The 144179-nt window shown below is 43.7% G+C and overlaps 4 protein-coding genes across 5 annotated transcripts; 2 read left to right on the top strand and 2 right to left on the bottom strand.

Annotated features, from left to right (window-relative positions):
• The first annotated feature begins 20189 nt into the window (after window positions 1-20189).
• Window positions 20190-43754, top strand: POLG (DNA polymerase gamma, catalytic subunit). The gene is made up of 23 exons (XM_081337315.1): window positions 20190-20362; window positions 21955-22604; window positions 24315-24498; window positions 25390-25557; window positions 26317-26463; window positions 26649-26728; window positions 28046-28228; window positions 28534-28685; window positions 29893-30016; window positions 31002-31226; window positions 32604-32721; window positions 33334-33399; window positions 33995-34093; window positions 34828-34988; window positions 35975-36028; window positions 37236-37353; window positions 38459-38594; window positions 39048-39294; window positions 40176-40298; window positions 41264-41432; window positions 41759-41967; window positions 42557-42717; window positions 43524-43754. The coding sequence occupies exons 2-23, from the start codon at window positions 22012-22014 to the stop codon at window positions 43586-43588; spliced, it is 3582 nt and encodes a 1193-aa protein (XP_081193441.1). The 5' UTR covers window positions 20190-20362; window positions 21955-22011; the 3' UTR covers window positions 43589-43754.
• A 359-nt stretch (window positions 43755-44113) lies between these two features.
• On the bottom strand, window positions 44114-75850 carry FANCI (FA complementation group I; the record flags this gene model as incomplete). The annotated part of the gene is made up of 37 exons (XM_081337314.1): window positions 75751-75850; window positions 74903-74975; window positions 74408-74538; window positions 73582-73738; window positions 73447-73504; window positions 72495-72536; window positions 71472-71595; window positions 71245-71330; window positions 70993-71125; window positions 70783-70875; window positions 70478-70614; window positions 69992-70172; window positions 69254-69341; window positions 67275-67405; window positions 66832-66902; window positions 66336-66450; window positions 64956-65078; window positions 64090-64158; window positions 63056-63157; window positions 62645-62830; window positions 62304-62425; window positions 61160-61324; window positions 54574-54753; window positions 53477-53643; window positions 53266-53345; window positions 52893-53009; window positions 51782-51833; window positions 51167-51294; window positions 50196-50264; window positions 49977-50067; window positions 48908-49092; window positions 48142-48198; window positions 47945-48004; window positions 47349-47426; window positions 46556-46651; window positions 45976-46092; window positions 44114-44179 (listed from the first exon to the last, which is right to left on the bottom strand). The coding sequence occupies exons 1-37, from the start codon at window positions 75832-75834 to the stop codon at window positions 44114-44116; spliced, it is 4014 nt and encodes a 1337-aa protein (XP_081193440.1). The 5' UTR covers window positions 75835-75850.
• Window positions 75851-84299: 8449 nt separating this feature from the next.
• On the top strand, window positions 84300-91356 carry RLBP1 (retinaldehyde binding protein 1; the record flags this gene model as incomplete). Its single annotated transcript, XM_081337020.1, has 7 exons — window positions 84300-84311; window positions 85848-85976; window positions 87071-87275; window positions 88364-88542; window positions 88669-88827; window positions 90073-90183; window positions 91198-91356. 7 exons carry the CDS (start codon window positions 84300-84302, stop codon window positions 91354-91356), a joined length of 954 nt encoding a protein of 317 aa, XP_081193146.1.
• A 4762-nt stretch (window positions 91357-96118) lies between these two features.
• ABHD2 (abhydrolase domain containing 2, acylglycerol lipase) lies at window positions 96119-131784 on the bottom strand. 2 transcript variants are annotated; one of them, XM_081337323.1, is made up of 11 exons: window positions 131679-131784; window positions 126231-126310; window positions 123847-124048; window positions 113937-114112; window positions 111463-111630; window positions 109210-109393; window positions 107778-107870; window positions 105804-105914; window positions 104535-104604; window positions 103257-103341; window positions 96119-101912 (listed from the first exon to the last, which is right to left on the bottom strand). In XM_081337323.1, the coding sequence occupies exons 3-11, from the start codon at window positions 124038-124040 to the stop codon at window positions 101719-101721; spliced, it is 1275 nt and encodes a 424-aa protein (XP_081193449.1). In that variant the 5' UTR covers window positions 124041-124048; window positions 126231-126310; window positions 131679-131784; the 3' UTR covers window positions 96119-101718. The 2 variants fall into 2 exon arrangements, with proteins under 2 accessions (XP_081193449.1, XP_081193450.1); XM_081337324.1 differs by lacking the exon at window positions 131679-131784 and adding an exon at window positions 131310-131396.
• Between the last annotated feature and the right edge of the window lie 12395 nt (window positions 131785-144179).

The following is a 144179-nucleotide window of genomic DNA, read 5'->3' as shown; positions in this document are numbered from 1 at the left end:
AGCCTACTAATAGCTCCCAAACCTCTGTGTGGGCATTTGGCCCAGATCAAAGGCCAGGACGTTCTCTGAGCGCGAGGCATTACCCAGTGGATAACTAAACCATGGTTCGATCCTTTTTAATCTTCTAGGCTTCCAGGACCCCAGAACAAACCACAACCGGCTACTCTGCTCTGCTGCTCAGCATGTTGTGGGGACCAAGCCAAGGTGTGGGGAAGGGCATCTCTCTCACCCCTCCAGCAGCTGTGAAATGGTTTTTTTTTGGGGGGGGGAAATGGAGAATGGTTCTCTCTGTGCCCAGGGCTGCCGTTTAGCTTTTGTTCTCAAGGCCAAGGAGAGCTTCAGCGGCGAGTGTGCCCCATTGAAGGTTGCCCAGCACACTGGGGTAGAAAGGCAAGTTACATTCACACATGCTGGAAGCCCCAGCTCCCTTACAGAAGCTCACTAGGCCACAACAGCGAGGTGAAGGTGGCAACAGCTGTGGGATTTCACCCTGCAAAGCTGACCAGCCCTTTCTCCTTCCCTTGTTCAGTCTGTTTACACGAGCCAGGACTTGTGTACAGGTGTGCACCTCAACAGACACATCCACCCATTGTCCTTCCTGGCACGGAGGGTTCCCCCCACCCACCCACCCACCCACCTCATCTTCCCTTCAATCATATCAACTCTCTCATTGAGAACCAGGCCTCCCATTTGCAAATGCTTGCTTTTTTGCACCATCACCCACTTTTCCAGCCCACATTCTCCCTGTTCCCACATCTGATGCCAGGGAGCCTTTAATTAGGAAGAGGTGGCATTTAGCTAACCTTGAATACCACCACCGTCATCCCCACCCACTCTGGAAGACTCAAGTTTTACATTATTTAAAGCAGAAGTTATATGGGGGGGGAGAGGAAGACAGAATGATGTGAAGAATAGGTTGGGGGTGGGCGCAATGAACTAAGTAGTCTGTGTAAAATGAAGCCTCCGGAATATCGCAGCCATGCAAAGAGCAGAGAAGGGATCCAGTGCCTCTTTCCTTCTTTCAATTGCCATCTCTGGCTGGGGCTGGGCGGGGTGTGTGTGTTGGTGATGGGGCTGACACTATTCCAATTATGCTTTCAGACCAAGAATCAAAATACTATCTCCATGCACACAATCAAGGCCGAGGCCTATCCGACTCAAAAAGGAATATTAATACTACTGCTAATAATAAGACAAAGGAGGTGGATATATCCAAAGATAAAAAGGTGAAGGAGAAAAGGCAAAATAAAAATAAAAATAAATCCTACCAGGTAAAAGCCAACCAAAATTAAATCAAGGTATTAAAAGAAGGGGCCTCTGTCCACTATTCTTCCTTGCTTTCTTAAATCCATGCAGTGGCTATAACTAAGGTAACATGGAAGTGAAATAACTATATAATATGTAAAAACATTTGGGGGGCGGCACTGAAAGTTGGCAGGTGGCTACCTAGAAGAGGGCGTTTCATTATCATAGGATCTTGTGAATAATTATATAAATTATTATGTATTATAATCCACTTTTTACAGAATGGATATTTTGAAAGGTTTAGTTTGCAGAGGCAGAATCTGAGAGTACAGTTCAACTTATATACCCTCGGCACAGGAAGGACAATTATATAATAAATATAATTAGATGCACTCTCTCAGTTGGAAATTAAAGGAATCGGCCTTGACGTATTCTTGGAGTCTGTCTCTGCAAACCAAACCTTTCAAAATATTCCTTCCGTAAAACGTGGATCATAATACATAATAATTTATATAATTATTCACAAGGAAGGAGCCATTGAGATCCTATGATAACGGGACCCCCTCTTATATGTAGCCAGCTGCCAGCTTTCGGTGCCCCCCCCAAATTATTATATTTATAGAAGGAGGAATAGTAATAGTAATAATAGGAATAGGAACCTATACATACAAATTACACACGTCAATCAAACCTAACACTCGCAAGAGGCTTAGGAAACCAGGGTTGTAAAATAACCTTGGTGCTCCTCCTTTGAAAAGAAGTTGTAAGTATGTGAAGTAGGGTGGGCTGCTGCCTTGCCTCCAACAACTTCTTGTGGACACACAACACTCCAGAGGAAGGAAGGAGCAAGAATCCAAACTGAAAAGAACAACACTGCCCTGTTGGACCAACTATGCAACTTGGAATCAAAGCTATAGTAATGAAACCTAATTCTGAATAACGCTCACCCTGGCCGGTGGACAGCCGGGGAGCAGCAAAGAGAGAACTATTGAGTTAAATCCAGATTTGGATTCTGATTCCCTTTGCTGAGGAAGCTTAGTAATTGCTTTGAGGTTGAGCCTCTGGGTGCTGATTTTTTTATTTTTTATTTTAATCTCAACAAACTCCAGCCTCTCTTGAATATTTGGAGATATATATATATACTCTGTGTGTGTGTGTGTGTAAATTACTAACAAAGAATTAAAGGAGAACTGAGATGCATTTCTGACTCTTTAGTCTTCATCAGTCAGTCATACCCTTCTGAGATTTATATATATAAATTCAAATTGCCAACTAGAATAAAATAGGCTGTTCCCAAGTTCGCCTCCCCCCTCTTCCCGTTATCTATCTCCTCTTCTCCCCCTTGGTTTGCCCCTCCAAATAAAATGCCCCGGGAGGCATACTTCCTGACACAAGCCCTTGTGATGGAAGCCAGTCTGGAAGTGTGCCTTGGGGCCCAATTCTGAATCTACTGGATCCTCTTGAAGAAATGTGTGGGGTATTTGCTCTTTCTGCTTTTTCAAAACTGCCTGCGTTTGTGCACCGACAAGAAACCCCACCCCCGCCAGAGCAGTATCCATCCGATGGAGACCTTCTCTCAAACATGCTTAATGTGGCTATTGAAATAACCCCCATCCACATCCACGTCTTTAAAATAAATTACAACGATAGCCTAACCAGTTGGACTGGATTTGCACACTGCTACACTAAAATACACACAGACACAGACACAGACACACACAGAGAGAAGCACGCCCCAAACCTGAGTAAGGTTAGCGCTAGCCAGCCTTGAGAATGCAGCTGCTAGCTCTTAGTTTTAACTGCCCTGCGAAAGGGCCTGCGTGAATGCGCCTTGGTTTTCTTCAGGAAGATGGACCAACTGGAGACAAAGTCACAGCTCTGTCAGGACCCAACATCTCAAGCAAGGGAGAAGAAGACCTCTCTTGAGCCTTTCCCTTGCCAGCAGCTTCTCTTTCACACACTCGTTTAACGGAGCGCGCGCGCACACACACACACACCCACACACACCCGCTTCTGCCTCCTCTGTTTGGCGGGAGGGAGCAGGGAGAAATGTGTCACCTGGCCAGTTCTGCACCTAGGGATACCCGGAACCGTCTCTTTCCTCCCCATGCATTCAAGCATCCAAAATCTTTGTCTCCCCCCCCCCCGTCCCCCATTACTCCCTGTACCCAAGACCGCCTAGAGACAACCCAAAACGATTGTCCTCCTTTCTCTGGGGCTGAGCTCACCCCACGCCACAAATCCTGAACCCCGTTATAAAAGGAAACCACCACCACCAACAACAAAATCGCCGTTGACTCAAGAGGAGATGCCCTACTCAGCATGAGTTGGCCTAGTTCGGACAAGAGGCTGAGACAATGGCTGCGTTCCCACAACACGCTAGACTGCGCCGTCAACGACCCAACCCCTTTTCCACCTAGGCTAGCGTGTTCGGGGGAACCTCGCCTGATGGAGCCGTTTCCTTCCTTCCTTCCTTCCTTCCTTCCTTCCTTCCTTCCTTCCTTCCTTCCTTCCTTCCTTCCTTCCCCAAGACTCTCTCTCTCCCTCTCTCTCTCTCCCCTCCCCCCCCCGGGTGGCAGGTCCCAGGAACTGGCGCGCTGCCTCCCTCTCCGCCTCGGAAGGAGAGAAAAGGCGGCGGCGGCCAAGAGCGAGCAAGATGGGCACTTACGCGCGGCAGCCCGGGCGACGGAGAGCGAGGCATCCTTCTCCAACCAAACGCACCGCCCGAAGCCAACGAGAAGGCGCAGCAGGGGAAACGCCGGAGGAGCGGAGCGACTGAGGAGTCCTTTTCGGCTGACGGCCAGGCCGGTCCCGGCTGCGAGGTTGACCTTCCACCCGGCCCCCTTCAGCCTCGGCCCGCTTCCCTCTCCGCCGCCTTCCAACCCCGCCGCTGCTCTCCGCTTCTCTGGGTTGGTTTCCAAGAAGCCTGGCAGGCTGCTGGCAGGCGGAGTGACGTCGGAGCAGCCGCGTCTTACTCCAGCCAATCGGAGGGGGTGGAAGAGGAGGAGGAGGTGCGGAGGGTGAGGGAGGGGGCGAGGGGGGGAAGATGCAGGCGGTGCGCTTGCGCATCCTCCCCCCCCCCCCCGCCGTAATTAAGACTCTGATGGGGCTCCGATTAAAACAAACACATGTACAGATGCACGATGGCGCATTTGGGTGGGGAAGAGCCACTGGCGACCAGGGCCGAGCGGGTGGGGAGGGGGCGGTAGCCGTGGAGATCTTCCTCGCTTTGCCCCAGCCAGATCCCAGCCACCCTCCGGGGCTAAAGGGGAGTGGGTTTAATCCCGGGGTGGGGTGGGCTTTGAAATGGGTGATGGGGTGGAATAAGGAGGCCATGAGGTGCTCAACAGCGCCGACCTCCCGCCCAGTTTTTCGACAGGCTGGGAAGAGAAAGGGAGTGGAAAGAGAGAAGGAGGGATGGTGGGGGAAGAGGTATGGGCGGACTGAAAGACTTTCTCCATTGCAGCTTTTGGAATTAGTGTTGGGTGCCCACGAAATTCTCTCTCTCTCTCTCTCTCTCTCTCTCTCTCTCTCTCTCTTTTTTTTCCTTCCTTCCTTCCTTCCTTCCTTCCTTCCCCATTGACGTTGCCACAGGCACTGTCCAGAGGCTGAAAGGTCGGACAGTCTGGATCCCCGGCCAAGGAGAACCGTGAGAAGGGCTGCGGAGAAGGGGTTTTTCACGCCCTCTCCATTCGCCCACCTGCCCAAGGTCCAAGCCGCCGGCTTTTCATTGCCCCGACTGAATCAGAAACTCTAGGGGTGACTCGGAGGGTCTCTCCCTTCTGAAGAGGAGGTTTAAAACAGAGGGGGAGCGAGAGACGTGGCGAGGGGGGGCGCCCCCTTCTCCCCCTGCCCTCCTCTCCCTGCTGTCGCTCTCTCCTCGGGTGTTTCCCAGGCCCATCAAAGGCGGAGGGGGAGGTTCTGCCGTCTGAATTTGCCAGCGGAGTCTATCCATCCATCAAAATCCAGACAGAGCGCCCAAGTTCACGAACAATCAGTTTAACCCCTTGCAGAGCCGGTCAGTGCTCCGGCTCTCCCAGGCCATCCCCTACCCGTGAGAGTAACGCGGGGGCGGAAGGAAGTGTGTCTAAAGCGAAGCAGTTGCGGGCAAAGTTAATTCTCCGAGCCTTTAAAAACGCTTCTTCCGATCCGAGGCTTTTTTTTGGGGGGGGGGGCTTTGCCTGTGGCCTCCTGCAACCCTTCCAGACCCTTTGGGGGGGGGTAAGGAAAAAAAAAGAACAATTCAAAGGATTCTGTTGGCGAGCTATATGCATTTCGTAACCGATTTGTTCCTTCAACTTCCCTGTCGTTATTTTCCAGGTGCGCAAAATTTTTGAAAAAATAAAGAATAAAATCATTTCCTCTTATGGCTTTTTTTTGGGGGGGTGGTTTGCAATCTACTTTGATTCAAATCCTTTCCTCAGCAGTTCTCTCTCTCTCTCTCTCTCTCTCCCTCCCTCTCTCTCTCTCTCTGCTCCATCCCATCTGCATAAGAGAGACGGCTGAAATATTATTTTATACAATTAAAAATAAGAAAATAAGAAAATCGCTCCGGTATTATAAACCCTGAGGTCCTACCCTTGTTTTAATCGCAGTTTAAACTCGCCGCTAGGAATGTGTTTCGAAGCTTAAAAGTGCCGAAACACCACACAGAGTCATTAAAGCATTCGGGATGGACAAGGTGTATTAAGATTAGGTGGCAATGACTCCACGCGAAATAGCAAAGAAGAAAGAACAAAATTGCTTTTTTAAAAAAGATTTAAATGATTGCAATTGTAAGCGAAACCTTCCCAATATCTCTGGAGGCGACTAGAGACGTTTTACCTCACTGTCTCGGGTTTATTGGGCGACAACCGACGGAATGAGCTTAAATTGAAAAACCGAGCAGAAAACACGAGTTCTGCTAACTAAGTTTCAAAATGCCCCCAGAAAGGGGCAAGGGTTTTTTGCTTCGGAAAAACAAAGTGTCCTCAACTGTGGAAAAACCTAATCGATAAATCTTCAGCGTCCTTCTCTACGTCTGGACTCCGCTGATTTGCCGGACAATGACTTGGCCAACAATTTCCGCGCCTGGAAAAAAAAAAATCTTCAGCACCTCCGTTTCTCCAGCTTTGTCCCACGGAGGCTGCAATAAAGAGGCCAAACGAACTTCTTCCTTTTTTTTAACCAGATCTTTTCTCTATGTTTCGTTTTCCTTTCTCTTTACCTTCCCCGCCGGCCTGCCTCCCACTAGTGAAAGTGTCCCGAGTGGGTTGTTTTTTTTACTGCTTCCAACTTCTTTTATTCCTCTACTAGACCGAGGCTCCAGCGTGCGAACTTAGGGATAACTTGGGAATGGTGACGATTGTGGGTACTGGGAAGTGTTTCGGAGAGCGTTCTGGAAACTGGGGGGGGGGGAGGGTAAAAGGGACCCTTGTCAGACCTTCACGCGTTGCTGATAAGGAAGCAGTTCGCTTTATAACACCCCCCAGGAAAGGGGATTCTCTAGGCTGGCCTTTATGGCGAACGGAGAGGGTTGCTCGATTCGCGCGAAAGAGTCTTGATTCGCAAGACCCGGCGAACTCCAAGAGGAATGAAGCGGCGCTGGGTAAAGCCATACAATCCTGGAAGGGCTTGTCAAGTCGATTGACGATTCCCCCATCCCCACCACCACAACGCCCCATCCCCGGCCAAGCCACGGTTTACTGGGGAAGTAATCGGCTTCTTCTTCTTCTTCCCCCTCGACACACACACACACACGTACACGCGCGCGCACACACACACTTCAGTGCTTTGACCCTGCACTGCACAACTGAAGGGGCGTCGTTTCGCCCCCTCCTTCCCCTGGGCGGGGGGGGGGGAGCGGGCCTCAACCCGCGTGTTCAAACTGCAGATAGGAAAACACGGGAGGAGGGCACGCCGCCGCTTCCAAACCGGGTTTTTAGCCTAACCGGTCCCCCCCCCTTTGACCCTTTCCAAAGCTGGAAAGATGTGTGGGGGCTAGGGGGGGTGGAGACGCGCGACTAAAGTTTTAGGTGAGTTTTAGAGGGAGCCGTGCAAAATCTCGCTCTTTTCTGGCTTACTTGCGTCCCCAGCGGGGGAGGGGGAGCGAGGGTAGTAACGCGAGGTTGGTTGCCCGGAGTAGCAAAACCTTAGTAAGGTCCCTTTGATCCAGAGAGCTGGAGAAAGTGCGGAAGAAAGGAGAAGGGATCTGATTTTCTTTGCTTTGCTTTTTTTTCTTTGCTTTTCTTTTGTTTTCGATCAAAGCTTAAATTGACCCCCCCCCCCTTTCTCTCCTCCCTCACCCCCCTCCCCCCGTAACTGGAGAGAACCAACAGCCGGAATCGCGTCGTCCGGCTCTCTTGCCTTGGTGGCAATCAAGCAGTCAATCAACACCCTTCAAGTGGCTTGTTTGAGAGAGATGTGCGCGGGGGGGAGGGGGGGAAAACACGCACGCACGCACGCACAAAGACACACAAACACACCCGAGACGCCTTTGTACGCCTCGCGGCCAACACCTCCCGCCCCGAAGCCCAGGCTGCGTTCGCGCAAGATGCTTAAACCAGCTTCAGTTAAAAGGTGGCCAGCCTCGTTCGAGGAAATTTAGCCCCGGTTCAACCTTTCTCCTCCGGCTTCCTTCTCCTCCTTCCCCCTTTTCCGGAGGCTTAGCTTGTGGGGGGGGGGGGGGGAGGGCGCGGATCCCACCGGCCTCTTTCCGCGATGAATTGACGGGTGCCCGGGAAATACTCGAATTAAAGCGGCCAGGCGTGTTGTTGCGAAGGCGGCTCAAGTTTTTCCCAGGCGCGGCGCGACCTTTGTGTGTGTGTGTGTGGAGGGGGGGGGGTCCCCGGCGGTCAAGGGAAGCGGTTGGTAAAGTCACGCCTGATCTCTGGGATGGGCGCCCACCTTCCCCCCCCCGCCTCCCCCCAAAGCCCCTCGTAAGACCTCGCCACCGCCACGCTATGCCAAGCGCCCCTTTCTGCGTCCAGGCTCCTTCGAAATTCGGAAGCGACTCTCTCGGGGTGGGGGAAAAAAGAAGGCGAGGTGGGAAAAAACACTGGATCTTTCTTACCTTCCACGGATGCGGTGACTGTTCCGGCGGGGGGGGCGCGTTTTTTTCCTTCCTTCCTCCTCCTCCTCCTTCGCCTCTTTTCAGCTTCTCTCTGGAGCGGCCGCTGAACAGTTCCCACGGAGGGAGGGACCCTCTTCCCCCCCACCACTACCTTCCAGGCTCTCTCTTCCCCCCCCCCTTCTCTCCCTCCCTCTCTCTCTCTCTCCTCTCCCCCCCCCCCTTTCCCTCTTTCTCTCTCTCTCTCTTTAGGACTCAGTCTGGCAGCAGAAAAACGAAAGCTCTTTCTCTCCCCCCCCTCCCCCCCAAAAAAAGAAGGGGGCTGCAGGGAACTGTCATGTTTTTTTTGGGGGGGAAGAAAAACTCTGCGAGATGAAGCTCGGCGGGCGCCGAAGCGCCCCTCGTCGCTTCCCAAAGGGCCCCGCGTAGCCTCGTACGTCACTTATAAACCCTTGCGCGGCTCCGTTTCTGGGGGAAGGGGGGGGTAGGAGAGAAATATTCCTAGGGCAGCTCTCTTTGCCCGATACCCATAAGAAGAGGGAGACTATTGGGGCGGTGGGGGGGGGTGCTTGGTTTCTTGGGGGGGGGGTGGAGTCGAGGGCAATAATTTGCCGGCTTTGTGGAGAACCAAGGCGAGGGGGAAAGAGGGGAAGCCGGGCGGAGAGACCTTGTAGAAAGGATGGGCTAGTGGGGGTGGGAGGGGTGGGATAAAGCTGGCAGCCAGGACTGGGAGCAACTGGCAGCGGGGGATGGAAGTTTGCGCTTGGAGAGAGAGTAGTAGGTAGGGAAGGCCGCAAGCTCAGCCTCCGGGGCGGAGGAAGAGCAGCCTGGGCCTTGGAAAGGCAAGGCGGAGAGATTTCCTGCCCTTCTCTTACTCCAATCAAACCTAGCAAAGGCTTTGGGGGAGCTGGCTGAGATACCAGCCAGAAGGTCTGGCTTTCCAGCCCATCCCCGCAGCAGCTAGTTCACTGTTCCCCATCCTTGCCAGGCTTAACTGGGGCTCAGCCAGGGAGACGTTGCCCCTGATTCACAGGCTAAAAGCACAAGTAGATGCCCTTCTCTGCGGAGCATGATAGAAAAAATAGGAGGAGAAACTGCTGGGGCCTTCAATCAGCACAGCACTGGGTAGCATCTCCCAATCTAGTTCCGCCTTCCTATTTCTTCCCTACCAGGCATCTCTTGATGGGGACAGAGGAAAGAAGAGAGAAGAGCTGGGTAGATAGAAGAAGAACGCTGTTAATAAATCTAGGTGTATTATGTGTTCCGGGGGTTTGTGTAAAGACAGATGCATAAATGTATAGTCTGCACCTTGAGTCCCCTCTCAATTTTGGGAAGATCACGCCAAGTGATATGCATGCTATGCCTGCGATACACAGATACACCCATCTTCACACACGAGTTTCCATGTGTAAAATACCTAGGTAGTAGGTATGGAAAGGAATAGGGTGGGAAGTGAGTTGAAATGAGTTTTACTCCCCATTTTCACATAAACTCGGAGTGGAGGGAATAAAATAAAAACTGCAGGGATGAATCAAACCAGAAAGTGTGAAGAATGTCATTTTGGTTTTCTAAAAGAGACTTGAAAAATTCTCTTCTCCTTGCTTGGCTTTGCCATGTGCTGTTTTTTTTAAATAATAATAATAATAATAATAATAATAATAATAATAATTATTATTATTATTATTATTATTATTATTATTATTATTATTATTATTATTATTATTATTATTATTATTATTACTTTTCAATGAAAAACATGCATTGGAGGGGGAAAAATTCACCCTGCATCTTGATATAAGTGGCAGGACTGCCAGGCCTAAGCAGGATACAGTATAAGATGGAGACCCTGGCCAAAGCTGAAATCAAAACACAGGGTCTGGTTCAATAACTCAATGGGAGAGATGGATAATGGGCATTTCCACTGCCTCCACGCTGAGGAAGAGACCCAGGATTTAAGCCAGAAAAAGCAGGCCTTGGCAATGCAAGAGGGAGGTCCAGGCAGATGCTCGGACAGATGTTTGCAGGGGGGGGCTCCTCTAGGAGCATCTTTGGTCTAGTTCCTGCATTTCGTTAAACACACCTTTAGCTGAAAAAGCAGTTCAGGTCCTTAGTTGACCTTGTATGAATTTCCTCCCCCCCCCCAAAGATAAGCAATGTAGGGAATAGTTTTGAACTTGGATAGGACACCACCAGAAAAGAAGGAAGAAAGAGGAATGAGGAGGAGGAGGAGATGGTGGTGATGGAGGAGGAAATGATGATGTTGGAGGAGAAAAATATGGCACAATCTGGACCAAAGTGCTGCCAAGAAAGCTGGTTGTATTATGTCCTCAAGAGTTGTCTTCTCCTGGAAGCGCCTTGCTCATCTTCCTAACAGACAAGTTGACCAGCATCTCTTCTTGATCTGACTGAGGAAGGAATCTGCTTCCTTTGGTGCATCTCTAGCTGGACAGAAGATTCCCAAGCTCTTCTCATTGAGCCCTGCCATCCTCTCTCCTCCCCCTCCCCTCCTTTTGGAATACCCCCCCCTTTCTGAAAAAGGACAGGGAAACAATAGCCCTTAGATTGAGGGGAGCTCTTGATGCCCCCCTACCCTGCTTGCCAACCACCTTGAGGTTTTCTTCTTCTCCTGCTGAAGCCTCGGCTGGGAAGGGTGGTCAAGGTTAAGCAAACTCTCTTTCCTCCTCATTGTCCAGCCTGCTTAGGGGTAATTACTTCAAGGTAGCCGGTTTGTTTTAGGCTTTCCAATCCCCCCACCCATCCAAGGCCTACCAAGATTTGGTCCCTGGGTTTCCCGGTTTCCACCCGCCCCATCCCCTAAGCGAAATTTGCTTCCACGGGCACTGAACTTGTCTTGGTAACCATCCCAGGATGAGACCTTGACCTTTCTTTCCTTTTTTATTTTTCTTTTCCTGTCCTAAGGCTAAGAATGGCACAAACATAAAAGAAGCAGTTCATTTGGAAGCAGTTGCTTGGATATGGAGGCCTCCGCTTGAAAAGAGAGCCTTCATTTGTTCGGTTGCCATAATTCAGTGGCCAGGTCTAAGGAGTTATTCCAGGTTATTTGTGAGGTTCAAAATGGGGTGGGGGGGGAGAGAACAGCAGGGGAGAGAATATGCTTCCTTGCAAAATATAGTAGGTGGCTTAACAAGTCCACACACACACACACACACCCTGCCTGTCCCCCCCCCCCCCAGTATTGGATTTCTTCGCTTTCTCTAGGCATTGTTTGCTTTGCTGGACATTTTACAAACACGGAGGTCACCTCCTGTTCCCCCAGAAGAAATACAAATCACTCAACACCTTGCCTCGGCTTGAGCTTGAGCGCTTGAAAATAGCTGGAAATTTGTTCTCAGACTGTGTAAAAAGTTGGTCCTTCATCCAAATGGGCCAAGATATTGTGTGTCTGTCTGCCTGTGTGTGTGTGTGTGTGTGTGTGTGTGTTGTTGTTGTTTGCTGTCTGCTCTTTGTCTCAAGGGACTCACCTTTGCTTTTCAAGAAAGTGGTGGATAATATTAGACGCAGCAAAGCTGGGCATCCGCTCTTCCTAAAAATGTTTCTGCAATTGTGTCCTCCCCCACCCCCCCAAAAAAAAACCTAATTATGCCGTCCCCAAATCCCCCTAGAGGAAAATGTTCACAGGCGAGAAAACACCATCCCCGCCCTATGTTTTAATAATGCAGCCGGGTTTTCTGCCTAATTAAAACGTGTTGTTTAAATAATAATAATTTTTAAAAGTCCCGAGGAAATCGGGCAGAACCAGTTAAAATATTCCATAGGCCGCTCCGTTTATTTTGTTTCAGGGCCTGTTGTTGTCAAGGCCGGCTTTAAAAGGCCGACGACTGAAGGGGAGATCTGAGTTTTCGGAGTGAAATCCCAGGAATTTGGGGGGGGGGGAACAAAACAAAAAAAAACCAAAAAAACACAATTTTCTTTGATAGCAGCGCCGTAGGGCGAACTGTGTGAACAAGGGCGGCATCTAGCGGCCTCCTTGGGAATTGCACCATCGTTATTCCAAAATTTTATTTTATGGCATTTTATTTCCCTCCCCCCCCCCCTTTCTTAATCTCGTTTGACCTTCCGCGACCCACTTTCTCTTCCCAGACGCCGTGAAATTTGTTGCGCTTTTCAAAATACAATCCTAAAGCTGTTATAATACGTGGGGAATCACTTCCTTCTCCCCGCCCTCCGTGTCTTCCCCTGGCGGGCGAACTATGGTGGATCAATTCGGCAGACTTTTCTGATGAAAATGCAACCGTTTTGTGCTGTTTTGGGATTAGTACCGATGCCTTTCCCGGTGGATTGTCCTCCCTTTTTCTTTCTTTTGTTGAGTTTTTGCAAGAATTGGCCGTTGCGAAATGTTTATATGCCCCCCCCCTGCAATTTAAGCACAAATGCATACACACACACACCCCTCCCCCGAATCGCACCGCAGAAATATTTATTTAGCTGTTGCGGTTTGATTCCTTTTTCATTCTTCCACGTTAAGTACAGTAGGGAAAAAAATGGAGAATGCTTGCAAAAAGTATGGGAACCAGGAAAAAAAAATGAGAAAAATAAATTTACAGACCCGTTTTCAGAGAGGGGAATATTATATATTATTCTCCGCTGGTGCCTGCTATAATCGTTTTCAGCTCGTCTGATATTGGTTTGGATTCTTCACGTTTTTAGAACGAGATGTTTTTTTTAAAAAAAATGAGTTGGTATAATTTCCTCCCCGCTGCCTTGAGAAAACTGAATGATAATGTATGTACTGTGAAATCAAACAGTGTTTTTTAACCCGGAATTTCTTTCTTTCTTTCTTTCTTTCTTTCTTTCTTTCTTTCTTTCTTTCTTTCTTTCTTTCTTTCTTTCTTTCTTTCTTTCTTTTCTTTTCTTTTCTTTTCTTTTCTTTTCTTTTCTTTCTATATATATAAAATCTTGTCGCTTATGCCCCAAAGTTGCATTTTCAGCGTTATGCAGCACTCCAAATAATTATAAATAAGCAACTCTCGTCCCCCTGTCTTAAATTTATATGCCAGTATTCAAAGACTACTTTTATAGCTCTGGATTTTTCTTTCATACTTAGGAATTCTCAGACTGATAAGTGAAATTTCATTAAATATCACAATCCCGCCTCCATCAAAGTCCTTTTTTTTTGCCAGCCTGGTATTTGGGTCGGTTTGGAAAAATTAAAAATCAGCAAATCGGTGTTTCCTTCACAGGTTTGCAAAGCTGGACATTTATTCCCTGCTACTTCTCTGTGTGGAACTGGGAAAGCCGTGTGGAAGTTCAGGCAATACTCTGAAGATGGGTTTCAGAGTTGATATAATACGGTGCCTAAAATTATAAGAACTAGCTTCTGTTATCTAAATTCACCATCAGGGTACTCTGCCTTTAAAAATTAAAAAAAAGAGAGAGAGAGAACACCTTCAATATATAACTTGTTTTTGTTCACAAAAATGTGAGGTGTACTAACATCCTATAGTAATTACGATGAAGCATCTAACGAGCTGAATCTCCTAATGAACATCGGAGAAGGAAAAAAACACAACTCATCAATCTGGACGTGCTAAGTGGACCGAATCTTGCTTGATCCAGATCTATCTTCACAAAATGGCCTGTATGAGAATCAGTGATTTGGACCCTGTAATCCCAGATCCTTTGGGGAGACTCTGAATCTTATACTCACACATCCAGCGTAAATCCTTCCAGCCCTTTATGCCAGGCTGTCTCCCTTTTATTCTGCCCAGCTTTGAGGATTGATTCACTCGGGCAAACCAGAAAGTCAGGCCAGCTCTTTTGGCAGAAGTATTAAAAATTTTGTGTGCTTCTGTCTCACGAACAATTTTGTGAGAGCCGCAACTAAATTCACCATGTGTACATTATGCTGCCAATATTAAGAAAATGTAATTAAGTTTGTCTGTAAGGAATATGAGTGCAGTTCAGAAAATTACCTGGCTCACAATTCTTAGGGAGGGAGGGAGGGAGGGAGGGAGGGAGGGAAGGAAGGAAGGAAGGAAGGAAGGAAGGAAGGAAGGAAGGAAGGAAGGAGAGAAGATTCTATGTTTAAAGAACTTTGCTGTTTTAGTCCAGGATTTGATGGTTTATCAAATTGGAGTAAGCATCTCTATTTCTAGAGGGTTTGTAAATTCTAGGATCTTACCAAGCATAAGCATCCAGCATTCACCACCAATATGGCAATTTTCTTTAAAGTCTCTTTAACTTAAACATACAATACTAGGGCTATAAAAAAAAATCTGGCTGATGGGATGGTAGCTAATATTCCTTTGCTGACCTCTAGTGGTCATTTGGCTTTTTGCATCACTTGTAAAGTCTCCTTACCCCATCCCATCTTATGAATATTTAATCTTTTTTGTTGTTGTTGTTAAATGGGAACTTGGCTTGATGCAAAGCAACATGCTAGGTTCCAGCATTCATACTTGAACTCACACTCTAAATAATTCTTAGTCAGTCTGAATAATGCCTAGGTATGATATACAATACAGAAAAGTCAGTGCCTTCCTAACCATACCCAAGCACTCCGAGTTTGTTGGCGATGTCCATTTTGCTCTATGAGTTCATGGTGACCTAACCCTAACTCTACAGTAAGTGGAATCTTCCTCCAATGGGATTTTCCCATGTATTTTACTAGGAAACATTCTAGCCTGCCCTATCTATGTTTCCTGGTAAAATACATGGGAAAATCCCATTGGAGGAAGATTCCACTTAGAGTTAGGGTTAGATCACCATGAACTCATAGAGCAAAATGGACATCACCATGTTTTTTTAAAATTTTTTTGCACACAGCGGCTGAGGCCTAAAGCGAAAAGTTTTTATAAAACCAAGCTGAAGGCGTAGGACTGGGGCGACGGTGCGCGTGCCAACAGAGAGGGCTCTGCTTGCCACCTGTGGCATGTGTGCCATAGGTTCGCCACCACGGGTATAAGGTCTCCCACTTGAGCAGGGGGCTGGACTAGAAGACCTCCAAGATCCCTTTCAGCTCTGTTCTGTTCTATTATCTAGTCCCAACGTATTTCTCCTCAATAATCCTTCTTCAGAAAAGAACCTTAAATTAATGCACAGCAAAAAAAAATAATCTTAAGAGTTTTGTGGGTTTTTGCATATAAAACAATGGCAAGATAACAGCAATAAAGAATAAAAACCTGTGAGCAGCTGTGCAGAATTGTCTCCCTTCCTCTCTCTCTCTCTTCCTCCCTTCCCTCCCTCTCTCTTCCTCCCTCTCTCCCTCCCTCTCTCTTTCTTTCCCTCTCTCTCTCCCTCCTTCCTTTTCTCTCTCTCCCCCTCCCCCTCCTCTAACAAATGCCGTTCCTTTCCCAGAACATTTTAGAATTCTAGGTTTAGGTTGTTATGAGAAAAGGCCCAGATGGTTGCTTAGATGCCAAATTTGTGGCAGGGAAGAACAAAACGGCTGTTGATGCATAGACCCAAAGATTTAAGCATTTGCTCCATGGAGTGTATTAAGCAGATATTTAGTCATCTATAGGTAGGTTGGACATTTTAACTCAAGTTTGGCCTATTAAATAAATCCAATGTTGAGAGGTTGATTCAGCCCACTGAACTAACCTCAGGGGTGAGTTTGCACCCATTCTGGATTTGGAATAAAAAAAAGTGGGCTGCAAAATATTGGATGTTCATTAAGTGTTGGCTCCTTCCTTCCTCCCTCCCTCCCTTCTTTGTTTTAGTGTGTGTGTGTCTGTGTGTGTGTGCGTGCGTGTGTGTGTGTTATAATCTAAGTTGGGGCTGCCCAGAGTTTGTTTTAAGATGGGTGGCCATATAAACGTTCTAATCTAAATAAACACATGCAATTGTTGTTGTTAGCTGCGAAGTCGTGTCCGACTCATCGCGACCCTATGGACAACATTCCTCCAGGCCTTCCTGTCTTCTACCATCTTCTGGAGTCCATTTAAGCTCACGCCTACTGCTTCAGTGACTCCATCCACCCACCTCATTCTCTGTCGTCCCCTTCTTCTATTGCCCTCGATCTTTCCCAGCATTAGGCTCTTCTCCAGTGAGTCCTTCCTTCTCATTAGGTGGCCAAAGTATTTGAGTTTTAGCTTCAGGATCTGGCCTTCTAAAGAGCAGTCAGGATTGATCTCCTCTAGGACTGACCGGTTTGATCGCCTTGCAGTCCAAGGGACTCGCAGGAGTCTTCTCCAGCACCATAGTTCAAAGGACTCAATTCTTTGGCGCTCAGCCTTTCTTATGGTCCAACTTTCACTGCAATAGACAGCAGTTTATATTTCTGTACTGCCCCCTGCTGGCGTTTGGGCTTTAGCTGCCCAGATCTGGAAGCCTTGTTCTAGGTGAGGATTGCTTAGCTGGCTACCTAGAAGATGGTTCACTAATGGAGGTGACCCTTGTCCTGAAACCAAGGGGCTTCCCAGGTGCCCTGTTGATAATGTTGGATGGGGAACCATCCCCCCTTCCCAAAAGAGCAGGTCCTTGAATTGAGATCTCTTTAGGTAAAGGTAAAGGTTCCCCCGCACATGTGTGCTAGTCGTTTCCGACTCTAGGGGCCGGTGCTCATCACCGTTTCAAAGCCGAAGAGCCAGCGCTTGTCCGAGGACGTCTCCGTGGTCATGTGGCTGGCATGACTAGATGCCAAAGGCGCACGGAACGCTGTTACCTTCCGACCGTGGTGGTCCCTATTTTTCTACTTGCATTTTTACGTGCTTTCGAACTGCTAGGTTGGCAGAAGCTGGGACGAGTAACAGGCGCTCACTCTGTTACGCGGCACTCGGGATTCGACCCGCCAAACTGCTGACCTTCTGATCGACAAGCTCAGCGTCCTAACCCACTGAGCCACCGCGTCCTAAAGAGACAGGTGGGGGCCACATCCAGGGATATCATTTGGTGAAAATAGGAAGTCCTGTTGGATATGCTCGCTGCCTTGAGTTATTTGTAAAAAATAATAAAACTGGGATATTAAACAACTAAACAAACAAATCAACTACTGTGTAGGCACATCATTCTTTCTCTCGGCTCTTCCTTGTAAGCAAATCCACATTTAGAAGCGGTCTCCGTATCCTAGTATGAAGAAAAGGCTGAATTAAAGGACACATGGTCACTGTACTCAAGACCCTCTCAGGAGTCTGCAAAATTAAAATTATTTGCTGGAAAAATAATACAATATTAAAATCCCATCAGACAACTGTAAGAATCTGTAGTGGCAGCAAAGGCATCAATGTTAATTTTTAATATGGTAGGTTTTTGTAAATATAATCCATACAAACAAAACTTCTATTGCGGTCCTGGATAATTTTTAAAGGGGGAAAGAGATCCTGGGAGAAAAAAAATAAGAAACAGTCCTCTGAAGGATGATATACATGGATTCCTAGGGAAAACTCAAGCAGACTATCTATCTATCTATCTATCTATCATCTATCTATCTATCTATCTATCTATCTATCTATCTATCTATCTATCTATCTATCTATCTATCTATCTATCTATCTCTTGTTCTATGTTCAGTTTTCAAAATGTGATTTGAAATCCATTAGTATAGTATTGTAGGAAAAAGCTGCTCTATCTATCTATCTATCTATCTATCTATCTATCTATCTATCTATCTATCTATCTATCTATCTATCTATCTATCTATCTATCTATCTATCTATCTATCTATCTATCTATCATCTTGTTCTATGTTCAGTTTCCAAAATGTAATTTGAAATCCGTTAGTATAGCATTGTAGGAAAAAGCTGCTTAATACATTTAATTTCGCAGTCAATGCTGCCACCTAGTGGGCGTATTAAGATCCCCGCCTCATTCATTTCAAGAGGTTTTTTTTTTAATCTATCTATCTAAACAACATTTTAAAAATTAGTTTGACAAGAGCCGAGTTGTTTAATTGATCGCTTTAAGGACCCAGTCTGCTCCTCTACTAGTAGCAAATTGAGCCTGGGGATATTTACTAATTCAGGCTGAAAGTATGAATCATTCATTCATTCATTCATTCATTTAAAAAGTGTATCCCTTTGCAAACATTCCTGGAAAAAAGAAACCTAGTGTTAAAAAAAAACCAAACACCTGCCTGGATACCTTTCTCCCTGCTTTCCTTTTCATTGGGGTTCACACATTGCACGACTAAGTCAAAAGCCATGGAATAATTGGGGTCAGGCAACCTGCTAACATGACATTAAACAAATGATCTGATTTAGTGACAGCACATCCTGTGCATGGATTGATCCAGAAGATTTGGAACAGGCCGCTCGGGGGTTTTGCCCTGTAGAATTTCTACGAAACCAGCTCTCCTTTATTCCTCGGAGGGTAACGATTCACACAATATGCCCCCTGTGAAATTGAGGGCTCCCTGCTCATTACTTTAACATGTATTGTGAACCATGATTAAACCACGATACAATTTGTAGAAAGCATTTGCGGCCTGGGGTATGGCAGACTGTAGGAACCCAATCTGCAAATTTCTGCCTTTGAAATGCTTTGGATTGTGTGCCCAAAGGAATCACCTTTCTACTAGTAACACTCTGGAGAACTTTTGTGTGTGAGTAAAGGCTCCTGGGCTCCAAGATCACCGCAGACGGGGACTGCAGCCAAGAAATTAAAAGACGCTTTCTCCTGGGGTGGAAAGCCATGGCAAATCTGGACAGCACACTAAAAAGCAGAGACATCACCCTGCCAACAAAAGTGCGTATAGTCAAGGCTATGGTCTTCCCAGTTGCAATGTATGGCAGTGAAAGTTGGACCATAAGAAAGGCTGAGCGCCAAAAAATTGAGGCCTTTGAACTATGGCGCTGGAGAAGACTCCTGCGAGTCCCTTGGACTGCAAGGCGATCAAACCGGTCAGTCCTAGAGGAGATCAATACTGACTGCTCTTTAGAAGGCCAGATCCTGAAGCTAAAACTCAAATACTTTGGCCACCTAATGAGAAGGAAGGACTCACTGGAGAAGAGCCTCATGCTGGGAAAGGTTGAGGGCAAGAGAAGAAGGGGACGACAGAGAATGAGGTGGCTGGATGGAGTCACTGAAGCAGGAGGCGTGAGCTTAAATGGACTCCAGAAGATGGTAGAGGACGGGAAGGCCTGGAGGAACGTCGTCCATGGGGTCACGATGGGTCGGGCATGACTTCGCAGCTAACAAAAGGCTGAAAAAAAGTATCAATAAAAGGGAATATTTGCAGCTCAGGGTTGACATAAGTGGTCCTTGGTGTTGAGCTTGGTTGTTTTCTTGCAGGCGCACCGTCACCCAAACTAACATCATCAGTGCTGTAGCCCTGATGATGTTACCTAGCTTGGTTAATGAGACGTCTGCCAAGCTCAGAGAGCACCAAGGACCACCCCCCCACTGAAGTGCAGTTTAGAGATGGAATGGAAGAAGGCAAAAGCACTCCTCGAGATTGAAGTCAACATGTTTCACCACTAAAATCAGGAAAGCATTACAAAAATTATTTCTCATTTGGGTTATTAAAAAAAAAATATAGGAGCTGCCTTGACTCCTCTCCCTTGCGACCGCGGCAGGACTCGAACCTGCAATCTTCTGATCCGAAGTCAGACGCCTTATCCATTAGGCCACGCGGCCCTTCCGAGAGCGACGGTTGCGCCATCCCTATAGAAGTTGCAGCAAGGGCTCAGTTGCGGGCGGGGCTCCGGGAGATTTAGGAAGGTACCATTTTTTTTCCTCCTCAGATGCGGGGGAGGCCTCCAAAGGAAGAGAAACAAAACGAGCTTCTCGACAGCGATGTACTTTTTCTGAGCCTCGTTTATGCGTTTGACACGACCCAGTTAGAGGCTTTCTCGCTTTCCGGGGAGCTTTCGGCACGTAAAAAAGGAGCGTTTGTTTTCCCATTTCATCTCTCAGTTTCCCCCCCCCCTTCTTGAGTTGGAAGAGACCGCCATGAGTCGAAGCGGAAGAGCTGCAGATTTGAGTTGAGGTTGGTTTTTTTTTTGCAAAAGGAGGAAAGAAACGGGGGGGAGGGGCGGCCTTGCAAGGTTTTTGGGGGGGCTATTTTTGCACCTTCAAAGGGTGCAAGGCCACGAGGGAGGGGGAGGCATCTTCTTCTCTTCCTGCATCTTCTTTTTTTCGGAAGAAAGCAGACTTCCTTCGGATTAGGTGGTGAGCAGGCATCAGTTTCTATTGGGGGGGGGCAAGGAATAGCCAAATTTTGGGGAGAGACGGGCTTAAATAACCCCCCCCCTTTTTTTAAGGGGGAGGGCGATGAAAGAAGGTGGTGTGTGAGCGAGAGAGGGTGCATTCGCACGACGAGCTTAACCCGCGTCTTGCATTAACCCAGCGCTTAACCCAGGGGTCTTCAAACTTGGCCCTTTTATGACTCGTGGACTTCAACTCCCAGAATTCCTCAGCTAGGCACGCTGGCTGAGGCATTCTGGAAGTTGAAGTCCACAAGTCATAAAAGGGCCAAGTTTGAAGAGCCTTGGCTTAACCCTTGGTCTGCACGATTGGCTCAATCCTAAACTAATCCAACACTGGCTGGGTTTTGCGCAGCATGCTAGCTAGGCTTACAGAACCGTGGTTAGCATTAAGCAAACAGGAAGCATAGAGGCGTTTGTTTGGTTCTTTTTCAAAAAAATGTGGCTGAATTGAAAACATTTTAGAAAACCAGGCCAGAAGGCAAAAAACACTCAAGAAATCATTTTCAGAGGACGGGAGGGAATATCCTTTGGGAATGTGTGGATAAAACCGATTTTGCTGGGGGGAGGGAATCGTTTGTAATTTAGGAAGAAACAACTTTTCTTTTTTTCAAGGGTAAGAGAAAGGAACATGGGTTTGATTTAATAGATCGGTGTCGCCGGTAGAATATTTATAGCTCAGGGTTGAAATGAGGGGTTCTTGATGTACTCGGAGCCGGATTGTTTCCATGCAGACATTTCAGGACCCAACTAAGTAACATCATCAGTGCGGTGTGTTGAATAAGCTCAGCTATTACAGCCATAGCACTTAAGACTTATATAGTGCTTCACAGTGCTTGACAGCCCTCTCTAAGCAGTTTACGGGGTCAGCATCTTGCCCCCCCCAACAATCTGGGTCCTCATTTTACCCACCTCGGAAGGAGGGAAGGCTGAGTCAACCTTGAGGTGGTCAGAATCGAACTGCTGGCAGTTGGCAGAGTTATGGAAGGAAGGAAGGACAATAGCAATAGCACTTAGACTTATATACTGCTTTGCAGTGCTTTACAGCCCTCTCTAAGGGGTTTACGGGGTCACCATCTTGCCCCCAACAATCTGGGTCCTCATTTTACCCACCTCGGAAGGAGGGAAGGCTGAGTCAACCTTGAGGTGGTCAGAATTGAACTGCTGGCAGTTGGCAGAGTTATGGAAAGATGGAAGGAAGGAAGGACAATAGCAATAGCAGACTTATATACTGCTTCGCAGTGCTTTACAGCCCTCTCTAAGAGGTTTACGGGGTCACCATCTTGCCCCCAACAACCTGGGTCCTCATTTTACCCACCTCGGAAGGAGGAAAGGCTGAGTCAAGCTTAAGCGGTTCAGGATCGAACTCCTGACAGTCAGCAGTGAGTTAGCCTGCAGTACTGCGTTCTCACCACTGTGCCCACCGGTACAGCTTGTTCAGCAAGCCATGATAAGAAATCATGGTTGATTGCCTCCTAGTAAGGCAGGGTTAATAAGAATCTGGAATGGGAAATATTCACGTGAGCCTTCATTCTGGGGCGTGCTGTTTCCCGACAGATCTGAGCTGGCCAGGAAATCGCCTGTGTTTTCCCTACCGCTCGCTCGTGGGTGAAGATGAAGCGCCTGTCATGGAGGACGTCGTTGGCAGGTCCGTCCTTGTGCAGAACCCGGGCGTGCTCCTCCCGTTCCTCTGCGGGTCTCCTGTTTCAGGAGAAGGTGGCTCCAGATACGGTTCCTCCCCCCAAAGAAGAACAACGCATGAATCCTCTCGGCATCCAGATGCTCTCCAAGGGCCTTCATGAACAGATCTTCCGGGGCGCTCAAGTCCATCATTCGCAGGAAGACATCCAGAAGAGCATAGAACACTTGCAGAGGCATGATCTGTGGGGCAAAGAGACGACCACCATTCCTGATGTGGAGTTGCAGCTTCCCCGCATGTACGGAGCTAACATCGATGAACATTTCCGCCTCTTGGCTCAGAAGCAAAGCCTCCCCTATCTGGAAGCTGCCAAGGAGCTTTTTGAGCATGAGATCCCACCGAGGCCCACGGAGTGGGCTTGGGAAGTAGGGTGGACCCGGTACGGTCCCGAGGGGGAGAGGAAAAAGGTGGATTTCCCCGATGAACGAGCTTTGGTCTTTGATGTGGAGGTGTGCATAGAAGAAGGACATTGTCCCACCCTTGCAGTGGCTTTGTCATGCAATGCTTGGTAAGAAGCAGCAGAGCATTCTGGGATTAGTGTCAAATCCTTGGCTGCAAGTAGCCCTCGACTTAACAACCGTTCATTGAGTGAACGTTCAAAGTTACAACGGTACTGGAAAAAAGTGATTTATGAGCATTGCAGCTTCCCCACGGTCACGAGATCAAAATTCGGACACGGTTGCAGTGTCTCAGGGTCGTGACCTCATGATCGTGGGGATGCTGCAATGCTCATAAATGAACAACTGTGGCAAGGAAGGTTGTAAAACAGGGCAAAATTCACCTAACAATTGTCTCACTTAGCAACATTAAATCTTGGGCTTAATTGTGGTGGTAAGTCAGGATCTTAACCTGTATTAAGATTCTCTTCTACTTCTTATGAAATCTGTATTGCGTCAGCTATCCTGGCTGTCTTTGCTAAGCAGAGACTCTACCAATTCAACTTTTTCCCACTAGTTGGGTGATCAAGTTTTACTTACTGAATTTTTCCCTTCCACTCCAGCTTTTAAAAGCATCTGGGGGAAAAAAAGGATTATAAGATTACAAGCTTTGAGAAAAGAAAAAGAACCACATCTTTTAGTCCCTAGCTTCCCCCCCCCCCACAGCCCCAATCGTATTTTTGAATTCTGTTGTTTCTTTGCTTTGACTCTGCTCTGAGAATCTTTTCGATACGAAAGTTTATTGGATAAACTTTTGCTAGACTTGCACCAACATAATTTATGCACCAACTTTGGCAGGTTCCAGAGTTCAATTGTATACTTGATTTGGCCAAGTGTGATTAGATACACAAAGAATTTGTCTTTGGTGCTGAAGCTCTCGGTGTATATGCAAACCAACAGAATAATGATAATTATCATCATCATAATATCAATAAGAAGAGGGAGTAAGAAAGATAATAAGAATAGATTGGAATGGAATGGAATGGAATGGAATGGAATGGAATGGAATAGAATAGAATAGAATAGAATAGAATAGAATAGAATAGAATAGAATAGAATAGAATAGAATAGAATAGAATAGAATAGGACCTTGGACGTCATCTAGTCCAGCCCGCTGCTCAAGCAGGAGAACCTGTACCATCTCAGACAGGTGATTGTCCAGTCTGTTTAAAAATCTCCAGTGACGGAGCGCCCACAATTTCTGGAGGCAAAGCTGTTCCACTGGTTAATTGTCCTCACTGTCAGGAATTTTCTCCTTAATTCCAGGTTGCTTCTCTCTTTGATCAGCTTCCAACCATTGTTTCTCATCCTTCCCTCTGGTGCTCTGGTGAACAACCTGGCCCCTTCTGCCTTGTGGCAGCCCCTCAGACACTGGAATACTGCTATCATGTCTCCCCTATTTCTCCTTTTCTTTAGACTAGCCAAACCCAAGTCCGGCAGCCGTTCTTTGTATGTTTTAGCCTCCAGGCCTTTGATCATCTTAGTTGCTCTTCTCTGAATTTTTCCAGACTCTCAACATCTTTTTTGTGATACGGTGACCAAAATTGGCTGCAGTATTCCAGGTGTGGTCTCAGTAGGGCTTTATGAAGCGATACTAGTACTTCACATGATACTATGCCTCTGTTTACTACAACCATACTATTGAGAAAATACACACAGCCGTTAAGACAGCACTGTGACAATTAGGTGTTCAGCAGAGTGACACGCAGAGTTTGGCTTTGCAGAGTTGCTAAGCCAGAATGAAAAAAAGACTGTCAAAATGGATCTGCTCTGCTTCACAGGTACTCGTGGTGCAGCCAGCGTTTGCTGGAACAACGCTATAGCTGGTCTAACCAGCTGGGGCTGTCCGATCTCATCCCCCTGGAAAGCAGCAGCCTCAAAAAGCAGCCCGGGCAGGAGAGGCTGGTGATTGGCCACAACGTCTCCTTTGACCGGGCTCACATTAAGGAACAATACCTGATCCAGGTAAGACATCCATCTCCGTCTCTTCAACTTGTTTTCTTCCCCTCTGCCCGGTTATCACGGAATTGAAGGAGAAACGTTTTGTGGCCAGGGGTGACTTGGCTGATCTTGAACAATTAAAATTTGGGGTTTTTTTTCCAGATCTGCTGGCTTACTGTACTTAAATGGAAGACCACCAGGAGACTCTGGGGCTGTACAGGTAGCCCTCGACTTAACGATCAAATTTCTGTTTGCTAAGCAAGACAGCTAAATTGAGTTTTGCCCCATTTTGCTATCTGTCTTGCCACGGTGGTTAAGTGAGCATTTGTTAAGTGGATCATGCAGTTGTGAAGCAAATGTTTAGTGGGTCGATGGTGTACATTTCTTTGAATCTGGTTGTTGCAGCATATTACTATATTTGTATTGGAAGCACCTACGAGCATCAAGGAACCACAGCATACAATGCCATTTGCTGAGTGACATATGAACTGGCCGCATCGTATGTCTGAGAATAGAATAGAATAGAATAGAATAGAATAGAATAGAATAGAATAGAATAGAATAGAATAGAATAGAATAGAATAGAATAGAATTCAGAATGCAATGGAATGGAATAGAATAGAATTCAGAATAGAGTATAGAATAGAATAGAATAGAATAGAATAGAATAGAATAGAATAGAATAGAATAGAATAGAATAGAATAGAATAGAATAGAATAGAACAGAATAGAATAGAATAGAATAGAATAGAATAGAATAGAATAGACAGAGTTGGAAGGGACCTTGGAGGTCTTCTAGTCCAACCCCCTGCTCAGGCAGGAAATCCTATACCCTTTCAGACTGATGTTCCAGTCTACGCTGGTTTGTAAGGCAATGTCAAATGCTCCCTTTGACTGTTCCAACCGCTCTTTTAGGGATCCCAAATGCGGTTCTTGGACACGATGAGCATGCACATGGCTATCTCTGGACTGACTGGTTTCCAGCGCAGCCTTTGGAAGGCAGCCAAGCAGGGCAAGGGGAGAGGACTGCAACAGGTCCAGCAACACATCAAGAAAACACGCAGGAAAGGCAGTGGACCCACGGTGAGTGGATGCAGCCGTGATCAGGATGCTTTGGCACAGCAGCTTGACTCTCGACTCTTGACATGAGGTATTTGGTGTGCTCTCGATGCAACTGGCCCAGTGCAAGGGACATAACTCTGAAAAGAGTGGACCTCCTCAAAGGACACCCTGAAGGTGTCCACAACTTAACAACCGCAATGAAGCCCAGAATTTCTATCATATATCATGACGGACATATAGTAAGTTGTAGCACCCATATGACCAACCTGTCTCCTTACCTCCTCTTTTAAAAGATCAGAAAGTAGTTCAGAATCAGAATAGAACTGGAAGGGACCTTGGAGGTCTTCTAGTCCAGCCCCTGCTCAAGCAGGAGATCTTGCCACAAGACTTTTCCCGCTATTTTATTTCTGCAAGATTTATTGTAAATGGGAGAGTGGCATTCACAAATAGGACTTCCCCTCTGTTGAAGCACAGATGTTCTCTTGTTTTCTTCCATCCTTGTTCTACTACATATATATGGATTAAGCTAGAGAGGATGGACATCTAATGAAAAGATGGGCATCTAACTGAGATTGCAAAGGAGACAAACTGGTTATTTAATTCTGAGAGTTAAAGCTGTGGGGGAGAAACGGGCCGTAATGATCGGAATGGACCAGTTGTGTCTTCATTATTTATTACATTAAAATGCTGTCCGGCTTCTAACCAGTCTGGTTTCTTTCCACATGGTTTTCACTCTATAGATGAGTTTCTTATTTTTCTTTTGCTGGCCTTCTGTTGTAGGTTGGCTCCTGGAACTGGGTGAACATCAGCAGTATCAACAACCTGGCAGATGTGCATGCCCTCTATGTTGGAGGGCAGCCGTTGCAGAAAGAAGCCCGGGAACTCTTCGTCAAGGGCAGCATGGATGATATCAGGAATAACTTCCAGGTAGGAAAAAAAATCTCTTCTCGCTTTCTGAGAACAGAGTCTTAGCTAGTAGGAGCCAAGTATCTGCATGAACTGAAGAGTGCACCCCATCAGTAACCAGGAGGCAATATTAGAGTAGATTAGCAAATGGCTTGGGGTTTACCTTTTAATAACTGTCCTTTCCTGATGTTTCTCTTTGTCCGAAGGAGCTGATGAATTACTGTGCCCTGGATGTTCAGGCTACTTATGAAATATTCTACGAGCAGCTTCCCCTTTTCTTGCAAAGGTGAATTGTTCACTGGGTGAAAGATGTGTTGAGGACGAGATTCTAGTGTTCTGGGTTAGCTACCAATCTCAGGTTGACTTTGCATAGTTGTTTAAGACCTTGTAAAAAAATGTAGGAGCATGGAGTGAGCACAAATTAGTTCATGGGGTCCCTGAGCTTGGTTGTTTTCTTGCAGACATTTCACTACCCAATTAAGTCTGACCCCTGGTTTGTGGACCCGCAGCGGTGTGCAGCATGCCAGCAATGGGCTGCACAAACAAGCAAAGCTCCATCCTTGGGATGCAGGCAGTATTCAACACACACACACACACGGTCTACAGAAAAACTTTCTCCATGGTAGAGGTCCCTGGTGCCCAAAAGGTTGGGGACCTCTGAACTAGGTAACATATTCAGTGCTAGAAGGGAGTGGGGTAGAAGGAGGGTAACCCACCCACTAGCACGGAAGACATTACCTAGTTGGTAAATTAGATGTTGCCAAACTCAGAGAGCACCAAGGACTGCACAGTTCAACCTGAATTACAGATACTCTCTTTTATTGGTATACTTTAGTTTCTCATCTGATTGAGAAAGATATTGGTAAATTTATTTGGTCCTCTAGGGTGGTAAAAATGCTGCTGCAAAACCATCCATGATGCCAGGCAGCATAAGTGAGAGGAGAAAAAAAATATTTGTTACAAGATTCTTTATGGACAGTGGTGGTGATGGGGGGCATCTAAGGAATGATTGGTTGTAGATGCTCATAACTGCTATTAGAAATATAATCTTTGTCTGTTGCTGAAATAATAATCCTTAATCTTAAATAAAGTACTTGATTATTCCCCAAAGGAATGAATAGCAACTGTGTTTTTTTTACATGGGGAAAAGATATTGGGTGCCCTCAGTATGTGGTTTAACCAGCCTTTGAAGCTACTTCAAAGCTACTTTGAAGTATAGGTTCTCCTGCTTGAGCAGGGGGCTGGACTAGAAGACCTCCAAGGTCCCTTCCAGATTTCTATTCTATTCTATTCTATTCTATTCTATTCTATTCTATTCTATTCTATTCTATTCTATTCTATTCTATTCTACTCTACTCTACTCTACTCTACTCTACTCTACTCTACTCTACTCTACTCTACTCTATTCCATTCCATTCCATTCCATTCCATTCCAGAGGACCGTTCTGGATTTTGTCCATTGATTTTGACAGACGGTTAAAAAATCTCCTTCCTTGTAAGGTTATCAGATACTTTCTATATATAGGCTACATTGCCCATCACCTGCCAGATTTGGATTTGACATTTTGGGGGTTAGCTGTTCCTTTCTCTTATTCCCCATTAGGTGTCCACATCCTGTGACTTTTGCAGGTATGCTAGAAATGGGAGTTTCTTACTTACCTGTTAATCAGAACTGGGTGAAGTACCTGGATGAAGCTCAGGTCACTTACGAGGAGCTGCAAAAAGAGATGAAGAAGTCTTTGATGAACCTGGCAGACAATGCTTGTCAGCTGCTTCATGAGGAGAGGTACTCGTCGATCATGGCCTAGTAGAGTTAGTAGGCTTTAAACCAGAACTATACTGTTAAGTAAAATGATGGGTCTTGCAGTCCAGATCTCAGTCAAGCAGTAGTAGGGTGATAACGAGAGAAGAAGAAGCAGAGAGGAAGAAATGGACTCTACAGCTATAGAATCAACCTTATCTTCCGGTTTGGCTGTAGCCTGCAGAATCTCAAATGGTCAAGGGGTGCCTTTGGGAGGGAAAAGCTGTTTTGGCTGGGAAGTGGCTGTTTGAACGACCCCTCCTTGAGGTTGGCCTGTTGTATCCCAATAGGTACAAAGATGACCCCTGGTTGTGGGATCTGAAATGGGACCTCCAAAAATTTAAGCAAAAGAAAACGAAACCAACCAGGAAGAAAAAGGAAGAGGTGAATGAAGAGCCAGCTAAAGTAGTGGGAAAAGCATCTCCGCTGGAATGGCAGGAAGGTAGATGACCATTTGTTGATCAGATTAAGAGAGGATTTCCTTACAATTGTATAACTGTGTGTTTGATGTCTCTTCACGCCCAGTTTGAGGTTGTAGGCCTTGCAGTCCGGAGTTATCTTTCTGTCATCTTTAGGTTCCTGTACACTGCACTCACTGGCTGGGATCACACATGGCGTTAAGCTGAAATTGTGTGTTTCTTTTGCTTTGGCATACTCCCACTACTGTAGCCCAACCATTGTGGTTGGCACACCACAGCTAAGGCTTAATGCAATGCACCGCCCATTAGTGGTAGGGTGATTCTGGGGAAGAGGGTTTAACAAACCGTGGTTTAGCATAATGTGTGAACCAGTTTCACCTTAACCATATTGTAATTCTCCTTGAACGTTGGGGGAGTCTTTGAAGTTTGCTTTCTGAATGAAAGCTACAAAGAATACATATGCCTACTCATACGTTCATTTAGTATAAGCAGAAGAAGTCACAGTTAGCAAAAGAAAGCAAAAGGGAGGAAATAAGAGAATAAACCAAGGGACATGGTGGCTCAGTGGGTTAGGACGCTGAGCTTGATCAGATGGTCGGCAGTTTGGCGGGTCAAATCCCGAGTGCCGCATAACAGAGTGAGCGCCTGTTACTCGTCCCAGCTTCTGCCAACCTAGCAGTTCGAAAGCACGTAAAAAATGCAAGTAGAAAAATAGGGACCACTACGGTGGGAAGGTAACAGCGTTCCGTGCACCTTTGGCGTCTAGTCATGCCGGCCACATGACCATGGAGACGTCCTCGGACAAACGCTGGCTCTTCGGCTTTGAAACGGAGATGAGCACCGGCCCCTAGAGTCGGAAACGACTAGCACGCATGTGCGGGGGAACCTTTACCTTTTTTAAGAGAATAAAAGTCTAGCTAAACCTAGAGTATACCAACAGGATTAACTGTCCTTTCCTATCTTTGATTCTTTGATTTTGCTTGTATCCATTCGTATGTTGCATTCTGTAAAATTCTCACCTCCTTCTTGGGAATCTCACCGGCTCCATCCAGCCTCAACTTCCTTGGCCATCTCCTCCCTTTCAACTCATTTGCTACTACGTTGGGCTATAACTTTGCAAGACGTGGAGCTATTGGGGCTCCTTGAGGTACAGTTAAGGTACAGTTAAGATGGCTTGCCTGCTGCTTGTATTTTTATTTTGTATGTTGTGTTGTTACGTTGTGAAAATAGATCCTGGTCCTCTGACAGAGGAAGGGGAGCAAAGCCAAAATGCCAGCCAACAGGTTCTTCAGAGTCTAAAGGAGACAGTGGTTTTGCAGCCAAAGAGAATTCAGCATCTCCCTGGCCATCCAGAGTAAGTTCCTAAAGAAATGTTTCATGTAGATAAACAAGGAGTTCTCTTGAAACGGTTTTTCAACATCTGGTTCTTTCCAGCTGGGATGGATTTCTGCTCCTCTAATGCCCAACCAGCACAGCTGGGTCTTTCTTTGCCTCATGGGAATGGTATACATTTGTACTTTGGAAAGACAGATACTGAGAAGAGAGGACTGTCTACGGAGATGCTCAGTCATCCAGGTCATAGTTATCCCAAAGATGCTTTTTCACGAGGCAACTGGACTTTCTTGTTTTTCTTTGAAGACCTTTCGCTTCTCACCCAAGAAGCTTCTTCAGCTCTGACTGAATGGAAGGGGAATGGAAGGATTTATACTCCTTGCAGACAGCTGGTTATTTGCATTCTTTTAGCGAGTCGTTAAAGCTACCTGGAGCTTATCTGTGTCTCCAGGGTCACTTGAGTAGTGCAAATGGGTGTGGAGCCTTCTTGGAACTGTTGAAAGGACTGTGTTGTACACTGGAGATAGATGATGTCGTATCCCTCCTCCTCTGTTGAGAGAGGGCTGTTCAGTTTTGACATAAATGGCCTCTTTGACCACTCTTTCAAACCAGCGGTCCTCTGTCCAAAAGGTGGACTTTGCTGCCTTCGAAAGAGCAGCCTTTGTCTTTTAAATGCAGATGGACTGCTGACTCTTGTCCTGATGGGTTTGTGAAAAAGCATCTTTGAGAGAAGAGAAGACTCATTGGAAAAGACCCCGATGTTGGGAAAGATGGAAGACAAGAGGATGAGATGGTTAGATAGCGTCACTGATGCAATGAACATGAATTTGGGCAAACTCTGGGAGACAGTGGAGGATAGGAGGGCCTGGTCTGCTGTGGTCCATGGGGTCGTGAAGAACAACAAAACCAATAGCCCACAAAAGAAACATGGGCAAACAGCTTTGTAAGCAGTCTTCATCATCCAGCTGTTGGTTGAGGGTCAAAATTGTTTGCTTCTTCCTGGGTAGGTGGTACCGCAACCTGTGTCCACGGATCAGTGATCCTAGTTGGGCCCCTGGACCCAGCCTTATCAGCCTTCAAATGAGAGTGACTCCAAAGCTCATGAGGCTCACCTGGGATGGCTTTCCATTGCACTACTCTGAGAAACATGGCTGGGGCTACCTGGTGCCAGGAAGGAAGGACAACCTGTTAGAGGATGATCCAGACGCTGCATCGGCCACCTGCCCTTTCAGGTAAGGAAGGATTTCTGGGGGAAGTGAAATCCACAGTGCTAAATCCCCCCCACACACACACACACCCCTTTTGCATGTTGTGTAATGGATACATAAGTGTGTACATCTCACGCAAAGAGCTTCATTACGGTCTTCAGTTGGAGAACAGCAGAACATCAACCGCAATATTTGGGAAATGTAGCAGAGCATGAAACTCAGCAAGTGCCACTGCAGGCATGGGATCTCCAATACCAACTTTCTAGATAAGATGATTATACAGTAATAGGGTAAGGCTCTGGCACAGCAAAGAGTAGAAACGGAGCAGAGAACAAAGCTTATTTCATCAGCTTGCAGGCCCAGCCTCTGCTATTTTTTTAACCAAAGTTGTTAAAATCAAGTTCCCAGATGCAGTAAAAAAACAAACAAACATGCCATTGCTCAGATTTTCAGTGATAACCCAGAAGAAGATATGTTTTCCCCTCTGGCTGTTTCTTAGGGAATTAATTAATCTTGACTTGAAGCAACTTAACCTTCGGCTCCAGAATGAATTATCTTCAGATAACATTGATTAGGATTGGAAAAGCTGTCCAGATGCAATAAGAGGCACCTAATTATGTCTTGTTTTTCTGCAAACATTGCAGGGACATGTGAAATCAACTGATTTCATCTTAAATCCTGTAGATCAGCCTTTTTTTGAACTTGGCAATTTAAAAAGGCGTGGGTTTCCACTCCCAAAATTCTGGGAGCTTGCTCGGAGTTCAAGTCCACATATCTTAAAATGGCCACTTCAAAAGACACTGACTAGGTCAGGGGTAGGCAACCTCGGCTCTTTTATGACTCGTGGACTTCAACTCCCAGAATTCCTGAGTCAGCTGACTCAGGAATTCTGGGAGTTGAAGTCCACGAGTCATAAAAGAGCCGAGGTTGCCTACCCCTGGACTAGGTCATCTAAGTGATTGCTGTTATATTAGTGATGTAACAGATACTGCCTACAATATAGCCAAATTCTTCTCAGCAGTATGTCAACATTTTGTAAAATGTTCACAAAACTTGTGAATTGGACTACATGTCACTTCAGTGTCGTTACAATATTAGGCCAGTACTTTCTTTGCCTTTTATTTGTCTGGCTTAATGTTGCTGGATTTTGACACTGATAAAAACATCATTCATTCTAAGTTTCAAGAGCTGTAAAGACAAGAACATGTTTTTGTGAGCTTTATATCAGGTACCCAGGAACTTTACATACATAAAAGAAAACCCCACGATTAGGTCTAAAGTATCTATTCCCCCTAAAGACAATTCAATAATGAGAAGCAAGAAAAAGGCTCATTTTACTAGGCAAGGGATGATTATAATTCTGCTGCAGTTCGAGCTATGAAAACTCTTTATTTCTGATAGGGTAATAGAACATCTGTATCGGGAATATTGCAAGGAGAAAGGCAAGGAGCAACCGGTTTCACTTGGCAGCTACCTGGAGGAAGAGTTCTTAACGGAAAACGGTGATTTTTGGGAAAAGGTACTTGTTTTTCTCTCCAAGATGAGATCTACAGTTTTGTGACAGAGTATGCACTTTATTGTACTGTGTCAGATATTGGGTGGAGGAATTCTTACTGGATTGTTGATAAATATATTGCGAACTTAGTGTCCTTTAAAAGGCTTTGCCGTGGTTGCAAGCAAAATGGCTAATTGTGTCATCTCCCGGCATGCAGAAAAGTTTTATTCTGTCGTCTCCTTATAAGGAACAGTCGTCCAGAACACACGTGGATGATCTCCTGTCCTCTCCTTATCCAGGGAGGTTCCAGGAAACCAGCCTACTCACCTTGTACTTTGCAACAATTGTTGGTTTTGTTTTTGCAGAACCATCTGCAGTTTGCATTACCTCCCCCAGAAATTCTTGATTCTCAGATTAAAAAATGACCATGTCGTGATTATTTTTAAAAACCTGCATGTCAGATAGGTTAAAACATTGGTTGCTTGTTTATATGCAGAGGGAGTGTTTTTTCCCCACATTTTATCGATAATCCTTTGGGTCAAATGCAAACTTGGAAGATAAGCGATACTGTGAATAGATACAGAACAACTTTCACACGTTAAAGAGTCTCTCTCTCTCTCTCTTTTTTCATGTCAGTTTGAGTTGCTTGGCCATGTGGAGGTAGATATGGATGTGGATCCTATCACCAGAGAACTGAGGCAGGTAATGGCCTATCTAAAGAAATAAAATAATCATAATTTAATCTGGTATCAGGCATGCTTGAAGGTGTTCTTTTGTTCATACATACATATGTACATATCTGTTGTCGTTTTAACCATTTAGTTGTTTCCGACTCTTGGCAACTTTACAGGCAAGTGCCTCCATCCAACCCTGTCAAGTACAGCTTTTTCCAATTGTTGGATGTTCCTCTTTGTACCAATTTTGATGTTCTTTGCTTGCCCCTTCTTGTTCCACTAACCATTCCTGGCATCATTGCCTTGTCCAATGAATTGGCACATATGACATGGCCAAAGTAAGTCAGACGTATTCTTATGAGTTTAGCTTCTTAGTGATGAGCCTGGTTTTATACAATTTGTTAGTCACTCTATCTGTCCATGGTAAATGCTATAATTTATGCCCACACCAGTGTTCAAAGGCATCAATTCTTCTTTGATCAGCCATTTGTAGTGTCCAACATACATACATACATACATACATACATACATACATACATACAGTACATACATACATACATACATACATACATACGAATGAATGACTCTCAACTGCTTAATCCTGCATTGACTCTTCTGTACAGGAGGAGTTGGTGAAGAGTTCACCTGAATATCACCATGGCAACGGACCTTACAATGATGTCAATATTGCAGGATGCTGGTTTTTTAAGCTGCCTCACAAAGTAAGGGTGGACTTCATGCTGTCTGTGTTTGTATATCTGTGTCAGGGAATGCAGTGACAGCTCGCATCTATTGGCATTGTGAACGTGTTGTCATTTTGACATCCCTGTAGTTAGTTGCAGTCTCCACTGCACCCCACCTCCTTTTCACTTTTGTGCACGCTAGTAGTTTTTTATTTATTTATTTAGATAATTCTTGTAGCCCTGTTGAGTTGGCAAGAGGGAGAAGATAGCTGTGGCACTCTTGACTTACCCAACCAGCATCTGTATCACCGATGAGTTTTGGCCAGAAAAATTCTTCTTACTAAGGCATCTCAGCCATTAAGTATCTTTTCTCCTGTTTGGAAGAACAAAGAAAGGGAATGTGGAGAAGAGGCAGCAGAGTTTAAATTTGTTTTGCTTGCTGTTGTGAAGATCGCTGTGAAGATTTGCTTATTCTCAGTTATGGCCAGTGCAGCTGAGGAATGTTAATTCATGAGAAAAATATTCTGTCCATTTAGAAAAACCTAAGAATAATTTTCAGGGATAAAATGGGTCCTGTAGCCCAGTCACGATCCAGTCTCACATAATCTCTAATAGTCCCAGCTGAAACGGGGATCTGAAGTGAGAAAAAGGTTCTCTCTACGTTTGCATGGAAGAAGGAATTTCTTTAAAAATAACCAAGGAAGAAGCATTGCATTTTGCCTGCAGAAATCTGCTTTGAGTTAAAATAAACTTTCTTCGCCGGCTCTTCAAAGGATGGCAATGCCAGCAATGTTGGGAGCCCATTTGCCAAGGATTTCTTACCCAAGATGGAAGATGGCACTCTTAAAGCTGGAATAGGAGCAGCAGATGGGACCCATGCTTTGGAAATCAACAAGAAAATCTCCTTCTGGAGAAACGCTCATAAACGGATCAGGTGAGCAGACGGATGCATATTCGGTTGTGGGTTGGTCTCGCTGCCAACTAACCATAGTGTAATTGCTTGCTCTTCCTTATTCTCCTTTCTCCCCTTCTCTGCTTTCCTTCTGCACAGCAAAACTTTGAACTCTGTTCTGTATGTAGAATGTCCTTCTTCTATCATAAACCTGTCCAGGTTGCACGGGCCATGGCATGCCAGCAACTGGTCTGCACAAACAAGCAAAGCCCCATCCGTGGGATGCAGGCAGTACACAAAACCACCCACTCTCTGGTCCGTGGAAAAAACTTTCTCCACGGAACTGGTTCCTGGTGCCCAAAAGGTTGGGGACCTCTGGCATAAACCAGTTCCAGCTCCAACACCCAAGAGATGTTGAATATGAAGACAAGAACTAAGTTGGGGCAGTTGGAATGAGTTCCCAGTACATGTTGTCCTCAACTTAACAACATTTAGTTTAGTGATCTTTCAAAGTTACAACAGCACTGGGGGGAAAAAGAGAGAGAGAGACCGTTTTTCACACTGACAGCCATTGCGGCATCTCCATGATCACGTGATCAACATTCAGAGGCAACTGGGTCATATTTACGACGGTTGCAACATCCTAGGATCATGAGATCCCCTTTTTGCGACCTTCTAGCAAGCAAAATCAATGGGGAAGCCCGATTCACTTAACCGCCGTGTTACTAACTTCACAATGCTGTGATTTACTTAACAACCATGGCAAAAAAAAGGTCGTAAAATGGGGGCAGAATTCACCTAACAAAAGGTCTCTGCTTAGCAACAAAAATTTGGGGCTCAGGTGTGACCGTAAGTCAAGGACTACCTGGTATCTGATGAACGATGGACTTTGTGGGTGAATGCGGATAGCCCCGTAGATGAGTTCAGATAGAATATTCAGTGTCAGCTTTATCAGGTAGACGAGACTGGAAAGGTGGCAGGAAAAGCTTATTCTGACTTTATCGTAAAACTTTTTTTTCTCCTTGCAGTTCACAGATAGTGGTTTGGTTGAAGAAAGGGGAACTGCCAAGATCCATGACTAGGTATGTATAGAGAAATGCAGTCAAGACCAACATTGCAATCTCTCTTTTTATTTCATCCAAAATTAGCAACCTCAGCAAATCCATATAAAGGTCTGCATTCAAGTAATGATCATTCTGGGCCTCAGTTAGTTTTATTGTCACTATTAATCTCTTCTCTCTGGAAAGAGGGTGCAGAAAGCAATCCTGGCAGAGCAGCTGACAGGATTAGCCTTTTTAGTGGATTTAATGTGGCATCTTCTCTAAGGGAAAGATCCATGGTTCCGGAGCTCCCTTTGTGCTTTTCACATGGATAGTCTTGGGATTCTCATCTGGGACTCAGAATCCAGCTAGAGTTCACTTTCCTTAAAACAGAACTTTTCCATGCTGTGGGGCAAGAAAAATATTACAAGAATAGCAGTCTTAATGCACACACTCTTAACAAATGAAGATGACATTGTCTCCTTTCTCTGGTTTGTATTTAGTAGGGCTGTGCTGTGTTTTAATGTCAGTTTCTAAATGGAGCAAATCTGCCACAGCTTGCAATTATGGATATAGTTACAGAGAGAACTTATCTAGTACGGGGGTCCCCAACCCCCGGTCTGTGGATCGGTATCGGGGCGTGGCATGTCAGCAACCGGTCCACACAAACAAGCAAAGCCCCATCCGTGGGATGCAGGCAGCACACAAAACCACACGCTCTCCAGTCCACGGAAAAACCTTTCTCCACAGAACCAGTCCCTGGTGCCCCAAAGGTTGGGGAACCTCTGAGCTAGTGGCCAAAATGGCAGTGTGCCACTCCGTCAGCATTACAGTCACTATACGCAGTGGAGGAAAGATGGCTTGTCAGCTTAGCAGCTCACCCAGTTAGCAAACGCTCAGATTTTCCGATGAACAGTAATGAATAGTAAAATGTACACTGCGTTCAATGCATACTGAAAATGGGGAACAGGGTAGGTTACAACTATGGGCTTTTGGGTGTATAGATAAGGGCACAAGGGAATTTTTAAAGCTGTAGGAGCGGCAATCGCTTGGGCAAGGGTCATTTGCGTACCTGTGGATCAGCAGTAGGAGGAACCAGTTGACAGGATCTCTCCATCTTACTGAGTTGTGATTGCAGATCAGCTTTAAACTGCTTTGGGAGCCTAAACAGCAGCGTGGAATGTGCAGAGTCCCTGATGGTGATCTTCTTGGTTTTGAAGTGGATTCTCACTGTGATCTTTTTTTCTAGGCACCCAGACTACGATGACGAGAATGCTTATGGAGCCATTCTGCCACAAGTAGTGACTGCCGGAACAGTCACTCGGCGAGCTGTGGAGCCCACGTGGCTGACCGCCAGCAATGCCAGGGTAAAATGGTCTTTTCAGAGGCTCTGTATTCAAAATTCTGCACCACCCTTTTGGCTGTTCCCACAGGGGAGCGGAAGACGAGATAGCACGGAAAGAGGAAATGGCAGGCCCGTTTCCATAACGCTAAGATATTTGAGACCCTTCCAGACTTGCAACAGAAACCTATTTGTGTTGCTTTAAACACGGGATAATTTCTTTCCTCAAGTCCTAAAGTTTGGGTTCAACACTGATAGTTCTGGCTGCTGTGCCCTCCTATACGGTAGGGCTAGAAATATGGAAGAGCAGAATAAATTGTGTGGGGGTTTTTTTCTGCCATACCCAGTGCAAAACACAAACCATCTATGCACACGTAGAACCAATGAAACAGTACAGGTAGTCCTCAACTTACAATCACAACTGAGCTTAAAATTTTTGTTGAGACATTTGTTAAGTGAGTTTTGCCTCATTTTACAACTGTTCTTGCCACCGTTGTTAACTGAATCACGGCAGTTAGTAACCAGGCTGCTCAGTGAATCTGGCTTCCCCATGGACTTTGCTTGTCAGGAGGTCGCAAAAGGGGATCACATGACACCCACCCACCCCCAGGACACGGCAACCGTCATAAATATGAGTCAGTTATCAAGCATCTGAATGTAAATCACGTGACCCTGGGGATGCTGTTAACGGTCGTGTGAAAAATAAAACAGTACAGGTAGTCCTCGACTTGCGATCGCAATTGAGCCCAACATTTTCGTTGTTAAGTGAGACATTTGTTGAGTGAGTTTGGCCTCGTTTTATGACTTTTCTTGTCATAAATACGAGTCAGTTGCCCAGCATCTGAATTTTGATCATGTGACCCATGGGGGATGCTGCGAAGGTCATAAGTATGCAAAGCGGTCGTAAGTCACTTTTTCCAGTGGTGTTGTAAACTTTGAACGGTGTGACTAAACGAACTGTTGTAAGCCGAGAACCACCTGTTTAAGAGCTGGATGATTGTCCCTTCTGAAGAATGAGTCTTTCGGCCGAGCAAAATGAAGGAGGAGAGAAGGGCACTTCCTTTTAATCCAAGCCCACGCATCGACCGCGGAACCTCGGGAACCAAAATTATTTCTTCCATTTCTTACAGACCGACCGGGTGGGCAGCGAGCTAAAAGCCATCGTCCAGACTCCTCCTGGTTACCATCTGGTTGGAGCTGATGTTGATTCTCAAGAGCTTTGGATAGCAGCTGTCTTGGGAGAATCCCATTTCGCTGGCATGCATGGCGAGTATCGGCACATTGAGAAGTTTTCTCCTGGGTAGTCCAAATATTGCGTCTGTAAACATAAACATTCTCTGCGTTCTCTCTGTTAGCAGCTCTTTTCTCTTTCAAAGAGGAAAAAGCGAGTCCAGTTGCCTCCTGAAAAAGCATCTTTCGGATAAGTAACTTAAGTGACATTTCTGATTAGCTTAGAATGAAAAGGGGAGAATGCAGAACAGACTATTTGGCATCAGGCTAACATCTAGCACCTCAGCTGACAAATGTTTCCAGGCAAGTATTGCAGCCCTAAACACTGGAGACATGCTTATTTTTCTGTGCAAAATCTGCTTCTTGGCTTCATTTTGCATCCCTGTCAACAGTTCCCCTCCGGATCCACTCTGTTCTTGGTTCTTGTCTTATCAAAGCCACCTTGAGACGATCTTTTACTTCCTGACCCTCTTTTCCGCCCCTTTGAAGGTTGCACCGCTTTTGGCTGGATGACACTTCAGGGGAAGAAAAGCAACGGCACGGATCTGCACAGCAAGACGGCCTCCACTGTGGGGATTAGCCGAGACCACGCCAAGGTGTTCAACTACGGACGTATCTATGGGGCAGGACAGGCGTTTACTGAGCGTCTCCTCATGCAGTTCAACCACCGCCTGACAGAACAGGAAGCCAGTGAGAAGGCCCGGCAAATGTACGCCACCACGAAAGGAATCCGACGGTGAGGTTGCCTTGGGCAAAGGAGGAATCCTCATTTTGTTGAACGATTAGATGATTGATTTGATTTACACGCTGTTCCAATCCATGCAACACTGAGTGGCTTAGAAAATTTAGTCACAAAATAGTATCCAAAAGAGAATCCAAAGAAAATCCACCAGCATTTAAATCTTACCACAAAGAATCTACCAACCATTGCAACCCAGGGCCTAAGTTCAGAGGCAGGTCGGAAGAGCTTATTTGAACAGGTCCAAGAAGGAGCATGGTGGCTTGGGTGGTTAGGACACTGGGTTGGAGGTTAGCAAACCCATGTTCAAGACCCGAATGGTGCCAGCGGGTGGGGTAAGCTCTCATCCTTCACTCCAGCTCCTGCCAAGGACATGAAAGGAGCCCCCAACTGGGTGTTCTCTAGGCAACAGTGATGTCACCAACTAATCCTTTTGCCAAGGTAACGATTTAGAAGCTAACCAGCTTGTATAATGTGAGATGAATGATGCAGTGTTAGGAATGACTCAGCAGGAGTCTGTATCCCTTTAAGAGCTTGAGTATAAAAGGGAAGGCCTTGCTGGAGTCTTTCTCTCTCGTCTGTTTCCTGCTGTAATTGCTGTGTGTTGGAGTTTGCTGTATCACCGATTTCTAGTGCATAATTGTACACAGTGCGTGATAAAGCACCATTTAATACAGACCACTGTTTACTGTATTTATTCCTGGCTTACCTCGGCGCAATAAGATTGTGCATGCTCTGACACCTTTCAACCCCAGAAGCACCTCGTTGCTTCTGACACAAGTGCAATGCAACAGATCCATGATGGGGCCTCTAAATCTCGGCAGCTTTTAGATGGCCTTTCCCACCCTTGGATTTCCTTCTTTCTTCATTTCTTATAGCTGCCACCTGTCTGAGGAAGGGGAATGGCTGGTGGATCAATTGGGCCTCACAGTAGAAAGAGCAGAAGATGGTTCCATATCTTTGCAAGACGTGTGGCGGTTACAAAGAGAAGCAAAGAAACGGTAAAGAGACAAAAAGGAGCCAAGCTTTACTGTAGTTTTTTCCTTCAAAATCATTAGACTTCTGCAAAACACTAGTTTGCTTGGCACTAAAATGAAGTCATGTTCTATGTCAGAATCAGCTAAACTCCATCCTGCAAACTTCTGTTAGGAATTGCATGCTTTGCTAAATTCTTCGGCAAATTCTTTGCATGTTGCCCCTCCAAATGTCTGGTAATTTCAATCAGATAAGTCTTGTGACTTCTAAAATTCCCCAAACTTCAGTGACACATTCTTAAGTTTGCCTTTTCAGCCATAAGGTCCAGAATATATATATATATATATATATCCTTGCTCTCTCTCTCTCTCCCTCTCTCTCTCTCTCTCTCTATATATATATATATATATATATATCTATATCTATATCTATCTATATCTATATCTATATCTATATCTATATATATATATATATATATATATATATATATATATATATATATATATATATATATATATATATATATATATACATATATATATCCTTGCTAGGCCCCAAACATGGAGCAAATCTTTATTTCCTGTTTTCAGCCTATCTTGAAGGCCATCGAACAGGCTGTAGTCACACTGGACAGTTCATATATTTGTGTAAATTACTAACAAAGAATTTAAAGGGAAACTGAGATGCATTTCTAACTCTTTAGTCTTCATCAGTCAGCTATACCCTTCTGAGATTCGAACCTGGGCTGATTGCATACTAGGCAGTGTTATATATATTCGTTATTGTCATTTTAAATGGAAGCTGAAACGCTACAAAGCTGAAATCTAAATCTTGTATGATTGCAATATTAGTCTGTTATTCTTTGCTCTGTGCGTGTCTCCTGCTGCACTGCAAGTCTTTCTTCTTGCAGTTCAGTGACTGCAACCCAAAATTGCAGGGTCTGGTTTTCTTTTGATCTCCGAGTTCAGCAGCGATGTGCTTTGTATTCCAGATCTCGTAGGAAGAAGTGGGACATAGTATGCCAGCGAGTGTGGGCCAGTGGCACAGAATCTGAAATGTTCAACAAACTGGAAAGCATTGCCATGTCGGAAACACCTAGCACCCCAGTGCTGGGCTGTCGAATTTCTAGAGCATTGGAGCCAGCAGCTGTTGAAGGCGAGGTGAGAGAGATCCTTCTGTTCTAATTAAGTTGATTTTTTTAATCCTTATTTGAGTAGTAAAAATAGCGACTGAGCTGCAACTGGAGATGTTGCCCTAACCGTCTTTGTCCCTTAGCTTGATTTAGACTTGTCTGCAATTGCACGTAGGCATCAATCATCAAAGCTGCAAAGGGGTGGATGGGTAAGAGTAGGTTGCAGATGGTTGTAGACGGGCTGATGCGCAGACCTCCCAAATCTCAACTACGCAGCTATTAAATAACAAGCTGATTTCCTGATTGAAGAAGGGTTACGGTATCTGTTCATATTTTTTTTCTTTTCCTTTCTAGTTTGTGACCAGCAGAATAAATTGGGCGGTTCAGAGTTCAGCAGTGGATTATCTGCATCTGATGCTTGTATCTATGAAATGGCTCTTTGAGATATTTGACATTGATGGACGTTTTTGCATCAGCATCCACGATGAAGTGCGCTATTTGGTCAAGAGCGAGGACCGCTATCGGGCCGCGCTTGCCCTGCAGATCACAAACCTCCTTACACGGTAAATTTCGGTCCTATCCTTTGGCAAGCTCATACTGTATTTGAGATTTTCCCTCAATCTAGTATTTGAGGTGTTCCCATAATCTAGTGCCCTCTAGATATTTGGGTTACAAGCCCAGATGTCTTATGCTAGGTAGGAATTTTGGAAATATCAAGCTTACTGTGACATATTAGTGTTTAGAATTTTAATAATCTAATCCCAGTTCTCTGAAAGATTGTTGGGAGTCTAATGAGAATCCATTATTCTCAAATCTTGGGAAAAACACTGTTGGACAATAAAACATTTTAACTGAAAGAATGCAGAGCTCATTTTAAAGAAATTAGTTTCCCTTCCTGAAATTTTTACCAATTACATATTTGTGGAATAATAGTAGGATGGCTCAAGATTGCATCATTGTATTTGCAAATCCCAGAAAATCTCTGTCATTTTGAGAACTGGGATGGAGATTTTTATCTGTTCTTGTTTGAGATACGTACGTGTGATTACAAATTAGGGAAAGAGCTTCAAGGGCTGAGTTTTGGACATATCCAAAGGAAGAAGGAATATTCTTCTAAATATTCTTCTCTAAATCCAGCATTCGCTTTTTTAGGTGTATGTTTGCCTATAAACTCGGTCTGCAGGATCTGCCTCAGTCAGTGGCCTTTTTCAGCGCTGTAGATATTGATCATTGCTTAAGGAAAGAGGTGACAATGGATTGTGTCACCCCATCCAACCCAGGAGGACTGGAACAAAGGTACAACATCCCCCAAGGTGTGTATCAGATTGTTACTGCTTTTCAAAATCACACTTGGCAAGAATTCTATCTTCCAGTTGCTGGATAATCCTATATAATGAGAGATTGTAAGCCTTTCTCAGTCTGGAAATCAGCTTTGTGCAAGGCTTCCCTCATCCTCAGGACCAGTTTGGCTCTTAGACTTTGCCCAGGAGTATCCTTAAGGACAAACCCAAAGTGCACGCATGAATTCTCATGTTTCCTGCAACAGGGAAAGAAAGTATTAACTGAGAAGAGTATCTTCCCTTACATTCTCTGACTTAATAGGGAATCTTTGTGCATGGCTATGTAGAAGTGAGAGACATTGAAATTCAATGAGCCTGAATACCTGGGTAACGGGATATAAACATTTTATTCCCCCCCCCCCCAATGATACTTACTTTTTAAGAAGTAAAGCAAGTTAATCTGCATTTTTAAAAGTATATAGTTAACAATTTCTGTACCAAATGTGACAGCTTAAGAAACCAACGCAACATTATCCATTTTATTAAATTGTTAGAGAAATGCTTTGCCAAAGTAAAGTAAGAAAATTCAAACCAGCTCTGGCTTATTATCTAAATATATTCATAGTTTCTGGCCAAACTAAAAAGAGTTGGAAGAATAGGTTTTAATTTGCATGTTCCTTCCCCTCCCTGCCTTATATAAATCCCTGCTTGGAACAAGACGTATTTAGGAGCACAAAAACCAGCTCGTGAATCTTTATAAGTTAAGTTTTAACTTTTGAGCGTTTTTAATATGCAAAGAAATGATTACTTTTTTTTGAAACTTGTTAAATTTCTTACAGGAGAAGCTCTGGATATATACAAACTTATTAAAATAACAAAAGGTTCCTTGGAAAAAGGAAAATGAAGTTTTGAGTTTAGACGTTGGCTGGACACGCTTCGTCCCAGCGGGATCCTCCAGGAGGAGGATCAAGGTCAAGGACACCTGCTCTTTTTTCTCACCCCAAGTCAAAAGGAGGAGAAGAGGCATCGCCGGGGATTGTGGCTCCCAAGGCCAACGTGGAGGATTAGGGACCAAAAGGAAAAGTGGAAAATTTAATGTACCTTATTGGGATAGACAAGGGGTAGGCAACCTTGGCACTTTTATGACTCGTGGACTTCAACTCCCAGAATTCCTGAGCCAGCCATGCTGGCTCAGGAATTCTGGGAGTTGAAGTCCACGAGTCATAAAAGAGCCAAGGTTGCCTACCCCTGGGATAGACCATGGATAGGTCATCAGCAGGTTACCGATACTGCAAGCATTCAAGGTTCCATGTGCAGAGGATATGGTGAAGAAACCCTTTTCTAATGTGCTGTAGATTGAAGAAGATGGTCTCCTGGTGGATGTTGAAAAGGTGCAAAAGCAGCCATGGGAGAAGAAACGGTGATGCTCTCATTTTTTTCGTCTCTTCTTCTTCTTGGGTTCTCTGCTGGTGTTGGACTGTGCAGATGCAACGCTCTGGAAGAAATAAAAACAGGGCACACCAGGAAACCCATAACTGGCCAGTGAACGACTGAAATAGTGCAAGCTACATAATCTGCTAGTTAACCAAACTAGTCACTTCTGTTGTAAGAGATCTCCCAAATATTTCGGAGAGGTTTTTTTTGGCCTTTGTTAAGATATGTTTCGAGGAAAGAAACAGAAGAGAACTATGCTAAGGATGGAGATCCCACTACGAAACGTTTCGGGATTCTGTTTTATTTTTTGAAATTAAAAGGGCTCCTGGAAGCAGAAAATGTCTAGTATTTATTCCGGCTCCCAAACTGTAGCACTGTGGAATTGACCCTTCACTTTGGAATAGGACTAGGACTGTTGCCATATTGCCATGTTCCATTAATGGCTAACAGAACACTTCAATTTATTTTTACAAAACCACAGGAGTAACCTTAGCTTTATAGGTAAAGGTAAAGGTTCCCCCGCACATGCGTGCTAGTCGTTTCCGACTCTAGGGGCCGGTGCTCATCTCCGTTTCAAAGCCGAAGAGCCAGCGCTTGTCCGAGGACGTCTCCGTGGTCATGTGGCCGGCATGACTAGACGCCAAAGGCGCACGGAACGCTGTTACCTTCCCACCGTAGTGGTCCCTATTTTTCTACTTGCATTTTGACGTGCTTTCGAACTGCTAGGTTGGCAGAAGCTGGGACGAGTAACAGGCGCTCACTCTGTTACGCGGCACTCGGGATTCGACCCGCCAAACTGCCGACCTTCCGATCGACAAGCTCAGCGTCCTAACCCACTGAGCCACCGCGTCCCTTAACCTTAGCTTTATATACTCTGATTAATAGAACAAGGGACCCTGGATGACTATGATTCTTTAATTTAAGCAGTAGATTCAAACGAGCCTTTGGTCTAAGTGTGCTCCATTGATGGTGGCAAGCCCAAGATCCAGTCTTGGAAAACGTTACGCCTAAGTATACAAAGGTGTTAATTAATTGCCATCTGTGTCTCTCATGATGTTTTCCAAACACCATGATTTTTGATTTAGATTTACACACTATAATTACTTAAACCGATGTTAGCACGCATGGGATGGATACTCATGCAAACTTCACAAGGAGAATTTAGAGAGAGAGAGATTGCTGCTATCACCAAAAGGAGGAGCTTTTTGTGTCTTCCTTCAGACTATAAAGAAAACCTCTTGGAAACAAGGGGCACATCTGGAAATTTGGGATCTTAGTGGGAGGACATTCACAAAGTGGTTTCCAAAACGGGCAGCTGCAGAACATTTGTGGAGCTTAAAGGCCTTGTTGCAAATGGGCAGGAGCTCTACCTCACTCCCTTTTCAATGTACAGGTAGGTCCTCGACTTAAAACAGTTCATTTAGTAACTGTTTGAAGTTACAGTGGCACTGAAGAAAAATGATGTATGGCCATTTTTTTTACACTTAGGACTGTTGCAGCCTCCCCAGGGGACCCAAATTTTGATGCTCGGCAACTGGCTCATATTGACGACGGTCGCAGAGTCCCAGGGTCATGTGATCCCTTTGGCGACCTTCTGACAAGCAGTCAATGGGGAAGCCAGATTCACTTAACGGCCGTGTCACTAACTTAACAAATGTGGCAAGAAAGGTCGTAAAATGGGGCAAAATTCACTTAACCACTGTGTTTCTTAGGAACAGAAATTTTCAGCTTTGTGAATTGTGGTCATAAAGCAAGAACTACCTTTGTATCATGAAAGGAACCTCTTAAAAGGTGTGTAATCATCAAGGGAGGGGTCTTGGGAGGCACATGGGGAGGTCACTTTTCCTGCAAACTGACCTCATTGTGGTCTGGCTCCTCCTCAGCATCCTGTTCCTGTAGGACATTTTCTACAGTAGATACGTTGATTCGGAAATCCCGGGAGGCACTTAGTTTCATGTATTGCATTAAGTTGACCTGTAACACCCGGAGGTCAATCAGTTATTTTGCAAAATGTTTATACCACCCATTCAAAGGATTGAAAAGAAATATCAAATTTTCACTTGGGTTATATGAGATGTGGTTACTGTAAGTGTATAGATCAACCAAAAATTTAACTGAACATTTGCATCTGAATAGAAAGACACGGTTTGAATTGGGTTTATGAGACAAATAAGTCCATATTTCATCAGAGGGCAATTATAATGGCCCTTCTCGATCACTCTGAATTCTAACATATCGGATGCTGTTTTGATGTGGGAAGTCAAGAAGTGAAATTGCTTATGCAAATGAAAAATAATTAATATTTTGAACTTGAAGGCAGGGCTAATGAATCGTAAAGTGCATGAGCATCAGATGCAGTATAAAAGATACACTACGTTATATCACAATGGCCAGTATTTTATTAAAAGGAATAACTATTTTTAGAATTAAATCTTACCTTTGCCTTTTTAGAGAGATGGATCAGAAAATTCTCATACTGTTCTATGGCGAAAACCAAGTTTGGAATTGGTTTAGTCTCCCGCAACACTTTAGCCTATGAATTCCAAGAAAATCAGCATAGCAATAGAAGATAACACATTATTACTGTTTAGGATTTTCTTTCTATAACTACCCATCTCATAAGAAGTATCACCAGACAGCATCCAACAAAGAATTTTCATGGGCCAGAAGTTAGCAAAAGTAGAAAAGAACTGCCACATTTTGAGATCAAGATAGAGCAGATGTTATTTTCTCCAGTAAAGAGCTAAGCAAGTGTTTTAGTTACAAAGGAATTTTTAAAGCAACAAAGTAGAATACTGTTGGCTACATTAGTTTCACATTTATGTAAGCAAAAAACATGGAAGAATTTAAATATTTTAAAATACACTATTGACATCACTCAACTGAATCAAATCTTCACAGACATTTGATGTAACTAGAATCTCTCTGCTGACAGAAGCAAAATGATAGTCTTCTGTCCAAGCATCAACCATGTTAAGTCCACCCCCTTTTCTCTTAACATTTATTGTGTATTGACACATCAATCGTTTCTGATTGTCTGATTATCTCATTTTCCTAGAAGTTGCTGCAGTTCCTAGAATGCAAAAATAAAATGTCTGGGAACTACTGTAGAACAACGGTTTAAAAACCCACTCTTAAGATTTAGATGTAAGAAAATATTGAAGATCCAACTTTTTAGCTCCGCCTGGCTTCACGGAACTACATAAATGTGAAAAACTAACTACGCTTACCATCACGGCGGATTCCTCTCCCTTTTTGTCTTTTTTCTTTTTTTCGGCTGCAGAGGTCAGGGTTTCATGTTGGATGTTCTGAAGACAACAAAAAATTATATCAGGAAGACATATCTTCAATGGGTCTGGTGGGAACAGAGCAACTGGGTACATGAGTCTAGAGGCTTCACTTGGTTATTTGCTGGCAACAGTCCATTGCTGTTTTCCTAACTCTTGAGGACTACAAGCTCACACTGTTGTTCCAGTGACTTTTGTCCCAGGGTTAGAGAAATTCTGGGTCCTCATTCTTAGCATCCTCAAATTCAAGACCTTTCCGCCTGCTACATTCATATAGTTCCATGGCTGCATAGAAGACGGTGGAATTCTGTCTGCCAGGAGCATCTAATAGAACTTTGATCCTCAGATTTTGATATTAGAGCATCCACAGACGTTATTTGGATTGCCACCGGCTTCCCATCCCTACCAGGTGAGGCTCAAGCTCAAATGCAGTTTGATTCAACGAAGTTGCTTCATCTTACACTCTTAGCACTTCTCTTTCTAAGTTAATAGCAGCTTCCTCTGGGACTAGAAATAAGAAATGGAGCACTTTGTCTCACCTGTACGTATGTGATGAAGGCGTAGCACTGCGGAGTCATGTGAGAACCAGACAGCCTAACCTATAGAAATAAAGGGGTGATAAGTTACCCTCAAGAGTTTCCTTCTATGATCTCCACAGAATCCCCATTCTTACCTGGCCCAATATTTATAACGTCCCTAACAATGATAGGCATTGTGCACAATGAGCTATACTCACCAGTTTCTCAAATCGTCCCGGAATCCCTCCGGCTGTGTTTCGACACACTTGGAGATACTAGAAGAGTAAAGCAAGAGGAGGTGTCTGAGTGATAGGACTGCCTTACTCTCCGTGAAAGAATATATATAAATTACGCCTTGAGAAGGCAGCAGTGGGACATTAAAGGAGGAGAAAAGATTACTCAGAAAGAGGAGAACATGAGAAAGAAGAATAACATTGCCTTTATTTTGCTTGATATAAGACGGGATAGAGAGAAATTCTTTCAAGATTGGTATCAACACTTTGAGGTAAGCAAGGCCAAGAAATAGCACAGGAGGAGATTAAGAGTATTTTTTTACTGTTGCAGATGGAGTAGATAGATTTAGATTTAGATTTTATTAGATTTATATACCGCCCTTTCCCAAAGGACTCAGGGCGGTTTGCAGGGCATTTTAAAATAATAAATAAACTAACAGAATCTTGCCCCTTTCCCCAGGTAAAGAACATTGTTTCACATTATCCAACTCAAATCAGGATCTCTTTATATATATATTATTCCTGGGCCTTATAGCAGGCAACTCCATGCTTCTAGGGTCTGTATAACCAAACATTTGGCAGTCACCACTTAAGATTCAGGCCCTTTTTAGGAATAGTCCTATGGACACTTTCTGCATAAACCAGCTCTTTTCTGCTTTTCAGCCTAGCAGCTGTCTACATTTTAACTCCCTTTGAACGATGGACTTAAGGGAAATTTGCCTTTACCCCTCCAAGCCTTCCAAGCACTCACATATTTTACAAGAGTTGTGAGAATGGCATACATCTTGCTGAGACTCCTAAGCAACGTGTCCACACAGCTTCCTGTGGGTAGGGCCGTTTGGACCAGCTCGTGGTAGGCCGTCAGCAAAGTCCCAAGCTGTAGAATGACAGCTTTCTCTAGAGGTTGAGTCTGGTTTACTGCTTGAGAGGCATTTTCTAGTTTAAAAAAAAAAGTTATGTTCAGTCACAAAAGACAAGGTCTGAATCCTCTAGGACTGTCTGCTTTGGATGGGTCTTTTTTTCTCTCCGAGTTGTGGTTCAAGTGGACTTCTAGCACATGGTAGAAGAGAGCCTGTGATTCTTGTTTCCTTGCCCCTGAATCCCTCAATTTTTCCATTCTTAGAGCTACTTATAGTTTCATCATCAAAACTGGATATGATGGTTAGTTTCCTGCTGCTGTTTTGAGCGAATACAGGGAAAGTGTTACGTAAGCTTTAAAATAAGACTTCATTAGATCCAAAATGTGGCCGCCATTATGTTTATTGGATCAAGCCAGTCAGAAAACATTGATCTTCAACTGCAATTTTCTTAAGGCAAAAAAAGACAAGAGAATAAAATAGGCTGCAGTAAAACTGATTGAAGTTATGCAGAATGTTAAAAAAAACAACCAGATAAGATCTGATTTGCACATCTGGAGGTTCCCTCTCACCTCGTGAAGATTAAACGGGCACCGTTTTGTGGTCAGCCATATTTCTACTCCCTTAACACATCTCTTTTATTCCTGATTACTACCTAAAGGTGAGAAACCTTTTCCTTATGGCCCATTTTTTTCTCTTTATAGCCAAAATGTATAGCTGGGATCTCTTCTGATAAAGAGGATCTTTAATATATCCGATCATGTCTACTTGTTTGATCTGACAAAAGTGGGGGCCCATAGTTTGCAAATGCCAAGACAAAGTTCTAATTATATTAATATGAAAGCTCTTGATGTAGATTTCTTTAATGATCGTAGTTGGGCTTTCCCCAGAGGCAGTCATTTTTGACATAAAACAGGCAATTTATCCAAGCATTTCACAAAAGAGGTCCTTCATAAATATTACCTGCTGCCTCAGATCCCAAATAGTTTTTCATCCTGTTGATCAGCCAATCTACCTCTTCAAGGATCTTGTCTGCTTGACTCAAAACCATCAACTTAAAAAAAGAGGACAGAGGTTGAGACAACTTACGCCACATAAGTAACAAGCCAAGTGCTGTTCTAAAGTAGCAATTTTCATGTTTCGGTAATTGCATTCTTTAAGTTGGATCCCAATATAACTTACACAAGCTGTAGGAGCTGCAGTCTTTGAATTCACAATGGCAAAGTGACACCGATGGTCCATCTCAACATCCTGGGAATATTAACAGAAACAGAGATTGTCTTTGTTACAACCCTATAAGAGCTAGGATAAGAGTAACTGGTCAAGGTTTCTTTCTGAATTTTGTGAGTAATCAAGAATTTGAATTCCATCTCCCTTGGTCCAAGCAGAACTCTTTAATCTACCCCATACTGGTAAGATTGCCACTTCAAGAATCCCATTAAAGGAAAAGGGATACAGGTTAAGTAAACCAATTAGGTTCACAAGACATTGTTTTAATCACGGCTTGTTGATGTAGTAAAACCATGACAACTGGCACAATATGTTGAGCTACAAGCTAGGTTCATACTTCATATTTCATTTTAAATATTTTATTGGTTTTTAACTATAACAATCTCCAGTGCCTGGTGTACAGTGTGTTGTCTTGGTTTATATTTTAACAACAAAAAAGACAATAATAACTAACAATCAATAATGATTAAGTTTGATAATTCCACAATTAGTATATTAATTAATGATATATTTCTTTGATCTTCCCTTCTCCCATTTGTATTCTCCTACTTTAACCTTAAACAAAATATAATTCTTAATATTTTCAATATATAAATGATTCGGTATAGGCATTTTTTATATTTATACAAATAATAATAGTCTCAATGTATGACATTTTTTTCCAGCTTATATTATTCTTATAACCATCAGCTCATTAGTTCACCATGCATCCTATTTTTGTAATTTTTGTTTACGCTTAATTTCCCTTATATTCAATCCAATTCTTATCGGTCATAATTTCTTCATATGTTAGTCATCTAACTCTCCAAACTTTCCCATTTAAGTACATCAGCTAGGTTCATTCACATTACAAATTAGCTTGAAAAGGGAAATCCTGGGTTATCTTGAATTCAACCTTTAAAAGCCCAGCTGGTCTTCCTCACCTGATCTATGTCTCCCAGCTGAGCATGGATGTCTTGGGCAAGATCACGCAGTAGGGTGACTGGGCTCTTAACAAGAGCATGCAGTGTGAAAAGCAGAGAGAGTAAACCTTTGCAACAAGGAGCATCTTCTGTAGGGAAAGAGAAAAAACTCTTATCAACCAATTTTGAAAACGTTTGAATGTGGCTGATCTTGCTTTACTTGCCTTCACAGGCATAACCCAATCACTCTCCTATGCATGGTGGGACTGTTCTGATTTCAGTCGTTGCATTTTATTTTTTTATCTTTTGCTATGAAACCCTGTGTGTGTATTCAAATATGATACGAGTGATTGGTTAGTTGGGGAAGCAGGCATACCTCTTCCTCTTTTTTTTTCATTGTCATAATGACTTACGGCGTTATCCATAATTGAAAGTTCCAATTTGGTTCCCACTAGCAAAAACTTCAAGGTGGGCACATTGAACATGGTTGGCTTTAAAATTGGGGATGAAAAGCTATTGGCTCATTCACTCAAGTCAGGTGCTCAGCCAATGTCCAATCTGCACTGGTTGCATGGAGCTAGTGAGCAGTCCGAATTCACACGGAACAGCATTCTGACTCAAGCAATTAACACTCACCCAAGCACGTTTCCTTGCAAAGTTTCACTGTCCAGGATAACAGCTGCACAAACTGCACAAAGAGAAAAAGCAATTTCTCATTAGTTGATTACTCCTCGGTCACTTAAATCCAATTTCTCAACTAACAAGGCTTTCAGAGCAGACACTTAAAATTAATAAAAAGAGTAACAGACCTGCAAGGACCCGCTTCAAAACCTCATCCCAAGAAAGCAGGACTCTTGGAACAGTTTCATTCGAAAAGGAACTTTTATTAGGAGAAGACGATAGCAGGCATAGAAGGCAGGATCTGAGGATATCCCGTTCAGACCAATAGGTTAAAAAGAGTCCCAAGCAAACCCCACCCAATAGTTCCTCCGGTCAGTTCAAACGAGCCAATCCCCAGGTTAAGTTAAGTTCGCCGTGGGAACGGAGCTGATAACAGGTCCGTTCCCATGCCTGTGGAGACGTTGTTGGGTCTTCGCACCTTTCTCTGCCGCAGCGAGAGATAAGCCAGATGGCCGGAGGCACATTCCTTTCTCACCCCAAGGTAACATCAAGGGAGAGACAGTTCAAAGAGTAAGTTTGTAGAAACAGCGGGAAGGATACATTGTAGCAAAGCAGATAAACATACCACAGAGTTCTCCCCCTCAGGAGAATGACAGAACCCACAGAAAGAAACCAGAAAGGGACAAATCAACCCCCCACCCCCAAAAAAGGAAATGGGTTCTAACAAGACCATTAAAACAGAGCGGTGCTCTTGGCAAGGGCAACAGGACCATACCAAGATTTAATGCAGCAACAGCAAGTGAAACAAGTAAAGACGACTTTAGAAAATGTGATTTTCAAGAGAAAGAGAGAGAGAGAGACACAGAGAGAGAGAGGTGAGAAAGAAAAGAAAAAAGAATCCAAGGAAACTGAAAACAGAACTCAACTTCAATGTGGACTGAAATCAAGAACCAAGAATAAAATCATAAATCAATTGTACTTTTGTAATACTCAATAATTCCTTGCCATTCTGGAAAGCGTGGCAAGGAGGTCGATGTATTGGATATGTTCAGTTTTGAGTTAGTAAAAATAATAAAGGCGGGATACAAAAAAAACCCACCCCTAAACAAATAAAAAAAATACCTACCTGGGGTGAGGAAGGGTCCATGAGTTTGGAGAGCATCACAAGGATGTTGATCAACAGAAGAGCTTCCTTGCTGCTGAAATCTTCTTCCGAGTTGCTAAGCAGGTTTGTTAGTGATCTCTGGAAAAAGGCAAAAGGAAAAGATGAAGGTCACAACAAACAGATACAATCATCCGAAGGAGGCATGAGTGCTTTGAGAATCAAGCATCCCAATCCTAGTCTAGGGGACTTGGAAGATTTTCTAGGGAAAACTAGAATAATTACAGAATCTTTTCTGAAGAATGCTCCAAAATTGGAGCTCTGGCTGACTTTCAGATCTCTGATGGTCCAATCTCTTGGAGCTGCTTAGCGGCCATCACCGCAACCTTCAGCTCACCTGAAACTGCCGAATCTGGAAGGCAGCTTTCTCAGTGACGTTCACCTCCGCTGCTTCCTCATCGTCTTCATTTGCGATATCTAACGAAGAGGAATGAAAAGATGGCAGCCGGGAAGAAGTGGAAATCCGGAAAAGAAATCCATTAAGTCAGTGTGAAAAGGACGCCTGGAGATAGAATCTGGGTCGGCGAAAGAAGCAGAATCGTATTTACCCAAAGCCTGGAGGAACTGTGAGATTTTGGCTGGATGAAGTTGTGGCACTGTGTTAAAAATCCGCAGCAGGCCTTCCAAGCATAACAACGAGATGCTTTTGCCTTTGTCCTTCTTCCCAAATTCTTCTGCTGAGGTTGGGATCGAGGTGTATCTCCACAGGAGGACTCTATGGGAAGAGAAGAGTAGACTAAAATTAGATCAGGCTGACTGAAGAAATAATTCCGTGCGTCCTTCACTACTGCTTTAAACTCTTCTCGTGGTGCACTTTAAGCGATGCACTTAGCAGTATGAAGATCTAGTACAGGGGTCTTCAAACTTGGCCCTTTTATGACCTGTGGACTTCAACTCCCAGACTTCCTCAGCCAGCTTTGCTCCACAAGTTTGAAGACCCCCTGATCTAGTCAAAACAAGAATGTTTTGCAAGAAGAGAAGTGTGTGGAATGTATATAGAAACGTGCAACACAAATTTAGCGGGTGCTTCCTTTATTCTTCTCCTCTCGTGCCTTGATTTTGTTTGGCTTATTTTTTTTTAGCAGGATCCAATCTGGGTCAGTAACTGGGACCAGAGCTTTCGGACTTGTACTGGAGCCCATCCTCACAGAACTTCTCTCTAGCAGTGTGTGTGTGCTGGTTTCTCAGCTAGAGAGAGGTTTCCTGAGGATGGGCTTGGAAAGTTATATATATATATAACTATTCTAAGGGACGCAGTGGCTCAGTGGGTTAGGACGCTGAGCTTGTCGATCAGAAGGTTGGCAGTTTGGCGGGTCGAATGCCGAGTGCCGCGTAACAGAGTGAGCGCCTGTTACTCGTCCCAGCTTCTGCCAACCTAGCAGTTTGAAAGCACGTAAAAATGCAAGTAGAAAAATAGGGACCACTCCGGTGGGAAGGTAACAGTGTTCCGTGCGCCTTTGGCGTCTGGTCATGCCAGCCACATGACCACGGAGACGTCCTCGGACAAGCGCTGGCTCTTCGGCTTTGAAACAGAGATGAGCACCGGCCCCTAGAGTCGGAAACAACTAGCACGCATGTGTGGGGGAACCTTTACCTATTACTATTACAATACTGGAACCGCTTGACCACTTAGGATTTAACTCACCGAGTGATTTTGCAAAGATACTGGAACATCTTCCCTGGATTCTGTCCCTCTGGCCCATCTGTCTGCCCTGCCTCGTCCAATTGCTGCACTTTCTGCAAAGCTACGCTGACAGCATAGCGCATGAACTCAGTGCTGGAGCGGAGAACAGCCAGGCTCTCCTCGTGGTTTTGGGCGCAGTCCCTGAAAAGTTGGAAGAAAACTCTGGACTGAGAAAATTAAACAGAGCGACAGAGGCTGAATATATACACAAATGCCATGGCTAAGTCCATGGATGCTGAGTGGAGCTGAAGACTGCCTGTCTATAAAACAGCCTCTTTCAGGCGTCTCAAGCAAACATGCGAAAGCCGATGGGGATTATGGTAAAATACATTCAGGCAGTACAGTCAGAATGGGGGGAAAAAACAACCCAAGTTTTATTGTTTTTGGACCTGGAGGACTAAACAATTATCTTGAATTGTTCAGCTGAAATGGTGCCTATAGAAGCCCAAATTAACTAAAAGTTAAGCTGCTAATACTGCGTTCTGGTCCTATAAGTGTTGTGACTCAGGGTCAGCCTGTGGGTCCGACAGCCGGCTCCGATGTATCGGAGGACTCAGATGTGGGGGAGGAGGGAAACGAACCGGCTGATGATGATTTGGAGACTTTGCAGAGTCCTCAGCCGGGAACCTCTGCTCAGCTGTGTGAGCCCGAGAGTGCGGAGGATGATGACCCACAGCTGGCCCTGTTCAAGGACGCCCGACGCAGGAGGCAGTCGAGCAGGGACAAACAAAGGAAGGCTATGGGACTCCTCGGGAGGAGGCACAGGGAGACCACGCCCTGAGCTCTCTATAAAAGGAGTGTTTGGGGAGGGGCTGGTTGCTGAAAGCAACTCTTTTGCTTGAGAAGATAAGCTCTTGTGTGTTTACTATTAAATCTTGGCAGAAGCCTTTTAGCCTTGGACGCTTTCCAGTCTCTTCTTTTGATTAGGGGTGCGAGAAGAGGGCTGGTTCAGAACAGTTTGCTTTCAGCCACCCACCCCTTAATACTACGATGGAGCAGCTTCTTGCCGAGAATGCCCAGCTCAACCAGCAACTCACCTTGCTGGCCACTCAGGTGGCACAACTGCAGGCTCAGGTACATGCTGCCCCCCCACCCAGGAGGAAATGTCAGATAGCTATGCCGGATAAATTTGCTGGTAAACCAGAACTGTTTCCTGCCTTCCTGGGACAATGCCAGCTTTATATCAGCGTGAGAGCAGCTGATTTCCCCACTGACCGAGATAAGGTGGGATTCGTGTTGAGCCTTCTGTCGGGAGATGCAGCTCGTTGGGGCACGCCTCTGTTGGCACAGCCTAGCCCTTTGTTGGATAACTTTGGGGGGTTTTGTGACCATATGCGCCTCATGTACGAGGACCCGATTAAGGCGCAGACCGCCACCCGACGCCTGAAAGCTTTGAGGCAGGGTCAGCGCCCTCTACAGGCCTATATCAGCGATTTCCGGCTGCTTAGCCAGGATTCCGCCTGGAATGAGGCTGCGCTCGTGGATGCCTTTCAGGATGGCTTGTCAGAGGAGATGTTGGATGAGCTGGCCCGCGTGGACATTCCCTCAGACCTGAATGGGCTGATCCATCTTTGTCTGCGGATCGATGCCCGGCTGCAGCAGCGTAAGAGTCGCCGTGCCACCCCACAGACCCCTGCCGCCCCTGTTGTGCGTGAGCCCCCAGTCCAGAGGGAGGAGCCAATGGAGCTGGGTGCCGCCAGGTCCCGTCTATCGGTGACGGAAATGGACAGACGACGATCGGAGGGGTTGTGTTTTTACTGTGGGGACCCTGGACATTTGGCTGCTTCTTGCCCGAAGAAGCGTCAGCGGGCGTCAGTGACCAAGCCTGCCCCGAGAAAGTCCCCTGCTTTGCTATCGGGAAACGGCCCGAGCCCGATCTAGACGGTGTGAAAGATCGGGCGACCCACAACGATCACGCCGAGCGACGCCGTTCCGACGGTGCCTGTGAACCTCCACGGCATTTGATTCTGGAGGCACGACTGATCCTCCCTGGCAAGCCAGAGGGGATTCCGGTCCATGCCTTAATTGACTCTGGGGCTACCACTAACTTTATGGATTCGGCCTTTGTGGCCAAATGGGCTGTTCCCCAGTGTCCAGTGGATCCGCCCATGCTTGTGGAGACCATCGATGGTCGAGTGCTCCTGTCCGGGCCTATCACGGCCGCCACGCAACCCGTGTGTATGGCCATCAGTACCCATGTGGAGGCCATTCAGTTCTACGTCACTTCGGATCTGCACTTCCCCGTGGTCTTGGGACTGGCGTGGCTCCGGGCGCATGATCCACAGATCTATTGGTCTCAGAACTTGGTCACCTTCCCAAGTTTGCAGTGCGTGGACCACACCCGCCATATCTGTGCCGGCCAGGTGGAGGGTTCCCCAGGGGTTTCCTTGCCTCCCGAACTGTCCGACTTTGCTGACGTGTTCAGCGAGTCAGAGGCGGACCAATTACCCCCGCACAGGCCCTACGACTGCTCCATTGACCTAGTCCCTGATGCGCCTCTCCCAGTGGGGCGTTTGTACTCCATGTCGGAGCCCGAGTTGGCTGCATTGCGGGACTTCCTGACAAAGAACTTGGCTCGTGGTTTCATCCGGCCCTCGTCCTCGCCAGTGTCTGCGCCCGTGCTCTTCGTCAAAAAGAAGTCGGGCGAGTTACGGCTTTGCTGTGACTACCGGAAACTCAACGCCATCACGGTGCGTAACCGCTACCCGCTGCCCCTCATCCCCGAGCTCTTGGACCGACTCCGGGAGGCTAAGATCTTCACGAAACTGGACCTGCGTGGAGCTTACAACCTCGTCAGGGTTCGGCCGGGTGATGAGTGGAAGACGGCGTTTGGTACTCGCTATGGACATTTCGAGTACACGGTGATGCCGTTTGGCCTGACCAACGCCCCCGCTGTGTTTCAGCATTTTATGAACGACATCTTTCGGGATCTGTTGGACCAGTTTGTTGTGATTTACCTGGACGACATCCTGATTTACTCCCCGTCGCGTGAAGCGCATCATCAGCATCTCCGTCAGGTCCTGCAGCGCCTCCGGAAACATCGGCTGTTTGCCAAGTTGGAGAAGTGCCAGTTCTACCAGGTGACCATTGATTTCTTGGGTCACCGCATTTCTCCTGAGGGCATCGCCATGGAACCGAGTAAAGTTGAGTCGTTGCAGAGTTGGCAACCCCCGCGTCGCGTGAAGGATATTCAGCGACTTCTTGGATTTGCCAACTACTATCGGACATTCATCCCTGGCTTTGCTGCCTTGACAGCCCCCCTCACCCGGCTCCTGCAGAAGAAGACTCGGTTCCAGTGGAACGCCCCCGAACAACAGGCGTTCCAAGCTTTGAAGGACGCCTTCATGAAGGAGCCCATCTTGAAGCATCCTGACCCGCAACGGCCGTTTGTCGTGGAGGCGGACGCCTCCGACATTGCCATTGGGGCCGTGTTGCTCCAGGCAGCGACGCCCAACGGTACCCTTTTCCCTTGCGCGTATCACTCTCGGAAATTGAATCCCTCGGAGCGCAACTATACCATCTGGGAGAAGGAGCTGCTGGCCATCAAGGCGGCGTTCGAGGCTTGGAGGCATCATCTGGAGGGGGCGCGGCATCAAATCGAGGTCCGGACGGACCACAAGAATCTGGAAAGCCTGCAGACCGCTCGGAATTTGAACCAACGCCAGATCCGGTGGTCCCTCTTCTTTGCGAGGTTTGACTTCCGGGTGCGGTACATACCAAGCGGGCACAACCAGAGAGCGGATGCTCTGTCCAGGAAGCCCGAGTACACCCGAGTGGAAGACAAGCTTCCGCCCAGGACTGTGATCCCCGTCGAGTCTTTTGCTGCGGTGCGGGAGCCGGTGGATATACGGGCTCGGATCCGGGAGGCGCAGCAGCAGGAGGCGTGGGTGGCTCAGCGGAAGGAAGAGGTGGGGCCAGATTCGCCTTGGTCGGTCACGGATGGACTCCTGTATTATCGTGACCGGCTCTATGTTCCAGGAGGGCCACTCAGGGGACTCGTCCTCAGCCAATGTCATGATAACCCGGCTGCGGGGCATTTTGGCCTGTTCAAGACTCTGAACCTGGTCTCCCGTACGTTCTGGTGGCCCCGAGTCCGACACGATGTCCAGTCTTATGTCACCTCCTGCGTCCCATGCAGGCAGGCCAAGTCAGCGACAGGGGCCCCGCCTGGTTTACTGCAGCCTTTGCCAACGCCCAAGAGACCCTGGGGGGCTGTGTCCATGGACTTTCTGACGGATCTACCCCCATCCTCCGGCTTCACGACAGTGTTTGTGGTGGTGGACATGTTGACCAAGATGGCGCACTTCATCCCCTGTCGCGGCTTACCGTCAGCTCGCGCCACTAGTCGCATGTTCATCCAACAGGTGTTCCGGCTGCACGGCCTTCCCGATAGAGTCGTCTCCGATAGGGGGGCCCAGTTTACAGCCCGCTTCTGGCAGGAGTTGATGCGGGCGTTGGACATTAAGGTTTGCCTCTCGTCCGCGCATCATCCTCAGACCGACGGGGGTACCGAGAAGGTCATCGGCATCTTAGAGCAGTATCTGCGCTGCTACGTTAACCTGCAGCAGGACAATTGGGTGGACTATTTGGCCATAGCCGAGTTTGCCTTTAACAACTCGCAGCACACCTCCACGCAGATGACACCGTTCTTGGCCAATGTGGGTTATCACCCCCGGTTTTTCCCCCTTTCTCCCGTGGACTCACCGGAGCCGGCAGCGAACAAATTCATGGCGGAGTTACAGGCGATCCATCGGTTGGTGCGACGGCAGCTGGAGAAGGCCAAGGCCGACTACAAGAGGTTCGCCGATCGGTCGAGAAGGGATACGCCTCCACTATCGGTGGGGGATCGGGTCTGGCTGTCCACCAGGAACCTACCATCCACTCGGCCGGCGAGGAAGCTGGACCACCGTTACCTTGGACCGTTCCCAGTCGAGGCCGTCATCAACCCGGTCGCCTATCGTTTAACTCTGCCACGTTCCCTGCGCGTGCACCCCGTCTTCCATCGGTCCTTGTTGGTCCCCGAACAACCGGCTTGTCCACTTCGCCAAGCGGAACCTCCCCCATCAGGACCTCGTGATGGCGACAGCACCCCCGAGTACGAGGTCGCCAGCATCAGGGATTCCCGCTGGCTGAAAGGTCGCTTCCAGTACCTGATCGAGTGGAAAGGGTACGGGCCGGAGGACTTCACATGGGAAGACGCGACCGCCGTTCATGCCCCTGCGTTGGTGACTGCGTTTCACGAACAGTTCCCATCCCGACCGCATCCGGATCGGCAGACCCGGGGGAAGGGCCCTGCGGTGCGGGATAGTGTTGTGACTCAGGGTCAGCCTGTGGGTCCGACAGCCGGCTCCGATGTATCGGAGGACTCAGATGTGGGGGAGGAGGGAAACGAACCGGCTGATGATGATTTGGAGACTTTGCAGAGTCCTCAGCCGGGAACCTCTGCTCAGCTGTGTGAGCCCGAGAGTGCGGAGGATGATGACCCACAGCTGGCCCTGTTCAAGGACGCCCGACGCAGGAGGCAGTCGAGCAGGGACAAACAAAGGAAGGCTATGGGACTCCTCGGGAGGAGGCACAGGGAGACCACGCCCTGAGCTCTCTATAAAAGGAGTGTTTGGGGAGGGGCTGGTTGCTGAAAGCAACTCTTTTGCTTGAGAAGATAAGCTCTTGTGTGTTTACTATTAAATCTTGGCAGAAGCCTTTTAGCCTTGGACGCTTTCCAGTCTCTTCTTTTGATTAGGGGTGCGAGAAGAGGGCTGGTTCAGAACAATAAGGCCCTCTTAAGTTATTTAAAAAACTTTCTTGTTTCAGGTAAGTAGTACTGCTGTATCTCCTGCTGCTCTTTTTAAAATAATATTTTGGGGTTCTTATTGAAAGTGCTCATTATTCACGGATTCCGCATATGCAAATTTGCTCATGCACTAAAATTTATTTGTAACCAGAAAATCAGATTTGGGGCACTTTGGGGTCGTATTCATGGGCATGCAGAGGGACAAAACATGAGAATTGTCCAGTGTGCACATTCACAGCTAAGCTTTCAATATTTGCTAATTTATTATTTGTGGCAATTTTAAAGAATGCAATTCTTGCCAATAAAGATAATTGCCTGTATTTTATTACCAGCTATTACAGCTCATTTCTGTGTTCCAGGTGCTATTTCTAGTCCATCTCATTTTTTGGTGACTGCCTTCGATTGTTCCAAACATGCAGAGGCTGGATCAGTATTTGAAGTCAATTGGTAGAGCAGTGGGCTAATGCCTCCTTAAGTAACACCAGCTGCCTGCAATTAGTTCAGGTTCGCATCCCACCAGGCTCAAGGTTGACTCAGCCTTCCATCCTTCCGAGGTAGGTAAAATGAGGACCCAGATTGTTGGGGGCAATAAGCTGACTTTGTAATAATGCCGCTTGGGGTGGGTGTGAAAGCCCTAATAAGCAGGCATATACATAGAATGAAGGCTACTGCTAAGCTTGTAAGCCGCCATGAGCCTTCGGAGAAGGGCGGGATATAAATGGAATTAAAATAAAAAAATAAATAAATATTCTTTACCTGAAGAGACCTGTAAGTAAGGTACACACAAAGCCCATCGACAGGAAGCTTCGGGGAATTTTGTTTGTTGATGAGAGTTTGCTCTTTCCCGCTTTCTCTTTCGAGATTTCACAAAGTTTGGCGTAGCACTTGAACAGGCTCAAAACATCTTCAAACTTGTTCTTACTGCAACACATATTACCAAAGGTAAAAACAGAGAGTCAAAAGACGCAAGATGATTTTTCATTTTGCAGAGGACCTATTTTCTCTTGACTTAACCGCAGATAATAAAAATTGAAACAGAGTGGTGATTCATTTCTTGATATGTGACTAGATGTAGATTCTATGTCTTTGTTACATCATTTCTGTTCTTAAGGATGAACATTTTTAAAGGCTCAGTGAATTATTTACCGGTAATTTGAATTTTAAACACACAAACAACCCGCATCAAGATATATATATATTTTTTGCAAAGACTTTTTCTGCAGTTTCAAGGAAAGCAACTAAAGGTAGAACATCTAACTTAGCCATGTACCATCAGGACCAATACTCTTTAAATTTATAGGTATGTAGACAGACAGATAGATAGATAGATAGATAGATAGATAGATAGATAGATAGATAGATAGATAGATAGATAGATAGATAGATAGATAGATATGTACATACATACATACATTTTGGATCTAAATAGCCCTACATGGTTTAGTTCCTAAAAATAATTCTCCAATACACGCAAGGTCATGCATTAAAATCAAACAATCATCACAGTTTGTGGGTTTGCTAGTTGGTTCAGCCCATTAAATACTGTAGTATTTGGGACTGTCTCTTCACAAGACAGTTGATTGGTGCAGCTGGCTGCCACATTATTTTAAACAGCAAATAAAGACCCAGCCTGCTCATCCAGGCACTTGTAAGGTAACAACTGCTCTGGGACCAAGCTACCTTTTTTTTTAAAGATGAACCTTTCTCTCTGTGTGTGTGTGTGTGTGTGTGTGTTTTCTTTCTTTCAGGAGTGTTTGCTCATTTTTGTTGTTGTTGTTCCTCCTTGCACTTTACAAATGACAAACAGATTTTGGTGATGCATCTAACTAATGAAATTGTTTAGAGCTCGTTTAGAAGCTGGGGCCATGGATCTTTAGAAATAAGAAACTCAACTGCTTACCTATAGTTGCCTGTACTAAAGTTGTACTCAATCAAGACCTCACAGATGCCCATCACTAAAATGGCATAGAGGTTGTTCTTTAAGCCCACTCCGGTTGATTGAGAGAAGTCTGCCGATTTATCCTACCATTCAAAAGCAAGCAAATTAGAATGGCCACTTCTAATATTTGTAAATTGCTGAATCAATCTCCTTCCCATTTGCTTTTTCACATTACTATTATGGTTTACATTCTTTACTATTTTTTCTGCTGTTTTTAATCTCTCTCTTTTCTATACATTGTGGAGAGGTGTTTGGAGTACGGCAGCATAGAAACGTCACATAAAAACAAATGAATCTGTTACCAGCTCAAAATCTTCCAGTTCACTCTTGATCATCCGTCTTGTGATGGATTCCAACATCTTATCCAATTCTTGCTGGAAACTTCTATCCTCCTCTTCCTCCTCCTGATCTTCTTCAGCTTGCTGGTGCGCAGTTAAAACATTCTTATACCAAGCCAAACAATGCTGGATACAGCACAAGAGGTGAGCCTGAAGGAATTGTGGCATTAAACCATGAATGAAAAATGTCCTTTTCTCATTTCAAAGCCAGCCAAACCTTAAATATCTTTTCAAAGGCTCCATTTAATTTGCCTTCAATGAATAAAGCAGGACAAGGTGCATAGGAAATACGCCAATGTCCTCTTGCTGATTTCCAAATGCAAACTCACAAAGACAGGTTTAAAACGAGTTAACAGTTTTTTTTCTCTTTCTCACCAAAGGTTCCTGCAAGAAGATTTGATCTCTTTGAGCCAGGATGCATCTCTCTAATTTTAACGGGGGCAGCAGGTCTGGTTCAGCTTCATAATATTGTCTTATCTGTTGCAATAAACAAAAGAGATGAATTTGTTAAATGATGAATAATAACCTATTATTTATAGGTTATAAATAGCGAGGAGGAGAAAGCTCCCCCGTTAAAAATATTTTTTTTAAAAAAAAAATTAGAATGAAGAAACCATTTGCTGAATGAAGAGAGCTGCTTCTGTCACAATCACCATTTCCTTCCAAGAGTAAATAGACTTTTTATTTCTTTTAATGGATTCTAAGGTGGATACATCTCCTTTGTTACTTGTTACTTGCCTATAAACGGTAATGCCTTTCAGAACACAGCCACTCATTTGGTGCCCCAAAGGTGCTTTTCCAAAAGGCAATTGGACTTTCTTGGTTTTTTTCTTTGAAAATGTTTCGCTTCTCATCCAAGAAGCTTCTCGGAAGAGGTTTATTAGATATATTTGTCTTGGGCTCAAAACATTACTCTCGTGAGGAATATGTGACTTAGATCCATATTTCTTTCTTCTCCCCATCTACACGGCAAATCCTTCTTCTACATTCCTATTTTGAGGCACAAAACTACTTTGCCATTTTGCCCATCCAATCAGCTAGGCTCATGCTTTCTCTTCCAAAGCAGAATTACACTCCAAACCAGGGATACTTAAAATTTAAAAAGGTGACCCCCCCCCCCAAACTCTGGTTGGCTTTTCACTTAAACTTGGCTCTTCGATCTGTTTGGTCCAGACTGTGGGGTTGTTAATTTAACTGGGTTTTAGATTTACTTAGATTTAGATTTAGATTTACTCTTGGGGCTTGAATTTAATTTAATTTGTTTTATTTGTTTTTAATTTTTTGTATTCATGGTTTTAACTGCCCTGTAAACCGCCCTGAGTCCTACGGGAATAGGGCGGTATACAAATCCAATAAAATAAATAAATAAATAAATAAATCCAGCTTCTAATGTTTGATCATCACTGTACCTGCGAGAGAAGCATATCCAGAATGGAATGACTCAATTGAGAGTTTCTGCGCAAGACATCATGAAAACCCTGGAAAGACAAATGAAGGAAAAGAGTTGTTGTTGTTGTTGTTGTTATTTAAATGTGAGCCTGAAACAGATCAGAGAACTAAAGCAGAAAGTCTGCTACCACCACAAAGAAGAGGGGGTCAAGCTATTCTCCAAAGCACCTGAAGGCAGGACAAGAAGCAACAGATGGAAACTAGTCAAGGAGAGAAGCAACCTAGAACTAAGGAGAAACTTCCTGACAGTGAGAATAATTAACCAGTGGAACAACCTGCCTCCTGGAGCGGTGAATGCTCCAACACTGGAAATCTTTAAGAAGAGATTTGGACAACCTTTTGTCTGAAATGGTGATGGCGAACCTTTTAGAGACCGAGTGCCCAAACTGCAACCCCAAACCTACTTATGTATCGTCAGGTGCTGGGTGGGTGTGCCCCATTGGGTAGGTGTGGCTGCGGTGGTAACGGCAGACTGGGTGGGACTAAAAAGTTTAATCAATCAATTCCAACTTTGCGAGATCTTTTTTTTTCTCCGCGAGAAGTTGAAATTGATCGATTGAACTTTTTTTTTTTTTGCACATGGTGGTGGAGGCCTAAAGCAAAAAGATTTTACAAAACCCAGCTGAAGGCCTAGGACTGGGGCGACAGCGCGCGTGCCCACAGAGGTTCGTCACCATGGGTATAGGGTTTCCTGCCTGAGCAGGGGGTTGGACGAGAAGACCTCCAAGGTCCCTTACAACTCTGTTATTAGCAGTCAGTTTACTGGAGACACAGCTAAACATGGAGAAATGTTGTGGAATTAAGGTAGGAAGAGAGGCCTCCTTACCTCGTAGAGGGTGAGTCTAACATCAGCCTGCTGGCTCAGGCATCGCCTCAGGCTGCCTAGGATCTCCAAGCAGAAGGCCTCATTGGCTGCCGCGTTATAGCGGGCGTGGACATCTACCTGGACCTGGAAGGAAGGAACAGTCATGGAAATCTCTGCACAGGTAGTCCTCGACTTATGATTGCAATGGAGTCCAAAAATTTCTGTTGCTAAGCAAGAGGTTTGTTCGGTGAATTCTGTCTCATTTTTACATCCATGCTTGCCACTCTTGTTGTTAAATGAACCACGGCAGTTGGTAAGTTAGTCACAGGCTTGTTAAGTGGACCTGGCTTTCCCCACTGACTTTGCTTGGGAGAAGGTGACAAAGGCGATCACGTGACCCTGGGACACTGCAACCGTCATAAACATGAGTCGGTTGCCAACCGGCTGAATTCTGATCACGCGAACACGGGGATGCTGCAACAAGTGTGTGAAAAACAGGTGTTAAGTCATTTTTTCCCCCCAATGCCACTGTAACTTCAAACAGTCACTAAATGAGCTGTTGTATTCTTGTTCTGTGGACAGAATCCTGTACTTGTTAAACTTAGAAATCTAAGCCTGCTGGTTACACTAACACTTTATTCTGTAGGCTTATGAAATCAGCCTGACCTGATGATACCAGTTAAATGGGAGATATTTTTTTCAACTGGAGTTAGATCTGGCGGAGAAGAAACTAAATAATAAATCCTAATAATAAATTTATACGCCGCCTGATTTCCCAGTGTCTCTGTAGCCCTTTCTGCAATTGCTCAAACCTGCCATCATTCCATACTGTACTTCAATACTCCCAAACCAACATCAGCACTGAGGACAGTAATTTAAAACTTTGGTAGACATTTGGAATAGTCCAGGGGTAGGCAACCTTGGCCCTTTTAGGACTCGTGGACTCCCAGAATTCCTAAGCCAGCGTGGCTCAGCTTGGAAACCTCTCCCTTTCCCCTCAGCATGGCTGGCTCAGGAATTCTGGGAGTTGAAGTCCACGAGTCATAAAACGGCCTAGGCCAGGGGTAGGCAACCTTGGCTCATTTATGACTCGTGGACTTCAACTCCCAGAATTCCTGAGCCAGCATGGCTCAACTTGGAAACCTCTCCCTTTCCCCTCAGCATGGCTGGCTCAAGAATTCTGGGAGTTGAAGTCCACGAGTCATAAAAGAGCCAAGGTGGCCTACCCCTGGAATAGTCCCTTCTGTTGGTTAGCTATAATCCATCAGTTAGTTAATTGTAATTAGCTGTTTCAATCATTTCTCCCTTACAGCATACGCATTAGTGTAGCAGATCAAACCAAACACCAGAATCTGAAGGAGGGCTGCTGAAACATGCTGGAACCGGTGCCATTTTTTTTACCTGACTGGCTCCAATTGCTTGGCTGCATTGGGAAGAGGTCAAACTTCCCAGGACCTTAAAGTTTTTCAAGAGCAGCAAAAATCCGGCAACTGCTGACTTGCGGGCATCTAGCTGTCTGCAATCAAGAGAGAAAAACACTTTAAGGTAAGAGTTTCTCAACCTCAGGATGAAAACCTATTAGAAAGGTGGGCTACTTGTTCACAACCAAAACCCAGTAGATAATTTAAAAAAAAGAAAAAGAAAACTTGAACATTTGTGTAACTCTTCCTTGTCACAGAGATTCAACGCTCTCTATCTGGAAACCATCAATCATTCTTATTGGGAAAAATTTTTTTTACTTAAAGCAAACATTTTTGAGATAAAAGGGATCAAACAGTTCTACTGAATTTTACTTTAAAAAAAAAACATTTGCACACAGGTATGCAGGGGGAAATCAACAAACATGGAATATGGGTTTTTTTAAAAAAAACAAAACAACAAAAAAAAGACAACTTACCCAGAGAACATGGATTTGCGAAGAACAAGGATCAAGGCATCTCTCAAGGTCATGCTTATTTTGAGCAAAGGCTGGGAGAAAACAAATGTGTTAGACATGGGTGTCACAGGCTCATAAGCAAGGGATTTCCGAGAAGGAATCAATGGCAGCTTGGAAACTGGAAGGTGATAGAAAGGGCAATTCTGGGCATGTATCTTGGCTTGATAAACTGTCTTTATAACTACTGGAATACCAAAAAAAATAAAAGCAGTTTTGTAACCCACTTTGGGCCTTTTCTCTATGGGTGGGAGAAGGAAAAAAAATCCTTTCGAGCAATTAAAGATTCATTTTTGGTCCAAGTACACTTTGTGTTTCTAATTATCTATTAATATGCCTTGTGTTTTTTTTTTAAAAAAATCAATTTTTGAGCAACCACATATTTATAAAAAATATAATTACGTTACCTGTACAGCCTTGAGAAACCCTTGAACTGTGTCGAGAGGAAGGAACGACAAATGCTCAAAAGCCTCTGTAACATTAGAGGAAGAATTCTGAAGGACAAGAGGAGCAGACAGAATAATACTGGACAAAAGTTCTGCAAAGAAAGGAGAACGTCTAAAGCTGTGGCATCTGGTGGGGTAAGAGACAGGATGGTCTGACTAGCACAGGGGTAGGCAACCTCGGCTCTTTTATGACTCATGGACTTCAACTCCCAGAATTCTTAAGCCAGCCATGCTGAGGGGAAAGGGCACATCCTTTCAAAATCAAAAAGGAAGGCAGATACACATTGATTTGCAGTTCTGTCTAATATCCATGTATATTAATCCATGTAATGTGACTGTAGTATTATCTATCCTTGTTATTATCTTCTTCACTTTCTCCTTTTATTGGTATTATTCTCTCTGTTGTTTTGCACGTATACTGAGTGCTTCTGTACTGGAGACATAGAATAGAATAGAATAGAATAGAATAGAATAGAATAGAATAGAATAGAATAGAATAGAATAGAATAGAATAGAACAGAACAGAACAGAATAGAATAGAATAGAATAGAATAAACAGATTGTAGAACTGAATAGAATAGAATAGAAATAGAGTAGAGCAGAGCAGAATGGAATGGAATATAGAAAATGAAATTAGAATAGAATAGAATAGAATAGAATAGAATAGAATAGAATAGAATAGAATAGAATAGAATAGAATAGAATAGAATAGAATAGAATAGAATAGAATAGAATAGAATAGAATAGAAAGATTGTAGAATAGAATAGAATAGAATAGAATAGAATAGAGAGATTGTAGAATAGAATAGAATAGAATAGAATAGAATAGAATAGAATAGAATAGAATAGAATAGAATAGAATAGAATAGAATAGAATAGAATAGAATAGAAGAATAGAATAGAACAGAACAGAATTAGAGCTGGAAGGGACCTTAGAAGTCTTCTAGTCCAGCCCTCTGCTCAATGCTTGTCTAACCACACTTGGCTAAATAAAGTAAAAGTAGTCCTCAACTTACAATAGTTAACTTAGTGACCATTTGAAGTTACAACGGCACTGAAAAAAGGGACTTACGACCCTTTTTCACACGTACGATCATTGCAGCGTCCCAAAGTCATGTGATCCCCTTTTGCCAACCATCTTGCAAGCAAAGTCAATGGGGAAGCCAGATTCACCTGAACAACCATGTTACTAACCGAACGACCGCCGTGATTCCTTTAACAACTGTGGCAAGTAAGGTTGTAAAATGGGGCCACCTTCACAAGAAATGTTTCGCTAAGCCACAGAAATTTTGGGCTCAATTGTGGTCATAAGTAAAGGACAACCTGTATTCAATTCAATTCAGGTTCGTAGATAAGAAAAGGATTTATTTACTACTTTTGCCAAACCCCCCCCCCAAAAGTACAGAGACTGTGAACTTGCTTTTCCTGTCTTAAACAGTAAGGGTTAAGAGGCCCTTTTATTATGTCATATTACGATCAGAGAACATGGTTACATATCCTACTTGGTCTTGATGGAAATCATCTAAGGATAATCTTGAACTCAGGAATTTCTTGAATTTATATATGATGCAGAAGTATTATTTATATCAAGGGTCCCAAACCAGTACCGGGCCACGGAATGCCAGCAATCGGTCCGCACAAATAAGCAAAGCCCCATCCGCGGGATGCAGGCAGCACACAAAACCACACACCCTCCAGTCCACTGAAAAACCTCTCTCCATGGAACTGGTCCCTGGTGCCCAAAAGGCTGGGAACCTCTGATTTACATCATCGTGGCTTGCTGAGCAAATCCTTATGGTTTCATGCATTAGAGAAATCTATCATTGGCTTCTTTAATTCAGCAGCCTGGGGAAATTCCTGGCTGATGAAATTTTCTTGAGGTAGTATACTGGAAGTTTGCAGTCCATTTTGTGAGCTTGAATTCCGTAAGACAAAATTACCTATGAAGTGGGTGATGGGAAGACCTGCATTTGTGATCACTCTGTTCAGGATCTGCTCTAGAATTTCCCTTCTGATTGGTTCATGGACCTGGAAGATAAAGATTATTTTAAAAATGCACATATTCTCCATGTAAACTTAGGAGTTCTATTATAATCTGCTGAAGCTACGCTACATTGGCTGATGCCTTACCAGGCAGCCCCAAAGATGTTTACTCCAAAGCCATTGATCAGCACAGAAAATGCCTCTATAAGCACTTGTTGAATCTATGAAAAAGAGGAATTCTCTGTGGTGGTGGTGCCTTCAGTTCTGGATTGGCTCAAAATACAGAATATTAAGGTTCTACTTTCTCAGGTAGCTCCTGTTTTAATTATTTAAATAGTATTTTTGAATGAAAGTTGGCTTTCTATTTAAAAGCAAAACCAAGTTGCATACTGTGCCCTTAGCCCATTCCAATAACAATTCGCCTTGAACTAAGTTTCCTGCTGTTGTTTCCTGTTTCCCACAGATAGTAAAAGGCAGGGTTAAGGAAAGAAAAAAACAACAATTTTAATTTATTTTAAATTGAGAAGGAAAAAAACTGTGACCAAATTATCAAAACAGCTTGAGTTTTGCCTTTAAAGACAGTCTAGAAATATTTCTAAATATCGTTAAGAATTTGAAGAAAGCCTATATCAACAGAGAGAAAAAAAATCTTAATATTATATCTACAGTGTCATACAATTTCATTTTTATATTACCTTGAAAGTTTCCAAGAGGATATCAGCTCCCAATTTGCACACCTGCTGGGCTGGAGTTTTGGGCAGACTATGGTTACTTTCTGTGGTTTTAATTCCAAAAAGTCTTTTTGGCCCATAAGAGTCCATAAGGATAAATCCAAGTTCTACTAGACCCTGAGTCACATGATCCCAACCAAACACGCTGGGTGGGACATTGGAAAGAGAGAAAACAGCACAATAAAGGGATTCTACACCTGTACTTAAAGAAAAAAAATTTTTACAGTAAATTTGTTGATTACAAAGCTTCATGGTTTAGGTGGAGAATTAGCAGGAGGAAAAGGTAAAGTTCCTTGCATTAATTGCTCTAAACCAGGGGTAAGGAAACCTTGGCTCTTTTATGACTCATGGACTCCAACTCCCAGAATTCCTGAGCCAGCCATGCTGAGGGGAAAGGGAGAGGTATCCAAGCTGAGCCATGCTTTAAACTGACAAACTGTAGTAACTTACCTGTTCGCTACAACTTCCAAAAACATATCAGATATATCATACTGTAGAGGAGCTAAGTCCTGTAGAAACCTGGAACCCTGAAGAAACTGTTTGTCCTTGAAAGTTTTCATAATTGACGTTTTCAGAAAGTCAAATATCTAAAACACCACAAGAATGAGCAATTAGGACTTTCCTCAGTCAGTGCCCTGAAGGGAACAATTCAGCAAGTTCAGTACAGAATAAGCATAAGTAAACATGACAGCATGACCAAGTTTTCTGTAATTGACTAAATGAGAGTCACTCAAAATCTAGAAAGAGAGACACACCTGTTCTTTAAATCGGTGTATTCTGGCCATTGAAAGCAGAATAGTCACACTGAAGGGACACAGGGCTTTGCTAGGATCCCCTTGCTGCTCTGTCTAGGAGGCATAAAATAAAATGCAAATCTATTTAAGAGGACTTCATATTTACAAAGAAATAGTGCCATAGGGCTTGCCTGACATGAACTCAATCTCTTAACTCTGCACTTAATATACCTTTAAGTATTTTATTAGCTCCTTTCCTAGATCGTGGTCCAGATTTATAGCTAGCACAATATGCAGAATGATGGTGCCTTCCACGTGGCGGAGTTGTTCTAAGGGCACGGTAGCTTCTTCCAGTTCCAGTGATCTGGAAGATTGAATATCAGTCGTGATAAGACGTGAATGCGGTATATAAATCTAATAAAATAAATAAATAAATAAATATCACAGCTAAAATAGAGAATGTGAGGGGGAAAAACAACTTACTCTGAATCTCTCTGCTCTTCTTTCTGCTTTTTATCCATCTGGTTGAAAAAGTTGACAATCCCTTCCAAAATGTTTTTCTTGCTACCCTGAGAAGTGATGAGTTAGCTGTGTTACATGATCCACATTCCAAGCCTTCAGGTAAACAGGATAATTCCTCTGAGCCGTGAAATTATGATATTAGAATGATGTTGGAAAATTTGGGAGGGCAATTTACCCGAAAGCGTTACCTTTGAAGAAAGCAGCAACAGCTGATAAACCAAAGGTGGGATTTCCTGGAGACCTAACTTGGAGAACATTCTTAAGACCTTTTCTACCACAAATTGCAATTCTTCTTTACTCAGTGGAACATCTCTGTATAGTGACACAAAAGGCAGATTGGTGCCTTTTCAGAAGACGGCACCCACATTTACATCAGAAAAAGCAAACTAACACATACATTTATGTGTGTCTATAATATACACTGGCTTTCTTCAAAGCTCTGAGGAACAGAATTGGTTCTCTCCTTCTCAGTGAATCTTCACAATAAACCAGATATATACAGTCAGCTGAAATGATGATTAGGTTAATTTATTTTATTAATTTTGTGAGACTGCCCAACTCTTTAACAATTTTGTGTGGCGTATTGTTACACATAATAATTTTGTTTGATTTTTAGCTCACTATCTCCTATAAATTGAGGTACTTTGGGTTGCAAACCATGACTTAACTGATGGACCACTGTGGTTTAGTCATTAAAACAAAGCTATCAGTTAACACAGTACATGGATCCAGCCAATGGAAAATAACATCAATAAACTGGTAGCAAGATCAGGATTTGAACAGAGATATTTTGATTTTAGATTGGCATTCTAAACAAATTCAAGTCTGACATATATTCTTTTTCCACAACCATTTTTTTATTTAAAGAAAGGAGAGAAAGTCTATATAAGCTTGTCTCAGAATGTTTGGATTTGGGCCATAAATAAATTCTGAACTTGGAACACTTTAAATAAATAATCTTTCTAAGCAATTTTCAATTTCATCAGCCAATTCAGGAAAGGATATAAAAGCATTCCAAAATGATGGATCTTTCCTAAATGATGCAGACATGGATGCTTTCCTTTGAAACCTTTCCCACATAAGGAACACAAAGGAAGAAGCCTAGAAAACTTTTTGAAGTCCAAGCATAGACTGTTATTGAAGATCTCTGCGCACCCTACAATTGATCCCCAAGTCAGAGACCACCCCCCCACACAAAAGAAAATGTTTACCTGAACATGGAAGTTAGATGGATCACATACTGAGGGCTCCATCTGTCCAAAAAAACACAATCAGTCTGAATATAAATATAACAAAAAATACTTCCTGAGAAACTGCAATCGTTTAATAAACTAAACCTACAAAGAGATTGCTGGTACTTTACATTTAATAAGGCATGAATTTTCAGGCTAATTAAATAATCCACAAAGCTTATACCAATGCAAGTGACCAACAATTCATCCAGAATTCAATTGTCTTTTTCTTAAGTAATGCTTTAGTTTACAAAGTGGTATTTTAACACTCTAATTCTTGCTCAAAGGATTACAAGGCAAATGTAATCCTGAACATTATTAGCAAAGTAAACATTCTATTACCTTTGCTCGTTATCTATAGGAAGAAATATGATGACACTTCATAAAATACTGGGGAGGAAAGAGTGAGCAGGGGAGAGAGAGAGAGAGAGAGAGAGAGAGAGATTCCATGTACTTATAATTTAGCATGTGCCTATGTAAATTAAGGGACGTGGTGGCTCAGTGGGTTAGGACGCTGAGCTTGTCGATCAGAAGGTCGGCAGTTTGGCGGGTTGAATCCCGAGTGCCGCGTAGCAGAGTGAGCGCCTGTTACTCGTCCCAGCTTCTGCCAACCTAGCAGTTTGAAAGCACGTAAAAAATGTAAGTAGAAAAATAGGGACCGCTACGGTGGGAAGGTAACAGCGTTCCGTGCGCCTTTGGCGTCTAGTCATGCCGGCCACATGACCACGGAGACGTCCTCGGACAAGCGCTGGCTCTCCGGCTTTGAAACGGAGATGAGCACCGGCCCCTAGAGTCGGAAACGACTAGCACGCGTGTGCGGGGGAACCTTTACCTTTACCTATGTAAATTATGCCAATAAACACTTTACATGAAATTGACCGCCAGAACAGATGCCAACAAATGGCATCTGATCTGACAAGCGCAAACTTACCTGCTGGAACAGAGGGTATTAATCAGCTGCTTCTTATATTCGTCCCCAGTCAGCTCACCTGAAAAGGAAATAAGTTGCAGATGTCACTAGTTAGCAAAAGACAAAGAAGGGAAAACAGAAGAGGAACAAGCTTACCTGCCCCATATTCAAGGTTCTCTTTAGATGTAGCCAGCAAAGTAAGAATTGTAGGAAAGAGTTCCAAAGATTTGCCACTCAATAGGCTGCCTCCTTTAATGGCTTCAATGAACAACGTAGCCAAGTCAGCCAAAGTGAGCCCTGGCATCTTGTGAGCCTGATGTATTAAATATAATATTTTAAAAATTATATAATTGATTATATTAAAAGGGTTCAGACCAAATAATGAGCTCTGAATTACATTATAATAAATATAAAAGTGTCACAGAAGTACCTCTTTTAGTCACAACATGAAATGTCTTTTCCCAAAATAAAAGAGGAACTATTACACACATTTTGCATATCATGTCAGCTATTAAAAAGCTGAGGATGTAGACCGGTCTAACTTCACAATAAAAAAACGTAGAGCTATGCATGCCACATCATCCATATTGCAGCCTTTCCCATTCTCAATGCCATTCAATTACATGGGCCTCAATTTTAAGAATTCCCCCTGCTAACATGAAAATTGCCAAGGATTCCGGGAGTTAGTTCATAAACTGCAGGTGGAGACTGCCAGCCTAGATAAAGTTGCTTTTTTAAAAAATTAACAACTGTGAGAGGTGCCCCAACAGCAAGAAGGAAAAAACAATCCCAGACAGTAACAAAGTATTCATTTTTAGAAATCTGTATAAGCACACATAGCATTGGACTGCAAAGGACATGTTATCACGTTGCTAATATAATGGCCAATTCAAAAAATATAAACCTCTGACTTAGATGTAAAAGGCAATCACCCCCAGTGTTAACTTGGGGAAACCCCTGAGAAGCTATTTTTATCTTTTACCTCTAACATAAGCAGTCTTATTATTTCAGATGCAATTTCCACTTGCAGGTCACCAGATTCCACTAACTCGATACAGTGTTTGTAAATACTTAGTCTTCTGGCAACACCCTTCTGTTGAGAGCAAGGCGAACCTAAGCAAAAACCACACAACAACAAAATATTGTTAATTTTGTACGCCTTAAAACAATGGAAAGTTGGATTTTTGCAGTCTGAAAGCTTGCGTGTCCCTTTATTAACAGATAGGGCAATTTGCTTTCCCAATATTTTGTTGATTAAAAAGAGTCAACTATTTATAAGCTATTACTTGATGCTAGCCTGTTCTAACAATATTAAAAGGAAGAAAACCCAGGTATTAAAATGAAAAATGAGAACTAGGTTGTCCCTGGTATGGTCAGAAACTGACATTATTTTTATACTTGCTCAAAAGACTAGCTTCATATGGACAAGAAACCAGGTCACTGGGCTAGAGATCGATCCACTAGTCTTAGTAAGTACCTTTGAAGATTCCTCTCAGAACAGCACCAATTCCCTTTTTCTTCAAAGCATGTTTCGTAACAAGGTCATTCAACTGTGGCAAAGAGACCAGAATTGCAAAACGTGTCATTCCTTTGAACTTTTACATTCAACATTACCCCCAGAATTAATCTGAATAAAAACATGCATATTTGCTGTCTTCTTAATGCAATCTACAAATTATCTGAAGAATAATCTGTGTGAGATTGTGAACATTTTGAAAAAAGGAACGAGTGAGAATTAAGGCATAAACAATCAAGTGACACAGCAAAAGAGTCGATTGATAGTATATTTCATAAAGGGCAAGCTAGCCCAGTTGGCAAGAAACCTGGGTAAGAGCAGTTGAAATCATACAAAATATTTATATTAATGTCTAATAAATTTAATATGGTTTCTTGTTCATGGTTTGATAAATATTCTATGAAAACATCTGTTTTAATTTCAGTAGGACAAATGTCGATATTTGTTTTCATGAAAAAACTTATTTTTTACGACAAAAACAATAGCAACGTGGTTTTTCCATTTTTGCAAATGCTCTCAATGTCTGGCAAATAATTTCGACTTTTGTGGACCCCTGACAGGGTCTTGGGGAATCCCCAAGGGTCCTCAGACCACACTTTAAGCAACACTGCTTTAAAGGAAGTTTAGACACTTTAGCTCAGCACTACCTAGAGTGCCACAGCTTGCCCAGCATGGAGACCAACATGAAGAAGCTACTGAGGGTAGAACAGAAGGAATTCCCAGACAAAAGTTGCGCACGAATAACCCCAGTGGGGATACTTTGGGGAGGGGGAAGGTGTCTAGTTAACTGATAGGCAATGAGGGCTGACCTCTTTTTCATTCAGGCTCTGCAGGCAGGACTGGAGGCGCTCTGAGTTTCCCTCTGATGCCAGAAGCAGGATTTTCTGGTCCATCCTGGCAGAATATTCAAGAATAAGGGAGGTTTACTGAAAGACAAAAAAACAGGTTTCCTTCATTTGTTTTGCTTTCTGGGTCAAGGAAAGCCTGTCCTTTCTGGGGAAGCCCATAACATTCAAAGTCACAATAAAGAATTCTATTCTATTCTATTCTATTCTATTCTATTCTATTCTATTCTATTCTATTCTATTCTATTCTATTCTATCCTATTCTATCCTATCCTATCCTATTCTATTCCACTCTATTTCTATTCTATTCTACAATCTGTTTAATTCTATTCTTTTCTACAATCTGTTTAATTCTATTCTAGTCTATTATCTGTTTAATTCTATTTTAGTCTATATCTGTTTATTTCTATTCTCTTGTATTATCTGACCCTCCGCGGCCCCCGTTGCCTCAGCTCTATTGGCTGGGGCCCACGTGACCTCTCGTCGCCCAATAAACTCCCACCGTTGACTGATGCCCCTTTGGCCCCTCTCGCCCAATGAGCTCCCACCACCACCACCACCACCAAGTGGTTCCTCAGCTGACTCCCCTTCCTTCCACCCCTCCCCTTCCAAACGCCCCCTCCCCTCCCCTGCAGGACCCTGCCCCAGCCGGGCGGGCCCTTCCCCACCTTTCCTCTCTCCTCGCCCGCCTTATCGACGCATCCCGCCTTCCTCGCCAGCCTTTCCGAGAGTCGAATCTCCCGCCCAGGAAGTGTACAGAACAAGCCCCGCCCCCTTAAAGCGATTGCTTTTTTTTTCCTCTCCCGTTTCCCTAGGCAACCAATCCCCGCTTCTCCTCCTATCATTTCCGGCTTCTCCGCGAAGACCCGGATGGAGCCGTGGCGCCCTCGGGTTTTCTCCGTCCGGTTGTTTCGAGGCCACCGGTTCGAGTCCCCGTCTCGCCCGTTTTAGTACCCACGCGAGTTTTTTTTTTCTTCGTAAAAAATGTCGCGGGTGCCGGTATTTGTCCCGGCCGTTTAACATTTTCTCGCCAGAGATCTTAGCGGGGTGGTTCTAAGTTGCATTCCTTGCGGACTTGCCGTTGCATTTATCTTCCCAATTGAAATCCCAGGTTTGTTTGGATGGGAGTAAAAATAGGGAACCCGCGCCAGCTTTGAGAGGGGGCAACGAGGAAGCTCTCTGGCATCGCGGGAGACATGCATTCCCACGTGTTTAGTGAACGACAGAGTCCCCATCCGTACCTCTAGCCCAGGGGGTCTTCAAACTTGGCCCTTTTGTGATTTGTGGACTTCAACTCCCAGAATTCCTCAGCCAGGCAGGCTGGCTGAGGAATTCTGGGAGTTGAAGTCCACCAGTCACAAAAGGGCCAAGTTTGAAGAGCCCTGCGAGTCTAGCCCCACCACTGAGCATTTTGCAAGGATGGAAGGGGAGGTTTTTGTTCACCAATCCAATGCAGGTAGTCCTCAACTTAACAACAGTTCATTTAGTGACCGTTCAAAGTTACAGTGGCGTTGGGGGAAAAAGTAACTTAATAATGACAGCGATTCACTTAATGGCTGTGGCAAGGAAGGCCATAAAACGGAGCAAAATCCCCTTAACAAATGTCTTACTTAGCAACAGAAATGTTGGGGGGTCTGTTGTGGTTGTAAGACAAGGACAACCCAGACTCCTCATTGTGCTTCTTGTCTAGGCTACCTTAAAAGGGCTGAGATCGGTCCTGTAAGTCCAAAAGCATTGTTTTCTTTTACTTTCCGGAAAAAAAGAGCCACGATCCCTTCTGAGAAGCTTCCCACACCCTTTTTTTCCTTCAGTGGGCAGAGTTTTGTTTATTTGTTTAGTAAATCATTTATATAGTGTGGGAAGTCAGCCCCCCACCCCCGAGAAAGAAATATTTTGGGGAATATTAAAAGGCAAAATATTAGTAAAGGTAAAGGTTCCCCCGCACATGCGTGCTAGTCGTTTCCGACTCTAGGGGCCGGTGCTCATCTCCGTTTCAAAGCCGAAGAGCCAGCGCTTGTCCGAGGACGTCTCCGTGGTCATGTGGCCGGCATGACTAGACGCCAAAGGCGCACGGAACGCTGTTACCTTCCCACTGTAGTGGTCCCTATTTTTCTACTTGCATTTTTATGTGCTTTCGAACTGCTAGGTTGGCAGAAGCTGGGACGAGTAACAGGTGCTCACTCTGCTACGCGGCACTCGGGATTCGACCCACCAAACTGCCGACCTTCTGATCGACAAGCTCAGTGTCCTAACCCACTGAGCCACCATCCTTTCCCTAAAGGATCTTAAAGGCAAAAACCAACCCCCACCCCAAGTCTCTCTGCCCCAAACAGAAACCAGGTCTGCAGAAATGCAGATGTGATCATCTTGTCAGAAAGATTGGAGCCAAGAAGCTTGGAGCTGATGGGATTAGAAAAACAAAGATCCCTAGAATCAACAATCCCTCACACCAAAAAAATCCAGCAGTCATCAGCCACAGCCTCGGGGAACCAGGATATGACCTTTGGGACATAATAGGATTAACCCATCATCAGAATGCCAGAAAGGCACACTCAGACTCAGATCAAAGTTCACATCACAGGAACAACTCCAAACAAAAGCCCAAGAACGTATAAAAACCCACTCCCTACTACATGTGGTCAGCTTTCCCAGAGCCATCTTTCTGTCTGGGGGGTTGGACTAGAAGACCTCCAAGGTTCCTTCCAACTCTATCATCATCATCATCATCACCACCACCACCACCACTATTATTATTATTATTATTATTATTATTATTATTATTATTATTATTATTATTATTATTATTATTATTATCCTGATGGTTGGGGAATTCTTTATGTGGGAAGTCTACATATCTTAAAGCGGCCAGGTTTAAAAAACACTGTTGTAGATTATGCAGATTGTCTGTCGGGAATGTCCAAACTACTATCCCTTGTGTGTTCTGAGAATTATAAAGCCTATGAGAGAAAACTGAATCCAGGAATTCTGCACTACACAAGATCAGAAGTGTGTTGTTATTGGATGGGAAATCTATGGAGAAATCAAAAGGTATTCCGGAATAAGAGAGGAGCAAAATCACTTCCACACAATTGCTAAGAGAACAGCATGAATAAGCCTATAAAAAAATCGCCAGCAGTCAAGTTCAACTTACAAGAAACTTTACTTTTATTCAGAAAATGAGGATTACTGTAATCCATGTGGTCTTTCTGCAGATGCACAGCTTGTTTTTCAAGCTTTCTTTGAAACCTTGCACTGTTGAATGGAAGGAGTCAATCAAGGAGAACCATAATCCCCACTGATTAGTACAACTTGGCCTTATTCCTTAAGAATGTCATTTTTCTTGAGACTCTAGCTGCTATTGTTATTTTATTATTTTTCTCTACTCCACTGTTAGGAGAAGTAGATTTCTTTATACAGTCAAAGTCACCCCCATGGAGTAGACACAGGTATCTGCAAGGCCTAGGGTAACTGTCAAATTTATAAGAAAAAAAATGTAGGGAAAAAAATCACAAAGTGAGGAAAAGAAAAATTTTTTGGTGGTTGCTAAATGTAGATTAAATTTAATGGTGAGAAGGGGTGAGTGTCATGAAGTAGATGGAATGCTACCCACATCAAAACATTATGTTACAGACCGTGGTAGTTAATATTTATTAAAATGGTATTCCAGGTGCCTTTGAAAAGAGTGTCAGTTATCTAAGAAAATAAAGCAAAAGAATATATAAAGACACTGGAAAATTCAAGTCTAATTTATTATCAGGGCACCCTGTTATTTGTCCTCTTCATGGAAGAACCATCTAAATGCTCTTTTATAACACCTTGGAATTTATTGGCATCTAACCAGGCATCAAGACAATCCATTTCATCAAACATCTTTTAAGTATCTTCCACATGGATGGAAGATTTATTATTATTATTATTATTATTATTATTATTATTATTATTATTATTATTATTATTATTATTATTATTATTATTATTCCAAATACAGGTTTCAAAGTAGTAGAAGTACTAAGGTAATTTAGAAGATACAGCAACAGCACTTTGAGAGCAATTGCTGCAAGCAGAATGGGGGAGACATTGTAAAAATGACTAAGAAATTGGCTAGAGTGGATTCTCTGAAGAGGAGGTCATGAAAGTGAGTCAACATTGGGCAAAATATCAAGGATATGAAAGAAACTTTCTACCTTTGTTTTCCGGAAATGATAATTGGCAGGAAAGGATTTTGAACAAAAAAAAGAGTAAAACGCTACAATTTGACGTCAAATGTGCAAGAATAGAGGAATAATACCTAGTTCACGTCGCTCATTTGCAGTCAGTAAGTTGGGTTAAACTGAGCCACGGGGGCACAGTAGTGCAGGCTGATTCTGCTCATTGTCAGCAGTTCTATTCTGACTAGCTTAAGGTTGACTCAGCCTTCCATCCTACTGAGGTCGGTAAAATGGGGACCCAAATTGTTGAGGGCTGACTGTATAAACTGCTTAGAGAGAGCTGTAAAAGCACCATGAAGCTGTATGTAAGTGCTATTGCTATTGCAGTCAACAAAGAACATTCAATGCAGCAACTGGATTCTTTATATGCCTGGTTTTGCCTGCCAAAACAGATGAGATGGCCTGTCTAAAGATGAAGATAAAGACTCCATTGCCTTTTAGGATATTTTTTTTCCAGTTTCCTAACCTAGCAGCTCTGGGACTTCATTATGTTCCACCTTGCATGACCCTGCTTAATAGTTTGGGCTAGCTAAGATCATTGTTGGAACGGACTTTCTAGCTCCTCCTACTTCTCCCACTATTAGATGTTCCCATGAACAGATTGTATTGTTCTACTTGATGTGCTGCCTTTAGAACATCATGTACTGAGCTGTTAGCTACTTGGAAATCTGCTGTCTTAGTGGCTCGCATACCACCAGGTGGAGGTTGCAAGGCTGCTCCTGCTTTTGCTTAGGCGACCTAGTTAACGGCCCGGTCATTCTGCTGCAAAATACCAGTGGGCCATTTCAAGATCCGGCTTTCATATGTAGATAGGCTAGAAAGACATATTTTTCATCTTTCAGCCCTTCAGACTCTCTCTCTCTCTCTCTCTCTCTCTCTCTCTCTCTCTCTCTCTCTCTCTCTCTCTCTCTCTCTCTCTCTCTCTCTCTCTCTCTCTCTCTCTCTCTCTCTCTCTCTCTCTCCCCTCCCTCCCTCCCTCCCTCTCTCTCTCTCTCTCTCTCTCTCAGATCTGCACCCACAATTGGAACACATATTTCCCTCCCACAGTCCTGGTACCATGGAATTCCAAATCCTTACATCCCCACCCAAGCAATTAAAAAACACATATTTCATCTTTCAGTTGCTCTCCACTGGACCTACATCTTCTTTCTTTGAATCTGGAATCTTTCTAAGTTAAAAGAACCGTCAGCTAACTTTAATAGTCTCTCCATTGCCTACAATCTGAATCTAAACTAATCTTCTGTTCCTATTAGAGGAACGGCCTGTGACCACATGTAATAATCCAAGCTTTGACTCATTTAACTTGCCTTGTGATATGAACCTAGCTGCTGTGGATTATTAACCAGGGCTAATAATGGCTGAGCACGTTATGAACATTCTGCTATTTGTAGCTTATTCCATAAATCAGTACACTATTGTTTGATGCAACATGGGAACCCCCCAAAAGAGAGAGAGAGAGAGAGAGAGGGACTCTCCCACAATGGATGAAAATGAACACATAAAATTTAAAATGTGAATGGGCATAACTGCAGGTGTGCCAAGCACATGTTGTGATGACAACAGAATGACTACTTGCAAAAAATGACAAATAACAAAGGAATGTATTCTGGTGTCATTGTGATGGTGTCTTCAGGGACATGTCATCATTTGTTCCCTGTTGTCCTCCCTTCCCTCTGTAACTTAATTGTACAGGTAGTCTTCAATATATGGGACTAAACTGGGATTGGAATTTTCAGAACAGATTTTAAGGGCTATGTTTACCCTGGTCATTAAGGGAATCATGCAGATGTTAAGTAAGTCACGTCATTAAGCAAATCTGGTTTCCCCAATCAACTGTTTTTCCAAAGCCATCTGGGAAGGTGGCAAATCACGATCACTTGTTCACAAGACACTGCAGCTGCTGTAAATGTGAACCAGTTACCAAGCACCCGAATTGCGACCACATGACAGTGGTGCAATGGTCACAACTGCAAGCCTGGTTCATAAGTCACTTTTCCAAGGTTGTCATAATTTTAAACCTCATACGTCAAGGACTGACTCTAGTCCTTTAGTGTCTGCCCCGTTCTGTGTGGAGAGAATAGACTGACGAATACATAAGGACTTAAGATGAATCCTTCTGGATCAAGCAAAGGGAATCGTGTTCCAGATCCCAGCAGATGCTTCTAGGAAGGGCTCAAGTCGAAGGAGAGGCCAATCGCTCATAACTGGTATGGAAGGTCTGGCTAGATCACACACTGAGACATCAACCAAAGTGTGAGACATAAGCTGGGAGCCATCAGTTCTCAGGGCAGGGAAGTCCGTTATGTCAGCAGACACTCAACTTCAAAAGCTTAAAGCACGAGGCAAAGAGCCTGTTTAAGCAAAGGAATGGTGGAAAGAAGCAGTGATGGATTTAATTGCCATGGATATAAAGAGAACCTGCATCCCCATGCTGAGAGAGGATACAGACACACAAATACGCACACGGACGTGGCAGGAAGAGAATATGGACCTCACGTATGAAAAATGTCTGATTCGCCATGAAGTTGCTCTTCCTCCTTGATGGGAGTTGCGGTCTCTGCCTTTTGTCTCACTTGCAACGAATGAATCCTTCATTCTCCCTCCAAGTTACGCTAATGAGTCTGGCCCACTTATAAAAATAAGAGGCTTTTATGCACGGTTAATCGGTCCCAGAATCCCATCAACGTCCCTCGTTATGCATTTCGCTGAGCCAAATCTCCTTGGCCGCTGCTCTGTCTTTGTTCCTTTGCCTTTTTGTACTTTTCTTCCATGGGAATCCCTGCCCTGGTTTGGATTGACCTCATTATGCAGGTCTCCTGAGCAATGCCCCGGGACGGCCTAATCCCAGCCCAGCGTTGCTAACAGGAGTTTTCTTTGCTTCTCTCCAGTCCCACTGGCTTCCCTGCCACCTGCCTGTGTAAAACTTCCTCACTCTTGGTTTCAGGATTTCCCACCAGAGATCTTCCTCGGGTATCTTGGCATCCTTTGTGAGTATTTTACTTACTGAAGTTTTGCAATGTAGCCAGAATTCTGTTTCTCTAGCCAAAGATGCCACAGTTTTACTGAAGCTTTAAAAAAAATTTTTAAAAAAAGAATAGGAGCGGCGATGGAGCCCAAGTCTCCATGTCAAAAACCATGTAGGAGTTCGAGTCATTGTGTACAGTTTCTACAGAGTTAAGACTATTTATCTACTGGCTGAATAATATCCACGGTAAAAGTCTTCTCCATGGGTGTATCTCGGTTTGTTGTCAAGGTAGTTGCCAGGCGGTCAATCCAGCTGCTTCTGCATTCAAAGCATTTGCTCCATCCCAAGAATGATTCTAACCAGCGGAGTCCAGTGTAGGCTTCCTTAGAAGTGTGGCACCAGCTTAATGAGACTGGCTTCATTGTAGACTGAAGAATCCGTGGTATTTTTCCAGCTTGGTTTAAACGTTTTATGGACAGAAGACTTGGAGAAGCCATCCTGAGACTCGCCCATTTCAAAAGCTTGCCAGATGGCACAAGACTGTGCTTTTGTCCCTAATGAAGGAGGCTGGTGTAGTTAGCGATGTGTAATTATGCTGCAGGTGACTGGATTTGCATATTGCATAAGATACAATGCACCTTGATTGGTTTTGACCGGCTCAAGGTTGACTCAGCCTTCCATCCTTCCGAGGTTGTTGGGGGCAAAGATGCTGACTCTGTAAACCACTTAGAGGCAGTTATATACCGCACTAGGAAGCGGTATATAAGTCTAGGTGCTATTGCTGTTGTGGATGGGTTCAGATACTGCATTGCTGTAATGCTGTTTGCTTGGTGAGCATGCAATGTTAGTCCTAAGCAACATGGAGAAATTTCCTGATAGTGAGAACAATTAACCCGTGGGACTGCTTGCCTCCAGAAGTTGTGGGTACTCCATCACTGGATGTTTTTAAGAAGAGACTGGACAGCCATTTGTTCAGAATGGTATAGGGTGTTCTGCTTGAGCAGAGGGTTGGACTAGAAGCAGTGGTGGGATTCAAATAGGTGAACAACTGGTTCTCTGTGTGGATGCCACTTCCGGACGTCCATTCTGGACCTGGACAACAAAAAAATTAGCTACCGGTTCTGCCGAACTGGTGCAAACCGGCTGAATCCCACCACTGAATACAAGACGTTCAAAGTCTCTTCCAACTCTGTTATTCTGTTAGCCCAGTTAAGTGTGGTTAATCCATTCAGTCATTATTAGACAAACCTTGTCTAATCACAGGTTTGCCTGCTAACAGGGTTCCCCTATGTTTTTCTGTCTCTTTTTCTTTCTCCCAGGGGCTAGATCGGAGTGCAAAGATGACGGAAATGGTGAGTTTTAACTCCCTTCCTTTGTTCCCGTGCTCAAGTTCTCACTGGGGATAACTGTTGGGAAAGATGCCAGATTCAAACTTTCTCTTCAGCAGAATTAGCTCCGGTCACCCAACACACCAAACTCCAAAGCAGCAAACCCCATTTTGGTCTGGCATATTATTCAAGCCCAGTCTGGGGATTCGTGGGTGCTGTGTCCCAGGACGTTTTCAAGAAGAGCTGGGTAGCTATCTGCCCAGATAGTATAAGGCCTCCTGCTTGAGTAAGGGGGGGGCGTTATTTATTTGTTAAATTTCCTTGCCACCCATTTCATATCAAAACGAATCTGGGCGGGTTGGACTAGAAGGCCGCCAAGATCCCTTCCAACTCCATTATTCTATCTTCTAACTGTTTTTCTGTTCCCTGTGCTATGTAAATCCAGCAAATCAGGCCAAATGAACTTAATTATGGTTCAGTAGTTAAATATGGGAAAATATATGCAAACGTAGCCAAGGTGTCCCTACCCAAAAACTAAAGCATGAATTGCCTCCATAAGCAAGCTACGCTAAAATGGAATTGTCTTGATTGCGATTTAGTGCTGCATGAACTTGCAGCCAAAAGGGTTCCCAACCTCTCCTGCCATTGCTAGTCTGAATCTTTCCTCCTTTGCATCCCAAATGACTCCAGAGAGTCATTACCTTCGCCCAGAGGATTATTGGCTGCCTTCTCCTCCCACCCCACCCCCTGGATGAACTGTACAGTTCCCGTCGTCTTAGGAAAGCTCAAAATATTCTTAAAGACTCATCTCATCCTGGACATTCTTTTTTTGAACTATTACCATCCGGCAGGCAATACAGTTTAATAAAAACAAAGACAAATAGGCTGAAAATTAGTTTTTAATCCCAGAGTGTAACCGTATTAAATACCACTGTATAGTGCAACACTGAAGTGCAATATTAGGGGCAGCGCAATGGTGAATTGAATGTGAGGGATGTGTGTATATAACATATGTTCTTATTTGTGGTTTTTACTTGTGTGTAGTGTGCACTGTGGACAGCACTTAATTTTGTTGTGAGTTACACAATGACAACAAAGATATTCTATTCTATTCTGTTCTGTTCTGTTCTGTTCTGTTCTGTTCTGTTCTATCTAGTCTAGTTTACTCTATTCCGAATTCTATTCTATTCTGAACTCTATTCTATTCTATTCTATTCTATTCTATTCTATTCTATTCTATTCTATTCTATTCCTATTCTATTCATTTCTATTTCTATTTCTATTTCTATTTCTATTCATTTCTAATTCTATTCTATTCTATTCTATTCTATTCTATTCTATTCTATTCTATTCTATTTCATTCATTTCTATTTCTATTTCTATTCATTTCTATTCTATTCTATTCTATTCTATTCTATTCTATTCTATTCTATTCTATTCTATTCTATTCTATTCTATTCTATTCTATTCTATTCTATTCTATTCTATTCTATTCTATTCTATTCTATTCTATTCTATTCTAATTGTTGCCTGACCTTCATCTTGCAATTTCACTCCCAGACTGGCACCTTCAGGCATGTTTCGGAAGAGGAGCAGGCTTTGCGTACTAAACTTGAGCGACTGAGCACCAGCGACCATGGTCCTGTGTTTGGGAAGCATGAGAAGATCCCCGCACACACCTTGCAGAAGGTGAGCATCGTGCAAAATTGGGGAGAATGACTGAAGCAGAAACCAGATGCAGAAGATGGCCAAGAAAAACATTTAGCACAGATCCGTTGGCTGGCTAGACTTGCCACCCATTTTATCCTGACTGAAGGATCTGCTTTAGGGAGGAGTGTAAAATATATTTGGCTGCAAGTTCCTTGTGCTATTTTGCATGTCACTCAGACCTTTTAATTTAGGGGTCTTCAAACTTGGCCCTTTTATGACTTGTGGACTTCAACTCCCAGAATTCCTCAGCCAGGCACAGAGCTCCCAGAATTCCACAGCCAGGCAATTCTGGGAGTTGAAGTCCACAAGTCATAAAAGGGCCCAGTTTGAAGACCCCTGTTTTAATCTATGCTCAGCTACCTAACATTGATCATCTTATTCACTTTAAGAGCTGCAACCATTTACTTCACAGCCTTGGCCACCTAATCCTAAAATCCTTTAAGGCTAAACCAAGCCTGGGTGACAGAGAGAAATATAATTACTATCAGCCACTGGATGGCACCAAACTCCAAAAAATAGGGCAGCGTTAACTACAGTACTGTATTATAAGCTCCCACTCCAACTTACAATAGTCAATAGTTGACTCCTCGGATGTCAGTTCAGACTAGTTCACAATGTTGGTTTGATTCGCAACCACTCTTGGTATGGAAGAGGAAGCATTAGTTTAAAGGAATAACTCCCCGCGTGCTTTAAAATGTTCCTTGCTACGTATAAATAACAGTTACAATTTGGATTCCACTTTAGGAAGGACTCTGACACTGTCCCAAAGGTGCTTTTTCAGGAGACAACTGGACTTTCTTGTTTTTCCTTTGAAGAAGTTTCGCTTCTCATCCAACAAGCTTCTTTAGCTCTGACTGGATGGTGGGGAAATGGAAGGATTTATATCCTCCTTGCAGACAGCTGGTCATTTGCATTCATTTAGAGAGTCGTTGAGGCCACTTGGAGATTTACCTGTGTCCTTAAGGTCAGCTGAGTCTTCAAAGAAAAGCAAGAAAGTCCACTTTCTTGAGATTCCAGTATGATCCTCCAACTCATTGGCTACCTGTCACATTCTCTTTGCCTCTTGTCCCTAGGCTAAAGACGAATTGAACGAGACCCTAGAGAAACGTGAGTTAGCCGTGAAAGAGCTTCATGAACTTATCCAAGAGAAAGCGAAATATGGAGAAGACATCTGCAAAGCAGTTGCTGAGAAAATGCAGGGGAAGGATGATGCTTTCCTCCTCCGTTTCATACGTGCCCGCAAGTTTGATATCAACAGAGCTTATGATTTGATTAAAGGTGGGGAGTCTTCCATTGGACGCTTCCCTGCAGACATGTAGATCCATAATTATCACTCGTTGGGGGTTGAACTGTATTTATTTACTGGTTGCAATGATTTTTACAGATGTCCATCTCTCAGCTTGGGTGGCGTGATAGGTCAGTGGTTAAGACGCTGGGCTTGTTGGTTGGCTGGGATGAGTTATATTACTCAAATTGCGGGGAGTAGCACTATCAGAAGAGAATAGAACAGAACAGAATAGAATAATAATAGAACATTAGAGTTGGAAGGGACCGTGGAGGTCTTCTAGTCCAACCCCCTGATCAAACAAGACACCCTATAATGTTTCAGACAAGTGGCTGCCCAGTCTCTTCTTAAAAACCTTCAGTATAATAGCTCCACTACTTCCACTAGCAATAGATGTCAGTTTGTCTACTTGCCAGCTAATGCAGGGGTCCCCAACCCCCAGTCCATGGACCAGTAGCGGGCCATGGCATGCCAGCAACCAGTCCACACAAACAAACAAAGCCCCATTTGCAGGATGCGGACAGCACACAAAACCACGCACCCTCTGGTCCGTGGAAAAAAACTTTCTCCACGGAACCGGTCCCTGGTGCCCCAAAGGTTGGGGAACCTCTGAGCTAATGGGTTTCAGATTTCTGACATGGAGAGGCTGCAGAGAAGGTCTGCTTGCCCTGAGAATATCCGTTGGAACATCTACCCAAACGTATCTGGATAAGCAGGTCTTTTGTTCAAAGAGGGTCTTCTGTTCATGCTCAGGTCCATGTGTGTAAAATTTCATTTTATGCATCCAGGTTATAATTTTAAAAAATTATCGTTCTGCCCTCCTTGGCTTCCTTCAAATTAAAATGTGTATAAAATGTGTGTAATTTCTGTATCAGAAGAACAGTGTTGAGTTTATTGAGCTGTTGAGCAGAGTTGAGGATGAACTTCTTGTTGAAAGCATGCAGCTTTCACTGGACATACCCTCCCACCTCTGTCACCAGTTCCTCTTTGGAAACGCCGAGTTTTAATTTTGATTATTGAGCCGTTCGTTCATTTAGCATCTCTAATGTGGCACTGTTAGAGCCTCTATCCCTAACTCCAGGTTACGTCAACTTCCGTCAGCAGTATCCAGAACTCTTTGAAAACCTGCTCCCTGAGGCAGTACGGAGTACCATTGAGGCTGGCTACCCTGGCATCTTGTGCAACAGGGATAAATACGGCCGGGTGGTGCTGCTGTTCAACATAGAGAACTGGGATTATGAAGAAATCACGTTTGATGAGGTTGGTATTGTCTGGTAAAGATGGCTCATCTTTTAAAGTTTTATGGCCGGTGTTTCAAAGCCAACGCAGCAAGATCTGTGAATATGTTGGAGCATGAGTTGCTACTCCCCAATGGTTTTACTACAGATCCTCCGTGCCTACTGCGTGATCTTGGAGAAGCTGCTGGAGAATGAGGAAACTCAAATCAATGGCTTTTGTATCGTTGAGAACTTCAAGGGATTCACCATGCAGCAAGCCTACGGCATCAAGCCTTCGGAACTGAAAAAAATGGTGGACATGCTACAGGTGAGCCTTATCTGCTTGCCTTGGCAAGTTGCAAAGGCCAAACATCATGAAATTGCCCTAAATAAGATAATCATGCTAGAACATTTGGGAAAGCTATGGGGTAGCAGTGCACAATGGAGCCATAGGGAAGGATTTGGAGGCACTGCTCCAGGGATAGATAAATAGAATTCTTTATTGGCCAAATGTGATTGGATACACAAGGAATTTTGTCTCTTCCGTGGGACACTTCAGCAGAAAACGATCTCAAGTGCAGCACTTGTTGAAGTCCCAGTGGACTTCTGCGATATTTTTTGCCATCTAAAGGAAGGGTCCATGAAACCCCCTGAGATAGCTCACAATAGCTCAGCCCTCCCCTCGTCTGTATGTAAATAACAGGAGTCTGCAGGTTTTTGTAGAGATGTTTTGCTTTAAGCAAGACTCTGCTGCATTGTTTAGTTTGCTCTTTTGTGCTCTTGATTAATGGGTGCAGTCAGCAAACCCCAAGGTTAGATTTAGCTGTAAAGACCCAGCTAATAATTCTGCCCCGTCAATTAATGTTAAGAAAATAGCTAAATCTGAGCTAGTCTATCTGGTCCACCTAGTCTTCCAAACTCCTTCCGTGCCCGAACTGTGAGAGGGGTGGCAAATAAATTTGATAAATAAATATAAATACGATAGAGCTCTGTCAAGATTTGGTAGCAAACACTCCCTTACAGTGACCAAAACACAGATCAGACTGAAGAAGACCAGTGAACTTTTAAATGGTAGGAGATGTTGCTGCTGCTAAAGAAGAGCTGTGGTTAGAATGCAGTATTGCAGGCAAACTCTGCCCATTGCCAGCAGTTCGATCCGGACCGACTCAAGGTTGATTCAGCCTTCCATCCTTCTGAGGTCGGTAAAATGAGGACCCAGATTGTTTGGGGGCAACATGCTGACTCTGTAAACTGCTTAGAGAAAGCTGTAAAGCACTGCGAAGTGGTATATAAGTCTACGTGCTACTGCTATTGCTGGTAGCCTTAGCCTTGCCAGGACTCTCTTACGAAATGTAAGACTTCTTCCAGCTAAAAATGGACATGAGGGGGTTGGAGATGACTTCCTAGTCACAAATTGTTCCTTTTTGACCCAGTTGTTGACATTTGATTACTTTAGTGGAAGAGGTCTTGTGTGAACAGGGCTAAGAAAAAATCTAGGCTTCTGGGTAGATGAGATCTTGCTTAAGACACCTTCCATTTTTCTGGCTTTCACCCTTAACTTTGGAATTCCCAGGATTCGTTTCCAGCTCGATTCAAGGCCATTCATTTCATTCATCAGCCTTGGTATTTTACCACCACCTACAATATTGTCAAACCATTCCTGAAGAACAAGCTCCTGGAAAGGGTGAGTTGTACCATCGAAGACTGCACAGTGGTACAGACAGGGCTTTTTTTCTCATAGAACACTCAGAATGGAGTTCCGGCACCTTTTTTGGATGGAACCTTGTAGGTTAGGCAAGGCAGGTTGTATGACATGTGTGAGTTCCGGCACCTTTTTCTTTTACAAAAAAGCACTGGGTACAGATAGCCTTCAGCTTATCGCCACAGTTCGGACCAGAATTTCCATCGCTAGGCCAGGTGCTTGTTAAGGGAGTTGTGACTGATTTTACAATCTTTTTTTTTTTTTTTGCTGGCTCAGGAATTCTGGGAGTTGAAGTCCATGAGTCATAAAAAGCCAAGGTTGCCTACCCCTGCCTTATACCATTCCAGTCAAATGATTATCCAGTCTATTTTTGAAAACCTCCCAATGACGGAGCACCCACAACTCCGGGAAGCAAGCTGTTCCATGGATTAATACCCCCTGCTCAGGCAGGAAACCCTATACCATTTCAGACAAATGGCTGGCCAGTCTCTTCTTAAAAACTTCCAGTGTTGGAGCATTCACAGCTTCTGGAGGCAGGTTGTTCCACTGCTTAATTGTCCTCACAGTCAGGAAGTTTCTCCTTAGTTCCAGGTTGCTTCTCTCCTTGGTTAGTTTCCATCCGTTGCTTCTTGTCCTGCCTTTGGGCGCTTTGGAGAAGAGCTTGAGTCCCTCCTCTTTGTGGCAGCCCCTGAGATAATTGTTCTCTCTTTCAGGAAGTTTCTCCTTAATTCCAGGTTGGAACTCTTTTGACAAGTTTCCATCCATTACTTCTCATCCTGCCCTTTGGTGCTTTGGGGAACAAGTCAATCCCTTCTTTTCCGTGACAGCCCTTCCAGTACTGGAAGACACATTCCCCCTTAATACTTCTCTTGGATAGGTTAGAGACATTAAAACATAAATTGGATTTTTTTTAAAAAAAATAAACAGGATAAGTAGCTCCAAAATGAGTCCCTGTCGTCTTTGGCTCACGTCTTGCCCATTTCCTTTCGTATTCAGGTCTTTGTGCACGGGGATGAGCTTGACACCTTCTTTCAAGAGATCGATGCTGATATATTGCCAGCTGACTTTGGAGGCAACCTGCCCAGATACGATGGCAAGATGGTCGCTGAGAAGCTTTTTGGGATCTGGATGGACACTGAAGACACGACTCTCTAAAAATGGACGCCTGAGGTGGAAGATCAGCCTCAGCTCTTCTTGGAAACCCAGTATACATAGTTCTCAACGTATATCCACAATTAGGAACAAAATTTCCACTGCTAATCCAGGCGGGTTATTTAAGCGAGCCGTAACTGATTTTATCATCTTTTTTTGCCACGGTTGTTAAGTGAATCACAGTTGTAAAGCGAATCTGCTTTCTCTCACTGACCGGTCAGAAGCTGTCTGGGAAAGTCACACAGGATGATCCCATGACACCACAATGCTGCAAACCCATCATAAATACAGCCAGTTGCCAAGTGGCGCAAATTTTGATTGTGTGACTGTGGGGATTGCTGTAGCGGTCACGAGCGTGAGGAATGGTCGCCTTCTTCAGTGTCGTGGTAACTTCAAAGGGTTGCTAAATGAACGTTCATAAGTTGAAGATTACCTGGATTGACAGGCCGTACTGATTGTGATCATAAGCTCTGCTTCTGTCTCTTTCATTTCTCATTTTCACCCGCTCAGTCACCAAAGGCAGACGCCCCCCCTACACGCACACACACACACACACTTCTCCAGAAACAGGTGCTGTCATTCTATCTCACCCTTCCCTAGTGAGGAGAATTTGGGGATCTACAAAGAAGGCGCTATGGCTGGGTTGGTTCACTCTGGGCCCAACAGCTGGTGTGCAATGGACCACTTTAGAACTGGCCTTATTAGGATTGGGACATTGGAAAAGTATGACTTCGCTCAAAGTTGTATATTCTAGGACCACATCGCTAGTGGGCTTCAGAAGATGGTTCTAAGTTGTGTGGAGCCGGGGGGGGGGGGAGTGTGCGTGAGGGTGGGAAACCTCTGGGAATAGGACAGACATGTCAAACACAAGGCCCGGGGGCCGGATGCGGCCTGCAAAGTGGTTTCATACGGCCCGCAAAGCCATCCTGGAAACAGTGAGGGAACGGCCCCCACTGCCTTGGCCCTGGCCCAGAGACCCTCCTGCCAGAGACGCTCAGATCTGTCCCACTCCTGCCCAGGCCCCCATAGGCACCCTTGATGCGAAGGATGTAAAGCTGGCCACACCCACCCAGTAGGCCACACCCACTCTAGGCACACCCACCAAGTAGGCCACGCCCACCCTGGCCACACCCACCCGGCCCCCTGAGGGCAACCGCAATGCTGATGCGGCCCTCAATGAAATTGAGTTTGACACCCCTGGAATAGGAAGTCCCTGCAGAAACCTACAGGCCAGCTGAGATATTTTTTTCCAGTATTTTCCATCATAAATATGAGTTTTGTAGCCACCAGAAATGGCTCCATTAGCGTGCATGCTTTGGCTTAAGTTTTTTTTAGTAAACTAAATGCGCCAATCACAAGGATGGTTTGTTATGTTCTGTGCTTTAAAAGAGAGACCAATATGCTTTAAGCAATTAGGCAGGGCAAGTCAGATCAGAATCAGATCAGATGGGATTTTTGTCCCTTTTGCTTAATTTATGGGGTTTCAGCTCATCCCAGGGGGGGTGGTACCTCAAAGACAGAGCCCTGACTTTGCGTATGGGGGAGTCCCAGTCTGTTTTATACTTCTTCACGTATAGCTGAAAAAATTCCTGCTTACGTAACTCAAGCCTCATCCTGCAATTTTTTCAGAAGAGTCTGCATTTTTCTTCCTTGGAATGACCATCATCTCATGCCTGCTTGAAATCTCTCAAGATCCTAATATCCTGCTCCTTAAAAGGTGGCAAAGTCTTGGCTAAGAATAATCGTGAGACTCTGCAGCCTCTTAAAGACTTCATCCACTTCAAAAATACTTTTTCTAAGATCACCTTTAATTTGATGGAAATGTCGATGGTTGCTGAAAATGTTTGGACAACTGCCATGTGCTATGATGCCCCCACTGGATTTGTCCCCTTATCACAACATGTAACTCTAGCCCTTGGTTCTTACTATTAGTCCTGGGCTTGTCTAAACACTGAGCCTAAATAAGCTTATATTACTGGCAGTCCTGATGCATGATGCACGATGCACGAATCTGGCCTCTTGTCTTCCCTGCTCATATCCTCAAAATGATCCTAGAGAAGATGGATTACAGGACAGTCTGATAGATAGATAGATAGATAGATAGATAGATAGATAGATAGATAGATAGATAGATAGATAGATAGAGCAGCTTTTTCCTACAATACTATACTAATGGATTTCAAATCACATTTTGGAAACTGAACATAGAACAAGAGATAGATAGATAGATGATAGATAGATAGATAGATAGATAGAGCGAGCAGCTTTTTCCTACAATACTATACTAATGGATTTCAAATCACATTTTGGAAACTGAACATAGAACAAGAGATAGATAGATAGAGAGAGAGAGAGAGAGAGAGAGAGAGAGAGAGAGAGAGAGAGAGAGAGAGAGAGAGAGAGAGAGAGAGAGAGAGAGAGAGATAGTTAGATAGAGCAGCTTTTTCCTACAATACTATACTAATGGATTTCAAATCACATTTTGGAAACTGAACATAGAACGATAGAACGATAGATAGATATAGATCTTTATTGCCATTTTTTTTTACTGTGGGCACATTGTTGTTGTTAGCTGCGAAGTCGTGTCCGACCCATCGCAACCCCATGGACAATGTTCCTCCAGGCCTTCCTGACCTCTACCATCTTCTGGAGTCCATGTGGGCACATTGGCACGCATTAAAAATGAAATTTAGTTGCTTGCTCTCAAAGCATACACATACATAACACATTTAAACATGCTATAGTATATACAACAAATGTATAGACCTACACCCTTACTTATAAATAAGATATAAATATTAATCACTGTCCATCTCGAGTACTTAATGGAAGTAGGAAGCTTTAGAGTTCACAAGGTTGATAGTGTATGGAACGACACTCTGGCTGAATCTGGATGTTCTGCTTCAGATACCACGGAGCCCCCTCCTCCCAGAAGGTAACAAGGAAAACAGGTCGTGGAGAGGATGGGTAGCGTCCCAGACAATCTTGCGGACCCTGCTCAAGCAACGCTTATATGCTATAATCATCAACTTACAACCATTCATTATATACTAGATGGATATAAGCGTTGCTTGAGCAGGGTCCACATGCCTCCGAAGATGGCTATCTAATCTGGCCATCTCACATAGCTGGAAACATTCTGCTTCTCCTCTGTCAAATGCTCAGTTTTAAAGACAATGCTCCACTGCAATTTCCCCCAAGTGTAAAATTTAAACCAGGAGCTCAGAGAGACACAATCCGTTAATCTGTTTATCCACATATAATCCGCTTGGGGTGATACCCCCTTGTGGCTTGTAAAGGCCATAAATGGAAGCCAGGAATGCTATCCGAAGAGAAGTCCTTTCTGTTCTCCTTGTTCCACGAAATCAGATCCGTAGCGGTCACCCTCTCTTCCCTATCCTGCTCCACATGGCTAAATGCGGAGGCGTGCTTGATTGGTGGAACAGGCCAGCAGGGGTATCTCCGAAATAGTAACCATTGGAAGAAGCCTACAAGAGGGCCATTCACGAGACCACTGGCTCTTACTCAAGCTAAACAGGACATAGGCTCTTGAGGGTGCAGAGAGAGAAGGGGAAGCTTTGTGAATGCAGAACCATCAGCGTAGCATAAATTCACTCTCTGGGACTTTGAGAACCTGAGGAGAGGGGAGAGACGGGATCCGATGTTTCTTTGCCATCTCTCGGAAAGCTAAGTCCCCCAGAAGAAGGGCGAGACTTGAGACCTCCGTTTCTCAAAGTTAGCAGATAGCCGGAAAAAGCTGAGTTCTTTAGTTTTTCCAACTTGTAGTTTGCTCCAAACCCAGACAGGGCACAACGATCTTCCCCCAAGTCACAGAAAATTTTAACATTCTTTTTTTTTTCCTCCTGAGAACTGGGAGAGGAAATTAAGCCGATCCCTTGCAATCTAGCAATGTGGTTTATTTAATCCGGCCTTTAGATTACAAGTCTTGTGAACACTGTGTTTGTTGCACACCATACTACTGCTCAAAGGAATGCCATGTAGAAGAGAAACTGTTTTTCAAATCACCTTTGTTATATACAATTTTGCCCGGGTTTGGGTTTTTTTTTCGTTTTGTCTCACATTCTGTTCCTTTCTGATTATTTTTCTTCTGGTGTATTGATATTTCCTAAATTCTCACACGTATCATAGTTTCAAGTTTTCCTACTATTTTTAGACTCCTATTATTACTAATCCTATTATTTATTTTTACATTGAGCACAAAAATTGATTGTCTTTTTCTGGCATAAAAGCATGTTAGCCACTAATAATAATAAAAAAAAAACCTTAAGTTCTTGGCTGATTTTATCAAAAAATCTGACACAGGAGCTATCTGCAATGGGTGCTGGACTATGTTATTTCACTTCACGCTTCCTAAACTGGAAACATACAAAAAGATGAATTACACTGCAACGTTTCCAATCGATTATAAATGGCAAGCTAAATTAAATGGGAGCATCCGTTGGTTACCACGTACCAGAGGTTTATAGTATTCTAACTTCAGATACAATACACAATAAACTATTTCAGGTTAAAATTTGTTCCATATGCATATTTAACAAAGACTGATTATTTGCAGCAGTTAAGTGTCTCTACCTGAAATAGCACCAATGCATTTGGTTCTGCCACCCAATAACAATTCTGCATTTCTTTGTTTTTGGTGGTTTGACCTCTGGGGAAAAATAAGACATACAGGAAATCTAAATTCCAAGTCCACTTATTCCTATCCAAGTAAAGAGAAATGATGAGACACAATCCTCATTGCGAACTCAGTTAAAGTCTTTTATTATTTTTTTTCTAAGCAAAGAAATTCCATTGAATCAAATAACAAAATTACTGTTCTGCAATAGCCTTGATTGATCACACACAGAACAAAAACCAAAAGAAATATATCAAGGACACACGTTTCTAAACTAGAAAGATTAGCAGATTTAGAAAAAAATTGCATTGCTAGTTGCAAAACTTCATCCTGCAGACAGCCGGTCCAACAACGAACCGGTAGTGAGGATCACACATACACAAATTCCCCAGGGCAGCAATTTTTTTTTATTTGTAAAGGAATTTGGGATTGTGGAAGTAAGGGTTCCCCAAATTGGTCTTGGAATCCAAAATTGCCGATAAAATAAAGTAGAATTGAAGTCCAACAGCCTTAAAAAAAAAAGAAGTAAAAAATGCTCAACTTACTCCAATAAGGCAGCTGCAGTGACACAAATGAAAAAGATCACAGGTACAAGCTAGCTTCCTGAGGCTTTGGGTCTATTAGGACATGTTCAAGAGGAAAAGAAAGAAAACAAGAGTGTAATAAATCAGAAATCCCCCTCTTTAAAAATTGTGCTTTTTTTAAATCAGGAGAAAGATTTCCCAAAATGCCTAAATGGCTTTGCTGTGAAATGCAACCCATTCTAAACAGCTGGAATGACGTTAGCTTGGAAGGCGATAAAATAAAAGTATGGGTACAACCAATTAGTGGGTTAATTTCTCATTTGTTCCAGGCAATGTTATGGCTTTCTACTCAAGATGTGAAACTGGACCTCTTGGATAATGGCAGGATTGGTTTGCACAAACCCAGATGTTACTGGGTACAACATCAAAACAAAAGCAAAATAAACACCACGCCATCAAATACAAGATTTTTGTCCACATTTCAGGAATTCCGAGGAGGGGGGGGAGAGAAATGGTTGTGTCCCACTAAGACTGGAATCAGCAAAGCGGCTGGGACTTTGGTGGTCCCAGAGCCTGAGGATCTGGAAGGAAATACACTGTTATCAAGGAAATAAAAATACATATCCTCCAGTAGACAAAAGAGAAAACGGAAGGGGAATGGCAATTCTCGGTTCCAGCTTAGCCAAATGCTGCCCATTTATGCTTGTGCCCTGAAACCAGCAAAAAGTAAAAGAACATTTAAAATGGAATACACATAGTTCTCAAAGGAGATTCTTCCCCAGCTCCCCAGTTGTTCTATTTTTATTTTACCATGAATCTCATCAAGGACACTTCCAGGAAAGAAAAGAGAAAAAAAGACTTAACACATATAGCACAAAGGCGGTTTGCAAAGAACAAAAGCGAAGGGCTCCGGCACCAGCACAACGCTGGGCGAGAATCCTTTCCTTTTTAAACCGAGCAAAGAATTCTCCTCTCTCCAGTTGTTCTAACCAGCAACCAAGCTGCCTTTCGCTCCGATTAAGAGAACCTGCAGGAAGTCAACCAGGTATGCTATTAAGACCATCACGTTAACATATGCGAAAGAAATAGAATCGGATGTGTGTGTGTGTGCGTGTGTGGGAAATGTGATATGGACCTCTTACATCTTCTTTTTGATTATCACTAGTAGTGCCAGGCCATTCATTCCGATTTAAAGTCAAGCTGTCTTGTTGAGGTATTTTCCTACAATAAAAAAAAAAAAATATCTCATCCAGGAACTGGAAGCTCTCGTTCTACACATCTAAAAGAAGTGAACAATAACTGGGCTCACATCGTTCTAACAGGGCAGTCTAAGCCAAAATTGTCTCCTGCTTTGGTCTCTGTATGCGTGAGATAGTTCGGGACCTGTGCTTTTTTAAACAATTTTTCCTTTTTTTTTAAAAAACAAATAAAATTAACCCATGTATGCACATCAAGCAGGGATCTGGGACTAGCACGTTACTAAGATTAATATTGGGTGGCTGTGTGACTTGGTCACGTATTCCTTTAGATCAGAAATAGGTGGTGTTCCTGCAGTCAGGAATGACACACGCTGGCACTGATCTATCCGCTAGGGGCACAGCAATGGCATCACTAGAGGACAGGGGTGTAATTTCCAGCCCTGCTTTAAAAAAAAAAAGACCTAACGGGTGAAGCTATCAGAGACTTAATGCACCAATATTACAGTACGTATTTTAAAGACGGCAGCGATAACATGGCCGAATGTCAGCAATTGTTCTTGGGGGGAGGAGAATGAAATGGAAAAGGAATGGAAGGTGAAATGCAGTCTGTTAGTTGGCTATTCCTTTTTTTTTTACATGTAGACCTACGGAACACCGTGTAAACTAGCAGATATTTGGGAAATGCACACTTGACCCACAGAGAAGCTATCTTTAATGCAAAGAAAAAGCTGCCAAGACATGAATTCTAGCACAGAGGTTGCCAAGGAAGAGTTGGCTTCTATCTTTTAGTCAGCTGACAAAGGTGACACAGGATGAACTGTTTTGGCTGCAACGGCTTATCAAGAGGGCCTGATGCAATTCCCAACATCGCCTTCATTAAAAAGGGGAGTATGATGTGCTCACCACAAAATGTATGAGCAGTCAGGTCTCCAGCATGCCAAAAAAAGTCTTCAGAGGAATAATCCATCAAATTCCGAACATGCAAAGAAAAAATCTCTTTAAAAGGGTTTTCTTTTAACTGAGTTTAAGATAAATGGTGGGAAAACCTGATCTGTTTTTAAGAACTTTCAAGCAATATTCTGTTTCACTAAAAAAAACAAACAGGTTTAGTGCCATGTAAGGTATACAAATTGGCAACTATCTTTTGTTGGTCAATTTCTCATCATTCCAGTCTTTTCCTTACAGAATTTTTCGGGGGGAGGGAGAGGGACCTAGAATTGAATTTACCACAACCTATGGGTTTCTTTTTCATTGATGCAGCAGAAAAGATCAAATTTGTGACTTAAAAAGACTGTCTGATTTACTGAAAAGTTCTGATTTTCCTGATAACAGCTGGGACATGCAAGAGTCTTATTACATTTACAGTATGGAGCAAGCAAAAATTATTTTCCAAGGGTTTGAGTAGTTCTAAATGAATTTAAGTCCTCATTGGAAATTGCTACATTATACGACTGCACAACTTTGCAACCCCATTTCCAAACTTTAAACAAGGAAGGATTAAATTCCTTGTCTTATTGTACACAAAATCTGCAACTGGTTATAAAAAGAAAAATAAAGGCAAACTCTACCCTTGCAGTCCTTTCAGCAGAAAGTCTAGTAAGTGCCTTTACTTACAAGGAATCTTATCATTTTAATTCACAGCAATTTTATCAACTGATGCTCCTTCAGAGTTGTCGAAATATATTATTCCCAGCCATTAAGGCAAAGATATTAGGAATTGACGGGAGATCACCAGATTAGGAAATGCTAGTTTTATTACATTTATTTTAAATATAAAACACCATAAAGTTATTATCCTGAAGACAGAAATGATGAGAACTGGTTAAGATTCTTATTGCCTGCTTTTTAATACATTGTTCAGCTGAAGAAAAATAAGTCACGTTCATTCCTATTTTATATATTGCAGCAAAGAAAACAGTTGAAAAACAACTAGGGGTTTTCTGTTGTTGTTGTTGTTCCTTAAATAGAAATAAGCATTTGAGGTTATTAAAATGTTGTTCTGCAGCTAAAATCATATGCTTATCTTGGATTTGGTTTCCAGGAAAATAGAAAGCAATGGCAAAAAAAAGCAAAATAAGACTACATGAGGTGGGAGGGGGAAGAAACTTGAATTTTTAATGAGTGATCGATCCTTCCTATGTAAGAACAAAATAGAATCTGAATTCATTTACTCTGCTTAAGTCACAGAGTTTGTTGAACAGGTCAAGAGTGCTTTGAGGACGGAGCAGTTTGACTTCTGATGTGAGAAACGCACCTTTCTTCCTACTGGCGATTATTGCTCCATTTTTAAAAACAAAAAATAAATCCTAAAAAAACATAGTTACACTTTTTGGAATCTCAAAACCAACTGGGAAGATACCCCATACATTTATTTTCAAGAAAGACTTCCCAACAGTTTAAAAAAACAACAACAAGTGCCCGCTATAATTAAAAGTGTCTAGGCAGCAAAACAAAAGGTAGAAGCAATAAAGTGCTAACGATTACAGGGATTATAATGCAGGGGAATGACTGTTCAAATGTAAACTGAAATGTGCCTAAGGAAGGAACACCAAACCGACAGTTCAAAACAGAACTGCAGTTGAAAACTAGTCTAATTGCAAAAGTTGCACTGTCTTAAGTAATCCAGACTTCAGAATGAATGAATGGGTACATGTACAAATAAAGATGTCTTTTTTTTCACTTTCAGATTGGAAACTTGCTCAGTACGAAAATCTGTCTCTCTATTCTACATCAGCAAAAATCCTGTTTCTCCACTTTATCTGCATTATGGCATCTCGCCCCAAGTTGCCAATCTCATTTGATGTCACTGGGCTGAAAAGTTTTAACAAGCACCTTTGGACTCGGGGAATTGCAGAAGCCACTAATAGTTAAGGCATACAGTACATTAAAAAAAAACCTTTAAGCCAAGACAACTGTGGCTTTCATAATCTTACTGTACTGCTTTAGTATGCTGGGGAGGCGAAAAGAATTTGGATGTTTTATTTTCTCCATCCTTCGCATATGAAATTTCTCTAAAGAAAAAAAAAAGAAAAAAAAAGAAAAAAAAGAACAGATAACTTACAGACTGATGGTCACTGGTTTTTCACTTACAGACAGTATTAAAAGGCCTGTGTTAGGAGCACTCACGACTTTTATGTCAAAATATAATGCCTTGTTTTAGAAAAGGCAACGATCACAAGGCTACTTGTTTCAATATCAAGTAGTAACAGAGCAGGGCATCTACCGTTGAGTCCCAAAGCTTTCTAGGTGGAAAGCCCCGGCGAGAAAAGCAAAAAAGGGTGATTGGTTGAATGCACTCAAGTCAGAATTCTGGAATTAAGGGCTGGCTGATCTCCCAAACGTTTTCAAAGCCACCGAAAAACCCTGAAGCGCCCTCACAAGAAAGAGCGAAGTCCCTCCTCACTCGAGGGGTGAGGTTCCGGAAATTCAAAATTCCCTGGCCTTCTCCCCTGCTTTGCAAACGGCTGCCCTGATTGGCCTGCCGAGACGGTTTGATCTGTGCCTTTCGCAGATGTGTAAAATTTCCCTTTCCTCAGGGCCCGCGGTGGTTAACAAGGTGAAACACGACCACAAAAGGAAGTACACTTCTATCTCGCATTTAGTAACACGCTAGGCAAGTTTTGCAAAACAACCAGACGGGGTTGCTCTGCTTGTTTTCTTTGAACAGTGAAAAAGTGTAAGCATTGGAACATCTTGCCGCTCTCCAAGATGTCCAGGTGATTCGCTAGTTTTCAAAACCTTATGGAAAGCTACAGGCAGCAGACCCCAGGGGACTGGGCGGGTTTCCTCTCTGTGCTGAGTAAGCTGCAAGCCTGCTCCCAAACTGTTCAAAACGGCGACACCTTCGTGTCGTAGCCCTATTTGGCCTGAAACACTGAGGTCGAATGCCTACACTGAAGATGGATCAGGCCTGGCCTGGAAAAAAAAGCAGCAAGGAAGAAGAAGAAGAAGAAGAAGATGGAAACTTAGTCGGAAACAACCTGAAAAAAAAGTCTTTGGGATTGGTTTATTCTTGGCCGGACGATTGTTCCGTATCTGAGCAATTGGATTTATTCTTCTCCCACTGGCAGATGGCATCTGTGTATTGCACCACCAGCTTATCCATCCAAGTGAGGGGTTCAGGAAAAAGGACGGAGCCTTCAAAAAATCCCAGGTGGCCCCCGTGCAAAGGCAAAACGAACATGACGTTTTCCCGTTTTTCTGAAAGAGAGGAAATAAATGAAGTTTAGAATGCAATCTCGCTCCGCTCTGGGGCTTTGCCCAAGTACGTTTTCCAAATTTTTGTGGCTTTCTTCGCGGTGACCTATAGCTAAGAGGCAGCCACAAATGGTACCAAACAGCAGTCATTATATCCTGATTTTAAAAACAAAACCAAAAAAAAAAACCACCCCACCTGCTTCAGTCAAAATGAAAGCCAGCAAATTATAGGAATCAAATCCACTTTTGGTTATCTCCCACTGATATGTCTACCCTCCCCACATATTGGGCTTTAAGCCATAAACTCTTTTCTACGCTGCAAAGCGGGATGGGGTTCCATAAAATTAAAATGTGAAATGTGAAAAAAACCCAAAACCTCATGGACGTTTTGTCCCACGCCTCCCTTTTGGCCAAAGCTGTGAAAAGAAGTCACAGCCTGCTTCCATGTGACCCAAGGACCCTTGACTTACAATCTTTTGTTTAGTGACCACTCAAAGGTACAACGGCCCTGCAACGGCCCTGCAAATATAGTGACTTAGGACCGCTTTTCCCACTGAGGACTGTCGCAGCATCCTGTGGTCCCATGATCAAAATTCAAATGCTTGACCAAAGGGCTCATGTTAATGACGGTTGCGGTGCCCCGGGGTCACATGATCCCCTTTTGCAACCGAAGCAGAACATCCAGATTCGTTCCATACACAGTATAAACCTTGTGAACTCTTAAGCTTCCTCCTTCCGTTACATACTCACGACGGACAGTGATTAATATTCATATGTTATGTATATGTAGGGGTGTAGGTCTATATATATGTTGTATATAGTAAGTTTTAGGTGTGTGTCATGTACGTATTTCACTTTGAGAGCGGGCAACTAAATTTCATTTTTGATGTGTGTCGTTGTGCCCACAGTAAAAAAGGACAATAAAGCTTATCTTATCTTATCTTATCATCTTATCTTATCATCTTATCTTATCTTATCATCTTATCTTTTCTTATCATCTTATCTTATCATCTTATCTTATCTTATCACAGACAAAGTCAATGGGGAAGCCAGGTTTACTTTACAAACACGTTACTAACTTAATACCTGCAGGGATTCACATAACAACTGGGGCAAGAAAGGTCGTAAACAGGGGGCAAAACTCGCTGAACAACTGTCTTGCTTAGCAGCAGAAATTCTGGGGCTCAATCGTGGTTGTAAGTTGAGGACTGACTGTATTCTGAGGGGCATTACATAACATTACGACACCGAAAGAGGGAGAATATTGAGCATATCTGGACTCATTGGGCTATATTCTACGCGGTAGTAGGGCTGGAGAAAAAAGTTCGAGCCAAGGCCGGGCCTTACCTGAGAGGGCTCTTGGGATGGATAAGAGGCTATCATGCACCAAGGGGTCATCAGCAGCATTAACTAGCAAGAGGGGAACGAAGATCTGAAGAGAGAAAAAAAACAAGATGTGGGTTCTGACTGATTTACTTCATTCAAAAACATGCGCGCTACTCAAAACGTCCTAATGGGAGTGCCACATCTTAGGGAGAACTGAACACGCAGAAACTCACATCCTGTTAACAGTGTTGACTTAAGAGAACGAGGATAGATATATATTTTTGAAAGCTAAGTCAGGGATTAAGAATACGATTCGGCCTGTATTTGTCCCAATGTTTTAGTTACTGCTTCAGGAAGGACGCTTGGACCATCGTTGTTATACTAAAGTCATCTTTGAGATTATCTAAAGACATCAGGAGATGATTTCTACCATATGTGTGATCGATGGTAGAATTTTCTGAAGTGGAAAGAATACAATTCTGAGTTGCTTCTGCTGTTCATTTAAATGGAATTTGTTTATCTATTGAATTTATTTCCCGCCCATCTCGTTTCGAATGACTTTGGTGGCTGACAGCATAATAAACATTAGAAGAACATTACAAACATCCCCTGAATTGTCAAAAGAAGAGCTTTTAGGCATAGACTATAACGGTATTCAACTAAGTTGGGCCTATATCCAAAATTATATCCAAACTAATTCACAAATATGCCCTCCTGATGCGCAAGATATATTTTTTCCCCCTTGGGAAGGGATCGGGGAAGAACACAGGAAAAAAAGCCAATTTGTGGTCTTACCTGATGCGAATAAACTGCAAGACTATTAAAATGATTACAGAATTTGCAAAGATGGTATTGAATGTTTTCCAGGGGCAAATACTTCCTAGTATACCAGCATGAGGGTCACAGAAAATAGTTAGGAATTTGTGCTGAGCAATCTCATATGAATTATTCAAAAGTTTGAGAAATAAATCTAATCAAAGTTATTTCCAGTTCCAACATTTCGTGACTGCTTTCTATTTTCATTACCTTACGCTACCATAAAGCGTGTCACTGTATACTTCCCAAGAAACACATAACTTTTTTAGGTGACCCTATAAAATCCTTTCCCAGAATTATTTGAGCACCTGCATTATACCCTCAGCCAAATATACCCCGACATCTTTTCTTAAACGCACCGAGCTGGACTCCATTTTCTACCCCAAGTCTAAATGCCTTCTCGCCCCTATTTATTTTTTTTTTGGTCATTTTAAACCACAGAATCAAAACAACCAAAGTTCAGTAAATATTACGATAACTCACCCTGTGCAAGTAATGAAGACAACTCTCCTGTTCATAATATTCTCTTAAGGAGCCGTAACCATGAAATTTTCTAAGACCAAGGAAAAAGAAAATGGAAGCGTGAGAAAGATTTGGTGAATTATAATTGAATCACTAACGATGGGAAAGTAAGTTTGTGGGTCTATGTGTGGTTAAACACGGGGTGGGGTGGGGGGAACCATGAGTTCTTAGGCACAAATCAGCTCAAGGAATATGAGCCAGCAGTCACTCTCTAGAGCAGGGGTCCCCAACCTTGGCAACTTTTAAGACTTGTGGACTTTGAACTCCCAGAATTCCTCAGCCAGCCATGCTGGCTGCAGAATTCTGGGAATGGAAGTCCACAGGTCTTAAAGTTGCTAAGGTTGGGGACGCCTACTCTAGAAAGTCCTCAGCAAGTTCAGGCAAACCACTTCTGAAAACTTTTCCAAGAAAACTGTAAGAACCTGTCCAGGCAGTCTCTAGTAGTCAAGAACCAATTTGAAGGGATAGACAGATAATACATTAAATATTTTTCTGTTGAATCAACTATGCCTAGATAAATTTAATTCTGATTAGAATGCCAGTTCCTCCTAAGATGATATAAATTTCTGCCTTGTTGCTGAATAAATCTGCTTCAAGATTATAAAAGATAAGACTCAAGTGGACCATCTTCTAACTGAACAGAATTCCTAAAAGCCAGGGTTTTTTTTCATCCGCAATTAAAGAAGAAGTCTGTTGCCTAAATGATTAATGAGGTTCTATCATAATGATGACATTTTGTTCTGCATGACTCATAAGCAACTCATCTTTGAATGCTTGCCTTACTATATTATAGCACCCATGGATAAAGTAAACTTTGAATGTAGGGGTGCTTTCAAAATAGTTACATGCTTGGCCTTTAGTAAAACTGTACACCAAGCAGATGTTTAAAAGCATCAGAAAATATATGCAAAAGTGAATAAATCCTGAATTAACACATAGTACATTTTTCTAGCAAAATCCTACATTTACAGAAATGCAGAAGAATCTTAACTTTACAGCTTAATGATTCCGCTCAGCCCTGTAACTTCACTTACATATATTACTGCTATTTATAGCATACTGAGTTATAGTTAAAAAAAAATAACCCTACAGCGGGTGCAACTTCTAATGAACCCAATGAATGGTTGCCGAAATTAAGGAACAGTTATATTAACCAGAAATTTCATTTCCAGAAATCAAGATAACGCTAAAACATTTATGTAGAAAAGTTAGCAATACTTTCTTGTGTACCTCATAATGCTGTCATCAATCTGCATAAGAGAGGTTGCCATGTGAAGTCTGCTTAGATCTGTTTCCACTAAACTATGTGTCTTTCTCGTAGTATCAGCAAACAAGGCTTGTCTAAAATATGCAGAAAAAGAGCTATTGTTATGCCCATCATATAGGCATCATAGTGATAGCAATATTGGCTAACTCTTGATCTCATGATTATCTGAAAAATGGCTTTATAGATAGCAATAGCAATAGCACTTAGACTTATATGCCACTCCACAGTGCTTTACAGCAGTCTCTGGGTGGTTTACAATGTCAGGCTGTTGACCCCCAAAATCAGGGTCCTCATTTTACCGACCTCGGAAGGATGGAAAGCTGAGTCAACCTTAGGCCCCGTCAGGATAGCACTCCAGGCTGTGGGCAGAGTTAGCTTGCAATGTTGCATTCTAACCACTGTGTCACCAGGGCTCCTATATAGATACAAATCTTCACGTTTATTGTAGTGTGACGTGTCCATTTTATGTCACACTCAAATTCTGCCCTTTGGAAAACCGACATGAAATTCGATACCAGTATGCTTGTTAGTATTACAAAGAGAAGAATGTAATTCAGCCAAAGCTAGAAGAATGAATCAGAAATGTAGTTTATAAAACTGATCTCAGGTCAGAAAGACTCTAGTCGAAACTGCCGTTCAACTGTTAAGATTTCTAGGCAGACATTTTAAGATGGGTTTCTTCATAGTATTCCTCTAAAGATAATCATATTTACCTGACCAAAAAAAACCCCATATGTATCCCTCAACTTTACTGAGTAGCAGTAAGAATAAAAATGAAATTTCAAAACTGTAAAAAAAAAAAAAGAAATTCTTCATTCTTCTAGCTTTGGCTGAATTACATGCATTTAACAAAATCAAATCTATAAACAAAAATAACTGAATGTTGTCTGATAAATTTTGGGATACAGAAAAATGAACGTAGTTGAGGAGGCCTTTCCAAAACAAGGTACGTTTTGTTGAACTAGGCAGAGCTTATTTAAAATGTGTTAATTTTTTTCACAGGCAACAATGGGTCATAGACATTTTCCAGACGACATGTCGTAATACAAATAACAAGGCATCAGGCTAGAGTTACAGGTAGCATTAGCGTGCTTCTCCGTGATCAATTACCACACAGTTACAGAGATATGACAGTGCTGAGCAATCAAATAATTCACTTGGAATGGTTACTTCAACATATGTTGTTCAGCAGAGAAATCCAGCTTGATACATTAGACAGTTGAGACCATTAGCGATCCTAACTGTGAAGGAAATAAAAAGCTGGGAACAAAAGGAAAACTGTGGGCCATATGTGTGAGCTTTGTTCTCTGTACTTGTAGAGTACAAAACATTTGGGGAAATTTGGCTTGGGGGTTGCACTACAGCACAAAAGATCTATTATGGAGACAAAATGTTTTTGGCAGATTAACAAGATATCCTTCAGATCTGCAGAGGATTGCTTGAACTTAAGACTGGGGACTCTTTTGAAAGAGGAAGATTAAAATATCTGCAGTTGTCAAAATGTTTGGATATCTGGGACAAATTAAGGAGATTCAGTACCCTGTAAAACATAAGACTCTTAACGCCCTAAAGATTTTCCTTCTCCCCTGCTCCTTGCCATGAAAGCCTTGAGGAGGAAACACGACAGCAATTACAATTATTAGTATTTCATACAGTTGCTGATCTAAAAATATGCTTCTGTATGTATGTATGTGTATGTATGTGTACACAGACACACACACAAATACATACATACATATATTCTATTTTCCAGTCTCCGGTCATAATAGACCATCTCTTAAGCTAAATACCCTAGTTTTCATCCAGATGAATCAAGTAAATATTCTATCCAAGCTGGATAAAACTAACTAGCTTGGAGTGGTAAAAATTGCAATCCACTCAACACGGCATGTAGTAGGTTGAGACTCGTTCAGAGCAAAACAGATATATTTTTGCACCTGTGAGACAAGATGATTTTTTTCAGGTTGTCCGCCATGAGGAAATTGTAAAATCTCCGGCACTGATCCCACTGCATGAAGGTTTCCTGTGCCCTAACAATGGTAGAGAGGAAAATAAAGAAATAAAACCAGTTAATGAAAATTATTGTCAGGCTATGGTGACAAGACGCTAGCTTGCAACATCACTCCTTTAAATCTTTTCCTAGGGGCTAGCAATACAGATAGTCCTCGACTTATGACTTGATTGCTTAGCGACCATTTGAAGTTACGCGTTATCTGAAAAAGGGGAGGTACGACCCGATTCTGAAGTGATGGCTGTCCCCCCACCCACCATCATGCGACTGTACCTCAGCGACCTGGCTGCATTGATGGCCTTTTGCAGCATCCTGCAATCATGTGACCGATTTTCGGCACCGTTTTGCTAAAAACTGGCACTTCTGGTTTGGGGCAAAACCAGGCCCTAGTGAACAACGCAGTGTTCTTTTAACAACTAGGGAAATGTTTCTCAAGGTGAATGGACTTCAACTCCCAGCCTTGGGGCTGGCTGGGGAATTCTGGGCATTGAAGTCCACCCATCTAAGATGATGGCGCATGGATCGGCTGTGGCTGCACTGGCTCTTGAAGGTGAAAGGTTTGGGAAGGGATAGAAGGGAGACAGTCCACACGATCAGGAAGGTTTTAATGTGTTCGAGCAACGTGGTGGAACTAAGGTGACCTATGACCGACAATCTTTGCTGGCATGTTGTTTTTCTAGCTGTTTCGGAATGGTTGGTGAGACCCTTAAAAGTCGTTGGCGCAGTTTGAAATTGTTCTGCCGGCAGCAAGATCGGACTGCTGGCTCAGCGACAGATTCTATTGCAAATCAGGGCTGTTTCTGAAGGAGGCAGAGGAAGAGAGGTCCCAGGGCTTATGGAGCGAAGGAACTGGATGAGGCTGTCGGCAGGCCCCAGAGGAAGAGAGAGGGGCTTCTGGAGGAGTTGGTGGCAGTCTTTGCTTTATTGCATTTTTTTAAATAGATTTTGGATTACTACTGAAGGTTGCCTCCTACTGTCATAATTTCCGAAAGGACAGAATCTTGCAAAAGGACTAGAAAGAGGCAGTGGAGTACAAGAAATGTAGAAATGGTTTACTTCTTCTGCCCTCAGCAAAAGTACCTACCGTGTTTTCCCAAAAATAAGACCCAATCGGAAAATACAACCCTAGCACGATTTTTCAGGATGCTCGTAATATAAACCCCATCCCCAAAATAAGCCCTAGTTAAGATTGTCAGAGATGCATTTAGTACCATATTTCCCCCAAAATAAGACCGTATTTCCCCTGAAAAATAAGTCCTAGTGAGTCTTTTGGAGCCAAAGATAATATAAGACCCAGTCTTATTTTCAGGGAAACACAGTAGCAACCATACTTTCCTCCTGTTCAGAAGTCAACTCACCTCAATGCGCTATACCCCTGACACACACTGACGCAACAGAGCACCCGGTCCTGGTTAACGTGGGACTCGCCGAGATATTTGCACACTATATTTCCACCCAGGCTAAAGCCAACAACAACAAGGCTGGACTGAGGATATGTCTTCTTGATGTAGGTCACCATAGCAGCAAATTCCCAGGTACAACCTATGAAACAGTGAAAACAAAGACATGATGGCTGGAAATTTCTGGGAATTGAAGTCCACAAGTCTGAAAGTTGCCAAGGTTGGAGACCCCTGGCTTACACTGCAAACTGGGCTGTAGTTTCCCACATTTCTCCAAGACTTCTTATACTTTAAAAAAATAATCTAATCATAGCTAAGAAATGATGGAACATTTTAACTTAACCATAAAACAAGAAAAGGAGGAAAATAAGATGTAGTGACAGCCAGATAATATGAATAACGATAGTATTCTATTCTTAAGGGCTTCTCATTGCAGTATAGGGTTCTACCTGCTGATTACAGAATAAGAGTTGGGAGGGACCTTGGAGGTCTTCTAGTCCAACCCTTTCTCAAATAGTTATACAATTCTAGACAAAGGCTGTCCAGTCTCTTTTTTAAAAACCTCCAGTGATAAAGAGTACCACAACTTTGGGAGGCAAGCCAGTCATTGATTAATTGTTCTCACTGTCAGGAAATTTCTCTTCAATTGGATCTCTCTTTGGCATGAATCCATCATTTCCTGTCCTGCCTTCAAGTGCTCTGGACAATAGGTCTCTTTTCTGTGACAGCCCCTCAAATATTGGAAGAGTGCTATCGTATCACCCCTAGCCTTTTTCTTCGTTATACTAGACCGAATTGACCCAATATGGAAAAACTGTGCAAAGAGGGTTATTCAAAATGTCTCTGTTCACCTTCGTAGCCAAGAACTACAACTAAATATGGTCCATACAATGTCATTCTCCAACTCAGTTCTTGTGGAGAGGACTTAATTCTTCTTATTTGTAGTGCAAGAACCTAGTGTCTGCCTACAACTTTTGTTTCCCACATCAGTATTAATTACAAGGGTTCCTGAATGCATCAGGAGCGATATTGATACATCTGATCAATATGTATGGTGGGAAACCCAAGATGTGGCCAAGGCCCAACATTCCTTAGCATTGACCATACTGGCTTCAGCTCCTTGACGCCAAAGTTCATTAGCATCTGGAGAACAACAGGATCCTCAAGCTTAAAGGTGTGAACTTTTGGAAAGTTATATGTACAATGTTTTAGGACTGGAATCAAGCTGCTATCTATTCACATGCGTAACAGGCAAATTCCTTTCTACCAGGATTTTGTTTTCAAGCGTCAAAACAGAGTATAGGTAAATAAAGCATAAGAGAAATAGAAGATAGGGCAGAGCATTACAGTAACATTTTGATTGCTCAGTAACACTCCAGAGTAATCTCCTGAGGCTACAGACTATAATTATTTTCTTTAAAAAGTGATGCCAAAGGCTTTACACTAGAGATTTGAAATACTCATCATAAACAACAGGATACAAGGAATGGCAGGAACCAACAAGATTTCAATGGAAAAACAAATTCTTCCTTTGGTGCTAACTCCTATCCTTTGGGTTTTAAGAAGTATCAGCTTGTGCTACTCTCCAAAAGTCCTATAGTAAGCTATGTCTCACTGTTTTCTGGCACTGTAACCTGAGTCAAGCTAAAGGAACTGATGCATGTCTATTCCTAGGAGAAAACAGCTCGCTCTTCATGCATAGAGAAACATGCACATGTTGGAAAAAGTCTTCATTTCATTGAATTAACCTTCTGCCATATTTTGCTCCTTAAGAACGATTTAACAACATATACTTATGTTTTCTAACAGACCACAATCCTGGTTGGAGTCACGTGGTCAGACCAAACCAAGCAAAGCTCATTAGGGCTTACTGTAAAAGTGTGAGCTGAGCCACTGGAAAAGTTTATGGATCAAATTTATTTATTTATTTATTTATTGATGGGATTTATATCCCGCCCTATCTCCCGAAGGACTCAGGGCGGCTAACAATAAAACATATAATAAGTACATAAATCAAGATAAAATGAAATTGAGAACATCAGTGCAATAAAAAATTAGAGAATTTAAAAATGAATTAAAAATACTAAATATAAATTAATTAAAATGCCTGTCAGTCTAGGTCAGACCCACCCGTACCTTGGACACTAGGAACAGAGGCCTGCAAGGAACTAACGCCGACAGGAGAAGACGGAAGAGTGAGCAAATATTTACCATAAGTGAACATGCGTGGTGAAGTCAGCTCAATATTTGGAAGGGCCCCGAGGTGGTTTAACACGGCGCATCGGTAGCCCTTCTTTTGAGCATAGTCAACAAAGGTTCGGATGTACTGCTTCTCACTGTGATTAGCTATTCCAGGGCAGATGACCATCGTGATGTCTTCTGGAGAATAAAAACATTGGAGAGGGAGAGTTTAAGAAGTTGGAGATGGAAGATGCAAAATGACGTTTCCTTTGCTAACTTTAGTCTATGGAGACTAATTTCAGAACAAAGCCAGTTTTACATTTCTTCTCTCTCTCTCTCTCTCTCTCTCTCTCTCTCTCTCTCTCTCTCTCTCTCTCTCTCTCTCTCTCTCTCTCTCTCTCTCTCTCTCTCTCTCTCTCTCTCTCTCTCTCTCTCTCTCTCTCTTGCACACACTTTTTCTCAGAATGTGGTAATTTATTATGTTACAGTAAAACACAGAGAGAGGAAACATGACATCCTTTACGCAACTTCAGTTTGTTTACCCAAGCTCTTTAAAATGGCCCAGAATTTATTTTGACAAGTTACTGCAAGCGACACTAAAAACAACTTCTCCAATTAGCAGTGGCTGACAAAGACAGTTTCTCTAAATGTGACTAGCTGTTAAAATTCCAGAAAGGATTTTTTTTTTATCCCCTCCCTTTATTTATCTTATAGCCAGGTTCACTGGGCTTTTTTCAGTTCATTTCTGCAAGCAAGAAGCAACCAGGGGAAAATAAAAAGCACGCATGCACACGCAGGCCCCAGAATGTTTATCCTGTTTTTCTCAGAAAGGCTTTAAAGCGGTTTTCCCCAAGTCGACGCTTGTCAAATGTGAACTCTAACTTTAAGGTGTCATAGTCACTGGCTCTGTGAGCAGAGAATTCTTCCACTACATCTGAGGAGCTTCAAATTGGAGGTGGTGGTCTTAAACAACTTGGGTTAAGCTGCCAGTAAGTTTAGCTGCTCTGAACCTGTTATAAATGATGCTCGTTTTACTTATGCCTCGTGACGTTTTCCCTTCTCAAGAATATTCTTTAGGAGAAGGAGAGAGAAGACGAGATGAGAAGGGATTTGTTTTTGGTCTGTATTTTTCACGCCTGTGTGACAAATGGAAAGCGAGGTATCCTTTGGGGGAAGATGAAATAATACTTTCAAAGCAATAATTAAGCTATAGCTAAGAGCAGTGTGTTACTTTTGCAAGTCTCTTGCTGTTCCAAGGTTCTGTTGCAGTGGCAAACAATAACTAGCCACATGCTATTTCGGCAAAAGGAATACCCTGGAGAGGACAATGTTTTAGACATTTGGTAGAAGTTTCCAATACACCTGGATACTTCATGCCCAACGGCGTGTTTTCCCTTCCAATGGACAACTTCAAGTATAAGATTACGGTGAATTCTCTCAAGCAAACAAAACAGGTTTCAGATTTAATTAAGATCCTCACCCCTGGGGGGGGGAGATAGAGGAGAGAAGATCCCAGTCTTTCCAGTCTATTTAACAGACCTTAATCCCAAGCATGACTGATTGATTGACAGTCAGTCCTCAACTCACGACCACCACTCAGCCCAAAATTTCTGTTGTTAAGCCAGGTGAGTTTTGCCCTCGTTTACGACCTTTCTCGCCACGGTTGTTAAGTGAATCACTGCAAGTTGATAAGTTACTAGCCCAGTTGCTGAGTGAAACCAGCTAACCCATTGACTCTGCTTGTCAGAAGGTCGCAAAAGGGGATCACCTGACTCCGGCATACAGCAACGGTCATAAAATATGAACCGGTTGCCAAGCGTCTGGATTTTGATCACCTGACTACAGAGGTGCTACAAAGGTTGCATCCTGGTCTGATGGGTTAGGGTTGGGGTTTTAATATATCTTAACTACTGTTTTAACCTTGGGCATTTATTTAATTCGCTTTTAACTTTTGTATCCTGTTCTTGTATTTATTGCCCTGTACACCGCCCTGAGTCCTTCGGGAGAAGGGCGGTATAAAAATGTAATAAATAAATAAATAAATAAATAAATAAATAAATAAATAAATAAACTGTGACAAGTGGCCGTAACTTTTTTTCAGGGCCATTCTAACTCAGAAGGGTCACTAAATGAACTGTGTGGTGAGGCGAGGACTATCTGGACACAGCCACCTATCCCACAGGAGGGATCTTTATGAGTAACAGAAATAACATTTGAAATTCTGCCCCGAAAAAAGAACTCAAAAGCCATGAAGCAATGCCTCTTATCTGAGGGCTATAAAAATAATCTCTATTTCTACACACCACATAGGCAGCTCTTGGGCCAGAGGTTCAAAGGTCAGGCCACCAAACTAAAAGCTGAGGCTCCAGACCAGAATTACCGGCCCAATAAATCTCCAGTCTCTCTGTGGGAGTAAACAGTTGTAGCTGGTGTTTTCCCCCCGCAAATATTTACTCAAAACGTCCATCCGGGTCAAGAAATAATAGATATAGGCACAGGCTAACCTTTGCTGCTGTTTTCAGCTAGCGGTTCAAAGAGGTCAAAAGTGGCTGTGGCACCGTCTGACATGGTGAGGTACTTGCGAAGCCCGTACGGATGTGGCGAACTTACTCTCCCCATCTTCCCGTAAAGGGCAGTCTGAATGTGCCCACTCTTTCCCCAGATCAAAGGTGGAATGTACCTAAAGAGAAAAACGGACATGCATTTATTTATTTATTTTATTATTGGGACTTAAATATGCCGCCCTATCTCCCGAAGGACTCAGGGCGGCTAACAACAATAACATACAATAAATACAGAAGTTAAGATAAAATTAAAATTAAAGGCCTCTCTGTACAATAAATTCAAATTAAAATAAATTAAAAATTAAGAGTTAAAAAAATTAAAAACATAATTAAAATCCCTGTCAGTCCAGGTCAGCCTGGTGGAAAAGGAGTGTTTTGAGGCCGCGGCGAAAGGACCGGAGATCTTGGGCCATCCGAAGATCATGGGGGAGCTGGTTCCATAGGGCTGGCGCTCCCACAGAGAAGGCCCTTCCCCTGGGGGTCGCAAGCCGACATTGTCTAGCTGACGGTACCCTGAGGCGGCCTTCTCTGTGTGAGCGCACTGGGCGATGGGAATTTGTTCCCGGCAGCAGATGGTCCTGCAAGTATCCCGGGCCTAAGCCATGTAGGGCTTTAAAGGTAAGTACTAGCACCTTAAATCTCACCCGGAGGGCAACCGGTAACCAATGCAGCTCACGCAGGAGGGGTGTAATATGAGAGTATCGGGGTGCTCCCATCACTACCCGTGCAGCCGCACTCTGCACCAGCTGAAGCCTCCGGGTGGTCTTTAAGGGCAGCCCCATGTAGAGAGCATTGCAGTAATCTATGTAATGCATTGAATGTAATGCATGCATTGAAACAAATACAAACATGTGCTTTTGCCTTAAGACACATCTTTAATTATAGTGCAAATACTTACATTTTCAAAGGAAGGTGGCGGGAGAAACCCCATACATAAAAAGTGCTTTTTTTAAAAAAAAAAAATGAAAAAATAGTGGGGGGGGGGGAGAAAGGAAAAACCAAAGTACAAGATATCATTGTAATAATTCAGACATTATTCATAAAAGCAATATAAACAAACAAACAAACAAATTAGCAGGCTGCCTCGGACACAAATGGTTACCTCTGTAAAAGCAATATAAACAAATAAAGATAGATCTTTAATTTACTAGCAGGCCACTTTGGACACAATTGTTAACCTGTAGGCAAGCAATATAAATAAAGATAGGCCATTTTTTTTAGCAAGCCATCGTGGACACAAATGTTTACCTAAGTTAATGTACAATCTAGATGGCTCAAATAAATAGCAGAGGTCACAGTTAAGAGCCAAAGGGCAACAGATGGCAAATCTGAGGACTGGGTATGATTTAGTGACCTTTGAAAAAGCACTTCCAAAAGCAGCATCTTTAAGAGAGCAAACAACGTATGTATTAGACTCATAGAGAAAGTGCCATAATTGGGGCTAAAACAGATGGCCCTTTATCTTAAAATTATGGTTCCAGATATACTAAAGGGGAAATGATAAAGAAGAGGAAATGAAGAGGTTAAAAATGGAGGGATATCGCTTTCAACAAGGCCATCTTGCCAGAAAAAGACCTGGCTAGCATTTCCAAACTATCAAAAAAACAGGATTAGCATTCTTTTAGAGGCTAATTATTAAGACATACATACGAATGGCCCCATTGACCTAAGCCAGGAGCCATTTTAGTCTAACGTTTTGCCTCTTACAGAGCTCAATCAAAAGCCTCTAGGATATTGACAAGTAGGAGATGGAGATACCACATCCACATTCCCATTCTATCTGTAGAACATGTTTTAAAATGTTTCCACCCTTACTGTAGTACTGAGATGTTGAAAATTTTCCACGAGTGGAAAGGGAAGACTCCTTTAGGCATTCTGTGATATTTGGAGTTACACAGACTCAAGCACTCAGGACACGGGGAACTCACCGTAGGCTACAGACGGAGGGGAAATGTATGAAAACTGCCATAGGCCTTGGCCTTTTGGAATTTCTTGCTAATTTTAAGGCTGAAAATTGAATAATAGACATGCCAATTTGCACAGGACCAATCAGTCAACTGACCAAGCAATAGTACAATATTTCCAGGACTAATTTCTTGGCCCAGGGAGAAAAGGTTATCCAAAGCATATAACCTCTTAAATATCATATTAAGTTCTCCTTAGAGCAGGGGTAGGCAACCTCGGCTCTTTTATGACTCATGGACTTCAACTCCCAGAATTCCTGAATCAGCTGACTCAGGAATTCTGGGAGTTGAAGTCCATCAGTCATAAAAGAGCCGAGGTTGCCTACCCCCTGCCTTAGAGCAATGCAAGGGTTTCCGGGGAACCTGAAGCATACGGGTGCTGGATTGGTGCATCTCACTGAAAGGATTACAAATTTTGCAGGTGGCGGGCACGTACACACACACACACACACACACACCCCATACAGTTTTACCAGAAGACTGAAAACAGGGGCATCTGCAAGAGGGATAAATGATGGAGGTAGCATTATTCCATCTTTTCGGTATGTGGGTTGGGGACGGTGGCACATGTATACAAAACAGATGGGCCCTGAGTCACAACGATAAGATGTTGCTTTTGCCATCCACAAAAAGTGCTCCACATTAAATCAAATTTATGGGGCAGGGCAGTCGTGCGGGGGAACTTCCCTGGCCTTGCTGCAAAGGCAGAGCACTTCACGCAGTATAATGTTCTGTCAAATATTTAAACAGGGAACAGCTAGTCAGCACTGCTCAGGAACCTGAATGCAGCTTGTAAAGTAATTAGCATCCTCATTATCGGGAGGAAAAAAGCTGAAATAAACACTTGTTACAGAAATGGCCCGAAACATTGTTATAGAAATGGCTTGAAACAGTGTCATACAAATAGGAAGCAAAGGGTTGATTGTAACTTTTTATTATTATTATTTTCTTTTGCATAAAAAAAATCAGAAATCACTCTCTTTCGGCACCTCTCTCTTTTTTTTTTTTTAACTTTCTTTCGTTTCTGTTTTACATTAGGGTAAACTTTAGTAAAATGTATGAAAGGGGAATAAAGGTTGAAAGAGTTGGAATATAGAAATGCTCAGTGGGTAATAGAGTGGCATGAATAGAAAAAGGAATGAAAGAGCAGAGGACACCAGGAACAAAAAGAAGGGGGGAAAAAAGCCGGTCACTTAGCCAAGGAATTTGTGATGTCATGGAATCTTTGACTGCAATGAAGTTAAGGCAGCAGGATCACTGGGATTGTAATTCTATCCTATCCTATCTGTTTGTAGAGACACTCATACATCTTTCACGTTCCATGCAGCGTCTAATCTGACTAGCAGTACACGCATGAAAGGTTATCAGCACAATTATTAAATGCTAATATTGGAAATTAAAAGTTTTTGGGTTTTTTTTTAGCAGTTTGGCTAACTTCCCTTCCACCTCCCTAAGTTCTTTCAGAAATGAGATGTATTAAAAGTGACAGACAGAATGCATTTGAAATCCTTGTGATTAGTAACTCAGGAATGTATGCATTTAAAACTCTTTGATGAAAATATCCCCAAAGTCTTGTCGATTATTTGTTAATGAATGAATGAACCTTTATTATCAAAGTACAACATGTACACAGTGAGACTGGCTGAGCCACCCTTCGTGCCCCGCTCCCCACAACTCACAGTGACAAACCCACCATCTTGTTACACCGTGCGAGCTAATTACACAACACCCCGGCCTCGCAAGTCAATCATACATAAAGTTATTTCCCGTTCAGGAAACACGTATATTAAACAAAGGCATCAAACTGCGGCTGCACAATTCTTTTCTCCTCACCATAATCCACTGGGAATGGTCCCTTTGGACCTCCTATTGCTTTTGATATAAAAACCAATAACCGTATAATATTACCGTTGACTTGGCTATTGTAAATGGTAGCGTTATTTTACATTAATTCTGGTTTTCGATTAGTGATGGTTCTAGAAGTCCATCGCTCTGTTCCTCTGGGCTCCATTTTGACCCATCAGGTTATTTTAACACATATATGTAACAACTGAGAACGGGATGAGAGTTGTCCCTATCATGCAAATTGCATTCAGCTCAAGCTTTCATTTTCATCAGATCCAAATGAAGCCGCAGGTATTTGGCATCAGTCCTCCAGCACAGAGCAAGACTGAATTGACAGTTGATTCACTGAAGAATGTTCCTGCCATTTGGCTTGCATGCCCAGACTGGTGTCCAGCTTGCTCGGGAAGGACAGGCTGCCCGCTAGAAAACCAGGTGTGAAAATTAGGGGTGCCCTTGAATTTGCTACTGCTACTGGAGATGCACATGTCCTCCATGACAAAGTATTTTTTTATCTGGCTCACTTGCCAATAGGGTGTCCCACCTAGAAAAGGGGGAGCTCGGCTTCAACTATCGTGGGGTGTAACCTCCCAGTTAGATTACTGCAGTGTGCCAGAGGTAAAAAAATGCCTTTGAAAACTGTGAAGGATTTTGAGTCAGTTCAAACCAAAGCCCTCAAGTACTGCTACTTTTGTCAGATGCACCGGCTTCCAGCCTGTTTCTGGGTCCAGTTCAAAGTGCTATGTTGGATTTCACAGCATCTAAATGAAATTCCTGCCATATATATATATATATACTTGCTGATCAAACAGCTTCTCAGCTGTGTGCCATGACTGTGGAATCTTCTTCCGAGAAGACACAGCAGGAGACTTTTATGGAACAAACTGTAATTTGCCAGTTTATCACACTAAGCGATATACCATGGTTTACAAACCACAATGAGTTATTCATATGGCTTAGTTTACATTATGGCTTAGTTCAATGTATAAGCTAGCCTGTGTTACACTTTCATATAAAAATGTGGGTGCTCCATCACTGGAGGTTTTTAAAAAGGAAGCTTTTAAGAAGAGACTGGACAGCCATTTGTCTGAAGTGGTATAGGGTTTCCTGCCTGTGCAGGGGGTTGGACTAGAAGACCTCCAAGGTCCCTTCCACCTCTGTTGTACTATTCTGCTCTGCTCTATTCTGTTATTTTCTGTCCAGGCTAGTGCGTAATATGTACTCTTGTCTAAATCGCTAAAAGCAGGCAAAAGCTACATCATCAAGGTGCGTTGATATCTTGAATACCACTTGGATGTCAAGAACCTCAATCCAGGCGGCTTCCAAAAAGTCAGTGGATCATGCTTGGAACCCCTTGTTTGGCACACCCCTATTATTCAAGTATCTTGCTAATTATGCTAAGGATATTCAGACCCTTACTGCATCCTGTTTGCAGTTTTATTACTTTTATGACCAGCATCAACTATTGTTGAATGAATTGGAGGAAACCCAGAACAAACAGCCAGTTTAATGTAATAACTGAGTGGGTGGAAAGCGAATCCAATCCCATCAACTGTGCCCTGAGAATGCTATTTTTTCCATGTGCCTATTTGAAAAACTTGACTGCTTCACAAGCTGATTTTATTAGAACTGAAAAGTACAGTTTGACCTACATGTGTTGCTATCCATTGGTTTAGATCAAGCTAGAAGAAATATGTAAAATCTCCTAAGCTTCAATAAGATCCTTGGAATTCCCACATGAAACACAGCAGTTAAAATTCCATGAATTCTGCACCAAGTTTAATCCCAGCGATTTTTTTTCTTGTTCCACACATTGTATCAGTTGTAATTTCTGAAGCTGTCTAAATACAGGTGTTTTAAAAACTCCTAGAATTACTTTATGTGTTAAAAGTCTTAGGTTTTTAAGCACAAACCCATTACAATGGATCCAGCTAATGAAAAAAAATTATACAACATATTGCTGGCTGGGTTTTTTTCCTTTTTTTTTTTGCTAGCTCACAAGGAAAAGATTTAGCTAAATCTAAACCCGTCGGAGGGGACAGAAGTTTATAATGTCAGTTACTTGTATAATGTAGATATTGTTCAGGAACAAAATTGGTTCCTTGAAAAAAGATTTATGAGAAGCAGGTCTTCCAGATCTACGGATGAGCAAATGTCACACAATATTATGCCTTTACTTGTGGGTTAGGGTAGGAATTTTATGTTCAGTGTTCTGGCAAAGGACAGAACATGCTGACTTATAACTCATGATGTTATAAGAATCACTTGTTCCTGAGGATACAGAAATAGAAAAGTTAAAAAGTAATTGGTTCATTTCAGGAGAAAAAGGGAACCATACCAGGAAGGATTTTAGTTCTAAGGCATAATATACTACTAAAGGGAAACAAATTGTCACTAATTCTGCAGTTAATATAAACATCATGTAAAAATTAACTGTAATAATAATAGTAATAATAATAATCAAAACTGCAGATATTACGTGTAAAAATTATCTGTTTCCCCCCTCAAAAATGTTGAAGATGATGAGGTATGATGTTCTTTGGGAGGCACATACGTACACACAAAAGAGGGATGGGAAAGCACCAAATAGCTAGGAAATAAAGAGCCATTGAAACTAAACATTAAGAAAACATTACGAAAACCAAGATCATGGCATCCGGCCCTCTCAATTCCTGGCAAATAGATGGGGAAGAAATGGAGGTAGTGACAGACTTTATTTTCCTGGGCTCCAAGATCACCGCAGACGGGGACTGCAGCCAAGAAATTAAAAGATGCTTGCTCCTGGGGAGGAAAGCCATGGCAAATCTAGACAGCACACTAAAAAGCAGAGACATCACCCTGTCAACAAAAGTGCGTATAGCCAAGGCTATGGTCTTCCCAGTTGCAATGTATGGCTGTGAAAGTTGGACCATAAGAAAGGCTGAGCGCCAAAGAATTGAGCCCTTTGAACTATGGTGCTGAAGAAGACTCCTGCGAGTCCCTTGGACTGCAAGGCGATCAAACCGGTCGGTCCTAGAGGAGATCCATCCTGACTGCTCTTTAGAAGGCCAGATCCTGAAGTTGAAACTCAAGTACTTTGGCCACCTAATGAGAAGGAAGGACTCACTGGAGAAGAGCCTAATGCTGGGAAAGGTTGAGGGCAAGAGAAGAAGGGGACGACAGAGAATGAGGTGGCTGGATGGAGTCACTGAAGCAGTAGGTGTGAGCCTAAATGGACTCCAGAAGATGGTAGAGGACAGGAAAACCTGGAGGAACGTTGTCCATGGGGTCACGATGGGTCAGACACGACTTCGCAACTAACAACAACAAGCCATTACAACAATTTAAAAAAAAAAAGATAATATAAGTAATTGGAGCAGTCCGGAAAGTAAAGAGGTAAGACAAGTACTGATATAGTACAAAAACCTGTAGAAGTATAATACAAAATCAGAGGTAAACGGCCTCTCTGAACAACGGAGCCTTTCACTGTGGTTCAGTGTTCCATGAATTCAGACACAAAAGCAAAAAAACAAGTTAGCATAAAGTGTGGGTTTGCAAATCGACATCAGCCCAAAGAGCCAACGCTGTTTTCCTTTTACTTCTGAACACAGATGGGAGAGGGGAATAGGGTTCTTTTCATATTTGCATATGGTTATAATCGAAACTCAAAGGGTCCTGGAGGGACCTTTTCTTCACAAGGCACTCAGATTACAGTGGGGAAAAGGCAGTAATCAGACTATATTCTGCTGACGCACAATAAAAGTGAAAGCCTTCTTGATATCAGTAGTAAAACTAGATAATCGAATTACTAAACTTTCTCCAAAGAAAGCACTAGGCAGGCATTCATTGTCTGGCAATAAGAAACAGTGGATGGTTGCACAAGCTGGCTATGTATGCAGGGGGCTTTTGTTACTTGGAATTAAAACGTACAGCCTTTTTCTCTTGCCATGCAATATTACCGTAAGTGGAATGAGTTTTAAAATGTCTGAAGAGGGCTGCTTGTTGAGGCTTAAATTCTAAACTGTGATAAATGGGAAATATTCAGAGGGAAAAAGCACCAACAGGTTTTTTTTTCCCAAAGGGGCACAGGGGAATAACCATTCAGGATATGAAAACATAAAACAGAAAGCACAAAATATTTGCACAAAATGTTGTAAAGGGTTGCATCTGAAAAGATCCAGAACATTTTTTAAATAACTGGTTAAGTTTTTGTTTTTAATTAATTACCCTTTTTTCCTTAAACTGCCATGGCAGCATTCATATCATAAGCATCTGAGTAATTCCCTAAGCGAAGCACTGCAAAATACTCGAAAACATGCACTGTAAGTGAACGTTATCATAAGGTTAAGACTAAATTAAGTCCTTGGAAGATCTTACAGAACCCATTTCAAAAAAAAAACACACTGTCAAATAGTAAGTAGTAATAGCAATAAGAAGGATTATTTGCAGCCATAACCTACATCACATCTATCCCCTTCCCCAAATAGTTCAAGGGCAGAATGTGAAATAGACAGGTGTTATTGACATATTTTCATAGCCATTCAGAAGGACAGGATGCAAAAAGAAAAACAGAGGCATGGCAACCGACTACAAAGGGAGTCTGAGATTGCACAAGACTTCCTGAGGCAAACCGGTAACGCTCCTTCAAATATCCAAAACAAAACAATTTAGTCTATAATTAGACTGGCCGATTTAGTCCCTACCTGAATTTCAACTTCAGATATAGGACTCTCAGAAGTACTTTTTTTCCCCCCTTTTCTTCAAGAAGTGGTTTTGCAGCTTCTCTAATTCAACCACACCTTGATCCTGGCTGAATTGACTGTTTCAGATCTACAGGTAGACCTCACCTTACCACACGGCTCATTTGGTGACCGTGCAGAGTTACAGTGGCATTGAACACAGCAACTTGGTGGAGCAGTGGGCTAATGCCTCCTTAAGTAACACCAGCTGCCTGCAATTAGTGCAGGTTCGAGTCCCACCAGGCTCAAGGTTGACTCAGCCTTCCATCCTTCCCAGGTAGGTAAAATGAGGACCCAGATTGTTGGGGGCAATTAAGCTGACTTTGTAATAATGCCGCTTGGGGGGGTGTATGAAAACCCAGCAGGCATATACATAGAATGAAGGCTACTGCTAAGCTTGTAAGCCGCCCTGAGTCTTTGGAGAAGGGCGGGATATAAATGGAATTTAAATTTTTTTAAAAAAAAAACTTAGGACCACTTACGACCTTTGCAGCATCCCCATGATCGCGTGACCAAAATTCAGAGGGTTGGCAGCCTTTTCATACTGGTGGCCGTCGCTGCGTCCCAAGATCGTGTGATCCCCCTTCTACAACTAACTTGGTGCTAACTTAACAGCTGCCCTGATTCACTTAGCAACGGTTTGAAGGAAGATCGTAAAATGGGGCAAAGCTCACTTTAACAAACGTCTCGTTTAACCACCTGAGTTTTGGGCTCAATTGTGGCTGTCAAGTCGAGGACCACCTGTACAGAGGCAGGCTTGCTCTCCCTCCAGGATTTATAGACTTTTGTAAAGTAGGCACTTTTAATGAAGCAAAGCAAGCTTCATGTAGTGTAGGAAGAGGTTCGTAAGGCAAGGCTTTCTTGATGGGAAGAGTCTAACCCAGGGGTACGCAACCTTGGCTCTTTTCTGACTTGTGGACTTCAACTCCGGATGGCACCCGACCTTCGCTCCTTCCGACGCGGTCTGAAGACCCATCTATTTGAACAAGCCGGCCTGGCCTGATGGGGGATGTGTTGGGGTTTTAATGGGGATTTTTATATTATTATTGATTGTTTTAGCTGGGCTACTATTTAATTCTTTTTAATTTTTGTATTCTGTATTTTTATATATGCCCTGTTCACCGCCCTGAGTCCCTCGGGAGAAGGGCGGTATACAAATATAATAAAACTAAACTAAAACTAAACTAAACTCCCAGAATTCCTGAGCCAGCATGGTCTAACTACCAGATGAAGTTGCTTCCAGTTTTTGTACATTGCTTCCTCTTATCTCGTTAACCCTTAAATCACAAATAGCCAAATAATTCCACGTATGGGTGGACTACTCACTCTTTGGTTAGGAGAGGGCACGATTTTATTAGGAAGCGGGCTAAAGGTGTGTCTTGGTATATGAGTTCAGGAGGAGCAGTTGGGCTCTTCAGATTCAGGCAACGAACAATAATGTAAAGAACAGCAGCGACAGCAGCCAATTTCACCCCATCAAACACCGCCGGCAGCTCAGGGGTTTCTATTAAGGAACTCATCTTGCTATCTGAAAAAGGAAAGGAAAAAAAAAACATGTTTGGAAAACAGATTTTTGGCAACCAAAATGTTACGAGGTACAATTGTCCTTTATTAAATTATCAAGTCAAAAAAAAAAAGCTTTCAAATTTAAGCCCACTCAACTCAAGGAGGCTTCATCCAGTTCAGCATCGGATGTTAAGATTCATGTAACTTTAGAAATTTCTCGATCTCATATCAAAGGTGTGAAAGCTGGATGAGCCTTGGTGGAGCAGTGGGCTAATGCCTCCTTAAGTAACACCAGCTGCCTGCAATTAGTGCAGGTTCGAGTCCCATCAGGCTCAAGGTTGACTCATCCTTCCATCCTTCCGAGGTAGGTAAAATGAGGACCCAGATTGTTGGGGGCAATTAAGCTGACTTTGTAATAATGCCGCATGGGGGGGTGGTGTATGAAAGCCCTAATAAGCAGGCATATACATAGAATGAAGGCTATTGCTAAGCACATTGATTTGTGCTTTAGATTGTAAGCCGCCCTGAGTCTTCGGAGAAGGGCGGGATATAAATGGGATTAAAATAAAATAAATAAAATGGGTGACTTTGGGCCAATCACCAGGAGACTGTGAGTTCTAGTTCTGCCTTAAGACGTAAAAGCTGGCTGGGAGACTTTAGGCCACTCACTTTCTCTCAGCCCCACCCACTTCACAGGGCTGCTATTATGAGGAAAATAGGAAGAGGGAGGAGTATCAGGTATGTTCTTCACCTTGAGTTATTTATGAAAAATAATACATGTGGGATAAAAATAAATGAATCTATCTTACTGCCACATTTTCAAACGATAAGTTTCTTCAATCTAGTAGTACTAGCCAGAACCCCACATTTCATTCTAGATTAAAACTGTGCCGTTTTCATTCCAAGAAAAATCTTTACTCCACTTGAAAATCTTTATTTGCTTATTATATTTCAGTCGCTTACCAAGGAAAGGAGCCTTAACTCAAAGACAAATTCAATTAATTGTAGTTAAGATACGCCCAGTTGAGAAGTTTAATGGGATGTGTTAGATGACCTTGAAGCAGCATGGGAAAGAGATGGTAGTCTCTTAGGAAGCCATCAGACAAGAGAGGGTGGAGCCTCCAGTGGCTTATGGGTCCAACAAAGAAATTTAGGAAGGACCTTCCCTAACCGATCAAGCAGTTAAAAGAGCTGGCAGGAAATTTGTGCCGTTAAGACTTACAAAATTCTATGAACGGAATAGATTTAGTTCATCCAGTTGTATTTCCCCTCTGGTTGACCTGGGAGGATTGACATCTAATTTGCAAGTCTGCTGGACTTAACTGCTGGATCCCGAAGTTTCTTTCTCTGACTGTTAAGCCAACCTGGGGCTCCTGTCTCTCTTACCTGTTTTGTAGACAGCATCTCTCCCCCTCATCCCCCAAAGTCATGCACACGTTCCAGTTACAAAACGGTGCTAAATAAAATGCATGTAATCACTTACAAAAGGAAGGCCGTTTTGAATGGCTCAGAAATGGGTCTCTTCGGAGCAAATATATTGAATCACCTTCCTTTTCTCTAGTGGAGATATTAGTCACTCAGGCAATGACTGTGCATTGTACAGTAGCAACCTACATTTTTATCAATGTTCTCCAGGGTTTTTTTTATACAATGGCCACACCTCTTTGATAGTACTGTAGCTTATCAGTTTTATTTTATAACTAATAAACTATGTCTCATTTCAAACCTTAATAGTTTTTCCCCCCCAAAAAAAAACGTACAGCAAAGGATGATCCAGTGGGGGGGGGGAATGGAAAAAAGGATGTTTCACTTAGGACAGGGGTGTCAAACTCGCAACGTCATGTCACGTAACGTGTCATGACGTATCGTGACTTTTTCCCCATTGTCGGCAATCGGGTGGGTGCAGTTTTGCCATGACGCATCTGGCCCGCAGGCCGGCGGTTTGACACCCCTGCACTAGGATATCAAGTCTGTCTTTAAATGTGTAATCTGAATTACACTCTCTAAATTTTGTAATCCTACTTCATATAGTATCCTGGCCCAAATTTTAACCAGAAGACTATAAGCAAGTACAGGAAAGAAGCGAAGAGGGAATATTCCATTACTTCCTGATTTGCTTGGCTTGGTCCCTTCAGCAGGAACAATAGCTAGTTAATATATTATAATACCATAGAAATAATGCATTCCAAGCATACAAAACCCACCTGTGTAGTATGACACTTATTCTTAAGAACAGGAAACTCCAGACCATCTAAGCAAATATGAAGTCCAATTCAAAATTAGCCTACAAAACAAAAGCAGATTGTATATCACTTTACCGGCAGCAGCAACTCACACAAGAAACAAGTCACAACAAAGCATAGGTATCCTACTTAAAACAAAAGCCATCTGCTATACTATGTTTAAGCTATTCCATACAAATCTATCAGACAGAAGCCACTTCAACTGCATCTACATCATGATTTATCCATGGGGAGAACAATGTGCATAAAATTTATCTTCATATTAATGCAAATCAATTTTATGATCACCTGCACAAAAATGAAACCAATGCACTTTATATGAGATAGAGATCAATCATCATATTTTCATGTATCTACAAAACCAGCTAAAGTTGACACCAAGCTGGAGATAGCTAGCTAGCTAACTAGACAGGCAGGTGTGTGTGTTTGTGTGTGTGTGTGTGTTGCATGAAGTACCTAGTAATAATCAACAATACTGTTTCCATAACGATCCTGTAAACATATTTATACTAATGGAACAAGCTCATAAATTGCTGTTAATGATAACAAGCAAGACAATCATACATAGAATACTTATATCAATGAACTAGGAAGCCACACAAAGTGAATTCTTTCTGTAATATAAGTACTTCTATTTCATAATTGGTTTTTTTTAAAAAAATGAGGTGATGTTTATAAATGATTCAGTTAGTTTGCCCAACTGCTGCTCCCCATTCTTTAAAGATTACAGTTTGTATATTTAGCCACAACCCTTTGTAGGTGTTGCGAATGACCTGAACAAAGCATAAACAGAAAGAAACTCTGAAAGGCAAATTTGATATACTTTACAACACAGGAAGTTCAAATGCATTATGTGCATGTTTTGCATATATTTCTGTGCGCACGCGCATGCATATAGAGTTAATGCACAACTTTAATACAGTAAATTAGTCATAAAGTAAAACAGAAAATCAGTAATGCTATCAAACAGCTATATGGTCTCCTGCTTGAGCAGGGGTTGGACTAGAATCTCCAAGATCTCCCTTCCAAACTATTATTCTATGTTTTAATATTATTATTTCAAGTTTTCATTTATGCTACATATTGATTCTTGGTACAAGTTTATTTGCAGCCACTCTTAGATATCCCAATGGCTTAATTTTGTATGAGGCAACTTCTTATTTTTACTACAATTACAAGAATTCTGGTAATCTGCCTTACTCATCCCATAACCTCTAGGTCATTCCTTTATTTCTTCTGAAAACTGCTAGCAGAGACAATCAGAGACAATTAACTTCTCCTTTAACATGCCAATTTCCTCACTTGAAAGAAAGTATTCTCATATGCTATCTGTATTTTACAGTTTAAAATACAATTTTAAAAAAATCATATTTCTGGACTTAGCTTTCTTAGTGCAAAGGAAAAACTTCATTCTACTAATCACCATGCCAAAAGCCAATCAAATCCTTTACAAATCTATTGTCTCAATTAAAAAAAGCCATAGATGTATTAAACTTTATACCATTTTGTTAAATGGGCTGAAGAGCAACAAAAGAGAATGTTTTCAGTCATTTCAGACTTGGCACAAATTCCCCTATTTCATATAAACAAAGCAAACATCCCATAAAATCTGAAGAATGTTTTTAAAACAGCATTTTTAAAAAGACATCTAAGATTTGTTATATGACCAAAGTAAGAAATTCAAATCCATGCTTTTTCAACAAAATTGGGCATCCCATACGAGTAATTTGTCAAAAGAAAATATACATTGTTTTAAGTTCAAGAAAGGAATAAATTGAAATTGCAGATGGTTCACCAGAAAGTGTCAGAAAACAATGCCTATAGCTGAAATATAGTAGACAATATCAAGAAATGAAAAAAATATCTACCAAAAGATATTGCAATATTTTGTGTTAAAAGCGATTTAGAAGGTTCTGAAAAATAAAATACTTGGCAGTTGAATTATTTCCTGACTTTGCCATAGCCGCTATTCTAGGTATCTTAATAATTATTAATAAATAAGTAGATCACCGGTGAGAATGTATGGTTATTGTTGGGTAAAAAAACTATTTGTTTTAAAAGCCAGGAATTACGGAAGAATACATGCAATTAATTCTGTGTCAATTGAATAGACAAAAACATGCACTTGAACTGCAGTTCATTTCTCTATTCTGATAGCAATTCCAAGGAATCATGATTCCAGGAATCATGATCAGGAAGAAATCAAGATTCATATCAGGACATAAAACCAAGCTATACAGCAACAATGATATTCAGTGCGAGACACCACAGGTATTCGCTTATCCAACCCAACAGAACTACTAAATTGCTAACACAATTAACTGCGGAGGAGGACCAAAGAGTTTTGTACCTGCAGGCAAGATGTATCTAGTCTAGGCCTCCTCACACATTAATTGGACTAACACACTTCATAAGCGATTGTGTAATTTTTTCCTGGCAAACTACTTAACATGACATTAAACAATCCAAATAAATAGCGAAGACCCCTAAAAAGCTATTAAAGAACAGACTGCACAACTCAGCTACATGAGATGGGAGAAGTACGTGTGACATAAGAATCAGAAGATATATAACTACCCGTTAAGGGGTCAAGTACAGTTGAAAAGGGAATAACTGTCGAAGAATTCTTGAAGCAAAAAACTTGGGTGAAGCCACTTTTCATCTTTGGGACGATGGCCAGAAAAACAGGGTGTAGATACATTGTTCTCTCCCCTCCCCACCCCCTTTAACACAAGAAATAATAGGAAACACGCAGTGCAGGAAAATAGAGTTGGAAGTTTTTCAAAAGTCATCAAACTCCATCTCTGCTAATGCAGATAACTTACTCCTGCAGATTTGAAGCTTCAACATTATATTTTTATTCTATTTATTCATCAATCGATTCTAGGCAATGTACATACTTAATAGCTCTTCCTGATGCCTCTTTATTTTCCCCACCACAACAACAACAACTCTGTGAGATGGGTTGGGCTAAGACAGAGTGGTTGGCTCCAAAGTCACCCAGCGAGCTTTCATGCCTAAGGCAGGACAATTCAGACTCTTGGTTTCTAGGCCAGCAGCTTAATCACTATGCCAAACTGGCTCTAACTTCTCTACAAGGCCCGCTTCCAGCTTCCATTTAAAAAAAACACACTACTGTATAAAAAAAAATCCCCACCATCTTGCCTTTTTTTAAAAAAATAATAATAATAATCTATCAGCTTGTTCGCATCTAGAACTGAGAACACACCTGGTCTATCTACTCTGTAAAATTTAAAACTTTCTGCGGCCGTTTTGTGTTTCCCTTTTATTGTCTATGTATAGTGGAAAAAGCAAGGAGGGAGAAAGGGTTAGCACAGTGCCATGTATAAACCATGCCAGGAGAAAAGTGAGCCACAGTATACGAACCTCCCAAAGCAAGCCACTGGCATTCTAATACGAACAGCTTATAAATTGACAAACAAGGGGATAAGGAGAGGGGGGAAAAAAGACTACACTGTTGGAAAACACCGCCCTTGAAGAGGAAAAAGTGAGAAGGTGAAAATAAATACGGCCTTTCATAATGGGAGTCCCTGGAGGTCGGTTCATGTATGGGACTAAAGTGATAATCCAAAATCAATTCAACCTGAAAGAAATTTGGAAATCCCCTAAGAAAGGACATTCAGGAAGAGAGAAAGGCGGGAGGCCGAGTGGAAGGTACCCTTGAAATCAAATCACTGTACAATAACTGTATTAGATGAAAGAGGAAACTGAAAGAGGAAATCCTCTGTTGCCATCACTGAATTCCTGGGCTGTTAAAAAAAAAGAAAGAAAACAAGCTAAGAAGGAGCCATTTCCTTTCCACCTTGGTGCAGTTGATACTTTTAAAGAAGTGCCCCCATTATATAGACATATGCTGCCGGCGGAACTCCGGGTCGCCCCCGCCGACCTTCATTCGTTTCGCCGGGACCCTAAAAACCTGGCTATTTGAGCTGGCCGGCCTGGACTGAGGGGTTTTTAAGGTTTTAAATTCAATTTTAAAGTGCTGGGGCTATTAATTTAATTGTATTTTAATCTGTATATTGTATCTTTTTAATTTGCCCTGTAAACCGCCCTGAGTCCTTCGGGAAAAGGGCGGTATATAAATCAAATAAAATAAAATAAATAAATATTTCTATATGTTTCCCCCCCCACCCCCACCCCCGTGCGGGCTTTATCGTTCTTTGCCTCTTTCTGGGGGAATTTAATCGTGGATATCTTCAAGATGCATCTTATTCTCTCCATACCTCCCAATTAAGATAGGAGAAACAATTAGGAGGCTTCCACCGCCTTCATATCCTGCTCAGGAATTTTGTCAAGGAAGCGGACTAGGGTTGCAAACTAGATCCCAGATTAGAAGGATCTTCGGCTGATCCAGGAGAGCTCGTTGTAGACATGCCTCGCAACCTTCCGAGAAAGCCGGAAATGTAATCTCCTGTCTGCTGTCCAAGGCAAACCGACCTACCCATTTCTTTCCTGTAAGGTTTCTGTGGTTATTATTCCTTTGAGCAGGTCGAATCTCAAAAGCACCCAGGTTCTCAACCCAAGACTTACTTTTTCTATATGATTCAGTGCCACCCAGTTGTTTTTGACTACCAGCAACCCTGTAGATTCTCTCCCATGGTTATATTTTAGTTATTTTATTTATTTATTTTATTATATTTATATACCGCCCTTTCCCGAAGGACTCAGGGTGATTAAAACAAAAAATACAAAAGTTAAAAACAGATTTTAAAAAAAAATTATATCCGTCCCTGAACAAATAAAACCCCAGTTAAAATTAAAATTAAAATTCTCAGCCTCAGTTATCACATTCAAAATGTCTTTAAAAAAACATGTTATGACTTCCTTGGACACATTTTACCCAAATCCCGAATTCAAATGCCCTTGAAATAAAATGGGGGATGGAAAAAAAAACACAAAACCACTCCCCTCCCACCATAAAGTCATTGAAGGGACCAAGCCCCTTCCCCCCCCCCAATCCCATTTCACAAGTGCCCTTCGCGGGTCAGTTACATTCTCTCTCTCCCCTCCCCAACCTACCTCACAGGGTTGTTGTGAAGGTAAAAATAAGGGCCCCGCCCCCCCCACTTGAGAGGCTCTGCGAGGAAGAGAAGCGGCCGCGTCCTGCCCAACTCAACGCAGGATGCAAATGGGCGAGAGAAAACTACAGGCAAGGGCGATGCCAAGGCAAGGCGTCCCAACGGGCAGGCTGAGGCATGATGGGAGTTGTAGTCCAGCCCGGCTGGAAGGATGCCAGAGGAAGGGAGGGGGGGATAATGCAGCCGCATCCACGGGGACAAAGGGGAGGGGGGGGAGAAGGCGGCCCGCGGATGTAAAGGCGCCTCCGGATCTCGAGCCTGGAGACCGACCGGCACCTGCCCCACCCCTCGGCCCCGCTGCTCGCCTCACCTGTGCAGGCCCGACGCCGGCGCTCCCGCCGATTCTCCACCGGATAACGACTCCCATCGAGACGCCCCCTCCGGCACGACCTTTCACACACCTTGCGCCGCCGTCGGCTCCTCCCACTCGCGGGCCGCCGCCTTGGTCACTCCATTGGCGGCGGCGCCTGCCACTCCCCGCCCCCGAGCGACAGGGGATTGGCTCCCGGATGCCGGCTGCGACGAATATTTTAAAAAAAATTGGGTGGAGGAGGAGGAGGAAGAGGAGGACTTTCAGGCCGCGAGGGCGGCGCCGCTCCCCACAACGCCCCGCCCCGCCATGAGAAGAGGCGGCGAGCAATGGGGTCCTTGTGACGCAATTGGTTGGAGCGGGGAGTGACGGCGGGGAGGGGAAGAAGGAGGCGGAGGCCGAGAATGGGGCGGGGCTAAGTCACGTGTTCCGCAGAAGGCAGCCTCAGCTCGCCGCCTCAGGCTGCCATTTTGAGTCACCCTGCGGTTGAGGCGAAAGCGATCTTGATCGGGGAGAAGCGTCTTGGCCACAAACGCCTAACTCAGAATCCAGTTTATTCCGAAGGAAATTGAATTATTTGGGCTGGTAGCAAGCTTAGCCCGACTATTTGCTAGCTTGCTCCATTAGCTGCCATTCCGACGCATCCTTGTATGAAAAGGAGAAAACCAAGGTTTTACACCTAGGCAGGAAGAACCAAAGGGACAAGTACAGACTAGGCCAGGGGTAGGCAACCTTGGCTCTTTTATGACTGTGGACTTCAACTCCCAGAATTCCTGAACCAGCCATGCTAGCTCAGGAATTCTAGGAGTTTCAGGAATTCTGGGAGTTGAAGTCCACGTGTCATAAAAGAGCCAAGGTTGCCTACCCCTGGACTAGGCGAAACCTGCCCAAAAACAGTAACTGAGAGGAAACATTGAGAGTCCTAGCAGATGATCACTGAAACACGAGCCAGCTGTGCAGCAGCCAAAAAAGCTAATACGATCCTTGGCTGCATAAACACAGGAATAGAATCAAAATCACGTGAAGTATTAGCACCGCTTTATAAAGCCTTAGCAAGGCCACACCTGGAATACGGCATCCAGTTTGGGTCACCGCATCACAAAAAAAAAGATGCTGAGACTTTGGAAAAAGTGCAGAGATGAGCAACTAAGATGATTAAAGGCCTGGAGACTAAAACGTATGAGGAACGGCTGCGGGATAAGATAAGATAACCTTTATTATTATTATTTTTTACTGTGGGCACAACGACACACATCAAAAATGAAATTTAGTGGCCCGCTCTCAAAAGTGGAACACATACATGACACACACCTAAACCATGCTATATTCACATATGTATAGACCCACACCTCTACATATACATAACAAATATTAAATACTGTCCATCTTGAATATATAACAGAAGGAGGAAGCTTGAGAGTTCACAAGGTTAATGCTGTATGGAATGAAACTGGCTGAATCTGGATGTTCTGCTGCGGATACCATGAAGCCCCCTCCTCCCAGAAGGGAACAAGGAATACAGGTTGTGAAGAGGATGTGTGGTGTCCCAGATAATCTTATGGACCCAGCTCAAGCAACACTTCTGTGCTATGTCCTGGATGGGAGGGAGGGAACTGCCAATGAACTTTTCGGCCATCCTCATCAGTCTCTGCACCGCCTTCTTCTCTGAAGCAGGGATGCTTCCAAACCAGACTGTGATACTCTTGATTGTTCCCCTGTAGAAAGTGGTCAGGACAAGGGAAGGAAGATGTGTTTTTGTCATGCGACGCAGAAAATGCAGGTGCTGCTGTGTCCGCTTCACCAGTTTCTCACTGTTGAGTGACCAAGCCAGCCTACTCATTAACTGCACACCCAGGAATTTGATGCTGATAATCATCTCCACAGGTGAATCATTAATGCACAGAGAAGTGTGGCTGTGCCTGCCTTTTCTGAAATCCAATGATCTCTCTGCTTTTTCTGGTATTTAAAACTAGGCTGTTTTCCTTACACTAGTTCACCAACCCCTCAACCTCCTTGCAGTACGCTTCCACCTTGTCATCATGAATAAGGCCCACTACTGTTGTATCACCTGCGAACTTTACAATATGGTTGGTGGCAAACCTAGCACAACAGTCATGGGTCAACAGGGTGAACTGCAGTGGACTTAGGACGCAGCCCTGAGAACCTGTGCTCAAGAAAATGGTATTAGAGGTATTTGTTCCAACTTGCACAAATTGGTAAGAAAATCAAGAATCCAGTTGCACAGAGAAGTGTTTAAGCCTAAAAGGCCCAGTTTGTCTACTAGATGCTGGGGAATGATTGTGTTAAATGCCGAGCTGAAGTCGACAAGCAACAAATGCACATATTTCTTTCCTTTAAGCACTTCAGGCTCAGATGGACAACGGTAAAAATAGCATCCTCTGTAGAGCGATTTGGTCAGTAGGCAAACTGAAGCGGGTCAAATGCTGGCGGGAGGCTGGATACAATAATGTCCTTTATCAGCTTCTCAAAGCATTTCATAACAGTGGATGTCAGTGCAACCGGACGGTAATCATTGAGGCCTGTAATTGTGCACTTTTTTGGCACTGGGAATGGCAAGTTTAGAAATGGTCTGAAATGGTATAGGGTTTCCTGCTTGAGCAGGGCTTGGACTAAAAGACCTCCAAGGTCCCTTCCAACTATTGTTGTTGTTATTGTTATTGACTAGACATGACATAAGGGACGTGGTGGTTCAGTGGTTTAGGACCCTGAGCTTGTCGATCAGAAGGTCGGCAGTTTGGCAGGTCGAATCCCGAGTGCCACGTAACAGAGTGAGCGCCTGTTACTCTTCCCAGCTTCTGCCAACCTAGCAGTTCGAAAGCACGTAAAAATGCAAGTAGTAAATTAGGCACCACTACGGTGGGAAGGTAAACAGTGTTCCGTGTGCCTTTGGTGTCTAGTCATGCCGGCCACATGACCACAGAGACGTCCTCGGACAAGTGCTGGCTCTTCGGCTTTGAAACGGAGATGAGCACCGGCCCCTAGAGTTGGAAACGACTAGCACGCATGTGCGGGGGAACCTTTACCTTTACCTAGACATGACATGGTAGCAGTATTCCAGTATTTGAGAGGCTGCCACAAAGAGGAGAGGGTTAACTTATTTTCCAAAGCACTAGAAGGCAAGACAACAAACCGTTGGAAACTAATCAAGGAGAGAAGCAACCTGGAATTAAGGAGAAATTTCCTAACAGCGAGGATAATCAATCAGTGGAATGGCTGGAAGTTGTGGGAGGTTTTTTAAGAGGACATTGGACAACCATTTATCTGAAATGGTATATGGCAGGGGTGTCAAACTGCCAGCCCGCGGGGCGGACGCGTCATCCACAAGCCGCGCCTACCCCATTGCCAGCAATGGCAAAACCATCCCAATACATTGTGCGATGTCACGTGACGTTGCAAGTTTGACATGTCTGGTATGTAGGGTGTCCTGCTTGAGCAGGGGGTTGGATTAGAAGACCTCCCATGGTCCCATCCAGCTCTTTTCTGATTGATTGAAGTCCTTAGGCAGTTTGCCAAGTTTGACTGGCTGGGTTCCTGTGGGTGCTAAGGGGCCCACTGAGTTGGAGGTAGCTATGTGTGTCCTGGTGGTTTTCAAACATGGCCTCTTTAAGAGGGATGGACTGAGTATTTCATTTCAATTATTTGGAGTTTCTTTATATAATATATAGCACCATAGATCATTGGTCTATATTTTTTAAAAAATAAATATGTAAACAAATGGTTTCTCTTTTGTCCATGTTGCACCAGCGGAATCAAGTTAGGCGTTTTTTGAAGTTTTGATAGAATAGACCTTGAAAGCCTTGCCATCACTGGCATAGCCTCTACTGTTACCTAAAATAAATTACTCTTCCAATTGCTTGTCTAAAATATCCAGAGGAAGTTCCACCAGTTCTTCAGTAACACCATATGATTCGCTAAGCTTGTCTCTTTAAGGATGCTACTATACCTGCTTCATCCAAGCACAGGATATGCTTTTATGTATGTGTTGACAACTGACTGGCGTTGCTGTTGTTTTTTTTTTTGCATACAAATCCATTCTGAATTTTAAGAATGGATCCTACAGGAATGTGCCATGCCTTTTAAATTATCCATCGCAGGGTGAAAACCTCTGCCACATGCAGAAACAGGAAGAGCAGAATGTGGATGAGGTTAGAAAGTGTCTTTTGCCTGTTGAGTCTGCATAGTGAATGTAGTCATATTCTGGATTTGCATACGTCAAAACAAAAAACACTTGGTTGTGTTAAATATTGCATCGCTGCTAATTGCCTGGCTGACCTGGTTAAGTGTGGGATGTAAATATGCTGCTATGGCATAAGCCCCAAGAACAAAGTAGATGTCAAGAGGAATAGTATATTCTCTTAAAATAAATAAGGTAAAGGTAAAGGTTCCCCCACACATGTGTGCTAGTCGTTTCCAACTCTAGGGGCCGGTGCTCATCTCTGTTTCAAAGCCAAAGAGCCAGCGCTTGTCCAAGGATGTCTCCGTGGTCATGTGGCCGGCATGACTAGACGCCAAAGGCGCATGGAACACTGTTACCTTCCCACCGTAGTGATCCCTATTTTTCTACTTGCATTTTTACGTGCTTTCGAACTGCTAGGTTGGCAGAAGCTGGGATGAGTAACAGGCGCTCACTCTGTTACGCGGCACTCGGGATTCGAAATGCCGACCATCTGATCAACAAGCTCAGCATCCTAACCCACTGAGCCACCCCACAAAATGGGGTTTGTTTTTTTTTGGAGTGCCTTGAGTATAGAATGGTGACAGTTCCTTGCACACTAGAATTATGAACTGTATAAATTCATAACCCTAGTGATGAATTAGTTATGAATTGTAATTCTTACAGTATATTGGTTTGTTCACAACATTTTTACTGTAATGGGTGTGCAAACCATTTGGAGTCTGCTGGATTGCCATGGGATATGACACTTAGGAAAGTAAGTAAATAAATAAAATGCAGTTTCAGAAAAAGAAAAACAGGCCTCAGATCTATGTGCTTCATATTAGTATATTTTCCCTAATTTGTAAATAAATTTCTCCAACCCTTATGCTAACTTGAAATATACCACTATTGCTATCCTTTCTGCCTTTGAAATTATCTTCACAATTATGTGGTATATGATACATGATGGCTTGCATGCTTTACCATTAACAAATGGGGGGAATCACCATATTTAGAAGATGTTTTCAGAAAGCAAAATGAACAGAAATTCATTCTTTGCCATTATGGGTCTAAAATGTTACATAGAATTTTTAAATAAACAAAAACTCTCCTTGTTAATTCTAAAATAAGGAATATACAGATGTTTGCACAATACATTTAACCAGGTTGCTGAACTAACCCATTTTCTAGATTCCCAAACTAAATTAAACCATAAACCAAGCACAATAAGGCATAAAAAAACATGACCAAGGTTCACAAATGAATGCTAATTAAAGCGAGCCAGGTAAATGCAATCATAGGATTGTTGAGTTAATGGTAGTCATAATTCTGCATTATTTATTTAGTTCCTAGCGAGTCCAGTGATAAGTGTGTGCTACATATGTTGGAGTCTTTAATCTGCATTATATGCTGGGGAAAGGGAATCTGGTTTGAGTCAGATTTTGAATCAGGCGTGGTTTGAGTCAGATTTTAACTTTAGATTTTCTTTTCATCAGCTATTTTTGGAAAAGGACCTCTTTGCCTTAGAAGAAAATCCACGGCATGCATCAAGAATTTTTGTGCTAAAGATTTGGTCAGACATTTAAACTGTCTTATTCTCAGATTACCAGAATGGATAGTACCAACTGTCATGCAAAGACTCACGCATTTTTTTCCAACAACAATAGGAGCTATTATTAACAGCACTGATGAAAGGTTTTGCCATAAGTAGGAACTAGCAAATGACTTGAGTGTTTTCCACTGTTGCAAAGCTGGAAAAAAAAAACTAGGAAGAATTTGAAGGGGAAGTTCAGAATAACAGAGCTGGAAGGGACCTTGGAGGTCTTCTAGTCCAACCCCCTGCTCAAGCAGGAGATCTCAAACAGCCATTACAGACAAGTAGCTGTCCAGTCTCTTCTTAAATATCTCCAGTGTTGGAGCAGCCACAGCTTCTGAAGGCAAGGTTGATTGTTCTCACTGTTAGGGAATTTCTCCATACTTCTAGGTTGCTTCTCTCCTTCACAGTTCAGAGAAACAAGAAGAATTACAGAAAAACTCCACAGGCAGTCTATTATTTGGCCTTGTTTAATCTTTCTAAAGTGAGATCCCTGCTCTCTTACCCATGTAGCTTTCATGTATTCTAACATGGGTGGAGATGATAATTATGTAACTTGCATATCATGTTTCTGTACAGCTTTTACTGAAGGACATTCAACGTTGTTTGCATTTGGCTTCACAAGTGTGAACGTAGGCCACACTGAAAGAGAAAAGCACAGCCCCTCAGAACATTAGCAGGCAAGTCTTCAAAGGTTTCAGAAGGAAATCGAAATTGTAACTGTAATGGGGCAGAAGGGAAGAAATTATTAAATATACTGCTACAGAGTCTAAAGCGACATGATGGTCATTTCACTAAGAGGAGGTGAAGCTGGAGTTAACTATATCTGTCTGCAAAAGTCTAGACAACCAGTAGATGGCAGCAACGGGTTTGTGTTTTCAGTTATCTGTGTGTCTAGTGTTAATCCAGATTTTTGCAGCTCAGATAGAGCATCCTTAATATTGAAGGCTTGAGATAAAGAATTTACCTGAGATGAAAATGAATGCGGAAACGCAATTAGGGACTCATCATTTATTTTTCATCTATTTGGTAACAACATATATCTGAAATTCCTTCTCTGGAATACTTTAGAAGATGAAGAAACACATTACTAATTAAGTGTGTGGCATTTTTACTGTGTTTTTTTAAAAACACAGATCATTGTTTTAATGTTCAGTATATGTTCTTTGGGAAGGTGCTAAATATTTAAAATGTACCCCTGCTTGCCTAGACTTTGGATGAATGAAAGAAAAGGGCTATCCTGCCCTTTTCTGTATTCAGTTCATGCTCAAGGGTGGCACTCAACATGTCAGCCTGTGTGTGTATCTTGGACTCACATCCCTTGCAGAGCAGAGCTGAGTCATATGTTCCAACTTGTCTCCTGCTAAAACTAGAATAAGGTTGCACGCCTCCCGCTTGCTTGAGGTTACTCCTATTGGTTTTAGGGGAAGTGTCTCAAAATGACTAGACGGATAAATGCAAATATTTATTCAGCTTGATACATCAGTTCCAAGCTGCAGCTGGCCATTGTAGCTAAGAGGCACCAGCAAAAAACAACAAGCTCACCAACACAAAACCAAAGCAAATCCTGCTTTTTTTTTTTAAGCTTGCCTAATAGCAAGCTCAAGTAAAAAGCGCGAGAACTTTAAATCAAACCCAAATGAAAGCGTCCAACTTTATAGTCTGCAAACTATGGCTGCTTGCTGGTCAAATTTCGTGCTGGGAAGTTAATATTATATGGCACGTTTGCCAGAAGGATTCTGCCACATTGAGTGCTTGCCTAGCTTTGTGTAGCTCAAGGCTCTGTAAGAAGTTTATTGTTTGAAGAGCTGTAACGTTGCCATGGAAACACATTTCTTGTATTATATTTGGACAAATTATTTCCTTTCCCGAGCTGAGATACATTAATCCTTTTTCATCAGTTTGCAGGGAAACTGACTGCATAGCATGGATTGATTACTACTCATGGCATCGCCTACTGCCTGTCTACCTAGCTGCCTATTTTTTTCTTCAGAATGGTTTTAGAAAACTGTTTAAATGCTTAATTGCTTTAAAAAAAAAGCAGTCCAATACTCCAACCAACACGCAATAAATATTTTAAAAAACGACTTCACAGATAGTCCTCAAAATTTGAGCCCCAAATTTGTATTGTTATTTTTTTTTTTTTTTTTTTTTGCCGGCTCCGAAGATGGCGGACGCGCTGGGGAGAGCTCCGTAGCCCCCAACAGTAAGGCGTCCCCCCAGGAGCCCCCCAGGGACGTCAATGGACCCCTGGGGTGGGGCAAGAATTTCGGGCAAAACAGCTGGGTAACTATGCCGCCCGCTGCCTCCCGGAACAACTGCAGGGGTGCCAGGACACCCCTGCCCCGCCGCCTGGGCCGCTGGCGACCGTTATAACGGAGCCAGCACCCTCCGCCCTGCCTCTGCCGCTGTCAACTGCTGAGCAAGGGCGGCGCCTCCGCCGATCAGCTGTGCGGCGGAGGCCCCGGCGGGAAGGATGGCAGCGGCTGCGGCAACGATTTTTTTTTCAAGCCCCCAGGCTGGTCGTGGATCCAGGGACGCTGGCAACGGCGATGGCGGTGGCGGCGGGGCGCCTCCAGGCCCCCCCCCCTGGCCATCGAGGAGGGGCCGGAGGCTCTGCTCTGCCCCGGCCCCCCCACAGGCTCCCGGGCGACGGCGGCGTCTCCAGGTTATCAGCGGAGACGCCGCGGACCAGCTGGACCAGCTGGGTGGCGGAGGCGAAGGCATCGGCGGCGCCGGAGGTGAGAGACCCGCCCCTGGACCACGGCAGCCGTCGCAGCCATCCAGGAGGGGCCGGAGGCTCTGCTCTGCCCCGGCCCCCCCCCCACCGGCTCCCGGGCGACGGCGGCGTCTCCAGGTTATCAGCGGAGACGCCGCGGACCAGCTGGACCAGCTGGGTGGCGGAGGCGAAGGCATCGGCGGCGCCGGAGGTGAGAGACCCGCCCCTGGACCACGGCAGCCGTCGCAGCCATCCAGGAGGGGCCGGAGGCTCTGCTCTGCCCCGCCCCCCCCCCACCGGCTCCCGGGCGACGGCGGCACCAGCTGGACCAGCTGGGTGGCGGAGGCGAAGGCATCGGCGGCGCCGGAGGTGAGAGACCCGCCCCTGGACCACGGCAGCCGTCGCAGCCATCCAGGAGGGGCCGGAGGCTCTGCTCTGCCCCGGCTCCCCCCCCACCGGCTCCCGGGCGACGGCGGCGTCTCCAGGTTATCAGCGGAGACGCCGCGGACCAGCTGGACCAGCCGGGTGGCGGAGGCGGAGGCATCGGCGGCGCCGGAGGTGAGAGACCCGCCCCTGGACCACAACAACCCTGGACCACGGCAGCCCTCGCAGCCATACAGGAGGGGCCGAAGGCTCTGCTCTGCCCCTGACCGGCTCCCGGGTGGCGGCGGCATCTTCGGCGGTAAGAGCAGCGGTGCGGCGTCTCGACCACCGTGGGCTGCCCCTGGACGGCGGTGCCTCCGAAAGATGCGCACCAAAGGAGACGCTGGACAATGGAGGCGACGGCCCGACCCACCTCCTCGAAACATCTTGATCGGAGACGGCAACACCAGGGGCATGACACCAGGGACTCCCGTACCTCTGAGATGCCACGCTCTGGACGGTCCCCAACCAATAGGGGCCATGGAACTGCGGCCGGGAACAACGCCCAGAGGATCAGGGAGGGAACTGTTTGGGGCGGCTGAACCACCGGAGCTGACGCCAATTAATGGATCCCTCCATCCTGCCTTCTGCCCATTCTCACCCATCTTTGCCCATTCTCTCCCCACAGGACATAACGGGCCTGGGTGCTAGCCACGGTGGCAGAGTGGCTGGGCCATACACCTGCTACCCCATAGTGGTGAGAGCTCTATGGGGTATGCCTCACCCAGAGTACGTTCTGGACCACCTCCGGAAGCAGAGACACAACCCATCGTGAGAGGATGAGGAGTGGCCTGCTTCTGGGGGTTCGCCCGGCCAAGTGGCAGTGGCAGGGCGACGATCCAGACACGCACCTACCCGGCTCGACCCTCCTGCAAATTCACCATCCAGGGGACAGCCTTCCCGGAACCACCTGTGACTATGCCCGTTCAATACTCTAGCATAGCACTGCACGCCCTCAGGGGTTCCCCACTCTCCTGGGTGCGACCCGCCTTCATCACATCCAATCTTGATGACGGGCCCAACCACTGGGCCTCTGAGAGATGGCCGGGCAGGGTCAGGGGCCTCCAGCACATTCCCATCAAGAGGCCCCTGATTAAGTTCTTAGCTAAGTTTTTTGTGGGGTTAGGGAGGGGGGAGGGAGGAGACTATGGTTGCGCGGGAAAGGCACACCTTCCAGCCACCATAACGCATGCCAGGCCCACGGCCGTTCGCGACGGCGTACAACGAGGGCCAGTCGCCGATAACACCCAGTGGCGTACTGACGAACGTCCCATCCCTAGGATGGTGGGGAATGGCAGAAGGTGCACAGACAGAGGGCCGTATCGTCACCGGGAGTGTCATCTCCGCTCTGTAAAGGCGGTGAGACGCTCCGACCCTCTGTTCTCCCCCGGAGGACCCGGGAGCAAAGGTGCGCACCCTCCCATGCTGAGGCTGGTCTACCTGAATGCAAGGTCCGCAGCCAACAAAGCTCACCTCATTCGTGACCTATTGGAGAGTGAGCATGCGGACCTGGCCTGCATCACGGAAACCTGGCTGAGCCCAGAGGGGGGTGTTCCTCTGGTTGACCTCTGCCCGCCAGGTTTCCAGGTACTGCACCAGCCCCGGGCTCATGGGAGGGGCGGGGGAGTGGCAGTTATCATCAGGGAATCCCTTAGCCCGCGAGAGACCACCATCCCTCAGATGGCCGGGTGTGAGTCTCTCCTACTGAGATTCGGCCCAGGGGCGCAGCTGGGTCTGCTGCTGGCGTACCTACCACCTAATCGTGCAGCGGCGGCCCTACCCGAGCTACTCGATGTCCTCTCAGAGTTGGTGGTTGAATTCCCAAGACTCATGGTCTTGGGCGACTTCAATCTACCGTCCCTGGGAGGATCGTCCGAACTGGCTCGGGAGTTCATGGCTTCCATGACGGCCATGGACCTGTTGCAAATAATTTCTGGGCCGACTCATGAGAGAGGCCACAACCCAGACTTGGTGTTCTTGTCTGGACGGTGGCGTGATGATGTCGGTGGGGGTGCCACAACTGTTACGCCCCTGTCATGGACCGATCACCACCTCCTGCGGCTAGATTTCCCCCTTGCCACCCCCCACCGTGGGTGCACGGTGCCAGTCAGATGGTACCGCCCTAGGCGCCTAATGGACCCTGATAAGTTCCAGGCAGCGGAAGTCCCTGCTCACAGCTCGGCGGAAGCCTTAGTGGAAGCCTGGGAAAAGGCAGCCACGGAGGCTCTGGACCGAGTTGTACCCTTGCGGCCTCTGACCCGGCGCAGATCCCAGCGAGCCCCATGGTTCACCGAGGAGCTCCGGGAGATGAAGCGTCGGAGACGGGGCCTAGAGAGCCGTTGGAGGTCCAGTCGATCCGAATCCGACCGATTGCGACTAAGAATCCTCACCAGGTCTTATCTCGCTGCGATAAGGGTGGCAAAATCCAACTACTTTTCCACCCTCATCGCGTCCGCAGATAATCGCCCAGCTGCCTTGTTCAGGGTGACTCGCTCCCTATTAAACCAAGAGGTGAGGGAGGAACCCTTGCAGGGTCGAGCCGAGGAATTTGGTCAATATCTGCTGGATAAAATCGCTCGGATTCGAACTGGTCTGGACTCCAACTGGGCTGAGATGGAAGAACAAGACATGGACAGTCTTGTCGACGTCATCTGGGAAGAATTTGATCCTGTAACTCCTAAGGAAGTGGACAGGATTATGAGAAGGTTGAGCTCCTCCACATGCTTACTGGACCCGTGCCCTTCCTGGCTGGCCTATGCAGCTCGAGAGGCGACACGAGGCTGGTTCCTAGCGGTCATCTCTGCTTCTCTGAGTGAGGGTCACTTCCCCACCGCCTTGAAGGAGGCGGTGGTGAGACCTCTCCTCAAGAAGCCCACCTTGGACCCATCCTCTTTGAATAACTTTCGTCCAGTCTCCAATCTTCGCTTCCTTGCGAAGGTTGTTGAGAGCGTGGTGGCGCACCAACTTCCTCAGATCCTGGATGAAGCGGTTTATCTAGACCCGTACCAATCGGGTTTCAGGCCGGGCTACAGCACGGAGACGGCATTGGTCGCTCTGATGAATGATCTCTGGAGAGCCCGGGACAGGGGCCATTCCTCTGTCCTAGTCTTATTAGACCTCTCGGCGGCTTTCGATACCATCGACCATGGTATCTTGCTGCGACGCCTCAGGGGACTGGGAGTGGGAGGCACGGTTCTGCGTTGGTTCTCCTCCTTTCTCCAGGGTCGCTCGCAGTCGGTGCTGACAGGGGGACAGAGGTCGACCCCGAGGCCTCTCGCTTGCGGAGTCCCTCAGGGGTCGGTCCTCTCGCCTCTCCTGTTCAACATCTACATGAAACCGCTGGGTGAGATCATTCGCAGTTTTGGAGTAGGGTACCATCAGTATGCTGATGACACCCAGCTTTTTATCTCAACTCCAAACAATATCAGTGATGCCCTAGACGTGATGTCCCGCTGCCTGAAAGCGGTCCGGGAATGGATGGGGAGAAACAGGCTTCAACTGAACCCGGACAAGACTGAATGGCTGTACGTACCGGGAAACCAGGAGATTCAGAACGTCCCACTGCTTAACATTGGGGACAAGTTACTT

The sequence above is a fragment of the Vipera berus genome (genome assembly GCF_964194415.1).
Source record: "Vipera berus genome assembly, chromosome: 12".
NCBI classification, from domain to species: Eukaryota; Metazoa; Chordata; class Lepidosauria; order Squamata; family Viperidae; genus Vipera; species Vipera berus.
The sequence above is the reverse complement of the archived record's forward strand: the minus strand, read 5'-3'. Positions and strand labels throughout refer to the sequence as shown.

Excerpts from the sequence above, each read along its gene's own strand:
- POLG (XM_081337315.1), top strand. The coding sequence starts at position 22,012 with ATGAAGCGCCTGTCATGGAGGACGTCGTTGGCAGGTCCGTCCTTGTGC. Across the intron at positions 28,686-29,892 it reads TCCGCTGGAATGGCAGGAAG|ATCCTGGTCCTCTGACAGAG; the intron begins GTAGATGACCAT and ends TTGTGAAAATAG. Across the intron at positions 38,595-39,047 it reads CCATTTCGCTGGCATGCATG|GTTGCACCGCTTTTGGCTGG; the intron begins GCGAGTATCGGC and ends GCCCCTTTGAAG.
- ABHD2 (XM_081337323.1), bottom strand. The coding sequence starts at position 124,040 with ATGAGTTCCTTAATAGAAACCCCTGAGCTGCCGGCGGTGTTTGATGGG. Across the intron at positions 109,394-111,462 it reads ACCACGCATGTTCACTTATG|GTTGTACCTGGGAATTTGCT; the intron begins GTAAATATTTGC and ends ACTGTTTCATAG. Across the intron at positions 104,605-105,803 it reads ATTGATGACAGCATTATGAG|AAAATTTCATGGTTACGGCT; the intron begins GTACACAAGAAA and ends CCTTGGTCTTAG.